This window comes from Cryptomeria japonica, chromosome 7 (assembly GCF_030272615.1).
Source record: "Cryptomeria japonica chromosome 7, Sugi_1.0, whole genome shotgun sequence".
NCBI classification, from domain to species: domain Eukaryota; kingdom Viridiplantae; phylum Streptophyta; class Pinopsida; order Cupressales; family Cupressaceae; genus Cryptomeria; species Cryptomeria japonica.
The window spans coordinates 217088123-217232301 of NC_081411.1; the positions used below are offsets into that span (position 1 = coordinate 217088123).

The following is a 144179-nucleotide window of genomic DNA, read 5'->3' on the forward strand; positions in this document are numbered from 1 at the left end:
CTTTCATTTAGAGCTCTAAAAAAAAAATCACACTTGTTCAAAGTTAAAAAGAATCACAAAAACAAACACGCAAATTTATTTTTTTGCAAAGTTAGGAACAAATTCTTTTGGTGCTTAAAATCAACAAAGCAAATTTTATTTCTTGCATCAAGCTAAAACTCACAATCCACACTTCTATAAATTCACAATCAACTTGTCTCATTTTTATAGCAATTTTACTTCATGCAAACGTGTTTTTCATTAAGTTGACCAGGATTTTCAAATTCTAATTTACTCAAACAATTGCCTTTGAAAATTAAAAAGAACACCATGATTGTTGAAGCAACATCTCCAAATAGATAGAAAATCATTGCGATGACAAGTTAAAAGGAACAAATGAATTTTGTGTTTGGCACACTTGTGCAAAATAGTTGGTCGAGTGGTCCTACTTCTAACACACACTATCCTCTCCCTTGGCTCTCGTGGTCCTAGGTGCAAGAGAAAAGTGTTAGTAACACTCAAATTTTATCTTTTTAAAAGAGGCCTGCCAAGGGATCGATACTCTTGGGAATGACCTCGAGCGATAAATCCTTCGAGCCGCTATAGAAATCAGGTGTGAGCGAAAGCTGTAGCCGTGGGTATAGCTGTTCCTACAGTGTAACTGGCCGAAAGGACAAATGGGCCCCACCACTAGTTACAAGGCTCTTAAGTAAGTCACTACAGAATGAACTTATGTCCAAAAACATCGAACATGACTAAACACCTTTAAGTAATAGCCCACCCGTTCTATTGATTGAAGATATTTGTGATATAATTTAGTGCAAGAGCATAGATGGTTTTGCTCCCAAGATATTCACCATACATATTTCCTTGAGTAGAAACATAGCTTTTTGAAAAGTCACTTGTGGCTTGATAAAAGTGGTGCCTCCCCCATCATAGGGATCATCTATTTGTTATGCTCATGCAAAACTTAGTATATCACATCCTTACCTACCACGGCAGGATTCATAAGGTATGTAGTACCAAAGTCGAAGAAATATCAAGACATGGGCTAAATTTATCACAACTGGCCATTTGACCTTAGGGATAAAAAGTGTTTGAACTGTGTTCATTTTAGTCAAAGACCAAGTGCAAATTGAGCCGACTTCAGACTTTGAAAATACACCTTAAAATACATCTAAAGGAAGGGTCATATAAAAGTCCAAGGATTGGGTTGATCTAGACCCATACTCATTTGTGCCTTTGAGGCAACATTCTTGTGTTTGTGTGCTTGCTTTGTTTTCTTGTCAAAGAAACATCAAAAGAAAAATCACTTCCAAAAAACAAAGTATTCATCCAACCAAACATCTTTCAAAACAACCAAAAATACCCAAAACAAAGTGCAAACAACAAAGAATCAAACTTTATGACCATTCTTCACATCTTGGGAAAGAAGAAGCGTCATCAGAATATCAACTTGAAAAGAAGACCATTGAGTTCAAAGGCTTTGATCAAAAGGAGGAAATTCTTCCATATAAATAGACAAATCTTTGTCTCACATAGAGTTTTTTTGCATCACATGTGTCTCTACCTTCAAGGCAAAACAAACAAATTTGATTCAGAGACATTGAACCGCATAGCTTTTATGCAATATAGAGCTCTAAGTTATCACAAAAACCAAGGAGGTAAGATTAATCCCAACTTTTTTCCAAATGTCTGTATCACATACAACGTAGCTCGAGAAATACCACCAACACCCGAAAGGGAAGAGGTAGAGTTTGTCCCATTTGTGACACAAAGCTTTTATTGAAGTTAAAAACATTTTCATCCATTATCTTACTCATACATCATCACTTCATCATCAATCTGTTCCAACTCTCAAAACATTAAGAGGTTCTTTCTCCAAGTTCTTTTTTTAGATATTGCTTGAATCAAACGCATCATATCACTTTTTAGATTGTTTCTACATCTAGGATAAGCTCATCCTAAGAGACACATCTACGCAGGTTAAAACTAGTTCATGAGTGAATCCTCTCATTACTAGGTAGTTAAATCTGTAACACATCTCAGATTTCTCTACACCTTATCACATCCAACCTTATCAAAAACAAACAAGCAATTCAAAGAAGGAATTTCGGTTACATCTACCTTAAAAGTGCTAGAGATCCACATGCAACACAATTCACCAACCATCAATCTCTCATTTCATCAAAAACTCATCATCATTTTCACACAACTTCAACAAAAGCTTGTAAACAAAATGGCCCAAACCCGATCACAGTCAAGGCAACGAGAAATAGAAATGGAAGAAGAAGAAGAGGAAAATCTCAATGAATTTCAAGAAGCACTTGGAGGAAATGCAAATGACGAAAACCCAAGTACTCCCACTCCTGCAACAATAGAAAGGGCCCAGCATAACCCTCTCTTTAACAGACTTTTTGACAAAATACTCAGGAGCAATGCGGATGCTCACTTTTTAAAGCTCGCTCAAGAAGGAGCAAAACTCCCCTCTGACTTTGATCTAGCCCAATTAAGACAAGCGTCAGAACGACAAAGTCGCCATGAAGAGGATAGAGGAAGAGATCCCATCAGATATAACATTCCTCGAGGTAACCCACCACCTCCTCCTCCAAATGAAATGGAGATGTTGCGGCAACAAGTCGAGAATCTCGCCCAACAACTTCATAGTGGTGTCAAAACTAACCAATTCTCACTTAATGACATATGTCCCTATCCTTTTGATAGGAATCTTTATATGCCACCCTTTCCACGAGGATTCGAAACACCCAAAATTGAAAAATATAGAGGAAAGGGAGATCCTCACGATCATGTCAAAGAATTTCATTCCACTTGCCTCAAAGTGGCATATGAAGACACCTACCTAATGCGCCTTTTTCCCCAAAGCTTGGGAGGAACAACCACATCATGGTTTTCCCGACTACCAGGTGGCATTAGAACATTTGAGGAACTCATCCAGAAATTCCTCTCTCATTACTCTCATAACATTGAACGTGACATCACCATGGCTGATTTGTGCAACACTAAACAAAAACCAGGTGAACTATTCTCAGTATTCCTGCAACGATGGCGTCAAATATCTAGCAGACGTTCTCTTCAGTTACCTGAACGAGAACTACTAGAAATATTCATTTCCAACTTAAACGAAGAAATAGAATTTCACCTGGATGTCAAAGACACAGACTCTTTTAATGATATGATCACCAAGGGTTTGAAATGTGAAGGAGCCCTCATCAAGAAAGGACTTATCAAAATCTATAATGAACCAAAGGATAGTCCTCGCCCACGCTTCAATAGTGATAAACCCAGCTTCTGGAACAAAAACAAGAATATCGTCAACGATGGGGTTGTGGATACCAAGACTATAAAAAGTGCACAACCTGTGGTTTGTTTTGTAGGACAAAATCCTCCACCTCAGAATAACACAAATGTTCCTTCCAATCAAGGTTGCATCACATCTCACGATGAACCAAGACCTCGTCAGCAAAAACAAAAATGCACATACACTCCCTTAGGGGAACCCATTGAAACAGTATTGCGACAACTCATTTCTCAAAATTTGGTCACTCTCCCTAAAACATCAAACTATGAACCTCAGGTCAAACCCGCATGGTGGAGAGATACTGAACACTGTGATTTCCACCAAGGGAGAGGACACAAGACAAGTAATTATCACCGATTAAAAGATCTTATTCAGGATCTTATTGACCGAGGCGAAATTGAAATCGAAGGACATGACCCAAAAACAACAAACAATGATCATATGATGTTCAAAAATCCACTTCCATCACAAGATCAAAGGGGTCCTTCCACTTCCAGGCGAGGCACTGATACCACGGATTATACGCAGGCTGCATATAATTACACTATAAATCACCTGTATGATGCTAGTGAACAAGTTACAACTATAACCATCAAAAATCCCAACTCCAATTGCAATGTTGTTACACATCGCGACAAGGTTACCATAAAAGCAGCTCCACAAGGCACCACCTCCATCCCAAAGCAGTATAATCTTGTAGAACAATTAGACAAAACGCCTGTGCTTATATCCATTTTAGAACTATTGCGCCTATCGCCATCTCATAAAACAATCTTGGATCAAGCACTCCAAGAGGCGTCAATCCCTGCAAACCTGAATACAGACCAATTTCAAGCCATGGTTGGAAGTCTAAAGTCATCACCTTGTCTCACTTTTTCCGAAAGTGACAACTCTTCCTTCCAGCAACCTCATAACGCTTCGCTACACATTGAAGGCTTTATCAACCAGCACAGAATCAAATGAGTCTTGATCGATAATGGAGCAGGCTTAAATATTTGTACACTGCAATTGGTCACAACATTGGGATATGCCATAGAATCAATGGATCCCCGTAAGAAGATCACAATCAAAGCCTATGACGATGCAGAGCATTCATCCAATGGAGCTGTGGTACTACCAATCCGAGTGGGGCTTGTGGTAAAGCACATCATCTGTTAGGTTTTGGACCTTCCTCTGCCATACAATCTATTGTTAGGAAGACCTTGGATACATGCCATGCAAGCCGTTCCATCTACCTAACATCAATGTATCAAGTTCCCACATAACGGTGTAGAGATCACAATCTTGGGCGATGCAAATCCCTTTGCGTATTGCCATAATATCAGCCATCAACCAGAGATTACCATTCCTAATAATAGAGAAGCCATTTCTTCCACATCATATATAAGTCTCGCCTCTCTTGCCAGTTCAAACACCACTATACCAAAGCAAGAAAAACTTAAAATGAAAATAGCAGAGGAAGGTCATGGGGAATACAACTTGAGTCAACTCTTTTGTGTGGGACAAATGCCCACTTCTCCTAGAACACACGGTAAACCACAGCAGTTACTCCAGCAACCACTAATCATGCCAGCATGTGCTTTGACGCCTTTCATCCTTGGAAAGAGTCAAGAAGAAGAAACCCAAGATGAGGACTTAGCGGAATGGATCTATAAAGATCCCATCACCACTAATATACCGCAAGTTAAGCTTCCTACGGATCAATATGGCAAAGGTCTCCTCATTATGCAAAGAATGGGGTATGATGGTCAGAGTGCTTTGGGATATTGCAAACAAGGATGACATGAACCTCTACTGTCGGAATTCAAGCCCAAAGGTAATACAGGCCTAGGCTTTGAAAAAGAGATCTTTCCTAAACTCAAATTCAAAGGAAAACCCAGCAAACCATTATGTCAGCCTACTACAAAAAGGACACCTTTCATTATCAAAGCAACATCGAGCACCATCACAACTGCCCCACCGAGGCTTAGAATCTCAACACGACCATCACCAATGCCACTCATCCCACCAAACAAACCAATAATCCCATCAGCAACACCATTAGCAGCAGCAACTGTATCAAAGCCCGCAGCAACATTTATGGCACCAACAGTACCAGCAGAAGCCACTGAGTCAACACTACCGATACTCCCCGTATTGGATTCCTTAATCCCCATCAACCTTCTTGCAGCACCGATCATTTCATCTACAAAGGTACATCAACCAATCACACCTGCAGTATTTAACTCAAAAGACATCCCAGTATGGTATAGTAATCAGATGCTGGAAAGTGACTCAGAGACCGACTCACATGAGTGGGAATTTGATTTTGTACATCTTAACACTTCAGATGAAGAAGATGCATCACTACCTCTGCCACACAAAGACATCCCTGTTTATGGAGAAGCACAAATAAAGACCACTTGGGTTCCTGAACTGGAAACATCTTCCACAGACCCTACGTCTCATCCTACGCCTGATTCTGACAGGGAGAGTACCATCAACGACCTTCACCATAACGTCTTAACCCTCACTGATACCTTTAACGAACTTAACCTAATCGATGAAGTAATGCCTATTATCCATCCTGAACTCATCGAATGGAACCAATCAAATCCTCCATGTCTTGACCTCTTCCAAAACGATGAGGCCATCATTGACTTTTTGGAATTAAGGGATAACCTACCAAGCGGGGATCACAAAGCTAGATTTGCCATAGAACTAAATAGCGCAACATACTTCGGGGCGGATGCCAAACCCTTCAATTGTAAAAATATCACAATAAAACATGGATCTTCTAGTGAAAACCACATTGTGGCACTGTTTGATCCAACAAAAGTAAAAAGAAAGAGCGTATCCAACGGTGAAAACCTCTCTGAGGCACCTGAGGATGAAGGGTTTGACATCCTCCCTACTAGTACACAACAGGAACGATCAACGATTCTCATAGAGGAAACCAAAGAATACAATGTGGGGACTCTTGAAAATCCTCATCTCATACATCTGACATCTCTTCTCACTCCAGAGGAATAGCCTAAATTTATAGAGTTCTTTCAATAGCGCCAGATCAACTTTGCATGGTCATATGCAGACATGCCTGGGCTTGATCCTAATTTAGTCATGCATCACCTCACCATAGCAGAAGGAGCCAAACCTGTCAAGCAGAAGCTTTGCAAGATGCATCCTCAAATTGTAGTGCTAGTCAAAACAGAACTCAAGAAACTCCTAGATGTTGGATTCATTAGACCAATTGATTATGCAGAATGGATCTCTAACATTGTGCCTGTCGGCAAACCAAAAGGGGGCATCCGCATTTGTACTGACTTCAGAGATCTGAATAAGGCCTGTCATAAGGATGACTTCCCCCTACCAAATATCGACATCATAGTGGATCTGACAGCAGGACATGTCATGCTTTCACTCATGGATGGCTTTTCAGGATATAATCAGATAAAGATCGCACCAGAAGATCAACATAAGACAACCTTCACCTGTCCATGGGGCACATATTGTTGGAATGTAATGCCTTTCGGTCTAAAGAATGCAGGAGCGACCTATCAAAGAGCAATGACCACCATCTTCCATGACATAATGCATACTATGATGGAAGATTATGTGGATGACTTACTAGCAAAATCACTCACCAGAGAAGGGCATCTCCACATCTTAGATAAAATCTTTGATAGACTGGAACAATACCATGTTCGACTCAACCCAAAGAAATGTGTCTTTGGAGTAACCTCCAGGAAGCTTCTAGGATACATTGTCTCAAGTAAAGGTATTAAGGTCGACCCAGCAAAGGTAAAAGCAATCATGGACATGCCACCACCAAAGAATATCAGTCAGCTAAGGACATTACAAGGGCGGCTTCAATCCATCCGAAGATTCATTGCACAGTTGGCAGATAAGTGTCACCCATTCACACACCTGCTACACAAGAACATCCGCTTTCAGTGGGATGCCTGATGCCAACAAGCATTTCAGACGCTTAAAGACTATCTCATGAATCCACCATTGCTGATCCCACCAGATCCAAGTAGACCGTTGTTACTCTATATCTCAGCAACAAGTACAACATTGGGTGTACTACTGGCACAACATAATGCAGAAGGAAAAGAGTGTGTTGTTTTCTACATCTCTCGCACACTGGTGGGCTATGAACTCAGTTACACACCTATTGAGCAAGCTTGCCTAGCAATAATCCTGGCAGCCACTAAACTAAGGCACTATCTGTTAACACACAAGGTACAACTCATTGCAAAGATTTGATCCACTCAAGTATTTACTCAGCAAAGCAGCATTGACAGGCTGCTTGGCCAAATGGGTGATGATTCTAAGTGAATTTGACATCGAGTATGTGGACCGTAAGGCTATCAAAGGGCAGGTCATTGCAGATCAGTTGGCCGATGCACCACTCATAGGCGAGCATCCTCTCATTTCCAATTTTCCAGATGAAGAGATATTCATGATCACAACAGCACAACCATGGAAACTATACTTTGATGGTTCATACACTAGGCATGGCTCGGGGGCAGGCATTCTATTTATCACACCTCAAGGTGACAGCATCCTGAAGTCTTACAGGCTCACATTTCCATTCACTAACAACATAGCAGAGTATGAGGCCTTGATCATAGGACTCAGGCTAGCCATACAATGGAAGTTACAAGAACTACAAGTATATGGCGACTCACAACTGGTCATTCGACAAGCAACTGATGAATATCAGACCAAGGATGATAAACTCATGCCATACAAGCAAATGGTGGACAATCTAAAGTCATCATTTACTACAATTTCCTTTGAGCAGATACCTAGAGATCAGAATCGAGTTGCTGACGCTATGGCTACCATCACATCTCTCCTAGATCTTCCACGAAATTCAACACGCTACGAGTTCTTGGTAGAACAGCTTTGGATCCCCGCTTATGATATCTCGAAATCCGAGATGATATGTCACCTTGTCGGTTCTGACTCCCCATGGTACGGTGAATTCTACACCTATCTCCGCGATCAAACCCTACCTCCTGACCAATCAAATAACCAACGTAAAACCTTCATTCGCCAAATTGCTCGATATACCATTATTGCTGAGACCCTATACCGACGCAGTCTTGATAGTACTCTCCTTCGATGTCTGGAACAGGATGAGATAACAAAGGCCTTGGAAGAGGTACATGAAGGAATTTGTGGAACCCATGCAAGTGGTCCGTCACTAGCCAAGAAACTCCTGCGCAATGGATACTATTGGCCATCTATGGAAAAAGACTCCTACTATTTTGTCAGGAAGTGCAAGAAATGCCAAGTTCATGGCGACCTGATACATGCACCAGCACAGGAATTGCAACCAATCACAACACCATGGCCTTTTTGTCAATGGGGTCTTGACCTTTGTGGGTAAAATCCATCCATCTTCATCTAATGGCCATAAATTTATTATTACCGCCACCGAATACTTCACAAAGTGGATCGAAGCTGTTCCACTTACCCAAGTCACCGGCAAACAGATCGCCTCATTCATCCTCAATTACATCATCTGTCGGTATGGTGTACCCATGTCCATCATCACAGATAACGATCTTCCTTTCAAAAATCAGGATGTCCGTGAACTTTGTGAGAAATTTCATATCCAACACCGCTTTTCCACCCCCTATTACCCACAAGGCAATGGTCAGGTTGAAGCATCAAACAAGAACATATTGAGGATTCTAAAAAATACAGTCAATGATGTTGGTCGTGATTGGCATGTTCAACTAAATCCAGCACTATGGGCATATCGAACTAGCATTCGAACCCCTACAGGTGCAACTCCCTACTCATTGGTCTATGGTGCCGAAGCTATTCTACCTATTGAGGTCAAGATACCATCACTACGGGTTTCCTTGCATAATCTGATAGATGATGAAGCTTACCGAGTCTCACGCCTTCAGGACTTAGAGCTACTTGATGAGAAGCGACAAGTTGCATACAACCACCTCAAAACCTATCAACAGCGCATGAGCCGAAGCTACAATCATCGAGTTAAGCCTCGTATCTTCGAGGTGGGCGATCTTGTTCTTCGAGAAAATCCTCGTAACCAACCAAATCGAGAACATCAAGGAAAGTTTGAATCAAATTGGCTGGGTCCATATGTTGTCACTGTTGTATTTGGGTCTGGGGCATATCAGTTGGCTACTTCAGAAGGAGAACCATTAGCAGATCCGATCAACAGCATGCACCTCAAACGATTTTACACATAAGCTGCACAGAGTATCAGGCTCTCATATATACTGACAAAAATACCAAAAACATCCAAATAAATGACCTGAAGAAAACACAAAAACATCAAAAGAGTAAAGAAAAATCATGCATCCAAATGGTGAACAACCACTCCGATGGCACCTTGGGTAAGTGCGATGGTGAAAACCTAGCAAACAAGCGCCACTCGTAAAAGGTTATGCTTCCATTGTCTTTCAAACTTGTTGTGATCACATCTACTTCATACATACATCCATCCATCCATCAACCATGGCTTGTTATAAATCTACAAATCCAAGAAAGTACTGCATGCATCCTGCATCCCGCTTCTTTTTTTTATAGTCATGTCTAAACTGGGGGAAATGCCCTTAACCTATTGATGGAAGTGGATTCTACATTGTCTTGTGATTCGTTAAAGTTCTTCATTTAAAACTATCTCACAAAATCCAAAAACATTCAAAACAAATTCAAAATCCAAAAACATTCAAAACACTTCAAAAACCAAAAACATTCAAAACACTTCAAAATCCAAAAACTTCCACAAAATAAAATTAAAAAAAAAAAAAAAAAAAAGGTCGAAAATCACACAAAAACATGGCAACACATTGTACATACTCATTTGTGCAGATACCAAACAAACATTGTGATATGCTCCACAAAATGACCACTTATCAATCGACCACACAATCAACATCAACACTCAAAACTGTCTTCAACAAGGATGCATCCTTCCTTACCAAAACAAAGACAAGATGACATTTTCTTTGACAAGAAAATTTTGTTTACGCTATCAAATACTTGGTTGATTTATGGGCTAGTAATTTATATCAGGTTCCTACGGCATTGTTTGTGTATCTTCGGCGCATTATTCCGATGAAGTTCTAGGGCATGTACTAATGGTGTCTACGTGGGAAGTTCACTAAGCTATGTGATCATAGGCAAAAATACAGTCATAGATCACTACGGCTTGCTGACTACAGCGTATACTTCGACCATATGAGCATGAACCATTACCAAGGATCCATATTCTTTATTCTTTATGTATATACTGTTTGTTTGCAGGTACAATGCTCTTTCTTTGGTTCCTCCTACCTCATCCAAACTGGATAAAAGTTTTATCTCTTATTACGGTCTGCACTTGTCTCAGGATATGATCAGCCTAAGATCAAGGAGGATGATCCAAGTCATGCATGAAATGAGATAATCCTTGTCTATTCCGCAAGAAATACTCAGGTCAACTTGATCTATTATATCAAGTTGCTTGTATTAACTTGCTATATCAAATCCATGTAAGAAATACTTTGGTCATCTTGAATCTTTATGTTAAGTTGCTTGTATTTTCTTACAACATTTTAAAGCTCAATGATAAAAATAGAGCACTATGGATCATCCTCTCATCTCATCTGTATATATTGCATTTCGTTGCATTCCACCCATCCATACATTCATAATAGCTGCATATCATGCATACATAGTTATAATAATGCATACTCTATTTTACTCATCTTCTTCCATAGGACTCGGTCCTAGTCCTCCATATCTTCTATCTAACATCGAATCCCCCCTCACCCTCCCTATCTTGATCATCAACATCATCCTAATCCCTTCATCGCTTCCCATCCTCACTCATCCACAAAATTAAGCCAGTTACTCTGTCTACACAGCTACATCGACTCCCACACACCTAGACTATCAACAGATACTCTGATCAAGTATCTTCGGGTCTCAACAGGTAATCAATCATGGTAATTCTAGACTACATCAGACATTTATCATAATGACCTAGTCTCAACGGGGCTGCCATGATTCCCCACAACCATCCATCACACACACACACTATCAATTGATCCACCAATCAAACACAATCCAACGAACAATTACATCCATTATCTACGTCTCAACGAGAATTTTGCTTCATATACCTTGACTTCATCGGGCAATTATATCAATTGTCCAAGTCACATCAGGTCACTTTGATTCACTTACTCAGACTTTATCTTGTCCAAGCGACCAACTGACATCAACTGTCACGCTTTGACTCGACCGGAGCAATTTAACCAATTGCACTAGATTGTCCAACCATTTTGATCAATTATATAGCATCATTCAAAAGCACAACACCACATTTGCACCGTATCTCCTGCATAACCTATGGGTACTCATTGGCTTGCCATTTCTTCGTATTCACTCTATTTTTCTTCCATTCTTTCACCGTTATTGCTAATTTCTTCTATTCTACTTCCCCTCCACTTCTTGTTCTTTTTTGAGAGATCGCCCAATTTTTTGAACATTTTCGGCCCATCTCTCGAGGGGGCATACCACCCACTAAATTAACATTTATGGGGCATATTTCTTCACACCTATTTTTCTTTCTTTGAAACGACGCGATAAAACCGCACCGTCTCAAAGAGGGGCAAATGTAGTCACATAAATCTGTCCACTTAATTAAATGAATATTTAGTATTTATTTGATTATTTAACCATCAATCAATAATTAATTAAATTAATATTTAATTAATTCATCTTAACCCTCTTCTCCTATTAATTAAATAAATTATTCAATTTACTTGTGTAGCGTCCTAAAATTGAGACACTTGCAATTTCGACTGCATTTGGGTCTTCATGATGGCGGCACAACGTTGAACCTGAATGGAGACCCCGAAACCTGCTTGCGACATCAAAAACTGCATATTTCTGCACCTTGGCCTGATCCTTCCTTGCACCTTGTTGTCTCGGGAGGTGGGACCATGGCGCCCAGCGCCCTGGTCCCTGGCCCTATTTTGGGCCCGGTCTCTTGTTGGGCATTGGGTCTTTAAGTTTGCAATTCGGAAAACAATACTTCTAGGCCGGCCTAAGGTCGAAAAAATCAGTCTCTCAACCCTAATTGACAAGTATATAAACTACTTTTCCTCTCCTAGAAAAGGAGGAAGAAAATAAGCAAGAGCAAGGCGCGAAAGCGACATTCGAACATTCAAACATTCAAGCATTCAAGCATTCCTTCAAGCAATTGAGTATTCTAAGTCTCCATTCAAGGCTAAGTGTTGCATTCAAAGACAAGGATTCAACCATTGAAGAGGAGATCACTTACAACATACAAAATACAACATTCATTACACCTTCGCATGTAAGAATACAAACATTCTTACAACAAGGTATCAGTACTTGTTTACATTACAAACATTTACATTTACAGCATTCTCATTTCTTGGTTAATTCCAAAACCGGGGTTTGACCTAAAGGCAAACCCCTAATCCCTAACCCCCCAATCGTCCTCTCTTTTCTGTGTGTAGGTTGCAGGTACGCAGCTGTAATTGAAGATCTGGAATCCTTGTGCAGAGACGAACAGATCCCCCTTCGTTTCGCGGATTTTTCGGAGGACCGTGTGCACTCCAGGCGCCATCGTCCCGTCAAATTTCGCTCAAATTTGCAGAACAGCATCGTCTCAACATTTTACTGCTAATTTCAGGTCCGCAGCTTCATCCCGTGTCCCTATCTCCATTTATAAGTGAATCTTTCTTACTTTACATGCATTCCTAGTTCAATCCTTCTATCTACATTCTTTACAAAAGAAGGTATCCTTGATGTCTCCACCCTTGAAACTCATTTAGAATCTAGTCTTGCATTGTGTGGGATTGGATCTTGTGGGTTTCAACCCCTCTTTTGAATGTAAAGTCTCTCTTAAGTGAAAACCGTCAACCCTAGTGACCCTCCTTTCTCTCTCCTTGGAGTGGAGTGGGGGGAACAACTAGGGTTCGATTTTTCCACTTTACATTTTGGTGAACCCGACGTGAACATCCTAATTCTGATTATTCATGGTTAGATCTGAAAAATTGGCTTCCTTAATTACATTTCCATGTTTGATCTTTTGCAAATTTTAGAGGTTAAGTGCATAAAAACCCTAAAATTTTCTTTTTAGTAATTGAGCTTGTGAAATGTTTAATTGTTAATGTTTGTTTCAGATCTACCCTTCTATTGCAAATTGTCAAATCATATTTGTGCTTTAATTCTGAAAATTAAGTGGTTAAGTGTCAAAACCCTAATTTTTAAAACCCTCTTGATTCAACCTTTGACTGGTAATTTCACTAATCAAAACACCTCCAAATCGGCTGTAACTTTGGATTCCGCAACAAAATCACAATATCTCTCATCCTTGAAAATTTTGAAAAAAGTTGCGAGGACTGTGTGCACCCCGAGCGCCATCATCCCCAACATTTTTTCCAAAATTTCGAGAGCTAGATCTTACTGTATTTTTCTGCTAAAATCCAGAATTTTGGCTGATTTTATCAATTCTAACACTTTCAAAATTAAAGTCAAAGTTGGTCTAGTGATTGCTTGGATAAAGGCTTATAATCATTCAAAAATTGTTGAAATTGAAATTTTTGTTGAAATTGTGTTTCTTACAAGTCCTAAATCTGAAAAGTGTGTTGGCATACATTCGAAATTTCAATGCTTTGTTCAAATTTTTGCAGTTTGTGACTTTTGAAATTAAGTGTTTAATTGCGTCAACCTTGATTTCCACTTTCAGAATTGAATTTTGCATGAAATTGAGTCAACTTTTAAATTTCAAAGCTTGCACTGCTTTTAGTATTCTCTCTAAAATCATAAAATTTAAAATTTCAATTTCCCTCTCTTTTTCAAAATTCAAAATTTGCATTTTTTCAACAATCTTGGTAGGGTTCAACTTTGAGATTGCAACTTTATTTTGGCCTATCTACAGATCGTAAAATCACTCAATTTTTTCAGATTAGCTTTAAAATCATCATAACTTTCATCCTTGAAAATTTTGAAAAAAGTTGCGAGGACCGTGTGCACTCCGTTCGCCACGGTCCCTAACATTTTTTCCGAAACTTCGGGAGATTGTCCTGATTGTATTTAACAGCTTAAATCTAGGAGATTGGCTAATTTTATTGAAATTTGCTACCTCTAAAATTCAAAATCTTCTCTCTCTCTTTAGTGCATGAGTTTTACAACAATAAGCCCTACTTACACTATTCCCGTTAGACGAAGCCTTAGAATTAAGTCCTTCCAAGGTTTAATTACCGAGGAGATGGAACCTAATTTGAATGGCCTTTTTAACGAGGACACGGGCAATTCCTCTAATCCTCTTAATGATGAAGAAGCTCTCCATGAGGTTCCTATAGAACAACTTTCGAAATTGGATAACCAATTTGATGATTTTCAGCGATGGATGTCTCAAGAATATCCCGATAGTCAAGCTCTTTCATTAATTGAGGGTCTAAAACAGATGGTTCAAAGTGATAAGAATGGAATTGATATTTTGCGTGGTATTGCACACATTGTGGATTCGAATATGATGCCGATGAAGAGTTGTGCCAAAACTTTAGGTTATACACAACCTCCTACTCAAGTTAATCATTCTATTCCTTTGACAACTCCTATTACTAGTATACCTACTTTTACATCAAACATAATGACTACTTCAATACAAGACATTCCACCTATGATCACCAGTCATGGGGGCAATCCTTCCTCTTCAATCAACCCTCTTCCTTCATTCAATCCAACTTCTTCATTCATTCCTTCAATGAGTGTTCCTATTACATCTCCACAAATGAACATGACGCAAGGGGGCAATTCATTTAACCCTTCCATTCCTCCTTGTAGTGTTCCTCCTTTCCAATCATCTCCTATGACTAACTATCATAGTGTCCCACCACCTTACTCTCAATCAATACCTTCTTTCAACAACATAATACCTCCATCACAATCTAACATGTCTAATATGAACTCTTCGATTGAAGCGACCATTAACAATCTTGCACAAACTGTCTCTTCTTTACAGCAACAAATTGCCTCTATGAATCAATCTAAGTTTAGTGTGCCCACATTTGATGTTGCGAGCCCACTTTCCCTTGACATTGTTAGAGCTATCCCCCCTAAACATGTTGAAATCCTGCAATTGGAGCTTTATAATGGTAAGGGTGATCCTCTAACACATGTTAAGACCTTTCAAACAATATGTACCGATTTTGTTTATGACCAAAGGTTGCTTGCAAAACTGTTTACTAGAACATTAAGAGATAAGACTCTACAATGGTATTGCTCATTGCCTTCCTATTCTATTACTTCTTTCGAACAACTTGCAAATGCTTTTATTCAACAATTTCAAAACAATATACGTCCTAAAGTTACTTTGATTGATTTAATGCATTGTAAACAAGGTGTTAAAGAAAGAGTGACTAATTTCATTGGTAGATATAAGCATTTGTATGCTCAGATTTCTTTTCCAGTACCTAACAATGATATTCAAAGAATCTTTATTTCTAATTTACAAAAGATATTAGAGAAAAACTTTTGTTTTATGAGTTTACTTATTTCCAACAGTTGTGCGCAACTCTTCACAATTATCAACTGACTGTGAGTCAAATGGAACAAGCAAATCCTATGGCTCCGAGTGATAAGGGTGATAGTAGTCAACAACCATTTGGGAAGTTTAAACCGAACAGAGAGTCCGTTAAGTTCAATGAAAACATCATCAACAACAATGTGAATGCAGCATCAGGTGTGCCTCCTATTTCTAAGTTTTTCAAGAAAGAAAGAAAGTTTACTCCTTTGAATGAATCATTGCATAGTATTATGAATAAGTTATTGGAACAAAATGTACTCACTCTTCCTCCTATAAGGCAAATAGATCCTGCAAAGATTAATTCACCCTATTTTGATAACAAATCTTTTTGTCAATTTCATCGTCAACCTGGGCATGATACTGAAAAATGTTTTGCTTTAAAGGGTAAAATTCAAGATTTGATTGATAATAATACTATCTCTGTTTCTGGTGTGAATGATAAAGGCAACACATCTGTAGCTCCTCCTAACAAAAATCTTAAGATTTTTACTGATCCATTACCTTCTCATACCTCTAATGTGATTGATACTAATGATTCCTCTGTCTCACCTGATGATCTTGTGTCTATGACTCCGAATGTGATTAACTTTGTAGAGCAACAGAAAATCCCTAAAGAACTTTCCATCACATTTGATTCCAGTGAAACTATCAGGGCACTTGATGGTCCTTTATATATAGTTGCAAAAGTCAAGAATACACCTTGCCATGGAGTGCTTATTGATCCTTCTTGTATGGTTAATATCATTACTAAAGAATTTCTTTTTACTTTGCAATTGAATCAAGTGATCTATGACGAAACAAATGTGGTTGTGAAACTATTTGATGCATTTTCTTCTCCTGCAATTGGTTCTATTACATTACCTATTGAGGTCCATAACAAATACCTTGATGTGGACTTTGCTATTATTCCATCATCCGAACAATTTCGTGTGAAGCTAGGCTATCCTTGGCTATCTTCCATGAAAGCTATTGCTTCTCCCATTCACAAGTGTTTGAAATTTCCCCATAATGGTGAAATTGTTACTATCAATCAGAGTCTCTTTAAACCAGCTGAAAGAACTTCTAGCATTCCTATTGATTATTTTTGGCCTAAACAATTCCAATCCCTTCCACCGCGGAGTGATCATCTTTTCAAATCTTATCAAAAGTGGAAAAAAGATATGATCCTATCTCTAAGTGAACCTAGAACACCCAAACTTGATATTCCTATCATTCTTGAGAAGGAAGTTCTTCCTTTGAAAGATAAAACTAATGTCTTTCCTCAAGAAGATTCCCAACCCATCCCTATGAATGTGACTACGTCTATGACTAATAAAATTTCTAAAAGTAGACCTATACCTCCTCATCATGATGGACTTGGTCTCCTTCCTAAACCAAATATTCCTCCTTTATATGGAGCAGTTCCTCCTCCTTCCTCTTATAGAGAGAAGAGACATTCCTCTTCTCCTATTGTTCAACCTAAGAGACCACAACTTAAACACCCAAGTGATAAGGATGAGAACATTCCTCCTCCTCAATCTTCTCAACTTCCTACTAAGACTAGACGAAATCGTTCTGCACGTGAACGCCGACGAAAGCGTCGTCTTAGAGCTCAGGCAGTTGCTTCTCAAACTTTGCAATCCCCAAAAACACCTTCAGCTAGTATTATTCCATTTTTTCCTCAGCCGAAAATTGAGCCAAAATCTCCTAAACATAAGATGCATGATGGTCTTGATCTTGTGCGAGTTAAAGATCCTATTTTTATAAATCTTGATGATGATATAGATGAAAATGTTATTCATGATGAAAATGTTACTCCTCTTTCTTTTGATAGTGAATATGAATATGTTGATGTTGATAACCATTTATCTAACGCATTTTCTAAAGCACTTATCCTAGCTCCTAGACAAGAACAACGTGGCTTGGAACATGAACATAGCCCTTGTTTGGATCTTGTGATAGCTCCATCTGCTGTGTTGGATGTTCCTCCTCTAGCGTGTTTCCTACCTTCCCGAAATATTGATCAGCAAGATCGAGGGGTGGATGACGTGCTAGACTAGTTTCATTAGCATAGCAGACTCTCTCCTCCTCTCTTGATCTCTTTTGTTACTTCTTCTATGTGTTATTCTCATTCTTCTATTTGTTGTCCTTAGTGTTGTCTACTTGAGGACGATGCAAAGAATTGAGATCTCTTGGTCTCTCTCATGTTGACTCAAAAGACACATGTGTTCCCTTCTTCTAGGTGACCTTCCTTGATTGGGGAATGAAGAACAATTATGCATACATACATATGATATACATGAATTATCATACAGCATACTGACCCCGAGGAAAGCGAAGTCACCTTGTGCTTTGTGTTTGGGTTTATCTCACACTTGGGGGCTAAATCCTTGTGATAACGTGCTTCTTTCCCTTCTCATTTCTTATATGTATCACTACCTTAAAGCAATCACCCCCGATGAGGCGTGTGTGATCGCTTTAACGTAGAGGGGCATACACCCCGTTCAATCTCTTCAAGATACTTGAAAGTTTCTGGGCGAACTTAGCTTTGCCTTGAAATTTTTTGGTATTTTTCTTACATGACTCATAGTGAGGGAACCTTACTACTGACAGTCATGGTTCTCCCTCGTGATCTTCCCTTTTACTTTGTCAATCGAAGTCGTAAAGATCCTTAGTCCACTGGGGACTTGGTGTATCTTGCCTCCTTGACGTGGTGAAAGTCTTTCAACATTGTTTCCTTGTACTTTACCGGAAGTATGGGCGTACGCTTATACTCCCGCTAAAGTGGGGGCTAAATGTAGCGTCCTAAAATTGTGACACTTGCAATTTCGACTGCATTTGGGTCTTCATGATGGCGGCGCAACGTTGAACCTGAATGGAGACCCCGAAACCTACTTGCAACATCAAAAACTACATATTTCTGCACCTTGGCCTGATCCTTCCTTGCACCCTGCTGTCCCGGGAGGTGGGACCATGGCGCCCAGCACCCTGGTCCCTGGCCCTATTTTGGACCCGGTCTCTTGTTGGGCATCGGGTCTTTAAGTTTGCAATTCAGAAAACAATACTTCTAGGTCGGCCTAAGGTCGGAAAAATCAGTCTCTCAACCCTAATTGACAAGTATATAAACTACTTTTCCTCTCCTAGAAAAGGAGGAAGAAAATAAGCAAGAGCAAGGCGCGAAAGCGACATTCGAACATTCAAACATTCAAGCATTCAAGCATTCCTTCAAGCAATTGAGTATTCTAAGTCTCCATTCAAGGCTAAGTGTTGCATTCAAAGACAAGGATTCAACCATTGAAGAAGAGATCACTTACAACATACAAAATACAACATTCATTACACCTTCGCATATAAGAATACAAACATTCTTACAACAAGGTATCAGTACTTGTTTACATTACAAACATTTACATTTACAACATTCTCATTTCTTGGTTAATTCCAAAACCGGGGTTTGACCTAAAGGCAAACCCCTAATCCCTAACCCCCCAATCGTCCTCTCTTTTCTGTGTGTAGGTTGCAGGTACGCAGCTGTAATTGAAGATCTGGAATCCTTGTGCAGAGACAAACAGATCCCCCTTCGTTTCGTGGATTTTTTGGAGGACCGTGTGCACTCCGGGCACCATCGTCCCGTCAACTTTCGCTCAAATTTGCAGAACAGCATCGTCTCGACATTTTACTGCTAATTTCAGGTCCGCAGCTTCATCCTGTGTCCCTATCTCCATTTATAAGTGAATCTTTCTTACTTTACATGCATTCCTAGTTCAATCCTTCTATCTACATTCTTTACAAAAGAGGGTATCCTTGATGTCTCCACCCTTGAAACTCATTTAGAATCCAGTTTTGCATTGTGTGGGATTGGATCTTGTGGGTTTCAACCCCTCTTTTGAATGTAAAGTCTCTCCTAAGTGAAAACCGTCAACCCTAGTGACCCTCCTTTCTCTCTCCTTGGAGTGGAGTGGGGGGAACAACTAGGGTTCGATTTTTCTGCTTTACAATTTGATTTAATTCACTTAACCAAATTTAGACCATTAATTAAATAAATAAATCATATTTGTTTAATTAAATCTTCTCTCACATTTAAATAAATTAATATTTATTTAAATTCCCCCAAAATCCCACCTCTCACATTTAAATAAATTAACATTTATTTAAATCACATTTATCCTCCACCCACTTGCATTTTCCTACAAATACAAGTTGCACAACTATTTTAAATAAATTATTTATTTAAATCACCTTTATCCTCCACCCACTTGCATTTTCCTACAAATGCAAGTTGCACAACTATTTTAAATCCTATTTATCCTCACCCACTTGAAACCTTTAATGGTTTCCCTTAAAGTCTTCAAACTTAATGGCTTCCTTCTAGAGTCTTCTCAAACCTTTAATGGTTTCCCTTAAAGTCTTCAAACTTAATGGCTTCCCTTAAAGTCTTCTTAAGACTTTAATGGTTTCCCTTAAAGTCTTCAAATTTAATGGCTTCCTTCTAGAATCTTCTCAAACCTTTAATGGTTTCCCTTAAAGTCTTCAAGCATTTAATGCTTTATCTTCCTTTTTCTCATTTAAATAAATTAATATTTATTTGAATATTTACCCAAATGCAAATTACACCATTTAATTGAAATAAATGATTTTATTTTAATTGAAAATACCAAAATTCCTCCCACTTGCATTTTCCTACAAAATCCACTTGCATTCCTAAACCCCTTCTAGATTCTTCTAAACCCTTCCTAATTAACCTAATCCATCCCCTAAATATTGTCACATTCCTAAGCAAATTGGAGTCACTTCTCAAAGACTCCAAAGTCTTTGAAAAGCAATTAATGCTTTGTGTGTTCAACAAATTAACCTCTAAAGTCTTCCAAACCACTTATGGCTCTTACATGACCATTAATGGTTAATTCCACTTGCACCCATAGTTAAGGACTTTGACCCCTAACTTAACCCTCATGTAACCCATGTGTCTCTTCAAAGCATTTATTTCTTTGACTAGGGTAACCATCATGTCCCCTCAAACATTTAATGCTCCTTATCTCTCCTCTCAAGCCTCCTCATGGTGACACTTGTCAACATGAGATTGGGTTGAATGTCTCACATGGATTGAATATCTTTCAATCCTAACCTTTGTTAAGATTGTTCAATCTTAACCCTTCATTTCCCTTTTTTTTCTATAAATAGAACCCTTCTCCTCAAACAAAGGAGAAAGCATTAGAGTATTGTTGTTATACTGGTATTAGCATAGAACTTTTTCATAGTATCACTATCTACATTTGCATAGCATTTGCTTATCATATTCAACCATCTTTAATCTCCATATGGCATCCATGGCTAGTGCTAAAAGCTGAGAGCTACACTCATTTGGGACTTGGAGAAGGGAGAAACAAGGGAGAAGCATCTTAGGGAGGCTCTTCTCCTTTCTTTTATTTTGTTAAACTTATTTCATGCTTTTTGAAATCTCTTTTGATATGTTTGGAATCGTTTTTAGTTCTTTGTTTTGTTTTTATGGTTGAAACTAACTTATCAACATTGAACTTTGTTGTTGCCTTGTCCCCATTTCTATGACATCATTTCCAAATGCACATTTGTTCCAAATTGCAATACTACCAACCTGGTATGAAAAAATAGGGCAGTACCTATCTACTTCCACATTTCTAAGTGAGATGCTTCTAGGGGAACGGAGGAAATTGGCACTAAAGAGCAAAACCTTCCAACTAATTAATGGACTTCTATATAAGATGGGCCCCGACCAAATCTTGAGGAGGTGTGTCATGGAAGAAGAAGTTCATGGTGTACTAAAGGAGGCACACGACGGATTGGCAGGTGGACATATGGGACCATATGCAACCTCCAGGAAAGTGCTTATGGCAGGGCTATGGTGGCCAACTCTACACACGGACGCTCGGGAGTGGGTGATCGGATGCGACACCTGTCAACGAGTTGAAAAACCTCTCAAGAGGGACTTCATGCCCCTCTTTCCTTCCCAGCCGCAAGAACTATTCGAACGATGGGGTCTGGACTTTGTGGGAGCCCTGAAACCGAGTAGCCTACATCAATGCAAGTACATTGTGGTGGCCACGAAATACCTCACTAAGTGGGGAGAAGTTAGGGCCTTGCCTGATAACACAGCTTTGAGTACGACACGGTTCTTATACGAATAGATTATCACCAGGTACAGGATACCACTTCAAATCACTAGTGACAGAGGAGTGCACTTCGTCAATCAGGTAATCTGTACCATGACCGTGGAATTAAAAATATTCCATAACCTATCTAGCCCGTACTATCCCCATGCTAATGGACAGGCAGAGGCAACCAACAAAGTGTTGGTATCAATAATTTACAAGTCATGTGGGGTGGAACAAGAGGACTGGGAGGAAAGACTACCAGCTGTGCTATGGGCCTACCGTACAACATACAAAGTCACTACCAGACATACACCATTCCAACTCATGTACGGGTAGGAGGCAGTGGTACCAGCCGAGTACACCGTGCCAAGCCTTCGGGTGGCGGTAGAAAATCGATTAGGGGACACCGAAAGCATGAATGCAAGGCTGGATGGGTTGGTAAAGCTGGATGAACAAAGACTGATGGCACAATGGGCGACTAAGGTGGCACAACGTCGGCGAAAGCATTGGCACGACCATCATCTGCGGAAAGCCAACTTCTGACCGGGACAGTTAGTTTTGAAGTATAATGGTCAGAACGAACTCCGACCAGGGAAGTTCAAGGTCCGTTGGCTCGGGCCCTATAAAATTAGAGAGGTCTGCAGTAACGGATCAGTGAAACTCACAACTCTGGATAACAATCTGATCAGGGACCCCGTGAACGGTTCCAAGTTAAAAATCTACAGGGAAAGAAATAAACCTGTGATTGGGATCAACATGCTAGGATATGCCACGAGAGGACATTGGACCATTGGTCAAGACAAGGAGATCAAGGATGACCCAGTAGTACAAGAGGAACCCTACTAGAGGGATGAAGACTGGGCAAAGCCTTTATCGGCCATGGAAGAATGACTTGTACCAAAAAGGGTGGAAGGTGTAGCAGTTCCCAGGATTCACAAACATCTCACGAATGCGTATTTCAGAGACCCAGCTGTGTGGGTACGGGTCTCGGGATATTGGAAAAAATGGGCGCCATACGAAGGAGCTCGGGAAGAATATGGGGCAACCCTAGGACCATGTTTAAAAGTGGTACTGAAGACAGAGGATCTATTTGTCATCGCGTTCGGAGCAGGCGAGGTGGAACCTGAACCTAACTCATTATATCGGGTGATTCCCAACCCAGCTGGACCACCAAAAATCGATGGAGAAAGAGTAAAATGGTACCACCAATACGGGGACCGGTACATTGACGGTCGCTACAAGGGTGTGGGACCTGCACCGCTGGTGGACAAAATATGGGACCTGGAATACGTAGGGACTTGTTGCACCCAAGAATGCTACAGAAGACTACCACATGTGTGTACTTGGTTGCATGACTTAGAAATAAATATGAGGACACCCAATAATACACCAGAAGTGAAGAGGAGGAAGAATGAGGAGGGAGACTCTGAATGGGAACTAAACAAGAAATGGAAGGAGGATAAGATGAGGAATGTCGAACCAAGGAAGGAAGGGAGGAAAGAGAAAAGTAATAGGCCAACTAGATGGAAACAAAGGAGACAGGGGAACTTTGCAACTAGAAAAACAAATATAGTAAACTGGCCAGGGACTTGCAGGAGGCTAGCCAGAGAGCACAATCAGGCCAAAAGGTACCTGGGCAAATTAAAGGTGTGGAAGCTAATATTGAAAAAGCCATGCCAAATGAAAGAAACAAGACGACTAGAAAAACTAGGGGCTTAGAAGGGTGAGGAAGAGAGGTACTGGAAAAAAGCAAGTAAGTTCGAAACTCAATCAGCAGGTAGGAACAAATTAAAAAACCAGGTAAGTAGAAGTAAAAATAATAGGAAAAAAGTAAGACTGCTGAAGAAACAATTATTTTATATTAAATTGATAAGGCATTTTTACCTAACCCTAATTCTGGTGAAGGGAAAAGCTTATAAAAACCCCCACAAAGCCTCATTAGACACAATGCAGGATGATGGACCTGACAGATAGACAAGACTGGGCATATGAAGGGAAGTAGTACATCGTACGAATAAGGGGAATGCTGCAAGGACAGAGACAATAGTCAGGAGTGCGTGTACGGATGCACAAGAGGGGACAATTCCGCAAAGTGCACAGAGTGAACGATCAAGAGGGCACGAAAATCTGAAGGCTATACTATATGACGTACGGCGTGCAGGAAAGAGTCCACAGTGCAACGCAGAGGTCATACCGTACGGTATACAAAACTCATCAGAAGGGGAGCACAAGCACGACACACAGGCTCCATATGGTGCACGACATACAGGGACTGGAATTGGACCAGAAAAAGAAGACCAACTGTCGTACAAGTACGACTTAGGAGAAGCAAGGCATTACCAACTAGTAGTACCGTACGACGTACAGAGCTACCGTACGTCCATAACCTTCGAAGGTAGCCCCCACCATACAGTGTACGACCCATTTCCACCAGTATGTACAGAGCAAAGATATCCATACGACAATCAACAACGACAACAGAGATATCCGTACGACAACAAGTAGTGACAGTTGCCAGATAGATAGAGGCGTTTGTACGACCAACATTATCCGTACGACCAATAGCATCCGTACGACCAACAACATCCGGACGACAATCAACTTCAACCCCACCCATAAGGCAAAGTCCGTACGGCATACAAAACTAGTCAGACAGACAGGGAGATTCGTACGACATAAGGTACCAGGTGGACAGGCAGAGATATCCGTATGGTAGGCATTCAGCAGGACAAATAAGGAGGCCGTACAGAAAGGAAGCGAAAAGTGACACAATGGGCCGCACCAACTGGTGAGACAATCTGTCAAGCGGTTATAATACCAACTCAGGAAGGGGTATGGGCAGAAGGGCAAAGAAAGGCAGTTGCAGTACAACCATGACTGCCACAGAGCCTACCAGCAGCAGGAAAACTAGGAGCAGACTGAAGGCAACGAAGGACTCAGAGGAACTCACAGCCGCAAACATAGCATTCGAGAGTGTGACTGGCAGTGAATGTCGTACCTGGTGGGAGGAAAACCCTCCAGACCATGTGATGAAGGAATCACTTAAAAAAGCACAGGTCGACCACACTGTGCAGATGCCCATATTTAACATTAAAGAGTTCGAGCCAATCCTACAGACCATGGTATCCGGGTATAACCCTCACGAACGAGCTTCGGTCATCCAGTTTCAAGGGCACAAAGAAGAACAGTGGAAGAGTGTCTGGGTCGACAGTAGAGGAATGAAGCGTAGTTTTATCTCACCAGGAGAGTGGAGGATGTTGATGGACCTGGTTAAAAGCCTCCTGACAGGGGCCAACTGGGCCTCAGATATCGCCATATGGATGATTGGGTTAATGAATGGGATCAGATGCGGGAAAGTGTACAACTGGGGGCAACTCCTGGCATAATGCATTCACGACTTCCTGAGATTAGAGCACAAAACATTCTACATGTGCCATCATGCCATCAGTTTGTTCCTAGATGCAGTACGCCTACAGGTACCACCAAAGGATTGGGAGACGTTTGAACCTCACGGACGGGTCGAACCAAATAAACCCACTATATACTACTACATTCACCTGGACATCCTTGGCGACACAGCGTAGCCCCACACGGAAGAGGAGGAAGCTAGACACATATGTGGAAGTGGAAGAGGTAAGCAGTGCTGAGGAGTCTGAGGAAGCGGAAGAAACGAAAGAACTAGAAAGTGGGGATGAAGGATTCCATCTGTCGGAACACACCACTGTAGAGGAGGAGGAGGAAACGGAGTCGTGCCAGCAGGAAGAAGATGAAGAAGAGGAGCAACAAGGGGGATTGTGGGCACAATGGAAGAGCACGAGGGTAAAGTTTACGCCCTCAAAATTGGCCTCAGCACACTTGGTACCTCAGGAGGCGCTTGCAGTCGCCAACCCAGTAGAAGATGTACGACCCGTGGGGGTATTATTCTAGAAGATTGGGGAAGGGGAGCTGTCGGCACAACGATGAGTATCGTTGCCACAAATCAGTTTAGCCATACTGGCAGTAGAAATTGGTACGACGACAACATAAACTGGTACAACAGAAACTAGTATGACGGAAGTAGGAACTGGTATGATGGCAGCAAAGACCGGTACAATGGCAACAGGAACTAGTACGGCGGGAACGGGGACTGGTACGATGGTAGCAGAGACTGGTATGTCATCAGCTAACTTAGAGGCAACCTTGGATACTATGACATATGAGGATATAGATGCTTCATTGGATGGATGGCTGGGACAGTTCGCGCTTGCCCCACACCTTCCCCCCTCCCCCGCACCATATAACATGACCATCGGGCCAGGCGTGACTCCAGATAGAGAGGTTACTGTCCCAGATGAGGGAAGACCTACTAATCAGGAGCAGCAGGGGAGGGATGAGCGGAGCTGTGGCCTAGAGGGGACTCTCACCGGACTCCACATCACACTACCTGATCTGAATGACCTAGTAGGCTCACTCAAACGATTCCTGGTAGAGCTACAAGGACTCTTGGATGTTGCACACGGCATAGCTCAACTTATTGGACAGATGGAGGCTGGTAATTCAGCGGACGCTACACAGCTGTGCCATTTCATGGCCCAGGGGTGCAAAGAGGAATTTGCGCAGCATCTTGAGCAGCAGGTATGGCTGAATAATAGTACACCTGAAATGATTCAGAACTGGACCTACAGGCGCTTGATAGGAGGCTCATGCACCTTAGGCACCACCTTCCACAGTATGGAGGGAACTTTTCGAGAGGTGTACTTACAGATGCGGCAACATCAAGCGGAGAAAGAGGCCCAACATATGTACATAGTAACCCTGGAAAAAGAAAGCAGGAAACAGACGGAGTTGGCCACAGTTGAAAAGAGCTTGAGGAAGGAGATGGAAATGAAGATGACTACATGTGAGGCCCGCTGCAGCATGCAGGAGAAGGAGGCACAAGCATTGGCAGCCCAGGTGGCGGAGCTCACTTCCCAGCTGGAGCAAAAAGATAAAAAGCTGAGGGAAGCTGCTCACATGGTAAAGAAAGCTCAGGAACGACAGGTAGTAGCAGAAAAGAACCTGAAACTCCAGGCCGAACAACAGTTGCCTCCCGCGACCACTATAGGGACGCCTCCTCCCTCTTCTCGGTCTTAGCTATGTTTTTCATTTTCTCTTGTCTGAGTCGTCTGGAAGACGACTACGTTTTTTGGGGGGCTAATGTTAGGGGTAAATATGTATGTTAGTACGAATAATAATTATAAGTGTGTTTATGATTTGCTGTTGCCAAGAGGTTCCCGTCGGGTAGTTAGGAGTTGGTGATAGTTGGCATCTTGGCCAACCGTCGGGTTTATATATTGTTGGGTTGGAAACTCGGCAGGGGGGATCATGTATGAACAATTCTAGACATTGGAATAAAGATATAACTTTCTGGTCAATCTACTATCATTGGCATCAAATGTTGTAATGCACATTGTTTTGTTCCATGAATGCTTGATATGTGCAGGGAATACTGTGCTATCTGATTATCCATCAACTATACATTTAGGACTAAACAATGGAGGTAATGAAGGTAAATCAACTATCTCTGTAGGTGGAGAAGGAGCAACTTGAGATTCTGATGCATTCCCCAAAAAGAGTTGAGAGACATTATGTGAGAAATGAGGACCCATCTATTCTACTCTTATTCTACATGATTTCTTGCCAATATCAAACTCCACAAGTTCTTTGTAGTGAAGTGCAATAGGTTATGTGTCGACTGTGTATGCACTTACTCCTTTCATGCCAATAGATCTTCCTAGGTATCATGGATACATACATTCCTATAGTGATCATCACACTAATTGATGCAAGTGCTACTAAAAAGACCTAAATGAAAATCACATCACTTAATGGGAAAAGTAAATATTTTTGTGCAACAAGTCCAGTGAAATAACTAAAGGTTTTCAAAGGTTTATTTATAGAGTTTGTGATACGATAGGTGGAGCACAACCCTCTAGTGCATTCACCATTTTGTGGCAAAATAAACTCAAGTCCTTAATTCACTTCGAAAAAAATACTTTGAATTATTGTAAACAATAAAAAATCACAAACAAAGTGGTTTGATTATATATACAGATAATTTATTTTGATTTTCTCTAGACCAAGGTTTTCCTGTAGGATCCCAAGGGGGTGGGCTCAATTGGTTAAAGCATTAGATTCTCATTATGGAGACTTAGTTTAGATATCTAGAGGGAGATTTTGTGTGGAATTATATGTTGTTACTTGTGGTCTTGCATTGCTTGCTTCTAGTTTAGTTGTGATATCTAAAGGTGGATTTCTATGTTGTAACTATTGGGCTTCTATCTCTAGTTTTTATTGTGTGCTACAAAAGAGTTAGTACTGGTCTTATGATAGTGCTTGCTATTATTTTTAAAAGTTTTGAACATGATTGAATACTTCTAACATTTTCTTGGTACTAGGTGTATAATTAAAGGTCAATTTCTTTTAATAACTGAATATTTTAAATACCCTAATGTTATCAAGTGTATAACATACACCATTTTTTATTTAATTAAGTACTTTCAAAACCAAGTTATCATATTTAAGAGATAAAAATGAATACCATGCACTTTTAACCTTTCTTTTGCACCATTTATATGGATGTCACAAATACATTATCACGAGACTCAATGTGATTTGTTTGCTCACAAATCAACTATTATCCTCAGACCCTCTAGCCAACTTCCTACATTTACTTTGGTCTAGATTAGTCTCCATTTAGCGCCTTCACTTACCCAGTTCTAGGATGTGGACTAGTTCACTATAATCATATTCAATTTTTTTCCCTATGGACAATCTTTATAGAATATAATTGCTATCCCATGAGCTTGCACACCAAAAATCACAAGTGCTTATCTAGGAACATGTATTTAAGGGAATTTCCTGGTTCATTAGGATCATCAAGTACCAACATCAAGAATCGGTATAAATGACAATGAAAACATTCAAAATTCATCCAAATTTAGATGTGTTAGTCTTATTCTCAATTGACTAAAAACATACTTTTGTTGAGTATATTTTTTTATATCTATATAAATTCTAAGGGAGATATTGTTATTGACGAAGTCAATGGCCATTTCCTTATCCTACAATAAATCCCATTATGATTTTCAATACAACCCATTTTTAGTGACATGTATGAGATAAGATGCTCACATTGACAATAAACTAGATTGTGTATCAAGGACTAGGTTGCACATGTTATCGTATACTAGGTTGTATGATATGACCCCAATCACATCAAATTATTTTCAAGAAAATATATATTGTAGGTTCCTAACATATAAATTCTATATCTAAATATTATATTCTATATATGTAGACTATCAAATAACAAATGCTACATGAACAATTAACTTAAGCTTAAATAACAATTGATTGCAATGACTAACAACCAAAATGTAGTGACATCAATCAAATCAAACAATAGAATAACAAAGTACCTCAAGTGGGCCCTACTTGGATATGTAAACTCGTTATGCCAAGCAATCTAGTATAGTCAATACTTCATATGAAATCACTCATAGAAATGGAACTTGTTGATATATTGATACTGAATTAGAAAACAAATAAATATACAAAATGACTAGACCATTGAACCTTTGTTCTTTTTAACATTTATAGACAACTAATCTAAAAAATTCAAATGAATCATGCTATGTCTATCACTCATCCTTGTTAATCAAGGATATGATTATTTGCTAGAAGGACATCACTATGAGATAAAAACAAAGTCCTGATTGAAATTCAACTATCATCATAAAGAAGATCCAATTATGAAGATGTGTGCAACAAAACAACATTAGAAATGATTGTAAGTGAAGAGTTCCAAATGTTGCAATCATCTATTGGCAAAATGAGTCTTAAGCACCTACTTGATAGGCAACTCAACACTCATTCATATGTTGTTGTAGTCCATATTTCTCTTGGTACTAAGAATATCACTCTCTTCGGCTATAGTAATATCACCATTGCTGTACTCTTTTCAATTACATGTTAGGAACTTGTTTCATCACATCCATAAACCTTTTGTTGTCGAATCAATTAGTCCTTGCATATATTTCGCATCATGATCAATCGTATCCCCAACACATTTTAACAATAAACATGCAAACATTCCATTAATAACCGTGTTTCATACTTAATATTTACCACAACTTAAGAAAGTATCATAGAACATTTAAAAGTTCAATAGTTTTTTAAGATTATAAAGATAAACAAAGGCGTTTAAAAGGACAATTGAGGGATTCATCACTTGGCACAATGCTTGGTTGGTGATGAAACCAAATTTCTAACCAAGTTCTCCTAGGCACGGTCTGCTTTTGTTTTGGAAATGCCATTGTTTTGTATTTGGTGAAATAAGAATTCTACTATGAATTTACTAAATTATTTGTTGATTCCAAATTTTCTATTCACTACAAATCATTGGTGATTTCTAATCTTCTTGAGTGTATATACAAGTTTATACAAATAAAAAGTGGCCCTTGAAGTTTAGCATCATTAGTTTCTACTTGATCATTGGAGGAATGTTCCTTGCACTATTAGCAGGGCCCTACTCTTTTCACCTCCTAATGATAAATCCCCTTGCTAGGAGTAGTGACACAACCATTTATATTTATCATAATGTACTCTTCTAGATCTTGGATATGGCTTTTTTTTGTTACTAGTTGGGTGACCTTCAAGATGGACCTTGCCTACTAGCCATTCAAGTAGATGATGATCACCTAATTACCTTGTTTTAGCATCCATTAAGTAGCACGACCCTCCTTGTTCCTTGTCCCCCTAGTGATAGGTCAAGTTTCCCAACCTAGTGAGCTTACCATTGCTTAGATTCTCTCAAATGATCACTATTCATAGTTGTAGCATGATATCAAGGAAGAAGAAGACACTACACAACTCTCACCAATTAGGAATTGACAAAAGAAGACTAAGACTTGCTTGATGGAGGACATGTAACTATAATAACTAGAAACACGCTCCTAGAGCTAATTTTATAGCACTTGTTGGTTAATATTTTTTTATTTCTATTTATAAACTTAAACTTGTGAGTTAGACAATTATATTCTTTTTGAGAATATTTATTTTAAAAATCATATTATTTTCTCGTTAAATTGACATTATTCTATTTGACATGCTATTTTCTCAAGGGTAAGTCCACATCATTATTTTTGTTTTAACATATAACTATAAATCAAAAAATAATATTTTAAGGGAATAATCTTCAAAAACTAAATAGTAAGTTTCTTTAACCAGCCGCCGCGATAATTATCCCATTGTTAATGCTGGTGTCCGTTGGGATAGTGAAAAAAGCCCAACAGTCATTTCATATTCAGAAACTCCTATTTTTAAATTAAATTATTTCACATATATGTGTATGTGTGGGTGACAATTAATGTCATTTCGGTTTGAGTTTTTTATTTTATGCTATACATTTTTGAGCGCTCAGCAAATGTATCCATTGATCCTTTCTTTCTGCACAGGTCTTTACATTGATATATTCTATCAAAATTTGTACTCTTCTAATAAGAGGGCTCTGCTATTTTTTGAGGGATTTTCAGAGACTTCTGCAATTATCTGGGGCGCGTATTATTACTGCTGTAGCAAGTGGGCTCTGCTATCTTTAGCGGAGTTTTCAGAGGCTTCTACAATTATCTGGGGTGTGTTGTTGAAGAGGAAATATTACTACTGTTGTATCTGGCATCTCGGTCTCACTGTGCAGGTAAGCCATTTTTTACTTTTGCTTTGGCAATGTGTTATGGTTTTCTGTGTTTGTTATGATAACTAATTAGAGTTTTAAGTACTGGGTGTAAAAAGTATTCAGAATTTAGCATTGCCAAGAGATTGACTGCGATAGTTGGTGATTGTGTTGGGTTCTTTATGACAGTAAACTGCTTTGTTTTTAGTGATAATGAGTTCTTTGTTATGAAATTTGGGTCGAATCTTTCGAAGTAATGGCGTTTGCTTAATCTTGTGTGGGATGGCGTTTGTTTAATCTTGTGTGGGATGATTTATGGATCACAATCTTGAGATTTATAAATGTGGGTCACACTAAATGTATCCCATAATTGTTAAATCAACCTTGAATATGCTCCATAATCATTAGTCATTAAATTGCTACTCTGAATGTACCCCACAATTAATACACCGCAACTTCGCCATTACCTACAAACCCGATTCGCATTATACAATGATGGAGTTTTAACTTGGATCAGGCTTTTGTGACTGTTCCTTATTACCATTTCAGTAGAACCCCTTGAACACTTAAAGACAATTTTAATTGATTCAGATTTCCATGTTTGTTTGTTTGTTTGTGATCTTTGACTGTCATTGGCGGATTTGGTTATTTTGTTCTTGTTAGATACTGGTGGTTTTCTGGGTGTTCTTTTGTAGTTTCTATTATTTTGGATATGGGTGATGCTCTGATTAGCCTGCTAGGATTCAAAATTTCGGGGTTGAATCTTCAAATATATTACACGGTACACTTAGGTTTGTTGATTTCTTCTGATGGTGCAACCTTGAATTTATCGTTGGTTATTGTGGTTTTGTTCTTTATGACAATAAACTGCTTTATTTTAAGTGATAATGACTTCTCTGTTATGAAATTTGGGTCGAATCTTTCGAAATAGTGGCGTTTGCTTAATCTTGTGTGGGATGTCGTTTGTTTTATCTTGTGTGGGATGATTTATGGATCACGATCTTGAGATTTATAAACATGGGTTACACTAAATGTATCTTATAATTGTTAAATTAACCTTGAATGTGCTCCATAATCATTAGTCATTAAATTGCTACTCTTAATGTACCCCACAATTAGTACACCGCAACTTTGCCATTATCTACAAACCCAATTCATATTATACAATGATAGGGTTTTAACTTGGATCTGGCTTTTGTGACTGTTCCTTATTACCATTTCAGCAGAACCCAATTTTAATTGATACAGATTTCCATGTTTGTTTTGTTTGTGATCTTTGACTGTCATTGGCAGATTTGGTTTTTTTGTTCTTGTTGGATTCTGGTGGTTTTTTGGGTCTTCTTTTGTAGTTTCTATTATTTTGGATATTGGTGATGCTTTGATTAGCCTGCTAGGATTCAAAATTTTGGGGTTGAATCTTCAAATATATTACACAGTACACTTAGGTTTGTTGATTTCTTCTGATGGTGCAACCTTGAATTTACCTTATAACCATTAAATGTTAAATCATAATCTTGAATGTATACCACAACCTTGCCATACATATGTGAAAGCTATGGACTGCTTTCCATTATATGTTAAGACAATTTGGCCTTGGATCTTATGACTTCAAAATTACCATTTTGCCAAAATTGGTACAGTAGCTGATGTGGGTCAGGGAAAGCCAACATACTGCAAGCATTGAGACCAGAGTTGCACAGAAGAAACTTGAAAACAATTCAATTAAAAAAATTGAATGCAAAGTCTATTATAAACTCCAGATTTCAAATACAGAGCCAATGAGGCTCTGTCTCAGCACAAGGCAGTCTTTGTCCTAACTCATAAATGGTTGTGACAGACAGTCACAGTGAATTCCAAAAAGAACCAAAAACAAAACTGAAAATAAAATGTCATAAACATAGGTGCAGAATGCTTGGAAACTTCCACTGATATCACAAACCAACCTTAAAACTGCTGATCAGTATGCATCCAATCGAAAAATCCCTGCTGCAGGAAAAAGCTATCTTACCAAAAATAAGACACTTAAAACTTGACAATAATTGCAACACAATGAGAAATGAAATTTGAAAATATTGCACGTTGTGTGTATTACATCAGCTCCATCAGATGAGGGTATTACAATTAAGATACATTTGCCTGTTTGGGCTTGTGATGAATTAGGAGACTTAGGTGTGTTCAACTTGTGGTGGAGATAGGAGTGAGTTGTAGTGCCTAATGGAAAAATTGAATGTTTCCATATTCCCTTTTGAACTGAACAAAGTGATTGCTTATTTTAAGTCTTTGTTTGCTCTGGCTATAACAATATTGAAGATGCCGCTGAGACTGCCAGTCCTTGGCCTTTTGTTGAATGCTGAAATTGGAATCAATCCCAAGGGCTTTAAAGGATCTTTGATGTAACCAACCATTTCATGTTTGTCCTAGAACTTTCTTTTGAGAACTAGTATATGATCGATCAAAAACAGTTCTAGTTTGTGGTTGTCACGAACATGACCATCCTCGAAGATTTTGTTATTGATCACCTTCCTAATTGCTGTCTCAACTTCATTTGTATCAATTTTGAAAATCCTCCTGAGTTGGATCAAGGTCTCCTTGGTCAAACAAGGGCATTTTTAACCAATGAATTGCATTTTGCGAATTGCTTTGTACGGAAGAGATTCTAAATGACCAATTTTTGAAGAGAGTTGATGAAATCTTACAGATGTATTCTGTCTGTGGTTTTCCAGGTTTGAATGATTGTCATAGTACATCGTAGAATGGGTATCCCATGAAGAAAGAAGTAGTATTTGTTGATGTGTTTTTTATGCACATGCAAACACAAAATAAAATACCCAAAAGTATCTTATCCTCTCTTGAATAAAGTTTCTCAAATGCTGAAGATTGGCTTAAGGATCACTTGAGACAACTCCAAGGTTCATGAATGTAGGGTCACTACATGTGGATAAGCTTTGTTGGTCGTTGTGATTGCTGTTTCATCAAGGGGCATTTTTTGGTTACGAAAGATTTCATGAAGTATTTCGCGGATGATGTGCGGTGAAATTCCTTCCTAACACTATTGAATGTTTGTCAAAAAAATGGCAAAAGATAAGGGTTTAGAGAGGTTCTAAGCTATCCTAAGAATGAATGGATGAAGAACGACATAAGTGAAACTCTACTAGTCTTAGCATCGCCATTCAAGAACGAATCCACCAAAACTAGTGCAATCTTCTAAGGATATTTAGAGATTTTGAAATCATTACTAAGCATAAATACCATTACTTAAATGCATATCAATGATTGAGCAACAATTGAACTTAAACAATTTCAAAGGTTCCAGTTGACCACACAAGGCTCACTTACAATCAGCAAGAGGCTAGTGGTATGGATAACGAGTTTCACAATACATCAAGTACAACATTCCATCATTCAATATAAATACTTAAACTAATATCAAAGATTGACTTTAGAAGATAAAGAACCATGCAATAGGCTTCAAAGATTGAATAGAAACACCATAACTTCAATGTTATATTAATCCAATGGCCAAACTGTTGGCTTGATGATGATTCATCAATTGTTGTCATTGATGAAACACTCACACACACATATGATTATATTTGACTACCGGTGTAACTTGAATTGTTTACACTGTCAACCAGTATACTTAGTGGTTAATCTCTAATCGGTACTCTGTGTTAACTGGTATGTGCATAAGAGACAACCTGTGGTTATACTAAGTCGGCATCATGATGGAGATCAAGGGGAGATTCAAGGACAACGGTTCATATGTTTATTCAAACCGGTATTAATTGTTCCAACCGGTATTTGTTGATTTTTGTGATGAGTTACCAGCATCGACTGCTTGACGGCAATTTTTGTGATGAGTCATGGTTACTTGTCCAGATACACTGCACCTAGGAAATTGTGTTATGATTTCTTAAGGCCGACATGAAATCATTGTTAATGCAATAGTAGCTTCTGTAAGATAAGAATCTCCTAACTCATTCTGTTATTAGCTTATTCATCTATGCTATTAGATTATCTGATTCATGCTTTATATAACATTGATCATAATTATGATATTGACAATTGGATAAAGATAGATTAGATCGACGACTTGCTTAACATAGTTAAGCGTCGATCTAAATGCTATTAGTTATCAGACTTATTTACTTTGACACCGATTTACTATCGGGTGTGTCTACCGATCTGTTATCATCTACAATGACACCGATTTACTATTGGGTGTGTTTACCAATCTGTCATCATTTACAATGACACCGATTCACTATCGGGTGTGATTATCGAACTGTTATTATTTGCAATGACACCGATTCACTATCGGGTGTGATTATCGAACTGTTATTATTTGCAATGATACCGATTCATTATCGGGTATGTTTATAGATTTGTTATCATTTACACTAGCACCGATTAGTTATCATCGAATGGATCGGTTGATATTGGTAAGAGTCACGACCAAGTGACATCTTGGTCGGACATGTCCAAAAGACATGTCCGATCAAGGTGCCACTTGATCGTGACAACCTTACTATATATACATCATTCAAAAGAAAGGAGATGACATTGAAATCGATACATGTTCATCCTCCATACCTGCAGCAAAAGAAAGATAACAATATTATTGTCATAGTTATAATATCAAAATTTTTAATACACCATCCTGCATATAACTTGTTCTTTAAATTGGAAATTGCAATAACATTTACATGGTATCAGAGCCAAGTTGATCGAACTTGAGGCTATTCAATTTCGTGAAACAAATTTAAGAACAAGATTATATACTACATCACATTTCTCCACTGGCCAGCGCTATCAGATTTGAAGACAGACTCGGAGGTGGCGATGACTTTTCAGCCTGGAAATTCATAATTTAGATGATCTTAAAGGAGAACAAAGTGAATTCATTTGTTCAAACTAAAAATGACCAACCTGAAACTGAACCTGACAAAACAGCATGGATTGAGGGAAATGAAAAGGCAATAAAAATAATAGTTGATGGGGTGAGAAACAACATAATGCCCATCATAAGAAAACATCAGACAACCTATAAAATGTTCAAAGCACTTGAAAGCACATTTGAGATATCAAATGCAAGTCAAACTCGAGCATTAAAACGAGAAATAAATCATATCACCATGAACAAGGGGGAGACAATCAATGCCTACTTTATGCGGATATCAATTCTAAGAGATGAATTAGCAACTCTGGATTACGAAATCCAAAGCAAAAAGTTAACACTCATTGCTCTAGATGGGTTGCCTAGTGGATGGAGCACATTCGTCCAAGGCATCAGTGCAAGGTCCAAGTATCCTAAGTTTGAAAGATTAAGGGATGATTGTCTCCAAGAAGAATCAAGATTGAACAAGATGGGAATGAAACATAAGAATATAGATAAAGACCTACAAGTCCTAAACACTAACTCCACCAAGAAAAACAAGAAAAGGCAGTTTAGAAAGAGAAAAGGTCGTCAAGGCAAGAATACTTCAAAGAAGGACTTATCTCACATTCAATGTTATAGATGTGATCAGTTCGGACACTATGTTGCAAAGTGCCCGGAAAGAACCAAGAAACATGCTACATTTGCCAAAGTAGGAAAGACTAAAGGGAAAGATGACTCTGGAAAATATGTATTCTACTCAGCACTCACAAGCCAAGCTTCTAACAAGATCAACTCATGGGTGATTGACAGTGGTTCATCCAAGCACATCACAGGGTTCAGAGAAGTACTTGACTCCATGACAGAGGAGAATGATGAGGACGTAACCATCGGAGATGACTCCACACATCCAGTCAGAGGAATAGGAACCTGCACCATCAAATTGAAGACAGGTATATCCTTGCGGCTCGAAGGAGTACTATATGTCCCCGACATCAAAAGGAATCTAGTCTCCATATCGACACTGGAAGATAACGGATACAGAGTGACATTCATGGACAACAGAGTATTGGCTTGGCCAAAGAACTCTTCAATCAAGAAGGCAAAGACCATTGGACAGAGACAGGGCTATTTGTATGAGCTGTGCACGGAACCCAACCTAGCCCTAATCCATGAAGCCACTAATGCAAATGAAGTTTGGCATAGAAGATTAGGCCATCTGAATTTTAGGGCTTTATCTTCAATGGGAAACCTTGTCACAGGTCTACCCAAGTTAAAGCAAGATCATTCAAGGGCATGCAAATGATGTGCCCTAGGTAAAAATACCAAAGGTACATTCCAAAATAGTACTAGGAAAACTAGTAAAATTCTAGAGTCAGTTCATTCTGATGTATGCGGACCTATGTCTGTATCCTCTCTAGGGGGATTCTTGTATTATGTAATATTTGTTGATGACTACTCTAGGAAGACTTGGATCTACTTTCTGAAAAATAAAGAATCAGAAGAGATTCTCTCTAGGTTTAAAGAATTTAAATCACTAACTGAAAACCACTCAGGAAACAAAGTTAAGACCTTAAGAACTGACAATGGGGAGAATACACATCAGATTCGTTTAAAGAATTTTGTAGAGATAATGGGATTAAGAGGGAGCTCACTATACCTTATAACCCCCAACAAAATGGGGTAGCTAAAAGGAAAAATAGAACTATAGTCGAAGCTGCCAAGGCCATGATTCTAGATCAAAACCTTAACACAAATCTCTGGGCAGAAGCATCCAGCACCGCAGTATATATACAGAACAGATGCCCTCACTCCCATCTTGAAGACAAAACTCCTGAGGAAGTATTCACTAAAATTAAGCCAGATATCAGCCACCTTAGGATATTTGGATGTCCTGTCTATATCCATGTACCTAAAGAAAAAAGACTAAAACTAGAGCCTTCTGGAAAAAGATTGCTTGTAGGATACAGTGAAACCTCCAAAGCCTACAGAATCTATGTACCTGGTCAAAGAAATATTGAACTAAGTAGGGATGTAATCTTTGAGGAGGACCTAGCCTTCAAAAGAGCTCAAAGCTTCATAGAACGTGAAATCCCTACCTCTAACTTAGATGAAGATCCTACTCCTGAGTTTCAGAGGGAGAACCTAGATGAAACTGAAAATGAAAATGAACACTCACCTAGAAATCTCAAGAAAAGACCACCATGGGCCACCAAAACAGTAGAAGAAGCTCAGGGGTTTGCTGCTCCTTCAAGAACCTTCAGAGAAAGCAAAAGGCCTAATAAATTTACTAGCTATGTTGCTCTTATGAATGATCTATCTAAAAACGAACCTGACAATGTAACAAATGCCCTTAAACATCAAGTATGGAAGGATGCTATGTTTGAAGAGTATCAATCCATAATAAAAACTGATGTATGGGAGATTGTTCCCAGGCCAACTAAGAAATCTGTTGTTTCTTCTAAATGGCTTTTTAAGATCAAACATGCAACAGATGGCAGTATTGAAAAACATAAGGCAAGATTTGTAGCCAGAGGGTTCTCCCAAAAGGAAGGAATAGACTATGAAGAAACATTTGCTCCTGTAGCCAGATACACCTCAGTAAGGACTGTGCTAGCCATTGCAGCAGCAAAGGGATGGAAGGTACATCAAATGGATGTAAAGACAACTTTTCTCAATGGAGAGATATCTGAAGAAGTATACCTAGAGCAACCTGAAGGGTTTGAGATTCATCATGCAGAGTCTCATGTTTGTAGACTCAAGAAAGCTCTATATGGGCTTAAACAGGCTCCCAGGGCCTGGTATGAAAGAATTGACACATATCTATCAAAACTAGGCTTCTCTAAAAATGATGCAGATCCTAATCTCTACTACAAACAGAATAAAGGTGATATGCTAATATTGATTTTATATATTGATGACTTATTAATCACAGGAGAAGATCACCTTATAGATCAATGCAAGAAAGAGCTATCCAAAGAATGTGACATGAAGGACTTGAGATTCCTTCACTATTTCCTAGGGTTGGAAGTATGGCAGAATTCTGATAACATTGTTCTAAACCAAGGCAAGTATACCCTGGACTTCCTGAAGAGATTTGGAATGCTAAACTGTAGACCCATGACCATTCCAATGGAAACCAATCTTCATAAACTTAAAGAAGTAGCAACAGAATCACCTTCTACTGACCCCACTCTATACAGGCAAATGATTGGGTCTCTTATGTATTTGGTAAATACAAGGCCAGATATCTGCTATGCAGTAAATGCTTTGAGTCAGTTTATGTGTGAGCCAAAGGAGATACACCTGGTTGCAGTAAAACACATTATGAGATATTTACAAGGCACCTTAAATCTTGGTCTCAAGTATGAGAAAGTTGATCTTAATCTACACGGATTCACAGATTCAGATTGGGCTGGAAGTGTGACTGACCGGAAAAGCACCTCTGGGTGCTGCTTCAGTTTGGGATCAGCCATGATATCCTGGATCGGCAAAAAGCAGTCTTCTGTAGTGCAAAGTTCCATCGAGGCCGAATACATTGCAGCCTCCATGGCTGCCCGAGAAGCAGTGTGGCTTAGAAAGTTACTTGTGGGATTGTTTGGTGAACCTATGAAACCTACTATCATCCATTGCGACAATCAAAGCTCCATAAAACTTTCAGTGAATCCAGTGTTCCATGATAGATCCAAACATATTGAGATCCCATACCATTATGTACGAGACATGGTAGACAAAAATGTGATCAAATTGGAATATGTTAGTACAAGAGAGCAGACTGCAGATATTCTGACCAAACTACTTTCCAGAGTGAAGGTTGATCACTTCAGAAAGGGTTTAGGTATGATAGAAAGGTAATTTGTTTTGTAAATAAGATGTTTAATGTGCAAACTTCTTTGTCATGTTGAGACATTCTGGGTTTTACCCCCTGTGTTCATATCTAAGAGGTGACGATCTCTCAGATTATGAACACTTGTATGTAGACATCATAAGGTGACGATCTTATGATTCTCAAACCAGTTATCATGTTGGATCTTTGGTATGTCATAGATGTGCCATGATGGTGTTGTGATAAAACATTTGAATAAAATGTTTGATATCACAACCTGGATAAGATGAGGATTTAACCATCCTCATATGTTTATCCTTAGTATTGCATGTTTAGGCAATACTGATATCACGTGTTCAGGTGATATCTTGTCATAATAAAATGATGAATCTTTTATATCACATGGTTAGGTGATACTCTATGTCACATACTTAGAGTGATGTTTTATATATGTATCTTATGTCCTGATGGTACTTCATATCATATGTATAGATGATATATATTCTTGGAGATTGACATTATGGAAAAGAAATGTGATGTAGGTTACTTTATCTATCTTCCAAAGCTAAGAGGGAGTGTTAATGCAATAGTAGCTTCTGCAAGATAAGACTCTCCTAACTCATTCTGTTATTAGCTTATTCATCTATGCTATTAGATTATCTGATTCATGCTTTATATAACATTGATCATAATTATGATATTGACAATTGGATAAAGATAGATTAGATCGACGACTTGCTTAACATAGTTAAGCGTCGATCTAAATGCTATTAGTTATCAGACTTATTTACTTTGACACCGATTTACTATCGGGTGTGTTTACCAATCTGTTATCATCTACAATGACACCGATTTACTATCGGGTGTGTTTACCAATCTGTCATCATTTACAATGACACCGATTCACTATCGGGTGTGATTATCAAACTGTTATTATTTGCAATGACACCGATTCACTATCGAGTGTGATTATCGAACTGTTATTATTTGCAATGACACCGATTCACTATCGGGTGTGATTATCGAACTGTTATTATTTGCAATGATACCGATTCATTATCGGGTATGTTTACAGATTTGTTATCATTTACACTAGCACCGATTAGTTATCATCGAATGGATCGGTTGATATTGGTAAGAGTCACGACCAAGTGACATCTTGGTCGGACATGTCCGATCAAGGTGCCACTTGATCGTGACAACCTTACTATATATACATCATTCAAAAGAAAGGAGATGACATTGAAATCGATACATGTTCATCCTCCATACCTGCAGCAAAAGAAAGATAACAATATTATTGTCATAGTTATAATATCAAAATTTTAAATACACCATCCTGCATATGACTTGTTCTTTAAATTGGAAATTGCAATAACATTTACAATCATAAGGCCTATATATTGACATCACAGTGAATTATGTTATGTGTGATATATGGTAAGTGAAAGTGTTATGTTGTGAGAAGTTAAGTTGCAGAATATGTAGAAGAGCAGTGTTGAATATGCTTAGAAGGATTTGATCAAGCAAGTATTGTGCTACTAGAACAGATCAACCATTCTTGTTGTTTTCTAACCATTACAGCAGAATCAAAATCCCCTAACTGGGTAAGCTTTAACAAGCTTCAATTTATAAATCCCTTAACATGGTGATCTATTAGTTTGGATTCTAAAATCCTCCACCGAGGTTACTCCTAACAGGGTACTACTCTTAAGTACGAGCTTCTAATCAAGCTTTGGGATCTCTAACAAGATTCGCTCCTAGCAGAGCACTTTGTAGACCTTAACCGGTCAGTTATCTATTACTGCAGATAGTTAACTTGTGAGTTCCATCTCATCGTGGTTTTTACCTATTTGGGTTTTCCACGTACAAACACTTTTGTTATGGTGGATGCTTTACTTTTTGTGGATGCTGTTATATCATTTTGGATTACATGCATTGTGTTTAAGAGCTTTGTTAAGTTCATCTACCGGTTAGTGCTTAAAGTAGTTTGGTTTTTGGTGTCACTGATTCACCCCCCCCCCCTCTCAGTGCTTTTCAAGTCCATCACAAACAACAACAATTCTTCAAGTCCTCTTATCGCTCTTGACTTCAAAATCTGTGTCTCTCTATTCACTATTCTAGCACTATTAAATTCTACAAATGAAATGAGTGGAGTTTATATAATACTCTCAAATACAATGAAGGGCCGAGATCGAATGGAGATAAAGGGCCAAAAACTTGCCACCTAAACCCTAATTAGGGTTTGATACAAATTTTGAGGAAACATCCTCCAATGAGAAAACAAGCTGCCAAGTAGGAACATAACGAACTGTCTTCTAGAATCTTGTTTCCTTTCTCACATTCCTTTCTGGCATTTAGGCAGAGACTTCAGCTGTTCCTCCATGTGCATAACCTCGTCGAAAGCTTTGATGACGACATTATCCCATTTAGGTTCGTGTTCTTGAGTCTTGCTGGCTAATACCACGAACTCAAGCATGTCATTCAATTGTTCTTTGGTGATCATTCCATTAGTCCCATGGAAGATAACTCTTATTCTTTCCTCCAACTCTCTAGCTTCTATATTCGTTCCAGGATCAATCTTCCTCTGCAAAACAATCTGTGCTACTTCCACCATCTTATCATGAATTCGGTGCATATCATCTTGAACTTGACTACATCCGTTTCCAATCTCCTCAAAAATGATCTTCTTTGTGTGAAGTAGGCTGCTCCATTGTAGAAAGCTGGATGTAGATCCTTCTCTTCTTATCTTCTCTCTTGATAGGACTTCTCTAGGTGTTTTCCTTATTACTTGAAGTACTGGAATGATGACATCTCTAGCATGAGCAAATGCTTCGAAGGCCTCTATGAGGACATGAGTTCTCCCAAGAACCTTTATGACTGTATCTAGTGTCTTCATTATGCCCTTCATGAACTTGGTAACTCTAGTGTATGTATCCTCTATCCATGTATCCATCAACTGTGCCGAATTTCTCATCTTCTCCATATGATCAACTGATTCTGGAGGAAGCAAAGGTGGTGGTGTGGCTGCTGGACTTTGATGTCTTAATGGCTGCTGAAATTGCTGGACATAGTTCCTCCATGCACTTATCTCCTTTTCTAATTTTCTATTCTTTTCTATTTCAGCCCTCAACATGTCATTAACTGCTTTCAATGAATCAGTTGCATCACCTATAGCTTGCTCGGAAGTGAGTGGACCCAAATCAATAGTATCCATATCATACTCATCTGCTGTGATCTCATCTTCATACTTATCAGCCCTTGGAGTAGCTATTTGGAACTTCCTTGATCCCGAATCATCTCTAATCACCTTGGACATTTTTGTAGCTTTCCTCTTCTTGGTGACTTCTCGAGTTTGGCTTAGAAGACTCCCTATATCATATGTTTTCTCTTCCTCAACTACTATCACTTCTTGAGCTAATCTTTCTTTTAGCCATTCCGGAATAAAGGATCTGCCTTCTTGAATTTGTGCTTCTTCATACTATTGTGAGGTATTCACACATCGCCCCATTGCAAATGGGGACCCCCACTTTTTCGCTTTCTAGGTTAGTCGTCTTAGCTTAGTCGTTAGTTGTTGTTGAGTCTTTGCTATTAACCTTTTGTTTGTAGTTGCTAAGGAGATGATCAAGTGAATGAAGTAAGGTTCAACACTCCCTTTGCCCAGCCAAGACATAATCACTCTCAATTCTCCCAGCACTACCTATGGGTGCCCAAACCCGATCACTCCCATTTCCATTTCTCATCATTGCCATCACTATTTCACCATTCCATTTGCTTCCATTTCCACCTCACCTACCATGCTTCACTTCCATTTACCATATCCTTAACCCACCTACCATTTACCATATCCTTAACCCACTTCCATTTCCTCTACCCACCTACCTTTCTATACTCCATCTATCCTTCCTTCCACCCATCCCCATATCCTAACCTACTTCACCTACATAACCTACCTTATATTTCCTAACTTCCATCCCACATCCTTAACCTACCCCTACCACTACCTTTACCTTTACCTCCATCACCCCTTCCATCTCATTCACCTCCCTACCTTTCACCTACACTCACACCTACATCCTCTACCCTCCATCTCACACCCCTTACCCTTCTACTTCCCTTAGCCTGCCCTTTCCCTTACCTACCACTCTACCTCCTACCCGTCCTATCCTAACCCACCTTCCATTTCCTACCTTTTCCCTTAACTACCACCTTACCCCCTTACCAATTTTTATTACCCCTTATACCTCCCGTTTCATTTTGCTCCCCATATATCCTAACTCCTTTCACCAACCCCTTTCACCTCCCACATCCTAAACCTCCTCACCCCACGTATTTCCTACCCATACCCCTTATGTCTGCCTTTTCCCAAACATCCTCTCCTTCCCTTCCTCACGTGGCATTTCCCCTACCACTCTTCCCTTCCCCCACAACATTTCATATTTCCTTATCCATCCTTACCACATCACATGTTGGGCCCCACTTTAAACTCAAAATGGAGAATTAAATAAGATTTTTAAGGACTCTCCTGCTGGGCCCCACAAAATCTGAAATGGAGATTTAGAAAGCTTATTTTAAGGCATAGTATTTCCTTTGACTTCCTTTACCACCTTAGCCTTGATTGGGCCCCACCAAACTCTAAGGTGGAGAAAAAAGTTTTTAAGACATTTTTTATTTTTTTTTAAAAGGGAGAGCATCCACCTCACCATCCTCATCACATGCCTAAACCCCTCTAGTCCACTTTGAACCATAAGGCAAGGTGTGGCTCTAAAAAGATAAGGAGCTGGCCTTTGAGCCAAGATGTGTGACCTAAATAAAACACTGGATATTTAATTCCACATAAGGCAAAATCAGACATAAAAGGGGGTCTTGCCAAGTATCGAAGCCAGTATTGCAGGCCTAAACAAGGACAAATATCTGCCTATCAGATCATAAGAAGAGAAAACAGAAAGCAGAGAAAGATTTGATCAAGTATTAAGGTGAATTTAAATGAATTTCTGAGCAATCTCAGACCTGGAAGCATTATTTGCTGTGATTTCTAAGATATTTTCATTAGATCTCAGCTTGATTAAGTTAACCTCTTCAATGCAGGTTTGGGATCAGACATATGTTGAGTCTTAAACATTAGAATGGCCTGAGGATGATTTGTTTCTGGGCTTTAATTATCAGATTCTGTTTCTGGTGTTGATGAAATTGTGCTAACATGGTCACTATCAAGTAAAATCTGAGTTTAATAAAGGGCTATCGTATGAGTCAAGGCTGGAAATAAGAATAGTTATCAGATTTTATATTAATTCTCTGATTTCCAGAATCTATTTACCCTTCTTTTTTGCTTTCAATGTTGATACTGTAACTCAAGGTGTTGAAATTGCAGGAGATAGAAGGCAGCAGCCCCAAATCAAGGAGGATTCGAAAGGGTAAGGCAAGCAAAATTTGATTGATCAAATCTTCAAATACAAATGAAGCTCTGATCACCTATCTGGGAGTAAAGATTTTGTTTATGTAAGGATAAGGATGCTTTTACTTTGTACAGAGGAACACAAAATACCGACCAGTCTTGGTAAAGAATACAAATGAAGATAAAATCATCGATTCTCAATCAGAGAATTGATGCTAGAGGATATAGGTGATATGTTGGACACTTTTTGTCTTGTGCAAACAAAATTCAATAGCCTGATCTGTTTGATGAAGGCAATTGGAGGTGTAAATGCCGATTAAGATTCTTGAAAGGTTTCCTTGCCTTGATGCAAATACAACCTTCCTTTTCTCATAGACATGGACAATTGGCATAAGGGCTGGACAGAAGATTGAATCAAGGAAAGTGTTGATGAGAGCAGGCTGGAGATAGCCATTTAAGGGGATCGAATTAATGGAGATTTTGATAAAAAACTGTTGGAGATGGTAAATTTGAGCGATCTCCTCTTGAAAAGCATTTTCTTTGCCTCTGAATTTGAGCAATCTTCATGACTTGGAGATTTGGAGCGACTTCATGACTTGAAGAAATGGAGCGACTTAATGACTTGGAGATTTGGAGCAAACTTCATGACTTGGAGATTTGGAGTGACTTCATGTGTTGGAGAAATGGAGCGACTTCATGACTTGGAGATTTGGAGCGAACTTCATGCCTTGAGCATGAAGAGTGTACTTCATCTTCAAACCTATGGGAGCGTACTTCATGTGATAGGCAAGAAAGAGCGAACTTCATGAATCCACATAGATGAGCGAACTTATGAACTCACCTAGGGCAGCGGACTTCAAGATTCATGATACAACAGTGAACTTCGAACTTCACCTTCAAGCATATAAGAGCGAATTTCATGTGCAAGAGATCAAGAGCGATTTTGCAATATTGTTTGTAAGAACATTGCTTTGAGCTGATTCAATGCTTGGGAAAAGTGATTTTGGAGTCAAAGTGATAATGAAAGGTGAGATTTAGGACTAACTTCATGCACAAGGCAAGTAAAGCGACTTCGTGAGTTGAAGAAATGGAGCAACTTCATGAGCGAGCAAATTGGAGTGAAGTTCATGAGCAAGCAAGTTGAAAGCGAACTTCATGAACAAGCAAATAAGAGCGAACTTCATGTTGGGAGCAAGATGAGCGAAGTTCATGTTGATAGTGGAGGAGTGAAAGGAATTTGAAAACATTTACCTTGAATTGATTCAATTTGAAACAAAGTTCATGAACTCCACTAGATGAGCGAACCTCAAGATGTTTGAAGCTAGATGAGCGAACTTCAGGGATCAAGATAGATGAGCGAACTTCAGGGATCAAGATAGATGAGCAGATTTTCTCAATAGTCTAGTAGCAAGTCGGCCAGCTTGAAAGGATTTACTAATTTTATTTCATTACACTAAGTCAGCGGCCTATATGGGAAAAGACACAATCTTCCCCTAATCGCCTATAAGAGGAAGCTCAAGCAATCATTTCAAACACCAATCGAATCCAACTCCTCTTTCTAATCAGCGAACTTCAGGAGCAAATTAGCGAATTTTATCAAGAAGGCAGTGAGTTCAATCATCATCTACAATGAATTTAATCAAGCATCGACATCAAATCTGATCCAGAAACAGCGACTCCAATCAATAATGACAGCAAAATTCACAAAGGAAGAAGCGAATTCAAACCAAGAAACGGCAAATTTTCTCAAATCAAAGAACGACATCCTCTATAGATGCCCTTGTTAAACCTGCAAATCACATGAAATCACATAATTACATCAAACTAGGTGGTTATAATAGAAGGAATATCATGTGTCTGGTGCTTGCTTGTTTGTTATGTAGGAGATGAAGAAAGAAATCAAGGAGATCGCAATGGAGGAGGAATGAAACAAGTCGCTCGAGGATCAAATTTCAACATCAAGGGCAACTTCATGGACATCAAGATGAAGAAAGAAACAAGGAGATCACACAAGAAGCATTCACTTACAAAAAGACATGATCTACAACATCAACGACATGAAGGGAGTTACAAGAGAAGGAATTCCGAAGGAGAGAGACAATGGTGACGTCAGAAGTACATCAATACTTCAAAACTAAGGTCTGCACCTTGCACATCTATGATTGAAACCCTCAAGAGCATACTTTCAGAAGAGTTAATCAAAGTTAGAAGATCATCATCATCATCGCGGAAGTTGGATAATGTTGAGTATCAAGAAATATTCCTTCATGATTATCTATCAAGCCTACAAAGTGCAAGTTAAAGGTGGAATCCTAGTGATCATCCCAATCACTATCTCTACCAATCGAAGGAGTTCCACATCAGCATGTCTAGATGCAATGTACCTGTTGGTGTCTATTTTATCATCTACCAAACATTAAAATAAAGTACCCAAAGATAATTTATCCTCTCTTGAAAAATCAATGCTTATGCTAAGATTGCTAGAAGATCATATGGCGATTCCAAGGTTTCTTTTGTCAGGTCTTGACGTGTGGATAAGCTCAATGGGCTTTGTGATTTGCTAGTAATACACAAAGGGACTTACGCTTGAACAAATTGTCAACAACTTTGGGACTTAGATGAATTTATCAATTAAAGCTCTCTTTTTCTTTCTTTTTGGGATTTTTGGGGTTTAAGACTTTCAAAAAGACAAAAGGGATAAGGGTTGAGAATTCTATTCTAATCCTATGAATTCCAGAGACTGTATTGATCCGGTGAACTCAATAAACCACACTTTGTTCCGCCTCACTTAAGACAACTTACACAAAGTGGATGCAATCTTCAAGGGATGTGCTTATGATCGGAAGTTTAAGCATGCACAAAATGGAAAGCTTAGACAAACTTTGCACAGTGAATGAAAATCATCCATTCACCAAAAGTATGAGCGGAGATACACCATAAATCAATACTTATCAGATCTTTCATTCATCTAACAACATAAAATAAATTCTAACTAATGTGTTGAAGAAATTGAAAACCTTGCTTAATCACTCAAACAATAGGGATTACAAAGCCTTAAGAGAAAGCACACATGTAATATATTATTTGAAAAATGACCTTCATGCAACAATATTTCAAAAACCTCACACTCTCCAAATGAGAGGAGGCAACCTTATATAGGAGTCCAAAAATTTTGAACGACCGAGATCAAACAACAATCAAGGGCTCAGATTAAAAAGTTCAAAACCCTAATTAGGGTTTCCCCAAATTCTAACAGTTAAAATGAACAAGAATGAGACAAGTGGCGCAACTGCTATTCTCACGGAGGTGAGTGTCCGATTTCCTTCTTTGTAGATTCGATGTACCTGGACACAAGAAGTCACACCTCCTCTATGGTGACACTTGGCAAGTTGCTAATTTGGAAGTCGACCATATCCACATCATCAGTACAGGTGGCGAGAGTGTATTCCTAGCCAGTGGCTTGGGTCAGGAAATTTTCATCTATGCGTATGAAGCTCGAAACTCTGGAGAGATCCTCCTTGAGAATTGGCCTTGAAACTTTGAAGAAGTTTCCTTGAACTCTGGCCCTCAAATTCTCTGCATGTAGATGCTTCTCTCGCACCCCATCCTTTTGCAATATCTCAGCTGCTACAAAGAAGACATTGTCTTGAATATTTGTGATGGTCTTTTCAATTTCTGAACACTTCGCCTCGAATTTTCTCAAAGATTCAACCCTTGTAACCAAGGCAAAGTACCAAGTGTTGAAATCATATAGGTCACTGGGCTAGATGACTTTTCTGTCTACAAGATCCTGCTGAGAAAGTCCTCTGATTATTTTCAGATATGGAATGATTCTTCTTTGAATATCCTCAATATCTTCCCAAGCTTCAGCTATGTCTGGAATTCTGCTCAATAAGGAAGATGTGGAGTCATGTGCTGATATTAGGTTCTCAATGAGTATGTCAACACGTTCTGAGGCATCAACAATCCATTCCTTAGCTTCTCTGAAAGTTGTCTTCATGTCCTCATAATCCTTTAATGATTCTTGTACCTCCTCCCGGTCTATAGGTTTTGTCAAATGTTGAACATATCTCTTCCATTGCTCATTCTCATCTTCAACCTTCTTTCTTTTTTCCTTTTCCTTGGCTAGTCTTGCCTTGAGGGCGTTGCAAGAATCATCAAAATCTTGGATCTCTTGGGCTTGAGTAGGCTTACCCAAGTTCACAGTAGTGATTTCATAATCCTCAGGAGTGATGCTATCTTGAGTTTTCCCTGCCTTAGGTACTGCCACCTGAACTGCCCTGCATCCTGCACTCTCTCTGGATCAAGGAGAATCTCTTGGCTGGCTTGGGCGGCTTCATCTTGTTGGATTTATCTAACTCAGCCAAAAGTTCAGCTGTATTATCTATATGGTGAACCTCTTCAGGAACTTTGGCTTTAATTCTTTCTCTCAACCAATCAGGAATGGTTGATTGCTCCACGCCACTCTCATCAAATTTATCTTCTACCTCCTTTGGTCCAGTGACTATGCCATCCAAGAATTCTCTTGGCTGCTCCAAGTTCTCAACTTCGATAACTTCAGCCACTTTGGGTTCTTGTCCTGGTTCTTGAAATGGGAATTGAACTGGTTCCTCCGCAATCTCCTCAACAACAGGAGAAGGAACTCTCATTTCTTGTTCTTCTGTCTCAACATCTTGCCCTTACTGATCAATTATCACTCTTAGTGGCATGGTAGAGGAAGCACTTATGGTCGAGTGACCTTCTCTTGACTGCTGTGGTCCTCCTACATCTACCTCTCCAGCGACCTTTCCTTTTGCCCTCAGTGAATTTGCAGTGGGCTCTTTTCTTTTCCTCCATCCCATACTTTCGAGGTTCCTGTGGCCACTGGATGTTACACCATGATTCAAGGACATAGATTCATCTGTCCCCATAAGATCATATGTGAAAGTAACATTCTTCGCCTTAAGTTCCTTTGTCTTTTGAGCTGCCCACCATTTGGAATATTCAATTATTGGCCTCATAAGGTCTCCAAGGTTAGACCTCTCAACATTTGACCAATCAATAGGGGCAAGGGGCTCATTTTTCAAGATGACATAGTGCGGTTGCTCATACTCACTGTCCTCCTCAAGTTGGTCCGCTACCCGGAATACTTCAGATTCTTTGATTAAATTTAGTGGAATTCTAGATCACAACCTCCTCCTTATGTCGAAGCTGTCAACAACGTTAGCCCAATAATCTTCTAAGTCTGGCCTATGCTCGAATTTCACTTCATTTACTTTCCCCATTTTATGAAAAGGGTCAAAATGACTCCTAGCCTGGTACTGGAAAAATGGGTACCACTGGATCTCCTTATCAGCAAATGCAACAACTTGTGATGAAGGACATGTTTCTAACCCATTCCCAATAGTAAGTGAAGACGCTCCTGTCTTCTGCTTCTTCCTTTGGACACTCATAAAATTTTTTAACTGTCGTACTACTTCGAGCAGTACCATCCTGTTTGTGGGAAACATAGGCAATTTGTATGGCTGTCCTGAGAATCCCTGAATCCTCAGATAAGTGAACTTGGGGTACTGGATAAACCAATATCTAAATCTACTAATGAAATCCATCGACTCTTGAGAGAGTCGCTGATGGGTACCCCCTTGAAGGGTTCTGGTGATATGCATCAAGAATGAATCATTAACTCTCTTCAAGTGGAACTTTTTTTCTAAGTGCAGCTAGGGATAGCAGTCATAAACAAGAAACTGGTTTTCTTTGTTCTCGACAACACCTCTACATACAATACCTCTGTACCTATATGTTTTGGCCAAAGAATAGAACAAGTAGGAACTCATGTAGAAAGTCCTATTCTTTTCCAAATTTCTCAATTGATCATCAAGGTTATCACTAATAATCCTTGCACAATTAATCATCTTCACCCAGCGGTGACCTTAAGGATAAAGTAGTACATCCATGGTTCAAAAGGAGCACCCTGCTGGCTTCCCATAACCTTGTTCAATAGGACTATGAGGTCTCCATAATCTTCCCTGAAGTATGCCCGTACAAGGAGTTTGGGTATTTTAGAACTTCCTTTCCTTGGCTTTTCCAACCATTGATGGTTGATGTTAGCTTCATATTCCTCTATGTGATCCTTGTACAATTGTGTCGCCTCATCCCTGGTTATGTAAACAGTTTTGTGGTACTCAAGGATACATAATGCTTCTCTAATCGCCACTTCTCCGATGTTCGCTAGGATTCTACTACCAAGGGCTACTATTTCTCTGCTTGCTGGGTTGTAATGTTTGGAGCATTTTGCTACTAACTTAGTACACTGCATCACTGGAAGGAAACCAGCAGTTTGTACAATTCCATTGTTCATCATCCTTCGCGCAATCGCGGTAGGTAGTTCAACGCCTGTGCCATACATTCTCTTCTTAAATTCCCGGAGGTTGATGTGACCCAAGTTTGTGTCACCAACTTGCTTCCATTTAGAATTCATCTTCGATTCCGGAAGGGAATCTTTGTCCACTAGAAACTTCATTTTGTGTGATGTCCCCGCTTCGAAGGTCATCCAAATCTGCACAAGAGAACAAATAAACTTAAGTTATAATCTGCATTTTAGGTGCAATTTCAGAGTTTGGAGGCTAAGTAATTTATAGTTTACTCTCTTCTAGATACTTAGCCTTGAAAATTGGGTTTTCAAATACTTTAATATTCTGAAAATTTTAAGAAAATCCCTTGAAAATCGTCAAACTTAAGGAGTTAAACATCTGATTTTATCTTCAAAAATCAGAGTTTGGAAAAATTAGTTCATTCAAACTCCTTGAAATTTATTCTAACTTGTTTAAAGGCAGAAAATGAGAAAGAAAGAAAGGGAAATCTGCTAAATCGATTCTTTCTCTCTAACATTGAGGAAAAACTTGGGTTCAAAACCCAAAACCCTGCTTGCAAAACTATTTTTCACCTTCGAAGAAAGAAGAAGAATGAGAAAAGAAGCTGCTTGGAGGATGAAAAATCAGATGTTAATCTCAGAAAATTAATAAATTTGTCTTCCGAACAGTCAAAGTCCCTCCAAAATCTGTGTGCAACTTGTGAAAAATGGTTGAAAATCTCAGACTTATGCTTGAAATCCTTCTTGAAATTACTTTAATCTGCAGAAAAACTCTTAAAAATACTCTCAACTTGCACAAAACTTCTCTCAAAATGCCTCTCAACTTGTTCTTGAAATTCGAACTTCATATGATGAAATGAGAGAATGAAAGGTATTTGTATTGGAGTTCGAATTCTTCATTTAGAAACATAGAGGATCTCCAAAATTTGTTTCTAATTTGTCCTTCATACATCTAACTTGGACATTCAGTCTTTCAAGTTTGCAAAGAAAGTTTCCATTTTGATCCCTAGTTGCTTTGTCATCACTATCAAGTTCGAAATCCTCATCTTATCTTTCCAATGCAACTTTCTAATTCAGTTTTCAGTTCATAATTCGAACTAAATCTGCAATATTCTTCTTTGAAAAACTTTCCAATTTGGTCTTAGTTTGAACTTCATCATCAAATCTTGCTGACATCATTCGAGAATATTCCTTTTTTTTCAAACTTGGTGAGTTTTCACATGAGGCAGACTTTATTGCATTGATTCTCCTTGCTAGGGCGGACTTCCTAATGTTTGTGCACCTTTCATATTAGTCAAGGGCGGACTTCATAAACTTCATGACACACAACCTCCATTCTCAAGGCGGACTTGAACATCTTCAGGAACCATGGAGGGCGGACTTGGTAAACTTCATGCTCTTCAAACATTTGTTGATTCCCTCACCCTTGGGCGGACTTCTTCACTTCCTTGCACCATATCTCATGATAGGGCGGGGTTGCTTGATATTGTGCACCAAGAAGGTGGATTTTAACAAACCATATGCAATGATAGGGCAGACTTTCTTACTTCCTCGCACCTCAACTCTCCACTCATGGCAGACTTTGTTCAACTTGGGAACCTTTCACATTGCATTTCTAAATCCCTTGGGCGGATTTCACTAACTTTTGACACCATGGCAAGGGCGGACTCCATCAATCTTGGGCACCACTTACCATCTCCTTCAAGGCGAACTTCAACATTTGCTTGCACTTCTAACATTTGGTAGGGCGAACTTCTCCAATATCATGACCCACCTCACCTTTCCCAAGGCGGACTTCATCAACCTTATGCACCAACACCAAGGCGGACTTGGTGGATCTCAGGAACTACAACCTTAACCAAGGGCGGACTTCATCATTGTTAGGAACCCCTTCATCATTCTCAAGGCGGACTTCATGAACTTCAAGAACCACATGATCAAAACCTGAAATCTCCATAACATGTGCAATTTTTACCGAGTCGCCTTGAAATTTGAAAATTGTGCCTCAATAATTCACTCAATCCCTCAGGATTCCTAAAATTTAGGAGATTATCTTTTCGAGTCAAAACTTGGATTTTAGGAGGAATTTGTCGATCATTTCAGTGTATTTCAGTGCGAATAGTGCAAACCCTAGATCTACTTTATGAAAATAGAAAAAGCAAGGTTCCCTAAAAAATAGGAAAAACTTTTTAAAAATAGCCATTTCAAGGATCGTGCTCATAATGTCAAAATTTTTTTTCCTAAAAAATAGGAAAAAGCAAAACTTTCCAAAAATAGAAAGTTGTCCAAATTAGCTCAAATCAATTGTGATCTTCGCCCTTTGGGCTTTCTAGACACATTGACGACGTCTAGACTCTGTTCTAACCATGGCTTGCACACACTGACTCATAATGTTCAAAACTCAGGTCACTCAAAACTGACAATCTTGACAATACTGATGCAGGAAGGTCACAAGGCTCTAACAAAAACCCTAGAAAGAAGGAAAAAGGGAGGGTCCCCATTTGCAACGGGGTGATGTGTGAAAAGGTCACAATAGTACCTAACTCACCTATGATGGCACACACTTCTAGGCACCTACCTTTATTATCTATTGGTCATGCCAAAGTGTTGTAATCATTTCATTGGCCATAATTGAGTTTGTTGTAACAAACCCAAATTAGGGTTTTCAATGTAAAATCTCGGCCATTAATCTCAAATTGATTTGAGCCATTGAATTGTATTGAGATCTTATAAAAGGCTCAAATCTAACATTTGTAAAGGCTAATGGTGCTAGAATAGTGAATAGTTAGTAGTAGGAGGAGAATAGAATAGAAGATAGAATAGAAGTTAGAGTAGAGTAGGAGAAGGAAGAATTGTTGTTATGACTTGTAAATGAGATACTCTTTTCATTGAAGTTATTGTCAAATTTGTTATTTTACAAGCCTCATGGTTCTAATTCTCAATTTATTTTTATGTTAATTAGATTGAATGGAAGAATTTGTTGAATGCACTTGTGTGTGGAATCCATTTTGTCCACACCACTAGCCTCTTACTGATTGTAAGCGTGCCTTGCGTGGTCAACTGGAGTGATATGAGCTCAAATTCAAATTGTTATGCGTCCATTGTTTATGCGTTAACTTGAATGGTGAGCAATGTTTGATGATAATGATTTGAACATCTTTGAAACATCCTTAGAAGACTGCACCGAGCTTGTGTCAAATTGTTCAGTTTGATGGTGAGACCTCGCTCGGTAGGTTTCCATCTAATCATTCAACCATCTTCTTACATTCTAGGTCTTAGAATAGATTCTCTTAACCCTTTCCTTTTGCCCTTTTTTCAATTCAAGTTAGTTTAGGACAAAAAGCATTACAAGATTGCAATATCAAATGATCAAAGTTCCAGCGATTCAAGCATTAGACAATTCAACGTAAGTCCCCTTGTGATACCAGCAATCACATCAACCAACTATGTTTATCCACACGTCGTGATCCGACATACCAGAACCTTGGAGTTGTCTCAAGTGATCCTTAAGCCAATCTTCAACATTTGAGAAACTTTGTTCAAGAGAGGATAAGGTACTTTTGGGTATTTTATTCTGTGTTTGCATGTGCATAAAAAACACATCAACACATACATTTGCTTATCTCTAGGTGGTGAGGTAGTCTCATCATGGTCCTCTTCATTTCCCTCGATCTCTTGGGTGTGATGAGTGAGATCTTCTTGTTCCTTTGATAATTTCTCCTTTCCTTTATCATTGTGAACTGTGGATTCCGTTGATTCATAAGCCCCTTGACTCAACTCCTTTTCTATCCTTCGTTCTTCATGTCTTTCTCTTTGATTCAATTCTTCTTCATGTTTGGAGGAAGGATGACTTGAATTCGATTTATGTTTCTTCCTTGAGGGCTCCTTTTCTCCACGATCTTCCTTTCTCTTAGATCCTCTTGAGTGAGATGGTTGAGGAGCACTCCCACTTGCGCTTGCTTCATTCTCATCATCTGCTCTTTCTTTTGAGTGGAATGTTAGTACTATATTCTGTTCTTTCAACTTCTGGTGCTGTATGTCTATCCATATGTGGGTGTATTCTAAAACTAGTTTCATCAATTCTTTCAAGTCATCAACCTTTATGTCGACCCACTTGATTTTAATCTCTTTGTCTTCTTTGGCATAGGCTGCTTGGAGATATTTGCCACTATCTTGAACTTGACCGGCAACATGAAACAACTTGCATTTCCTGATGAAATCAAGAGATAGCCTGGAATACATTTTCTTCTTCACTTCTACATCATCGTGAACATTCCTCCAATAGTCCTCAAGCTGCCATCGGTGTCCATATTTCTTTCCCAAAACTTGTTTCTACATTATCATATGGATCGAAGCAATCTCTAGGCGTGAATAGCTTGAGTGAATGGAGTGCCAATTCTCTCTTAGCATCTTCTGTTGCATGAATGAAGGGGCATACTTCAATAGAGTCTCCAAGTGTGATAGGAAAAGAAACACCGACTCCTTGCTTATGCCTATATGCCTTGACATATGCTATCAATTGTCTCACCACCTTGAATAACACCACTCTATTTGTTGGGTAGCGTGGCAACATGTAGGGAGAAGGACATCCTTGAACTCTGATATATGTGAATTTTGGAAACTGGATGAACCATGCACCATGTTGTTCTACCAATGCTTGTGCTTTTGGAGAGAGTCTTTGTTGCAATCCACCTCGAAACGTCCTCGTGATATGCATAGTAAATGCATCATTCACCCTCCTATAGTGTTGTTTTGGTGGATGCTTAAGATGTGGATAACAAGCATATACCTTAATCTCTCCAGGTCTCCTTCCAACTACGCCCGTGTACATAAGTCCTGGATATTCATAATTTCTTGCAATGGAGTATATGACGTAGGAACTCATACATAATGTTTTGGTGCACATCAGCCTCCTTAATTGTAGATCAATGTTGTTGCTGATGAGCTTTGCCCAATTGATTGTATTCTTGCCATGAGTAACAGTCTCAATGAAGTAGAACATCCAATCCTCAAAATATGAAGCCTCAGGTGCACCAACCAATCGATGGAGTAAGGTGATGAAGTCTTTGAATTCATCACTGAAGTCTATCCTATGTAGTCTATCGGGCCATCTGCTTCTACCACCTCTACTCTTCTTCAACCAAAACTTGTCAATGATCTTCACACAAGCATCTGGATCATCATCATAGGCAGATTTAGCTCCTTCCATGCTTATGTAGGCCATGTCTTTAGGTTTGGGTAGGTGAAATGTTTCACTGATTGTTGTCTTCGAGAGATATGCGAGCACTGTTCTATCTTTCACCACAATTCTTCTTGAGGTAGATCATAATGTTGAGCACATTCCGCAATCAGCTTGTAGCTTTGCACCACGGGAGGAAAGCCAGCTGCATTTATGATCCCACTTTGAATCATCTTTTTGGCTGTAGCAGTAGGTTCACTTGTGTATGATGGGTGCCGAAACTTCTTGGTGTCAAACTTCCCGAGATTGGTATCTCCTATTTTGCTCCAATGCGAAGTGATCTTGCTTTTGAATGCACCACTCTTTGAGTCTTCCTTGATGAATGCTTGATGGGAAATGGTTTTGTTTGGTTTAGGAGCCGTCATCTTTCACCTATGAGAGATATGCAAGTTAGAGTAGTGGTGAAATATTGATGCAACGAAGCCTATTTACTCAACTATGAAATGAATCTTGCATCCTAATAAATATGAAATCAATTGCTAAATAAGACTGATTTACTCATCTAGATGGATAAGGGAGGTCTAATTTGCCAAAACAAAATCAATCTCCGACCTTAATCAGACCTGTATCTGATTTTATATCAGTCTAAATGATGCCCTTTCTTCTGATTTAAACTTAAAATATGATTAGTGATATGACTGCTGATGTCCTAGGGTTCACTATCTCCTTGAATTCGCCTTAATTCCTTGCTATTGAAGGATGAAATTTGCCCTTTAATCTGCTCAAATTCGCCTTTGTAATGATGAAGTTGCTGCCCCTTTGGGGTGAATTCTCTGTAGAAGATGATTAATTCGCCTTCTTTTGCTTAATTCTGATGTTCTATGATTAATTCGTCCCCCTAAAACATCAGACCTGCATCTTCAATGATTAAATTTTGTCTTTATGCTGACTGAGATTCGCTTATGTGCTGATGAAATTCGTTGGTCTGCTGGAGAAATTCGCTGTTGGAGAGGAATAATGTTTTGAATTGATGTTGAAATGATTGTTTTGACCTTTCTTATATAGGTGTTTTAGGGTAAAGGACATGTCTTTTAGGTGCAAGGCCGACTTCATAACAAATTACCCTTTTTTATGCTGTCCGACTCATCAAATTCAAATTTTGCTTAAGGGGCGCCAAATGTATGTTCGATTAGTCTTTAAAGTGCTTTGGGTCATTAGTAAAATTCGCTCTCCTTCCTCACCTTATGAAGTTCGCTCATGTGTCTTAATTCTTGAAATTCACTCATGTCCCTTGATTTGTGAAGTTGAAATTTGCTCTTGAAGATCCATACGTGAAGTTCGCTCATCTCATTGAGTTCATGAGGTTCGCTCACGTGTCTCCAAACATGAAGTTGAAATTTGCTCATGCAGCTCAATTCATGAAGTTGAGATTCGCTCATGTAGGCTTGACAATGAAGATCGCTGATGTAGCTTTGAAGATGAAGATCGCTCTAAGTGGTGTGCACATGAAGTTTGTTCCAATCACCTTGCTTATTAAGTTCGCTCTCCCTCTTGAATTCATGAAGTTCGCTCCATTTCTCCAACTCATGAAGTTCGCTCCATTTCTCCAACTCATGAAGTTCGCTCCATTTGCCCAACTCATGAAGTTCTCTCCATTTGCCCAACTCATGAAGTTCGTTCCATTTCCTCAAGTCATGAAGTTCGCTCCATTTCCTCAAGTCATGAAGTTCGCTCCATTTCCTCAAGTCATTAAGTTCCCTCCACTTCCTCAAGTCATGAAGTTCGCTCCATTTCCTCAAGTCATTAAGTTCGCTCCACTAAACTTGAAGATGAAGTAGATTACAAATGAGCTTGTCTTCAATAAATTTCGTTGCGTATGGATTCAATTGTTGGACTATCTCACTCAAATGCTCAAACTCATATTTACACATCTATTCAAACAAGGCACTCAAAAGGAAATTCGCTCACCTACCTCTCAACACAAAGTTCGCTCATGTAGGTTGAAACATGAAGTTAAGGTTTTGGGGGCTTGGAGAATGAGGTGAATTGAAATTGAATATTGCCTATTTGCACATCACCTTGATTTGTTTTCTCCCTTCAAACTTGCAAGATGAAGCCTCTTGGAAACAACTTTGGCCAAGGGTATTTAAATTGAATTTTGCTTCTTATGAGAAGCAATTGGAGCTTTACCTTGAACTCTTGGAGTGTCACTAACTATCAACTTCTTAAGACTCTTCAACTGAGCTCCTGATTGACTCACATGACATCTAGACCCTATAAACTTACTCATTTCACCTGTGAAAAGAGGAGAGACTAGACTAAGAGGCTAGGACTTGAGAAAAAGGGGGGTCCCTATCTTGATGGGGCGATGTGTCAAATGGTCACAACAATATCCATAGTAAATTTTCAGAGTGGAAGATATTTCCACCTCTTTTTATTGCTTGAAATGATCTTCTCTTTAGTTTTCTCACAAGATTGATTAGCAAGAAAATTTACCATGTGATTCACCTCTATTGATATCAATGTTTGATTGATATGTTGTCCATGTAGTCCAAGATTGTCCAAATAAACTTTGCAATGTTTGCAACTTCCATTTTAACAAATGGTTGTTACAAATTGTATTTATGTAGATTTGTGAGTGACCTTCTATGTCTAAATTGGATATGCTTTCCTTTTTGCATAGTTACAATATAGTTAAAAGGATCATAAATTCTGCTTCATTGTTGGTTCCAATTTGAAGCTTTCTAGAAGTTGCCGATACCAAATTCTTGTTCTCATTTCTTATAGCAACTCTCCCTTTTGGAGGTGGACACCACTTAATTTTGGCTCTTTGATCTTTGTTTGTTGTACCTTGGAATTGTACCGTTGGGTTATTTTGAGGCTGTCCCATTTTTCATTAACATCCCATCCCAACTAATGATTTGTCTTAGGGAGTATCCCCTAATTTTTTAGATACAATTAGTTATATTAATTTTTATTAACTTTATATTATAGAAATTATATCATTATTTTAATTATATATGAAAATTAAATAGTTAAATACATAATCATTCATTTATAAGGGAAAACAAGTTATTAAAATATTTTAAAAAAATATCGATTATTTATACATTCAAATTAAATAGTAATCAACTTAAAAATTAATATTAATTATATAGTTCCTTACATTATATAGAAGCAATGATATTTTATAAAAGTTAAAACATAAAACAACTTTTATAAAACTCGAGATATAATAAAAATTGTTTAAGTTGAAAAATAAAATGAATCTCGTAACAAGAAGATTTTTCTTGGAATGGAGCAATATCACCATACTCATAGAAATGGATGTTAAAAATAGAAACAACGCTTTGGGCAATTTGATTTTTCAAGGGTTTGCATGCACATTAGTCATTTGTTGCCTAGCATTTATTGCAGACCAGTGGAATAGCTGCACTTGTGGGTCAAATAGCATCACCCATAAAACCTTTAGACATCATAGCAGCCATTTGTTATCATTCTATATAGTTTATCAACTTCAAGGAGGGTAGGATGAGACTTGGTAGGGAGCTGTACTAGTCTATTAAAAGTTAGAAACTTAAAGTTTCAAATTGAGAGCTGATGAGTTTTTGCCAAGGCAGTCTTAGTCCTAAATACAGTGACACAGACTATGACAGAATCACAATACATTTAAAAAATGAAAACAAAACCAGGAAGCAAATCCCAGCAAATTAGGCTCACAATGCATAGAGGCTTCTGCTTATGTTTCAATTACTTTGCCTTAACTTGGTCACTCAGATATACACTTCTGCTAATGTTAGAAATACTCTACCTCAGACTCACACTTCTGCTGATCAATATGCAGCAAATTTAAAAAATCCCTGTTGGAGACACAAGAAGGGAACCCTTCAATTGTTAGCAGAAGAAGCTGCCAATGTTGCATTTATATCTTTTCTTATAGGCCCTGTTTCCACCACTTGCAAACTTCTTGAATTCATGAGGATAAAATATAATTTATCTTCTTAGACAGTCAGCCAATCAGAAAGTTCATGTCATCAGAAAACCCATGAGAACCCAACTTGGAATTTACTGTCCCATATGGGACACCTTCAGACAAAAAAAGAAAACAAAAAAGAACAGAGAAGGTTTTCTTATCTCTTTTTTTGTTACTCTGTTTAGCCTGATTAGATTTGTAAAATTTGTTATGCCATTGATGCTAAAACATGGGGTTGGAATGTTCCGATTCATGAGACTTAGCTTTGGCATCCTTTTTCAATGGTTAGTTGCAATTGGCTTTCTATGATAAGGGTTTCTTAAGAACCTCTAGACTTCCATATCAAGAAAAATGTTTTGACCATGTTCTTTCAAATACATCATGTTTGTACTAGTCTTTGACGGATAAAAGCTGTTGATTCTGTTCTTCTAAATATTTTCATTTTTAACTTGTTGAAGAGGGGCAATCATATATGGGCAATTTTCTATATGCTGAGTCATACAAATACCATAAGTTATTTGGAACCTTAGAGCTTCCAGCTTGATTTCAATTTTGTTAAATGTGACACCAGCAGCCCAAAAATCTGAACGGTAAGGACCAAAAATCAAACTCTTAACTTTATCCGGGACACCAAAACAAGATCTACAGAGTCGATTTCCTTTCCTACATATGGTATGAGATTTCAAAGAGTCTAACTTGTCGGCTAACTGACCATTGATTACTACAATCAATATAACAAATTTGAAGCATGAAAAATACATATAAAATCTAAACCATTATTGGAAGGAAGGGCAAGAAGATTCAATTCTTCATGCATTTTAATCTCTACATCTTCCACATCATTGTCAAGTATTTTGCTGCTGGATTGAAGATCTTTCAGTAAAGTTAAAATTATAGCATATGGCTATTTTTATGCGATGTAATTATTTACTGCAGACAGAATGATGAAAGACAACCATTCACTGCCACTAGCATCTCTACTGGACTGGCATTATAGTCAAGATCTGAAAAGTATATTGGGTGTGGGTGTGAGCTGAGTCTAGGAGAAACTCTTTTACTTCCAACAGAAAAATTTCTGCCGTAATTGCATAGGAATTCTACTTCTAGATTTTGAGAATACTTATCAAGGGTTTGCATTTTTACCTTACCCTTCTTAGGAATTTTGTCAACAGCTGCTGTTAAGAACATTTTGGAGTGATTTACACTAAAATATTCCGGTGTAATATCACATTTTTAGCTCTGCTCCAGTTTCTCAGATTTGTGAACCCAAAACTAAATATAGGATTCCATTTGGTAGAATTATCTCCCTTAAAAGTATAAGAGGATGCTGCAAAATTCCATCTTCTAGTTTCTAATGGCTGGTCAAATTGTCCAGCCTAATGCTCCATGCTCTGTATTTTAAGACGAAAATTTATCTCCTTCAGGTTTTAACAATTTAAACTTTTCAATAAATCACTACCGCAGAAAAAACCCTAGTAGTATACAAGGGATTGTGTCCTTAGTTACCCGTTCATAAGGAGCCTCAGAATCTGCATTTTCAGATCTAACAGCTCGGTCCATTTCTTGAATTAATATGCCAAACATGTACAATACCGTAAATAGGAAGAAGAGTATTTGATGATTAGGCAAAAGTGCTCTCTTTGTTTTTTTCAATAGTAGTTAAAGCATATTTAAGTTAGATTTGAGTTTGGCTTCACTGTAAAGAATCTCAAGTTATACCCCCATATTATTATGTTACATCTTTTGTTTAAAACAATGGACTTTCAATGACACTAGTTAATGCTTATATGCAGTGTTATACTTTTGCCAATTAATCAAGCTAAAGTTTTTTGATTTTCAGAGATTTTATTTTATATCGTTAGTTTGGCCTTTATTATTGTGCAAGACTAGTTAAGGATGTTGCTGGGAATAATCATTATGCTAGGTTGTCATATTATGTTTATGTTGTCATCGGTAATAATGAGTTACAACAGTCAGTCAGTTAGTCGTCCTGAAGGGTAGTTGGACGCGACGGTTGGTCGCACCCCTTCGGGTATTATATATTGCATACCTTTCCTTCTTAGTATCATCATGATAGTCATATCTGAAAAGTCGTCTTCGGACGACTTAATACAAAAACAGAGATGATGTGCATACACTAAACAAAATCAAGGTATAGAAGAAGAAGGCGACAGAGGGGGTGTCCCTGAAGCAGCAGGTGGTAGGGCTGATGATGATGCTGGTGTCAGTCGTGCGTGCAGATCATACACCTGCTGTGTCCGCACCTGCAGGTCCCGCTCAGCACCCTTCCTGTGCTCAATTGTAGACTAAACCATCCGGGCAGCTTCCAGGAGTTTTCCCTCCTTGGCATCCATCGTCTCTCGCGCCTGTACCAGACTAGCGCTCAAGGTGGCCTGTTCTGCCCTTGCGTCCTCCAACTCTGCTGCTAACCATGCCTTCTCGGCAACAAACTGAGCCCTCTTGGCTTCCCACGCCGCCTCTCGGCGGTGCAAGTCTCTCTGCACGGTGTCAACCTGGGTGGCCAACTCCTCCCGAGCTCTCTCTGCGGCCACCCTCGCAGTCAGATGTCTTGCAGATACGGACCGTCCGACGAAGAGTGTGATACGCTTCCCTGAAGGTCTGCTCAATCTACCTCCCGAGAGACTCCGCTCTACTCTCCACTACTGGCGTGCTCACTGCCCATGCGGCCAACATCTCTGCCGTCTCAGTTTCTAGCCATCCGCCTCTCTAAAAACAGGGAGCAAATGCCCGCGGACAACCCTCCCGCATAAACTTGAGCAGCCGCTCCAACTCCTGAACGGTGCTGTCGAGACCCTCCGACTGTAGGGAAGCAATAACCTCCCGCCCCCGGCGGACCTCCTCCTGCAGATAAGTTTGTACTAGTTCCTGAAAGTAAGTCTGCCCTCGGCCCACCATATCTTGGAGGTACGCCTCCACGTCTACCCGACCTGGCTGCCTACTCTTCGTGTGGCTCTCTACACTGCCTCGTTGGCTGTCCACGTGGACCTCCGCTATCTGCTCCAGTGCCAATTCCCTGCCCTGCGCCTTCGTTGAGTGTGTCACATCCCTGGGGGATCCTTCGCTATCTAAGTCCACGACCTCCGCGTCTAAGTCCCCCCGAGGGTCACCGCGCACAAGAGTAGCCCGTGAGGGAGAAATGGTAGTAACTGGCCTAGGCGACATGGGTGTCATCTCGAACTCCGTGCTCAACCAACTATCCTTGAGGGGGTGTAGTATCCCCTCGCCTATTATTGCTGTCATTGTCTGATCGTGCCCCTGCACTTTCCCTGTGGGCCCGGATTCACCTACTTCTTTTGATGGAACTATCTCTATCCTCCCTTCCTCTGTCCCTGATGGAATTCCCATTACTACCGGCGGCCTTCGCTCTCCGAAGGCCGGAATGGCCGCAATGCCACCCAGAGACGGACTCAAATGCGTTGAGGCGGGCAACATGGGTGTGGCGAACAAGACTTGGGGTGGGGGTGTGGATGTTGGTATGACCTTGACTAAGCTTGCCCCATTATCTCCATCCGAGTCACTCGAGGCTTTCAAGGTCTCTTCCCGCCCACTGTCAATGTCGTCGGACTCAGACACATCCTGCCTTCGCCTCTTCTGTCCTGCCGTAGGTGTCAGCCCGACATCCATATGTCGCCAATAGAAGATGGGTGGCTCCCCTGGTGCCAGACTACCTTCCGGTTTGATGTCTACTTCATCCTTCGGTAGTTGGGAACACATAGCCTCCAAGAACAACCCATTGGTGTAGTGCGACATGTAAAAGGTGCGGTGGTGTAGAGTCATGAACTCATACATTCTGTCAGCCAGTACTGTAGCCCAGTCGTACTGCACCCCATTCATAAGTCCATTCATCCAAATAATCTGAGGTAGGGCGATATTCGATGCACAATTGGACCCGGTAAGTCGACTCTTCACGACATCCATGATACAGCGCCACGGCCCTTCGGCTACAAATGACTTTTTCATTCCCCTATTTTTTGTGGTGTTGGTCATAGAGGCCAGTTCAGTCGGTGTAAGATTGCGGGAAACCATCTTCATCCAGTGTTTTTTCGTGTCCTTATTCATTTTTTAAGCTTTTAACTCCACTTTCTTCCCATTGCGGCTTGGTATGCTGAATACCCTTGTAAAGTCAGCTGCTGTGAAAGAAACCCTTAGCCTATGGTTGCCGTAGTCAAACGTGCTCGTTCTGGAGGTGGCGTCAAACACGTCGACCATCATTCGCAGCGGTACCTCGAATTTCTTTATTTGAAAAACCGGCATCTGGATAGCCCAATGAACTCCTGCTCGCTGTAAATTTTTTTTCACTTTGTGATCGGTAGCATTCTCTTGCCACCACTTGTGGCACTCGGCTCCATTCACACCCTCGAACACAATAGTGTCGGCGGTAACCTTTCTCGTGGCTGTGCCTATGGCTATCTTTGGCCTGTGTCTCTGTTTGCTGGTGCTGGTGCTGATATTGATGCCTTCTGCAACTCGAACTTCGGATGGTAAAACCCTCGTGGTCTTGTCCATGTTTGTCTGCAACTTTGCTCCCCAATGACGTTTGTCGGCTGAATGCATTCCCTGTAGTTTGCTTCCTTAACCTGCCAGTTGAGATATGTCTACTCGTAAAACCGTTACACCACTTCCCCTTCCCTGCGGCAATGGTTATGGATATGCTGGAAATCCAGTTGCCTTTGTCTTCAGGCCGAATGCCTACAGCTGTGTGTGTGCGGCTGCGTCTTGTATAAGTTGGGCTGCGTGTTTGTGCAGGCTGCATGTTTGTGCGGCGTTGTTTTTGTGCTGCGTCCCCCTTGTGCTGCGACAGTGTCTTTGCGGGCGTCGTGTGTTTGTGTTGGTGGCTGGTGGCGTCTCTTTATGCTGCTGGGCGGTGTCTTCATGCAGTGGTTCCCACCGCACGGTTTTGCCACCGCACGGTGGTCCCACTGTTCGGTGGTTCCACTTACATATTTTTTATTTTTTATTTTTTATTAGTTTTCTTATTTTTATTTTTTTATTTTTTTATTTTTTTAATTGTTTTTTCTTTCTTGAGGACTTACTGGTGCGGTTGTCGTTCATGGTATGGTTTCAATTTGGAGCCGTTCACAGCCTCAGGCACCTGTTTTCTGTCCAACGTTGTCAGCTGGATGGCCCCGACTTCGCGAATTCGGAAGGGTCCTAGCCATCTCACCTTAAAATTCCCTGGTTTGATCTCGTCTCTCCGGTTGTATTTCAAAACCGTCCCGGGGTGAATCTTACCCGTTGTAGGTGTTTGTCGTGCCATACTTTTATTCTGGCTTGTGCGGCCTCCGTGGCCCACCGCCACCATTCGACGCTCGTCCAGTTTGTTCAAGTTGTAAAGCCTCTCTTGCAGGCTTTCCATGTTTCCGAGTCTATTTTCAATTGCTATTCGGAGACTGAGTACCATGAATTCGACAAGCACCATAGCTTCCTGACCATACATCAGTTGAAATGGAGTTTGACCGGTGGTCACTTTGTAAGTCGTTCTGTAGGCCCATAATACGGAGGGTAACTTCTCTTCCCAGTCTTCCTTTTCTACTCCGCAGGACTTGTAGATTACCGACACCAATATTTTATTAGTGGCCTCGGCCTGCCCATTGGCACGTGGGTAGTACAGCCTCAATAACGAGTGGAAAATCTTAAACTCTATGGTCAACAGCCTTATGACATGGTTCACAAAGTGGCCCCCTCAGTCACTGGTCAACTGAATAGGTATGCCATACCGCGTAATGATTTGTTCATAGATAAATTTAGCCATGCTTACTGCGGAGTTATCCGGAAGAGCCCTCGCCTCCACCCAATTAGTCAAGTATTCTGTCACGACCACAATGTAACGACACCGTCGTGTGCGGCTAGCCTTAAGAGGCCCTACAAAGTCGAGTCCCCATCGTTCAAATAGTTCCTGTGCGTGCGAAGGGTTGAGGGGCATGAAGTCCCGCTTCAAAGGTTTGCCCACCTGTTGGCAAGTGTTGCACCCCACGACCCACTCCCTAGCGTCGTGATGTACGGTTGGCCACCACAGTCCTGCAAGAAGCACCTTGTGGGCCGTAGTGTCTGGGCCCATATGTTTGCTTGCGGGTCCTTCGTGTGCCTCCCTTAATACACTGGGGACTTCTTCCACCATGACACAACGCCTTAGTACCTGGTCCGGTCCCATTTTGTAGAGTAAGCCATTGATCAGTGAAAAGGTCCTGCTTCTTGGTACTAGCTTCCTCCGTTCCCCTGGGGGCATATCCTCCAGGAATCGGGACGTCGACAGGTACTCTCCAATCTTCTTGTACCACGAAGGGAGTACAACTATTTGGAATAAGCGCGCATCCAGGAAATCATCATTTACTTGCTCCGGAGGTTCCCCCGACTTGATCCGGGACAGCTGATTGGCTATGACATTGCTTCGCCCTGGTCTTACCACAATTGTAAACGTGAACTCCTGTAGTAGCAATAGCCAACGACTTATCCTTCCTTGGATAATAGGCTTGTTTACCAAGTACATGAGTGCTTGGTGGTCTACGTAAAATGTGAATGGTGTAGCTATTAGGTAATGACGAAATTTCTGTACGACATAGACCATGCCGAGGGCTTCGCGTTCCGTGGTACTATAGTTCTTTTCAGCCTTGGAGAGCAACCTGCTCGCAAAATAAACAGGATGGTCCAACCCGTGTCCTCCGACCTGGGCTAATGTAGCCCCGATGGCATAATTTGAGGCATCCACATGAACGTGGAATTCCTTATCCTAGTTTGGGTATGCGAGTATGGGTGCTCCCATCAATCTTGTCTTCAGCTCTTCAAATGCGTTGCTCTGTGGCTTTGTCTAGATGTATGGCTCGCCTTTCCGTGTCAAACTATCCAACGGGTGGGACACCTCTGCGAAGTTCTTGATGAACCTCCTGTAGTACCCTACATGACCAAGGAAGGACTTTACCCCAGTGACGTTCGTAGGAGGTTCCATTTCTACTATGACCCGAATCTTGTCAGGGTCTGTTTTCAATCCTTCTTTACACACAATGTGTCCAAGCAATCTTCCCTGTGGTACCATGAATCTACATTTCTTTGGATTAAGGGCCAACCATGCCCTCCGACATCTCTCCAGGCACTCCCCGAGGGCTTTTAGGTGGATGTCCTGTCCGCTGTAAATAGACCAATCGTCTAGGAAGGCTTTGAAGTTCCCTACGGACATCTTGTCGAAGATGTGCAAGATGATGCACTGAAAGGTCGCGGGTGCATTACATAGACCGAAGGGCATTCAGTTGTATGCATACACACTGTCCTCCACCACGAAGGTCGTTTTCAACTTATCCTCCTTGGCAATGGATATCTGGTTGTACCCAAAGAACCCATCCATGAAGGAATAGATTTCATGTCCAGCCACTTCCTCGAGGATGCCGTCGGTGAAGGGTATGGGAAATGGGTCTTTAATAGTGACAGCGTTCAAACACTTGAAGTCTACACAGATCTGGATCTGATTGGCCTCTTTCTTGAGGGAAATCACAATGGGAGACACCCATTCGCTTGTCTGTACTTTGAAGATTATGCCCGCTTCCAACATCCGCTCAATTTTGTCATTCACTCGTGCCGCATAATTTTTGTTCATACGGTAAGGCCTCTTCCTTACCTGTTGAGCTCCTGGTACCAATGTTATACGGTGTACACATAGCTCTGGGGCATGCCCTTCAGGTCCTTGTACGTCCACGCAAAAACATCCTTGTATTCAAGGAAAATTTTGAAGGCTGTGGCCTTCAGCACTGGATTCCAGTCATCTCCGACAAGGATGATCTTGTGGTCACTCGTCCCCCCAAGATTTGTCTCCTTCAAATTGGCTTCCTGATATTTAATAGGCTCCCCCTTTGGGAACTGGTGTGCCGACGTGTCATTCACAGAGGCCTCCCCTTCCTTGTACTCTCCGTATTCTAGAGGAAATATATCTGGTTCTTCCTCGATACTCAATACATTGCACGAGGGTGTAAACAACTCGTAATCTCCCATTTGCCAGTGGAAGAGGCCATTCAAGGAGTCCCCGTCATCCCTCGAGCATGCTTCCAGTTCTAGCACCCCTCCGTCACTGGGCTCCATGCCGCATCCGTCTCCACCCTCCCCCAATTGGTCTCCCTCAGATTCGGAGTCGGAGGAGGATGCTAACTCCTCGCTCACCATCTGCGTATGTAGATCGATCACGTACTTCCTCGCTACGTTTTCCAAGGAAAGAGTATTCCGCTTCTAGTTATGGTTCGCTTTTGCTGCAATGAGCCACCTACGCCCGAGAATGGCGTCGTACCCTTTCTGCTTCAGTGGAATCACTACAAAATCCAGCACGAATGGCTGCGTGCCAACCATCACCCGTTGGCCCATGAGGGTACCAAGGGTTTTAATCTCGTGTTGATCTGCCCCTAGTAGGTTGAACGTGGGAGGCCACAATGCAGGCTTTCCCAGTTTTTTCCATGTGTCTTTTGGGAGCACATTTACTCCTGACCCCCCGTCCACAATGGTGTCCATCAAGGTAGTCCCCAGGATGCCCATTTCTACCACTGCCGGTTGGCGTCCACTGTTGATTACTAACAACATGGGTCAACAGTGGGGCTTGCAACCTCCCTCGTTTTCACTTGTGTGGATACGGAGTTTAAGATAGCCGTTTTTAACTGCGGCATGGTTTCAAGGAGGTCTTGAATCTTCACGAGTATCTCCATTTGCAATATTTGCCGTAAGATTCTCTCTTCTCCCCTCGCCCATGACGGGCTTGTGGCCTCGTGGCTGTTTTGTCCTTGTGCGGCCATTTCCTTTGTGATCTCGTCTCTTGCTTCCCGCACCCTCTCGGTCTCCGTGCGAGGATCTGGATATGCAGCCTTTTTGGCCTGTGCCCTTGTGATTGCCAACACTTCTACTTTCGTAGGTTCGATGTTCAAAAGGTTTACTCCTGGCTTTGGGCAATTTGCGTCGTCGTGGTCACCTGGCCCACACCATCGACAGAGGTGCTGAGGGGTGGATTCCTTCGTGCAATCCAAAGCGAACCCCCACTGATTGCATGCCCTACATTGGATCATTGGTTGGCCCTTAGCGTCATACTGGACACGGCTTCGGTTATTGTTATTGTTGTTATTCCTCCCGCCGCCGCGTCTGTTGTCCCGGTAACCTCTAGATGATGCCGTTGTGTTGGTTTGCTGGGCCGTACCCGCTGGTGCGGATGTTGTGGCCTGCTCTGTGAACAACACTTGCGTACTTCAGGCCTTCATATCGTATTAGCACTCCTTGATGGAGTGTCCCATTACTTGGCAAATTTCGCAAAAGGCCTTCTTCAGGCATGTACCCTTCGTATGTCCTTCCTCCTTGCACTCTGTGCACCACACGTCTCCTTCGGTCCGGCTAGTAGAGCCTTTCATCACTTTAAATTCCCTCATCATGCGCTCCATGTCCCTCTGCAGGGCCGTCACTTTCTTTTTTGACCCCTCGTTACCACTCTCATCAGAGGAAGAATCATTTTCCTCAAAGGACTTCCCCTTTTTCTTGGACGTGTATTCACTTTCTAAATCCATAGCCCTATTGTATGCGTCATCGTATGATGAAGGAGGGACTATCTTCATTTTCTTCTTCAAACTGGGTTTTAGGCCTTCTACGAATCACCTCTTCTTGAGTCCGTCGGCCGACTGACTCTCCATTTTCCCAATTAGCTCCTTTAGGTGTCTTCCGTAGGCACGAACTGATTCCTTTTGTCCTTGTTTAGTGCTGTATATCTCTGCCACTATTTCATTGTCATCCCAGAGTAGGTGAAACTCCTTCTCGAAGGCCTTCCATAGCGTGTCCCATGTGGCCACTGTATTTTTATCAATATCCGAGTACCAGTCGATGGCGACTCCCCGTAATGTTGCTGGGAATTGCGTCGTCCATTCGTCCTGGTCCGTGACACCATTGGCCGCCCATATGGTTTCGCAGGTTCTGCAGTGTTTGACGGGATCCTCTTTCCCGTCGCCCATGAATTTTGGTAGCTTCTGTCTATTGGCCATTGATGGGGGTCGTGTCCCCCGAGGTGGCTGTGTGTGACGTGCACCCGCGCCACTCCCTCCCGCGTCGGTGGTGTTTCCTGCTTGAGTGACTAGGGGTACGGTGTTTTTGTGTGCCGTGTCTCTGCGGCTCCTCCGCACCTACGGTCGTACAGTTGTCCTCACCTCCTTCTCACCCGCGTCCGCTGCTGGCTCCCTTCGGTGGTCCTCACTGCGCGGTGTAAGGGAAAAGTTCCTGAATTGATCTCGGGTCTCTTTGACCAGATTCCTTCGTAGCCTTGTTTCCTCCAAAAACTCTTCGTGGCTTCTCACCCTACGGTGTTCTGGCGACGCGTAGAAATTTTCCTCGGCTTCTGCACCCTCCGTGACACCTCCTTGGTTCCCTTCAAGCAACCCTTTGGCAGGTCGTCCTTCGGCAAGTTGCCTTAGCCTCCGTCTATGTTCTACTTGTTCCAGAATCAAGGCCCTCTGTGCGGACTCCCACTCCTCAGTTTGTACTTTCTTATTTCTATCTTTGTTTAATAGGTTGGGCATTAATAGCAACAACATATGAAAATAGAACACTTCTTTATTAATTCATCCCGTCAGATACAATTTGTGTCAATAGTACGACACCATTATTATAATATAGAATGTTCTTTATTCGTCCTGGAGGTTCAGGGTTCAATTTCCCCTTGGCCTCATGCCATCACGCTCCGCTTCCCAGCGACGACTGTTTTCTTCGTACTGTTGGAGGGCTTGTTGGTGTCGCTCCTCATGGGCAATCTCCTCCAGGCGAGGTTGTTGTGCCAGTGATGCCTGTGCAAGCAACGAGGGAGGTGGTTCATCAACCGATTCACTGTGGGGCTAACTTCTAGTGCAGTCCACACAATACTTGTTGGGACATCAGCCTTCGTGGCCTCTCTTCGGACGTATGTCTCGATGGCCATCTAAAGTAGGATTGAGAATTCCTTGTTGCAGTGTGTTCTCCATCGTAGAGCTCTATTTGTGCGTTGTCGGCCTCTGGGTTAATCTCACCAACGGGTAGGCCCATCGTGTCCGTACGCCATCGGCTCCTTCCTTTCCCGAGTATGTCTAGGCAATGGCGCCAGATGTTTGCCACATTTCCTCTGTCCTTGATGGCAGCGCCATTAATACCGGCGGCCTCCGCTCTCCGAAGGCTGAAATGGACGCAATGCCACCCGGAGACGGACTCAAATGCGCCAAGGCGGGCAGCATGGGTGTGGCGAACAAGACTTGGGGTGGGGGTGTGGATGCTGGTACGACCTCGACTAAGCTTGCCCCACTATCTCCATCTGAGTCACTCGAGGCTTCCGAGGTCTCTTCCTACCCACTGTCAACGTCGTCGGACTCGGACACATCCTGCCTTCGCCTCTTCTGCCTTGCCGCAGGTGTCAGCCCGACATCCATATGTTGCCAATAGAAGATGGGTGGCTCCCCTGGTGCCAGACTACCTTCCGGTTTGATGTCTACTTCGTCCTCCGGCAGCTAGGAACGCATAACCTCCAGGAACAACCCAATGGCGTAGTGCGACATGTAAAAGGTGCGGTGGTGTAGAGTCATGAACTCATACATTCTGTTAGCCAGTACTGTCGCCCAGTCGTACTGCACCCCATGTTGGCTGCAATATTGTACACAAAAAAACTAGTTCATTAAGTTGTAATTGTCTTTGTTAGTTTGGTAACCGGGGGATGGTAGTTATGGGTACGATGGTTGGCGCTCGCACCCCCTCGGTACCTTTATATACCTTAGAAGGTAACTTGTAAAAGGACACGATTATGAATGGAATAACATCTCTTATATTTTATCTGATATCTATGGCATTATTATTCTGCATTACATGTTTTATCTGTATGTTGTAAGTTATTCACTCGAGAGGGTAAACATTTGGCGTCGCTGCCTAGACATACTCGGGAAAGGAAGGAGCGGATGGCGCATGGACACAATGGGCCTACCCGTTGGTGAGATAAACCCAGAGGCTGACGACGCGCAACCAGAGCTCTACCACAGAGAAGACACTGCAACGAGGGAATTCTCAATCCTCCTTCAGGTGGCCATCAAGACCTACGTCCGAAGGGAGGCCACGGAGGCTGAAATCCCAACAAGTGCCATGTGGACTGCACTGGAAGTTAGCCCCGCAGTAAATCGGTTGATGAACCACCTCCCCTGGTTGCTTGCACAAGCGTCACTGGCACAATGAACTCGCCTGGAGGAGATTTCCCGGAAAGAGTGACGCCAACAAATCCTCCAACAGTACGAAGAAAATAGCCGTCGGGAAGCGGAGCGTGATGGCACAAGGCCAAGAGGAAATTGAACCCTGAATCCCAGAGGGATAAAAGAACATTCTATATTTGAATAAAGGTGTCATAATATTGACACAAGTATTTGATGAGATGAATTAATAAAGGAGTGTTCTGTTTTTATGTGTTGTTATTTATGGAAATGTATGGGAATTAATGCCCAACCTATTAAACAAAGATAGAAATAAGAAAGCCCAAACGGAGGAGTGGGAGGCCGCACAAAGGGCCTTGATTCTGGAGCAACAAGTACGACCTGCCGAAGGGAACCAAGGAGGTGTCATGGAGGGTGCAGAAGCCGAGGAAAATTTCTACGCGTCGCTAGAACACCGCAGGGTGAGAAGCCACGAAGAGTTTTTGGAGGAAACAAGGCTATGGAGGAATCTGGTCGAAGAGACTCGGGATCAGTTCAGGAACTTATCCCTTACGTTGCGCAGTGAGGACCACCGAAGGAAGCCGGACGTGGGTGAGAACGGAGGTGAGGGCAACCGTACCACCGTAGGGGCCGAGGAGCCACAGACACACGACAAACAAAACACCATACCCCCAGTCACTCAAGCAGGAAACACCACCGGTGTCGGAGGGAGTGGCGTGGGTACACGACAGACACAGCCACAACCACCTCCGGGGACACGACCCCATCAATGGCCAGTAAACAGAAGCTGCCGAAGTTCAACGACGACGGGAAGGAAGATCTCGTCCGCCATTGCCGCACTTGCGAAACCATATGGTCAGCAAACGGTGTTATCGACTAGGACGAATGGTTAACACAATTTCTAGCAACCTTAAGGGGAGTGGCCATCGACTGGTACTTAGATATGGATAAGGCCAAAGTCGGCACATGGCCCGACCTGAAGGAGGAGTTTGGGATAGAGTTCCACCTCCTTAGAGACGACAATGAAATAGTAGCCGAAATCTATGGCACAAAGCAGAACAAGAAAGAGACTGTCCGAGCCTATAGTCGGCGGCTCAAGGAACTGTTGGGGAAAATGGAGAGTCAACCAGCAGATGGGTCGAAAAAGAGATGGTTCGTGGAGGGACTGAAACACTCCCTCCGGAAGAAGATGAAAATTGTTCCACCAACCTCGTACGAGGACGCATATAATAGAGCGATGGATCTCGAGAGCGAGACCAAGACATCCAAGAAAAAAAAGAAGGATAGCTCGTTCGAGGATGATGACTCTTCCGAGGGAAGCAACAACGATGGCGAGGTGGACAAAAAGGTGCAAGCGCTCCAAAAAGACATGGAGCGAATGAGGAGAGAATTTAAAACAATGTGAAGCACGGGTCGGACTGAAGGCGACGTATGGTGCACGGAGTGCAAAGAGGAAGGACATATGAAGGGTACTTGCCCGAAGAAGGCCTTTTGTGAGATTTGCCAAGTGATGGGACACTCCATTAAGGAGTGCCCATACAACATGAAGACCCGAAGTATGCAAATGAACCAAGTGCTGTTCACTGAGCAGGCCACAACATCTGCACCAGTGGGTACAACCCAGCAAACCAACACAACATCGTCTGGAGGTTACCAGGACAACAGACGCGGCGACAGAAGGAATAACAACAATAACAATAACAATAACAATAACAAAAGCCGTATCTAGTATGATGCCAAGGGCCGATCAATGATCCAGTGTAGGGCCTGTAATCAGTGGGGGCACTTCGCCCATGATTGCACGAAGGAAGCCACCCCTCAGCACCTCTGCTGATGGTGTGGGCCAGGCGACCATGAGGACGCAAATTGCCCAAAGTCGGGGGTTAACCTCCTCAACAATGAGAAGATCGGTGAGAAGACTGGTGAGAAAGAAGTATTGGCGATCACTCGTGCTCAGAAGAAAAAGGCCACTTATCCGGACCCTCGTACGGAGAAGGAGAGATTACGGGAGGCAAAAGCCAATATTGAACTTGAGATGACGGCCGAAAGACGGAACAACGAGGTGGTGAGTACATCATCCCGTACGGAAGCTGAAAATAACATCATTAGTCAAGTATTGCAGATGGAAGTACCTATAAGGGTAAAGGACCTTCTAGAAACAATGCCATAGTTGAGAACCGCCATTTTTAGTTCCATACAAACCACTGCGCAGGCACCTTTGCGTGCCACACGGGCGGAAGTTCCGGTCAGCCCCTCGGTTGACCCAATGTTGTTGGCCTTAAATAGTGGTCGGCATCTTGCTGTAGTAGAGATGGGAATTCTCCGGGCTATCCTTAAAGACACCATCGTGGATGGAGGTTTGGGGGTGAATGTACTGCCAGAGGATACGTGGAAGAAGCTCGGGAAGCCAACACTATGGCCACCCACGTTCAACTTGGTAGGTGCAGACCAACACGGCATCAAGCCACTTGGCACCCTGATGGCCCAGCCGGTCACCATCTCGACACGCAACCCTTCATACTAGATTTTGTGGTAATCCCACTCAAGAAGAAGGGGTACGACGCCATCTTAGGCAGAGGGTGGCTGGTTACAGCAAAGGTGAACCACGACTGGAAAAAGAACACCCTTTCTATGGAGAAAGGGGGGTGGAAGTACACCATTGATCTGAGGACCCAGGTTGTCGGCGAGGAACTGGCGTCAGCTGACTCGGATTCAGAGGATTCAAACAGATGGGAGTGGGACTCCTATGAGGGTAAAGACGAGAGGGAACCAAACGAGGAAGGAGTGCTGGAACTAGGCGGATGTTCAGAAGATGACACTTCCTCAATGAATGGACTCTTCCACTGGCAAATGGAAGACGATGAAGTGTTTCATCCGGCTTGTCACATGCTACAGATTGAGGACGAATCAGGTGAGGAGTTTCCGCCAGAATACACGGAGCACAAGGAGGGAGACGCCAAAATAAATGATGTCTCGACATACGAATTTTCGAAATATAGGCCAATGCGGAACGAAGACCCCACTGTGAAGGAAACAAACCTGGGAGACACTGCCAATCCCCAAAATATCTGGGTAGGTGACGATTGGAGCCCAGTGCTGAAGGCTGCAGCATTCAAAATCTTCCCGGAATACAAGGACGTATTCGCGTGGTCCTACAAGGATCTGAAGGGGGTTCCGCCAGAAATGGTGTCCACCGGATGCCATTGGTCCCAGGAGCTCAACCGGTACAGAATAGGCCGTACCGAATGAACAAAAACTATGCTGCCAAGGTGAATGAGGAAATCGAATGGATGCTGGAGGCCAACATCATATTTCGAGTGGATACAAGTGAGCGGGTCTCGCCGATTGTGATTTCACTAAAGGAGGCCAACGAGATCCGCATCTGCGTGGATTTTTGATGCCTCAACGCAGTCACCATCAAGGACCCGTTTCCCATACCCTTCACAGACAGTATCCTGGAGGAGGTGGCTGGCCATGAAATGTACTCATTTCTTGATGGCTTCTCAGGGTACAACCAAATTTCGATAGTTGACGAGGACAAGCTGAAGACCACCTTTGTGGTGGAAGATGGAGTCTATGCGTACAACCGGATGCCTTTCAGCTTGTGCAACGCTCCCGCAACCTTCCAGAGGATAGTTCTTCACATCTTTGATAAGATATCGGTGGGAAATTTTAAAGCCTTTTTGGATGACTGGTCGATTTTTCAGTAGCGAAGACACTCACTTGGTGGCGCTGAGAGAGTGCATGGAGCAGTGCCGAAGGGCCAGGCTTGCCTTAAATCCATGGAAATGCCGGTTTATGGTACCACAAGGGAAGTTGCTGGGCCATATCGTTTGTAAAGCTGGACTGAAAACTGACCCAGATAAGGTACGAGTAATTGTGGAAATGGAGTTCGCCCATTGATGTGACATGAATCAAGTCCTTTTTGGGACACATTGGATACTATCGGAAGATCATCAAGAACTTTGCCCAACTTTCATTTCCACTCGACAAACTAACTCGAAAGGGTGAACCATACATATGGGAATCGGCACAAAGGGAAGCATTCCAGGAACTCAAGACGAGACTGGTGGCAACACCCATTCTGGCCTATCCAAACTGGGACTGAGAATTCCACGTACATGTGGATGCCTTGAACTATGCCATTGGTGCTACGCTAGTGCAGGAAGGGGCACACGGGTTGGATCACCCCATCTATTTTGCGAGTAGGTTGATGTCGAAAGCCGAGAGGAACTACAGTACCACCGAGAGGGAGGCCCTCGGGATGGTCTATGCCGTACCAAAATTTCGACACTACCTGCTAGCGACACCCTTCACCTTCTATGTGGACCATCAGGCCTTGATGTACCTGGTAAACAAACCCATCATCCAAGGTAGGATAAGCAGATGGCTACTGCTACTTCAGGAGTTTATGTTCACAATAATTATACGGCTAGGCAAAAGCCATGTCATTGCTGACCAATTGTCCCGGATCAGGTCCGGAGAGCCGCCAGAAGGGGTAAATGACGACTTCCCAGACGCCCACCTATTCAAGATCGCAGTACTACCACCATGGTATACTGCCATCGAGGAATACCTCTCCACCTCCGTATTTCCCCAAGGCATGCCATCGGGAGAGCGACGAAAACTTGTGTTGAGAAGCCGCACGTTCCAGCTGATTAATGGTTTACTGTATAAGATGGGGCCCGACGAGGTGTTACGATGGTGTGTGATGGAGGAAGACGTGCCAAGCGTCATGAGGGAAGCACATGAGGGGCTCGCGGGAGGCCATATGGGATCGAACACTACGGCAAGGAAGGTATTACTAGCAAGCCTTTGGTGGCCCACATTGTATAATGATGCGAGAGAATGGGTAGTAGGTTGTGATACCTGCCAGAGAGCCCCTATTACCCGCGAGCCAATGGGCAGGCCGACGCTACCAACAACATTCTCGTGGGCGTGATCTACAAGTCGTGCGGTGTCGAGGGAGAAGATTGGGAAGAAAAATTGCCTTCGGTCTTGTGGGCCTACCGCACAACCTACAAGGTGACCACCGGCCAGACACCGTTCCAACTCATGTACGGGTAGCAAGCTGTGGTGCCAAAGGAGTTCATGGTGCCAAGCCTTTGCATTGCAGTGGAGAACAGACTCGGGGATATGGAGTGCCTGAGGGAGAGACTGTATGCCTTAAGCAGGCTGGACGAAAAAAGAATGATCGCATAATGGGCTACAGAGGCAGCCCAACAAAGACGGAAGGTCTGGCACGACAAGCATCTTCGGCGAATGAAGTTTACTCCGGGGCAATTAGTGTTGAAATTCAATGGGAGGAACGAAATCAAACCAGGGAAATTTAAAGTGCGATGGCTAGGTCCCTTCAAGGTATGCGAGGTCAATGCCAACGGGGCGATTAAGTTGTCGACGCTCGACGGGAAGGAGATAATAGATGCCGTCAATGGGTCGAAATTAAAATAGTACCACGAACAAAGACAGGCGACCAATCCCGGGCCCTCTAGAAGAAATAACAATTAAAAAATAAAATAAAAAAATAAAATGGTCGTACGGGTCCGTACGACAGTTAATCATACGGCCGAAAAAAAGAACAAAAGAAAAAAAAAATAAAAAAAAATAAAAAACTAAAACTGAAAAAAAAGGAAAAAAAGCGAAGACATTGTACGGTGGCACTCGTCGTACGGTGGGGGCCACACCGGTGGCACAGCGGGACCACCGTGCGGTGGCACTGCGGGATCACCGTGCAGTGGCACCGCGTGCCACCGTGCGGTGGCATTGTGGGTCACCGTGCGGTGGCATCGCGTGCCATCGTGTGGTGGCACTGCAGGCCACCGTGCGGTGGCACTGCGGGTCACCGTGCGGTGGCACCGTGTGTCCACCGTGCGGTGGCACCGTCTCCACCATAAATAAACCGACCGCAGTGCCAAAGAGAGAAAACAAAAACGCAAACCCACGGGAAAATTAAAACGCACACCCAGCTAACGGTAAGAAGAAAAATATCGTGGAGGAAGGAGATTGGACGCCGCACACCCGCACGCCAAGTACACCGCACCCCGCCATACACTGTACTACCAACCGACAAGAGCAAGGGAAATGCTGGCAGCTGGAAGTAGAAAGTGGCAGGTTGGCAGTTGGAAGGAGAAAGTGGCAGGCTGGCTTTTAAAGCTATAAAGCAGATTAAAGAAATTAATCCGGGACCAATGGACACAAATAAGAACAAGGCAGATTAGCAAAAACGGTTACAGCCGTTAGAAGACAAGTTATAGGGCGGGCGAAAAACTTCAGAATCAAGTGCAGACACAGGCAAACGAGTTTTGCCATCTGGTGTGCGTATTGCAGGCAGCTTCGGGATGAGCAGCAGTCATAAAAGCAAGAAGCATCGTCCAAAACCCTTGGTGACAAAGGACAAGGATGAGGTAACAACAGATAATATTGTGTTCGAAGGTCTGAATGGAATAGACTGTAGGAATTGGTGGGCGAAGACACCTCACGATGACTCGATAAAGAAAAACCTTCGCCAGGCATAGGTACACTGGGCCATCCAGATGCCAGTTTTCTGCATAAAGGATTTTGAGGTGGTTTTGCGTGCCATGATTGGTAGCTATGACAGACATCACCACCAGTCTGTATTTGACTATCAACACTAGCAGATAAGTATTTCTTTCACGACAAGTGAGTTCAGCAGGGTGTTTGGCATACGGGGGTTGAAAGGAAAGAAAATCGACACTTCATAGAAAATTAGTCCAGAAAACCGTGCCACATTGCTACAGTTGATGTTGCGCGATTAACCTCACCCAGGGAGAAAAAGATAGCCTCAAGAGTGCAGGCAAGAGTAGGGGGTGAAGAAAACATTTTTGGCCAAGGGAGTATGGCGATGCCTGTTGTCCGTGGTGAAGAGTCGTCTCACAGGTGCCTGCCGTGCGTCTGACATAGCTATCGCACAGATAGTGTTGATGAATGGGTTGCACAATGGGGTGGTGTATGACTGGGCATCACTATTGGCGAATAGGATGGACGAGTTCATGACACTGCAGTACAAAATTTTTTACATGCCGCATCACGCCATGGGGTTATTCCTCGATGCAGTCCGCACACAGATCACCTCAAGCTCAGCCATTGGAGCCACAAGGTTGTGTTGCACCGGACCATCCGCCCATATTCTACTGGTCGCACTTGGACGTCTTGGCACATGGCGCAGAGGCACGACTCGGCACAAAAAGGAAGAAGCCCGCCATGTCAGATACAGAGTCTGACACAGAAGAGTCTGATGCAGATAGCGGCAGGGAGGAATCTGCAGACACCTCCCAGGTGAGTGGAGGGAGCTTTCGGTTGGCAGGAAGAGGGAGTGATCAGTTGCTTGAAGAAGAGGTAGTGGAATCGGCAGGTGCAAAAGGGTCCGTTTTAGCATCACACCAGGTCCACTTTACACCAGCACGCCTACCGCAGACTTGTCAGTTGGCGGTGCCGTGGTCATTCGGGACAGTGAGCGTCGTCACCACGGTGCCAGTACCTAGCTTTGGGCAGCCTCGGGTGACAATAGCTATGACACCACCGAGGGTCGAGACCACTGACTTCAGGGTGGCCTCACTTCAACAAGATGGGCCGGGTACCTTGGCGAGTGCAGAGGCTTCCATGGTGCACGATGTGCCGGATGTGCCAGGACAGGATGTGCCAAGTTTTCCAGGCTATATGCAGGAGGCAATGATGGAAGCAGGCGCTCTCCATGATGACCTCAGTGCCTGGTTGAGCCGTTACCAGCTTACACCGGTGCCACCGGCGGGAGAGGCCACTCTATCTCCAGGCAGGACCATGCATTCCTTAGATATTATTGATCTAGAGGAAGGGAGTTCTCCGAGCAGTAGGGCGCTTCAGATGGCTGCGTCACCCCCTGCGGTTGTTGTAACCAGTCCTTACAGAGAGGAGGGGTGCCTGTGGGAGTACAACAGGGTACAGGAGAGTTGGAGCAGTTCATTTCCGAGATGACTTTGGGAGCATAGCGGCTTGTGTCATCTGCCACACTCTAGGCGGATGCCGCCATGGTTGAGTGGATGGAGAGGTTGACGTTTGCCTGCATCGGATGCAGAGAGGAGTTTGAGAGGTGTTTTGAGTGTGCCGGGTGGCCTGAGACGGAGAGCCTGGTGATGCTGGAGGCTTGGCGCCTCACTGAGGGGGTTGGTGAGACCCGAATGCAGTCGTTGTTGAGAGAGGTGGACCAGGCCTTCCGCGAAGGTTATCTTGAGCTTCAGAGGACACAATAGACAACAACCATAGTTGAGGCCTTGCGGGTAGCAGCAGTGACAGCTTGGGAGGAGCTGGCTGCCAGGTTTCGGGAGCTGGAGGCTACCGTGGCACAGACTTAGACAACAATGGACACTTTAGTAGCAGAGAAGTCTGCCTTGCTGATACAGTTCGAAGAGGAAAGGGCATCCAGAGGAGATGGAGACTCGATTGGTCAGTGCACTGGAGAGTGTGGACAAGAAGGATAAGGAGGTGTTGGAGGCAGCCTATATGGTAAAGACTACCATGGAGCGACAGATGGTGGCGGAACGGGATCTAAAGAGGAGGATGGAGCAAGTGTACGAGCTCCGTGGGCGCTTGGTGTCCACCGCTACACCACCACCGGCGCCTTCTTCATCAGGGACGCCCTCTGCACCCCCTTAGTTTTTGATTTTGGGTTTTGTAGTCCCCATGTATTCTCCATTTTGTTGTAAGTCGCCTGGAGACGACTTTTCTTTTTTGGGGGGATGATGTTGGCGGCAATATTGTACATGAATAAAACTAGTTCATTAAGTTTTAATTGTCTTTGTTAGTTCGGTAACCCGGGGATGTAGTTGTGGGTGCGACAGTTGGCCCTTGCACCCCCTCGGTACCTTTATATACCTTAGAAGGTAACTTGTAAAAGGACACGATTACGAATGGAATAACATCTCTTATATTTTATCTGATATCTATGGCATTATTATTCTGCATTACGTGTTTTATCTGTATGTTTTAAGTTATTCACCCGAGAGGGTAAACACCCCATTCATCCAAATAATTTGAGGTAGGGCGATATCCGATGCACGGCTGAACCCGGTAAGTCGACTCTTCACAACATCCATGATACAGCGCCACGGCCCTTCGGCTACAAATGACTTTTTCATTTCCCTATTTTTTGTGGCGTTGGTCACAGAGGCCAGTTTAGCCGGTGTAAGGTTGCGGGAAACCATCTTCACCCAGTGTTCCTTCGTGTCCTTATTCATTTTCTTAGCTTTTAACTCCACTTTCTTCCCATAGCGGCTTGGTATGCCGAATACCCTTGTAAAGTCAGCTGCTGTGAAAGAAACCCTTAGCCTATGGTTGTCGTAAAAGGTGGCGTCAAACACGTCGACCATCATTCATAGCGGTACCTTGAATTTCTTTATGGGAAAAACTGGCATCTGGATAGCCCAATGAACTCCTGCTCGCTGTAAATTTTTTTTCACTTCGTGATCGGCAACATTCTCCTGCCACCACTTGCAGCACTCGGCTCCATTCACACCCTCGAACACAATAGTGTCGGCGGTAACCTTTCCTGTGGCTATCTTTGGCCTGTGTCTCTGTTTGCTAGTGCTGGTGCTTATATCGGTGCCTCCTGCAACTTGAACTTCGGATGGTAAAACCCTCATGGTCTTGTCCATGTTTGTCTGCAACTTTGCTTGCCAATGATGTTTGCCGGCTGAATGCATTCCCTGTAGTTTGCCTCCTTAACTTGCCAGCTGAGATATGGCTACCCGTAAAACCGTTACACCACTTCCTCTTCCTTGCAGCAATGGTTATGGATATGTTGGAAATCTAGTCGCCTTTGTCTTCAGGCCGAATGCCTACAGCTATGTGTGTGCGGCTGCGTGTGCGGTGTGCGACTGCGTCTTGTATAGGCTGGGCTGCGTGTTTGTGCGGCATCGTTTTTGTACTGCATCCTGTTGATGTGTATTTTGTACACCACCAAACACAGAATAAAATACCCAAAAGGTACCTTATCCTCTCTTGATTAAAGTCTCTGAATGCTGAAGATGTCGCGGAAAGGATCAATCGGGATGACTTCAAGGTTCTTCGTTGTAGGATCTCTACGTGTGGATAAGCACCAGTGGTCGTTGTATATGCTGTTTCTTCAAGGGGCCTTACGTACTTTCAGAGAAAGCTTGTCCGTGTTACTCTCTTTTCGACTGCAAGAACAGGATTTTCCTAACACTAACAGATTTTCAAAAAATGTCAAAAAGATAAGGGTTTCAAGGAAGAAATACTAATCTAATCCTAAGAATGACTCAATGAATGCTAGACTTGGTAAGATTCTACCAATTTCAGTATCGCCAAGAAATTACAACTCTACTGGAATTGATGCGATCTTCTAAGGTGATTCAATGACTTTCAAATCATCAAGAATATAGATACTATCATAGAGATACATATCAATACTTCCAAAATGATTGAATTCTTAAACAATCTCAATATTTCCAGTTGACCACACAAGGCGTCCTTACAATCAGTAAGAAGCTAATGGTTTGGAGTGTGAATCTCACCAAAGATCAAGCACAACACTTAGTCCTTCAAACTTAAACTTAAATACTACTTCAACTGAGAGTGATTCAAGAAGATAAACAATCATGAAGATAGCCACAAGTATTGCAATAAAACACCATAACTTCAATATTTTATTGATCTCAAAGCCAAATAGACAACAATTGTTCAAAATTCTTTCTTCACTACTCAATCTTGCTACACAATAACTTTCTTCTCTCTAAGCTCTCTCTCTTCTCTAACCTTTTCTATATATCAAAATGAAATGAGTGAGGGTATATATAGCATCCTCAAATACAATGAATGACCCAGATCGAAAGAAGATCAACGGCTGAGATCTTGACACCTAAACCCTAATTAGGGTTTATTACAAAAAAGTCCCCATTTAGATAAACATCATTAAATGCATAGCCAATAATTAATTGGCACAAATATCGAGGAAACATAGACCAATAGGAATTAAGCTGCCACATCATCCTATAACAACTTTTCATCTAGAATGTTGTTCCCTTTCCTATGCTCTTTCCTAGCATATTCAATGAATTTGGACACAATTCCCTCAATCTCAGCAATGGGAATTTCGGGAAGATTCTTCATTCGTTCTTCCAAGTGAAGGACTTGATCAAAAGCAGTGAGAAGAGCTTTCTCCCATCCAGGTTCAAGCTCTTTGGTCTTCTCAATCAAGAACATAGTAGCGAACATCTGATCTCGTTGCTTATCTGTGATGATGTTCTCCCCTTTGCAAAAGATGACTTTGACTCTCTCCTCCAACTCTTGAATGTCCACATCTGTCTCAATCTCGGTCCGCCTGTCAAGAATGGTACATAACACTTCAAACACCTTATCTTGAATTGGATGAATGATACCTTCAACTTGACTGCATTTGGTGTTGATGTCATCAAAAAGGACCTCTTTCATCTGGAGCAGAGCTGACCATTGTAGGAGATTATGGGCTCCTCCATCCATTATCCTTTCTTGTGCCAGAATCCGTCTTGGTGTTTGTCTTATCACTTGTAAGACAGGAATGATGACATCTCTAGTGTGAGTGCATGCAGCTACAGTTATCATTAGATTATGGATAATCTCAAGGACCTGGATAGCTCGATGAACTATCTTCATCATTCTCGTTGCAAATTCGACGGCTACCGTGTGGAATTTATCAATCCAAGAACCCATAAGCTGAACCAAGCTCTTGACCCTTTCTGCCTCGCCTACTGATTCAAGAGGGAGTTCTTGTAAAGGAGATACTGCCGGATCCTGACGTCTCAAGGGCTGATTGAGATGACTAAAATAGCTTCTCCAAGCACTGACCTCCCTCTCAAGCTTCTTATTCTTTTCCATTTCTTCTTTAAGTTTGTCTTTAAGTGCTTCAAATGAATCGGTTGCTTCTTCCATTGCTTGCTCGGAGGTAAGTGGACCAAGCTCAAATGTTTCTAAGTCATACTCATCTGCAAGAATCTCACCCTCATATTTGTCCACTACTGGTGTAGCTACTTGCAATTTCCTGGATCCTGTCTCATCTCTAATTACCTTAGACATTTTTGTGGCCTTCCTCTTTTCCATCACCTCTTGAGAACTTCCTATAAGGCTTTCTAAATCAAATACATCTTCTTCCTCTTCAACCACAACTACCCTTGTCAGTCTCTCTTTTAACCAATCTGGAATGGCGGATCTTGTTTCCCTTACTTGTATTTCTTTAAGCGGTAGTCTATCTTCTCGAGAAGGAGATGTCGCTTCATCATCATTCTTCTCTTCATGTAGCTCATTAGCATCAACTTGGGGAGATTGACTTGATGAATGTTGAGGCATCTGTCCCTTTTCTTGCTTGTCATTTTGTACCATGGATTCCATAGACTCATCAATTTCATATACCATCTTCTCCTGATCTTCTCCTTGACTTGCCTTCTTTTCATGTCGAGAAGATGTGCTTGGTGGGTGATTGGGATTGGTTTTCTGCTTCTTCTTGGAGGGTTCCCTTTTCTCAAGTCTTTCTTTCCTCTTTGAGCCCTTGGGATGAGAAGCATTCTCACTTACACTTGCTTCTCCTTCCTCTGGTCTTGCTTCCAAAGTGAATGTCATTGATACATTCTGCTCTTTCAACTTCTGATGCTGTACATCCACCCATCTGTGAGTGCAGGATAAAACGGGTGCCATCAAAGCTCTCAAGTCTAAAACCTCGGGCTCATTCCAATCTATCTTCACTTCTTTGTCCTCTTTCTCATAGGACGACTGGAGGTATCTACCATTATCCTGGGCTTGATCGGCTACTCTATAAATTTTGCAGTTCCTGATAAGATCTAAGGGTAGCCTGGAATGCATCTTTCTCTTAACCTCTAAATAACTTGGGAGATTCATCCAAAAGTCTTCTACCTAAAACTCATGCTTGTACTTCTTGCCAACTGTCTCCTCCATATAACCATGAGGATCAAAATTCTCCCGTGAGGCAAAGAATGAGAATGAGTATAAAGATAATTCCTTCTCTGCATCCTCCGAGGCTTGAGTGTTAGGACACACCTCAACTGAATTCCCCAATATAATGGGCACGGGAATTCCATTTCCATGCTTGTGTCTGGATGCCTTCGCATAAGCTGCCAACTGTCTAGTCACCTCAAGTAGCACTATCCTGTCTGTTGGATATCTTGGCAACATGTAGGGAGGTGAAGGACACCCCTGAATTCTGATGTATGTGAACTTTTGAAATTGGATGAACCATGCACCATACTTCTTCACAAGCTCCTGTGCATCTAGAGATAGCCGATTGTGAATCCCACCTTGCAATATCCTAGTAATGTTCATCGTGAAGGTGTCATTGACTAACTTTTAGTCACTTCTAGGCAGATGATGTAAATGAACATAGGAATCACAAACTCTCATTTCTCCGGGCCCTCTTCCGATTACTCCTCTATGAGGTAGCCCTGCATACTCGAAACTCCTGATTAAGGCATATATAACATATGAGCTCATGTGGAATGATTTGGTGGGTCTTAGCCTTCTCAACTGCACGTCTAGACAATTGCTAATAATTTTGGCCCAATAAAGTATCCCCTTTCCTTGGACTATCATTTGAATGAAAAAGAACATCCACTTTTCGAAGAAGAAGGCTTGAGGAGCCCCTGTAACTCGATTGAGCAAAGTTATCAAATCTCTGTATTCCTCCTGGAAGTCGATCCTATGCGGTGTATTGGGAATCTTGTTTAGGCGAGGCCGACTTTTGAGCAACCAATTCTTATTGATGAGGTTCAGACAAGTCTCAGGATCATCTTCATAGATCGACCTCGCTCCTTCTAAGCTTTTGTAAATCATATCTTTATGGTCTGGAAGATGAAGAGCTTCGCTTATAGCTTCCTTTGAAAGGTAAGCTAAGATGTTCCCGTCCTTGGATATGATCGTCCTTGATTGTGAGTCATAGTGGCGGGCACACTCGATCATCAGCTCATGACACTTGACGGCGGGAGGGAAACCTGTAGCCTTGATGATGCCACTTTCAATTATCTTCCTCGCAACAGGTGATGGCTTGCCAATGTAGGGGGCCTCTCGAAACTTCTTCATATTGAAGTTTCCTAAGTGTGTCTCCGTTATTACTCCATTTGGACACGATCTTGGTCTCCAACTCGTCACTCCTCTGATCCTCCTTGATGAGAGCCTGACGACTTGTAGATCCTCCGGCCTTGGGAGTCGCCATTTGATGCCTACATAAAAATTTCAAAATTAATCTTTAAGCATCATACCTTAAAGTGTAGAAACTAAGACTCTTCAAAAGGAAGATTTAAGATATTAATGATAATTCCAGAATTCCTCATTTCTCAATTAACTATGAATGGAATCAAACTTTCAAGACTTGGACCTTTTTCTAAAAAATGCTTATGAAATTAAGACAAGCCTTGGATAAGAACTTCAAATAATTTGATTCCTCATACCTTCTCCTTTGAAAGCCTAACTATGAACCTTGGTGAATGGAAGAAATAAGATCAGATCTTGCTGGATAAGGATTGAATTGCTGGCCTTCTTGGATGAATTGTCTTGATTAACCTTCAAAAGAGGTTCGCCTTCCACTAGCTTTTCAAAATCTGGAAAAAACACTCAGCAAATTCTGGAATTTAGTCTCCCACACTTAGCAAATTCTGGAATTTTAGTCTCCAATCTGCTGGATTTCGCTCCTCAATCTGCTCCTCAATTTCGCACTTTAGAAGGGATGAATGAATGATTTGAATTTGAAACAATGCCCCCCCCTATTATATAGAGCGTTCACCCTCCTTTTCCCCAAGGCCGACTTGGCAAAAAGGGGTAAAAAATAAATAAAAACCTTTAAAAAAAGGTGGCCGACTTGCCAATAAAGGCAAAATAATGCCTTTGAGCGCTCATTTAAAAATTTTAATTTAAAAAAATTAATTTAAATGCCTCCAAGGTGGAATCTTTTATTATTTCAAGGCCTAAAAATTAATTTATTAAAAAAAAATGCCTTTAATTAATGCGAATTTAAATTAATCCTCCCAAATGTTTCGAATTTAGCAAATTTGGAGATTTAGCACAAACAGGAGAATATCAACGTTGGATTGAGGCCTAGTGAAGCTTGCCAATGATTTCGCCCTGGACCCTTTGGAAGGGTCAGGAGCGATTTTCAATTTAAGACTTGAACACCTCATTCCCTTCACTCCAAAATCTCCTGGAAGGCAAGCTTATGTTTGTTTTGGCCTAATCAAGGTATTGCATTTCAATTTTTAATCATTTCTCATGAGCAATTAGGTGAAAATGTAAATTTCGCCCTGGACCCTCTGGGAGGATCAGGAGCGATTTTCTCATTCTAGGCCAGAATTCATCTTAGCTCAATCATTAAACTCCTCTAAGGCAATTTCCAAGGTCTATTTCCTTCCATCACTAGGTTAGCTCATTCAAATTTTGAAGGAAATAGTGCATTTAGGGGAATTTGGCTTTGGACCCTCTGGAAGGGTCAGGAGCGAAATTCACAATTGGGCTCAAACTGTTCATTTTCAAAGTTCAAAAACCACTTCAAGGCACTCCAAATAGGCTCTTTCATTGCATTCCAGACTTAGTTTTATTCAACTTAGGAGAAAAAGTGTGATTTTAGGGTTTTTCGCCCTGGACCCTCTGGAAGGGTCAAGAGCGATTTTCCCTCCTTAGGCCTACTTCTTTGTCAACTTTTGTTGAATCTTTCACTCTTAGCTAGGCAATGTTCTTCCTTATTCCCTCCACCCAAGTTTGGCTTGTTTCTACAAGGTAAAATAGAGGTTTTTCAAATTTTCGCCTTGGACCCTCTGGAAGGGTCAAGAGCGATTTTCCCTCTCTGGCCTAGAATCATCAAGTTTTGAAGCAAACCATTACTCACAAGTGGTCTCAAAGGCCTTTTCAACCTTGGTCTATCCCTGCCTTAGCAAAAACTTAGAAGGGACATGTTGATTTTATGATTTTCGCCTTGGGCCCTCTAAAAGGGTCAGGAGCGAATTTTGAGTTTTAGGCATATTTCTTCATTCCTTTAGCTCCAAATCACTTCTAAGGCATAAAACATCACGTCCTTCTCCCACCTAAGTCATGAATAGCAAGATTTTGTCTTGAATTTGCAAGAAAAGGGGAGGACTTGGAAATTTTGCTCTGGACCCTTTGGAAGGGTCAGGAGTGAATTTCCCTCTTGGCATCAAAACTTTCACTTTCAATGATCTCTCTTCGCTTCAAGGCAATCCAAACATTGTTTTAAACTCACGCCTAGGCTTAGCTTTGCCCAAACTTTGGAGGAAAAGATAGGTTTTAGAATTTTCGCCCTGGACCCTCAGCAAGGGTCAGGAGCGATTTTCCTTTTTTGGGCTTGGTTGCTTCTTGTTGGCCATCCAAAATATCTTCAAAGGATAAAACATACCTTTTCACATCCACTCCAACCATAAAAATCATTTTGACCTTGCAAGAAAAGGTGTTTTTGAGAATTTCGCTTTGGACCCCCTGAGAGGGTCAGGAGCGAATTTTGCAATTTTGACCCAAAATGTTTCACTTTTCACCTTGAAACCTCTTTGCCAAGTAAGATTTCATCTTGTACTATGCTATGAATAGGATTTCATGTCCAAGAAAAACCAAAAAAAAAGTGCTTAAAAGGAATTTCGCCCTGGACCCTCTGGAAGGGTCAGGAGCGAATTTTAGGTTTTCAACAAAGTCCATCTTTTCAAGTTGGAACTTTCTCAGGCGGGTGAAGGGAGTTGTTCCTGTTCCATTCATGCCCAAAACTTGACCCTCTTCACTGCAAAATAGGAGCATTTGGGAATTTCGCCCTGGACCCTCTGGAAGGGTCAGGAGCGAATTTCCCCTTCTTGGCCAAAATTGCTCATTTACCCATGCTTTCAAATCTTCAAATGTATCAAATGACGCCCAATCTCTCCTCCAAGATGCCCTGCACATAAAAAGTTAGCCAGAATTTATGTCAAATAAGCTCAAATAGCATTTTCGCCCTGGACCCTCTGGATGAGTCAGGAGTGATTTTTTCAATTCAGGCTAAACTGCTCAATTTTTAGTTTCAAACCATTTCAAAAGGTAAAGTCAGGTCATTTTCCAGGCTAAGAACAGGTTTGCAATTTCATCTAAGGCAAGAAATAGTGTTTAGGATGTAATTTGCTCTGGACCCTCAGTAAGGGTCAGGAGCAAAATTTGGTTTTAGGCATCATTTGGCTCTCCAAAATTGGTCAAACTCATCCTTAGGCAAGAACACATAAATCCATCCTCAAACATGTCAAAACTCAGCCAAAATCGTGAAGGAAAGAAATCCAGTCTACTAAAGATTTTCGCCTTGGGCCCTCTAGAAGGGTTAGGAGCAAATTTAGGTTTTTAGGCCCTTAATCCATCTCATTTTATTTAACTTGGCCGACTGGACTCCCTTTCTTCACTGACCATGCTTAGCTTACTCAGACTCAGAAACAAACAGGACCTTAAAAAGAAAACCCTCCTTCAATCTAGCCCTGACCTAGGACTTGCCCTATCCCTGACCTAACCAATTTGACTCTCCTGAAAGCTATACTTCATTCCGACAATCTTGAATCTTCAGGTAGACTATTAACCATTCCAAAACTTGGTTAGACTTAACCTGAATGAAACCTTAAAAACGAGCTTCCAAGGCTTAGCCTTAACCCAACTGGCTTAGACAGACCACTCACTCACCCAAAATCCTGAAAGCAGAGAGAAAAACAAGCAAAGAGAAAGCAAAACCAAAAAAAACGAAGAGGGGGGTCCCCATTCTAATGGGGCGATGTGTGAAATGGTCACAACACGTCCCCCTTGTGCTGCGACGATGTCTTTGCGGGCGTCGTGTGTTTGTGCTGGCGGCTGGTGGCGTCTCTTTATGCTGCTGGGCGGTGTCTTCATGCGGTGGTTTCCACCGCACGGTGTTGCCACCGCACGGTGGTCCCACTGTTCAATGGTTCCACTTACATATTTTTTATTTTTATTTTTATTTTTTAATTTTGTTTGGAGTATTCCCGCCTGTCACGTGGGTGACCCGGATTCGTCCCCTGACAACGGCGCCAGATGTTTGCCACATACAAGTAAATGATTAAATGCAGAAAGTAAATGTACAGAACATAATGGAAATATATTAAAAAACCAGTTTCTGTATTAATTCAACAGTCGATGTACATCAAGTGCTTATAACATTACGCTAGATACGACTATCATGATGATACTAAGAAGGAAAGGTATGCATTATATAATACCCGAAGGGGTGCGACCAACCGTCGTGTCCAACTACCCTTCGGGACGACTAACTAACTGACTGCCGTAACTCATTATTACCGATGACAACATAAACTAAATATGACAACCTAACATAATGATTATTCCTGGCAACAAAGGATATTTTATTTTGTCAAAGGTTCTAAGTTTTGGCATTAATCACTATACCTGCTTAGGGAAGGTCTACTGAAAGGATATTGGTGTTGTTTAGGCTGCATTATTCTAGACCTTGTAGTTTGTGCATGCTGAAAGTCTAAGCAGGACAGCAACACAGATGGCAGTTGTATATTATCACAGCCTCCCCCAGAAACAGCTTCAAAATCTGTGTAAGGAAAATGGAATACCTGCAAATAAAACAAATTCCTTTATGGTAGATGCTCCTACTTCGATCTTGAAGGTATTTGCTGCTAATATTTCTGCTTGAATCTATTTAAACAATTTAAACTAAATACTTTTTAAACTTAAATCATGTGGAGCAGAAGGGTATACCTGGGGAGATACAGAAAATTGTAACTCTTAACTTCTGCCCATCACATATTTATTTGAAACCAAAATTTGAAATTAATTATATGATAAGCTATATGGTATATTTCATAATTGCATTCTGATTTCCCTTGTCACTGGAAAAGTGTGGGTTGTTCAGTCATCTAATATTGATTCTTCAATAGGGTTGTTTAGACATCTAATAGTTATTCAACTAACTCTTCAATGCTGAAGGTTGATAAGCCCGATGTTGATTATTACAGCCTTCCCTAGAAAGAGCTTCAAAATCTATGTAAGAATCATGAAATACCTGTAAATAAAACAAATTCCTTTATGGCAGATGCTCTTACTTCGATCTTAAAGGTATTTGCCACTACTATTTTAGTTTGAATCTATTTGAACAATTTAATCTAAATACCTTTTAGAGTTTTAAACTTAAATAATGTGGAGTGGAAGGGTATACCCGAGGAGATACAGGAAACTGTAATCCTTAACTTCTGCCCATCACATATATATTTGAAGCCAAAATTTGAAATTAATTATATCATTAGCTATATGGTATATTTGATAGTTGCATTTTGATTTCACTTGTCATTGGAAAAGCTTGTATTGTTCAGTCATCTAATATTGATTCTTTGATAAGGTTGTTCAGTCATCTAATATTGATTTTTTGATAGGGTCGTTCAGTCATTTAATATTGATTCTTTAATAGGGTTGTTCAGTCATCTAATACTTATTCAACTAACTCTTCAATGCTAAAGGTTGATAAGCCAAATGAGTTTGGCTCCGCAACTCCTACAACCTCACCTAAGGATGTAGGTGTTGTGACGTTTTCACACATTGCCCCATTGCGAATGGGGAACCCCTACTTTTTATGCCCTCTCGGTCTTTTGACTTTTGTTTGTTGGGTCTTTTCGCGGTAGTCTCGTTAGTCCTCCTAGTTTGCAAATGTTTGGGGGTCAATTTGATCAAGTTTGTAGCTCATTTGAGCAAATTCGATTAAGTCTAGAGCTTGTTTTGTTTGTTTTAGGGTTTTTGGCCTTTAGACCTAAATTTGAGGCCTTTCTTTTTGGGTTTTGGAAAAATTGATTGTTGCATTGGAATTAGGGCCCTTTAAGGAACCTACCCGTGAAATTTGAGCGAATTTTGAGCAATTTTCTATTTTTAGAAAATTCCTATTTTTTTAGGGATTTCACTGCCTCCTAGATGGGGAACCCCTACTTTTTATGCCCTCTCGGTCTTTTGACTTTTGTTTGTTGGGTCTTTTCGTGGCAGTCTCGTCAGTCCTCCCAGTTTGCAAATTTTTGGGGGTCAATTTGATCAAGTTTGTAGCTCGTTTGAGCAAATTCGATTAAGTCTGGAGCTTGTTTTGTCTGTTTTAGGGTTTTTGACCTTTAGACCTAAATTTTGAGGCCTTTCCTTTTGGGTTTCGGAAAAATTGATTGTTGCATTGGAATCAGGGCCCTTTAAGGAACCTACCCGTGAAATTTGAGCGAATTTTGAGCAACTTTCTATTTTTAGAAAGTTCCTATTTTTTAGGGATTTCACTGCCTCCTAGATTGGTCTAATTTTGCCAAAAATCAAACTTACTATTTTTAGTAAGTTCTTATTTTTAGTGTCTTTGTCTTGTTTTGCCCTAACTCTGACATTTTGAAACACTTTCTATTTTTGGAAAGTCTATTTGTGGCAGGTTCCTCGTAGGCATATATTGAAGGTTGAGCATTCCTGAACACTCCTAAATCCGGAAGGTAAAAAAGCATGCTAAATGGATCAAAAAAGGGCTAAGTATGGACATCCATTCCAGAAGGAAAAAGCATGGAAAATCTTCTAAGTTTGGCCCATGGAAATCACTTCAATTCCCAAAATGACTAAGTCATGGAAAGTTCCAAAAATGCCAAATTCCTTGACCAAGTCATGGAAAGTTTAAAAAAAGCCAAATTCCTTGACCAAGTGAAAATAGCGCTCAAGTCAGGAATAGAGCGCCAAAATAGAAGATATGGAAAATAAGAAAAATGGAGAATTCCTTGACCAAGTGAAAATAGCGCCCAAGTGTAGAATAGAGCACCAAAATCAAGATGTCAAGGAAAAGCTTGAAAAGTTGAAATTTCCTCCATGATGAGGATTCTGATAGACTTATAAAGCACTGAGGGGGAGGGGGGGTGGTGAATCAGTGACAACAAAAACAATATCACTTTAAACACTGACCGATTGAGATACTTAACAAGTTTACTAAACACTATGCATGCAATCCAAAATGATATTAAAGCATCCACAGTAAGTAAAACATCCACCATAACGCAAGTGTTTATACGTGGAAAACCCAAATGGGAAAAACCACGGTGAAATGGGACTCACAAGTTAACTATCTGTAGTAATAGGTAATTGACCGGTTAAGGTCTACAAAAGTGCTCTGCTAGGAGCGAATCCTGTTAAAGATCCCAGAGCTCTGTTAGGAGCTATACCCTGTTAAAGGTAGTACCCTGTTAGGAGTAACCTCGGTAGAGGAATTCTAAATCCAAACTAATGGATCACCTTGTTAAAGGATTTGTACAATGAAGCTTGTTAGAGCTTACCCGGTTAGGGGATTTGACTATTGTAGTGATTAGAGAACAACAGGTGGCGTGATCTAGAAGTAGCACAACTTGCTTGAATAGATCCTCTTCTGCGCACTCAAAACTGCATCACCAACATATTCTGCAACAACTTAACACTTCTATTTTTGCATCAAATCATCTCATAAGAAATAGTTCATCTTAATGTCATTATATAGACATTTAGATTTCATGTCGGCTTAGAAATCATATCACAATTTCCTAGGTGCAGTGTATCTGGACAATCTAACATAACTCATCACAAATTATTGCCAAAATTTGTCATTTAGGAGTAACTCATCACGACTGGTGATAACTCATCACACAATCAATGAATACCGATTGGAACACCGATACCGGTTAAGAGTTAACCACTTTCAATATGTAAATCGATTGTCCTCTACTTGCTTCTTTGATGGTCTCCACTGAATCTCCAAGTTGGTGTCAAGTCATTCTTGCATATACCAGTTGTCTACATGTATCGGTTTGACACTCTCTAAACCATCATAAACTAAACATCCAATACTGGTTGCAATACAAGTAACTTTAGAAGTAATACCGGTGATGTGTGTGTACATGTTCCATCAATGACAACATATGAAGTCATTCATTACAATCATCATCAAGCCAACAGATTCCACGCCCAAGACAAAAGATGGAAATTTTCCAAGTTAAAGAAGAAATTGAAGGTCAAGGATAGATTGAAAAATAAAATTCCCCTTGGGGAAAAATTTGAAAAATCCTCTTTTAGGCATCAAAATTTGTCCGAATTTCAAAAATTCTTTAGAATCGGCTAAGTGAGATTTTTCTCTCTCTTGGACCCTGGTACTTAAATTTGGAAATAATTCCTAAAAAATACGAGATGTGAAAAATTGGTCAAAAAGCTCCCTACGGACATGATGAATTTAAAGAGCACAAAAATTCCTTCCTCAAGGAACAAATTTCCAGATTTTCTTCTCCAGTTCCAAAATGTGGCCAAGGTTGGAAGCAAGATGTAAAAATCAAGGTTTAGGAAGAAAGGTTCAAAATTCAAAAAAAATCCTTCCTCATGGAAGAACTGCGCCCAAGAAGAAGAAATTCCAGGAAAGTGAAAAATTTGTCTGTGTTGGAAATTCCTTCCTGCACGACATAATTCTTGGAAAAAGTGAAAAAATTGACTAAGTGTTGGAAATTCCATCCTTCACGACAAAATTATTGGAAAAGGTGAAAATTTGGCTAGGTGTTGGAAATTCCTTCCTTCACGACAAAATTCTTGTAAAAGGTGAAAATTTCGCTGAGTGATGGAAATTCCTTCCTTCATGACAAAATTCTTGGAAAAGGTAAAAATTCGCTCCTTCAAGACAAAATTCCGGGAAAGGTGAAAAATTGACAAGTGTTGGAAATTCCTTCTATCAAGACAAAATTCCAAGAAAGGTGAAAAATTGACTTCGGAAATTCCTTCAAGATGAAATTCCAAGCAAGGAAGAAATCACACCCTAGGATGAATTGAAGATAAAATTTCTAAGGCAAGGAAGAAATCAAGGATGAACTGAACAAGAAAATTCCCCTCTGGAAAATTTTTGAAAAATCCATTTTTCGGGCATAAAAAATTATCCGAATTTCAAAATGATGATAGATTTGGATTCAAATTCGTTAGAGAAATTTCTCTCTTGGATCCTGGAACCCTAATTTTGAAAAATCTCTAAAAAATAGGAGATGCAAAATTGATGGAAAAGCTTCCCCGGAACAAGAGAAATTCGAAACTTCAAGAAAATTCTTCCTAGGTAAAGTTTTCTCTCTCCAAGGGTTTCTCGCCAAGTGGCAGCCAGTCAACGCATGATGAATTAATGGAGCATCTTTTGCATGCAGTCGTCGCAAGTGGAGGCGATAGTGCATTTATGGCATGATGGGGCAATTTTGCATGGAGGAATCTTTATTGCACAATAGGCAATCTTTTGCATGAGGGTGCATTCATTGCATAGTGAGCACTTTTTGAATGTAATGGTTAATTAATGCTTCATGGGTGCCATTTTTGGCAGGATTGTAATTAATTGTACATATGGGCGTTTATTGTTGATTCCCACCTTGTTGAAAACCCTAATTAGGGTTTTGCATGCAGCCAAGGCATGAAGCCTATATAAAGGGGTGACCCCCTCCTTTGTAAAGCGGAGGGAGATTTGTATGAAATTGTTGCAATAAGTTTTGAGATAATAACAGTGAAACATTGTTCTCTAATGGTGTCCACTTAAGTTATTTTTCAAGACTTGCTGGTTTCACCTTCCTCACTTAGAGTAGAATTTTATTTTCTCAATTGTTAGATAAAGTGCTTTGATTTCAATGAAGAATGTAATGGTGTTTGATGAATTTCCATGGTTCATACTTTTTGCATCTTGTTGATTAGAAGATGCAGTGTAAAGTTAGCCTGAACCCCCAAATCTATGCTAAGTTGGATTGTGAATAGTCGTTTGGATTGCGTCGTGTTGGGTATTCAAATGCACTTTTTCAATGTGAAAATCCTTTAGCATCCTCAGAAGATTGCACTGGTTCTTGCGGAGTTGTAGTTAATCTTGGTGAAGCAGAGCTTGGTTTATTTGGGATTTGCCCACTAGAGCACTATCTATTGATATCACTGCCCTTAGGAGTAGATTTAGATCCTTCTAAACCCTTTCCGCTTTATTTTCAGTTCATTTTAGTTCGTTTGAAGCAGAAGCATCACATAATTGCCATATCCGATGATGGAGTTCTAGCCACAACAAAGAAGTGAAATAATGATCCAAACGTAAGGCCCCTTGGATTACCAGCAATCACATCAGCCAACTGAGTCACGTCCGTTGCATATAGGAACCTTGGAGTCGATTGTTTGAACTTTCCGCAATCTTAGCCTACAATCGCACTTTGATCAAGAGAGAGTAAGGTGACTTTTGGTAACTTTATTATGTGTTCGACGCTGTCATAAAAAACACGTCAACAGTAGGGAACAAATCCATTTCTTCTATACTAAAAATATACAATAATAGGGAAGATTTCACTGCATCAAAATTTCCTTATGGAAGTACTTTTTCGTCTTTGGAAATTCAATCTCAAAGAAAAGAAAAGATTGAGGAAGATGCTATCCCTTCAACAGTGGATACTCATACTGAAGAGTTCACTGGAGAAAATCCAAAGACAGAAACTACAACAATTGATAACAGTAATACAACTATTACATCTGAAGCAGAAAAAGTTCTATTGTATGTTGCATCATTGGGTACTGATGATCGGAAAGAACTTTACCATCATGCTAATCAGCAAGTTGAACCTGGTCCAGACACTCCTATAGCCCTTTATGAGGATGCGTTGGTATGGATATTCTATTCAGATAGTATCTTTTATATATTGGTCACCTTTTGAATTCTTGATCATGTAGTATCAGTCTTTTTGTGGCAAATTAAAATTTGAAGTTACAAATCTAGTGATCTTTTTATAACATCAGGTTGTATTTTTCCTGGTTACGTTTTCCTCTCTTTGTAAAGATGTGAACGACAGGCTGGACAATGAAACCAAAATATTTACTCATGACGAGCAGAAAACAGTTAATGTGCAAAGAGTCGATCATTGGGGTCAGGTGAGTTCTATACTATAGAAGTATCTCCTATTTGTTCAGAGTATGATCCTTCCTTCTTTTCCTTCTTATCCTTAGCCCTTAATGAGGATGTGTTGGTATGGACTTTCTTGTCAGATAATATCTTTTTATCATTTGGCCACCTTTTGAATTCTTGATCATATAGTATCAGTCTTTTGTGGTAAATCAAAATTTGAAGCTATAGATCTAGTGATTCTTTTATAATCTTAGGTGATATTTTTCCTTCCCCAGATTATCAGGAAGAGCTTTGTCAACTGCCTAAATTTATTACTAGAATTGGTGATGAATATTCACTGGGTTGCACATCCATTTTCTCTCTTTGTAAAGATCTGAATGATAGTTTGGACCATGATACCAAAATATATACACACAATTAGCAGACAACAGTCGATATGCAAAGATTGGATCATTTGGGTCAGGTGAGTTGTATTCAAATAGAAATCTCTCCTATTTGTTCAGAATTTTGTCCCTCCTTGTCCTAAGGCCACACCATTATTTGATGATGACCATGTGGTATTTTTGACTTCTATAGCAGATTTATTTTTGAATCTGCTCAATTCAGTGGTCTGAATATTATACGTATGCTATTTTTAGTGGTTATATATCTCTCATTTGGTTTGTTGATGATCAGGAAAAGCATTGTCAACAAAGTAAAGTTGTTACCAGAAATGTTGATGAAGAATCCTTACATTGCACATCCAACCTTTCTCCTTGTTCGGTAAGTTTTCTCCTGGTCATGAGGAGAGGTCAATTCATGTTGAAGGAGTAGACCTTTTGTCTCAGGTAAGGTACATAACAAGGGAGACATCCCTATTATGCTGCTTCCCTTGTGGTATGATCTCCCTGTTGAATTTGTATTCTTGTTATCTTTTGACTGTCAGATAGCATATGGTTTAAGGATCGGTATCTCAAATATTAAAACAATGAGCAACCGCATGCTCATATTGCTTGGTTTTTTGTTGTTTTTGTTTCACTTATTTAGTTAGTTGATTTTGTGGATTTCAGGAGAAAGAGATATACATGAGAGATCAGGAAGAAAATGATATTGATCCAGCACTATTATTATCTTGTGAAAGTCTGAAAAATCACCATGATAATGATAAGAATAGCCAGAGGCACATTGACATTGATGACAGAAAAGGTTTGTTTGCAATGGAAATGGTTATAGATGATGAAACAGTGAAACATGATCAACCATGCAACCAACCACCATTTTGCAGAGGAAATGACAAGGAAATTGACATTGATGACAAAAAAGATTTGTTTGAAAAGGAAATGGCTATAGATGATGAAACAGTGAAACATGATCAACCATGCAACAAACTGCCATCTTGCAGAGGAAATGAAGTTAAGAAAAGTATGGTCAAGATTCAGAGAGCTCAAGTTTCTAACAAGTCTCCTTCATTTCAGCTTTTTGTCTGCCATGTTAATCGGATTAAGCGATTTTTTGACCTTGAAAATTCCAGTTCATTAGAATGGATGAAAACCCATAATTGTGAGCTTTCTGAGTTGAAATCAGCAAGCTGTAAAACCATCTGCAAAGTTGATGTGAGAGCAAAAAGCAGGAAAATTAAGTCAGATAAGCTTATTGATTTGCAGCTACTGACTTTAGATTTTGAGAGGTTTTCAGATCAAAATCTAACTACATGCTCTTCAAAATTCCTTGGAAGCCAGAATTTTGGTTCCATATTGCCCATTACTAAGAAATTGGATGTTTGTAGGGAGCTGAGACGCACCTCTTCATTCCTTATACCTCCACATGGTGCAAATAGAGGCAAATGCTTATACCTCCACATGCTTGTCTCCTTTCATGACTAAGAAATCAAGCAAGCTCTCATATACTTTCATGTCTCCAAAAAATACAATAAATGTTTCATTCTCCTCCCCTTCAGCATTTGGAGATTCACACAAATCTGTTAGCACACAGGTATATAGATATTTTCTTGTCCTTTATATTTTCCTTACTAAAGCTTATTTAATTTTTGTTTAAAATATGTTGTTGGATGTCCTCGTATAGATTCATAATCTGGTTTAAAAAATAGACCAGATGGTAATGTTAGTTGCCTTTAAAGAATTCCACCAACTGTTCATCTAATAGTTACATAATTTGATAATGTTTGTCATCTATGTCCATGCCTCATATAGATTCATAATCTGGTTTAAAAAATAGACCAGTTGGTAATGTTAGTGCCTTTAAAGAGTTCCACCAATGGTTCATCTAATAGTTACATAATTTGATAATGTTTGTCATCTATGTCCACGTAATTGATAGGTTAACTGCTCATCTGAAAATTCTTGGCCAATAAAGACACCACCATCAAAAGTACCAAATTTCTCTATTAAGTTGGGGAAACCAGAAAAAGAAGTGTCGCTTGCCAAGCATCATCCTAACACAAAAACTGCCTATTCTATAGATGAACGTGCCAGTCCACATTCTTTTGTTGAAGCAGTATCTGCAAAGACTCCCATCAAAGATGGATGTCAAGATGTTGAAATGTTGGATCAAGAGTTGCACTATTATTCTACCGAAAGCCCCCAAAACAAAGCAGACAATGAACACAATTTTCGTCTTGCAGAGGTGTGTTATTTTCCTAAAATACTAAAAAGGAAAAGGACTCTTGATGCTTTCAGCCCCTCCATTTGTTACAATCAAAATATTAGATGATTTTCATTTTAATATTGGGTGAATGAGCCTCCAGGCCCAAAGATAGGTGATTTTCATTTTGTGCAGATGAGGCTCTAGGTAGGCCACACTTATCAGGTGAAATTTGTTATGGTGGATATTTGGCTTTTTGTTTTCGTTATATGCAGTTATATGTAGAAGAATATCTTAGAAAATTGTCTAAAGGGTTGGCTTCCAATTTTTTATAGTTCTTGAGCACTGTGAATTCTTAATTTCAACTTTTTGCTAGTTAGTTTATAAGTTTGTTGTATTTACTATTAATATTTATAGATATTGAACTTAAGTGATGATTATGGGGAAGTCTTTCAGGATTAATCCAGGTTAATTCATGCATATTTTTATTTCTTTTCCTGGCTAAAGAGCAGACCCTGATGCATTTTATCTTTTACAGAACTATCAGAATAGTGACAAGAAAATTGAGAGGTTAGCAATGCCTTGAACCCTCAAGATGTTTTGTATAGAGTTCTATTCAACTATAAACAAATTCTCAAATCTTTATGTTTTATTTCAGTGTGTCATAGACGAGTTGTCCCCATAATTATCAGAAGCAAATGCACAAGAAAAGCCTGTTGCAAGATTTACAAGCTGAAGAGAATAGAAAAATTTCGAGGTACAAGGATGACTATAAGAAGTCTCCATTTACTAAATGTTTACGAGGCATGAACAATTTAGCAAGAGCTGCTACCGTACGAGCAGACATCCTAGCTAGAAGAAGGGGGATTACCTCTTGTGGGAAATAGTCCTGCTTATTCACAGTCTACTTCTACATTTCATTTTCTCCCTTACCAGATTCAAAATGTGCAAGGTAAAAAAGCTAGGATAGAATTCTGAGAGGTGAGACTGGTAATGAAAATGGCGCTTCTCCCCAAGTTTACCATGAGACAGACCTATGTGTTTCTTCCATAAAAAGATATGATAGAGAAGATCCAGTAGTCATTCCCAGTGTATGGAGAGATAGAAATCCGTCTGTTCCTCAAACTCTAGGGAAGGATCCTATGCATAATTTCTGCAATATTGCTATGCCTATAGCACATAATGGGTCAGTAATAATAAGTGCTTCAGCAGGTCTTCCAAGAGATGAGGCACAACAAAGCAACTCCATAATTAGAGAATCAAATCCAAAGTTGTCTGAAAGACTATTCAATAATATCTCCCCTAGCTCATCAAGAAAAAAATATTTTGTTTATGGATTTATTCCAGGGAAGGTCCTTTTGCAAAACATTGCCAATATTTCTGCCCCCTAAGTGGGGCCAGTTATGACACATGTGTCAACAGAGATTGACAGGGAGGAAGATAGACAGAACAACACTACAAGTAGTGAATATAATCCAAAATTGCTTTGTTGATCCTTTCAAGAAGCAATCCTTTGAGAAAAACGTGGCAGAGTCTTCAGACAGAATGCAAGCACAGAGAATACAACATGATGTTATGAACCATCTTTCTGGACAAATGAATTTTGCTGAGAAGGTTCCTAATAACAGGAACAACATAGATTATTTGTTAAAGTTAAATTTGATTAAGTCTTGCATATTAGAGACTGAAGATGGACCTACTGAAAAGGTCGGAGAGAGTCAAACTAGACACCAGGGACAATTAAAGACCCCTCTGAGAGGGAAGGCTAAAGAAAAGGCAGTGGAAGTTGCCAAGAAAAAAACATTTGTTCAATGGAATGACAAGGAGAACAGGAATAACACAGGTAACTTATTAGATTTAAATTGGATCAACTCTTACATATTGGAGATTGAAGATGGATGTATTAAAAGGGTGGAAGGCAGAAAAGACACCAAGAACAGTTTAAGAGTCAAGACTTCTTTGAGAGGGAATCCTGAAGAAAAGGCAATGAAAGTGGCTAAGAAAATGGCCATTGTTCAATGTTGGAAAGAGACCTTAAATTCAAAAAGGGGAATCACCACAGTAAATTAGCTCCGTTTCAAAGGGAATTACTGCAACTTTTGGCTTCTCTCTTCTAACAGCACTAGCAGTGATTGAAAACTGTGTTGCCAATTTATATGATTTGGATCTTTTAAAGATGTAAGTATTCTTTTGGAACACAAGTCACTTATTCTTTTAAACTCCATTGTAATTGACTCAATACTTGAGGTTTGTCTTTTACACATCTTACTTATTCCTTTGAGTTCCAGTGTAATTATCTCAATTGACCATTAATTGAGACTCGTCTTACTAACACATCTTATTTATTCCTTTAAACTCCTATAGTAGTCATCTCAGTTGTTCATTACATAAAGACAAATGTTTTTATATCTATATTATATTTCCGTTATATTTCTAGGTGAGTCCAATTTAAACCATGTTGAAATGCCCCTTAAGCAAAAATTTTCTGCTTTGTAATAAGCTAGTAATAATCTTATTGACGACTTAATGCAAATGTTTGTTTCTATATCTAATTTATATGAGCTGTGCAGCATTTTTTGTGGCTACATAAAGCTTTTTATTGTTTAAATTTCTGGTATTATGTCTTGGTTTGCAGGATTATTCATCAGATTCGTGTTATTCTGGCACCTAATCATTCAATTTCGTCCTACTAAGTGTTATGCCTTGCACACACTCCCCGTCGTCGACAGGGTCCCCCTTTCAATGTTTTCTTGTCTCGTCCTTGCTCAGGTCCCGAGTAGGGAGCTCCGGTAATTTGCAGAGACGATGCAGCAATCAGGAGTTTGAGGTATTAAGGAGAAAGGAAATTTGCCTTGGAGGTTAGTTGCAATTCCGATTACAAAGTGATAATAGGGTGAATGAGCCTAACATTTTTTCAAATTCGGCTTGAAAGACTAAACATTAGACAAAGTTGGTAAAATCGGCATGAGGGCCGAAAATCGCCTAAGGTTTGAAAATTGGCCTATAAGGCTAGAACGTGAGAAAGTTCACTAACTCGCCTAAGTTTGAAAAGTGCCCTTTTAGGCCAAAAAAGTCCAAACTCGCAAAATGCTCAAGTAGGCCGAAAAAGGACATTAAGTTATAAAACTCGCAAAATGCTCAAGTAGGCCGAAAAAGGACATTAAGTTATAAGTCGCGCAATGTGAATTGTGCAAAAGCTCACAAATTGGCCAAATAAGCCAAAATTCATAAAGTTTGAAAAGGTGCTAAGCCAGCCGAAAGTATCAAATAAGCAATTTCGCTAAATTTCTTCCCACAGGCCGAAATTCACGCAACTAATCATTTAGGTCAAAAGCAAGAAAGAATATTTCAAAATCGCGCGAAGTCATCATAGGCCGAAAATCGCACAAAACTATCTTTTGACCCAAAAGCCGTTCATATCCCAAAATAACGATGCAAGCTGAAAATAATCCCAAATGCCGGAGATGCAATGAATAACCAAATCGCGCATTTTGAGCTTTTTACTCGAAAGAAGAACAAAGCGGAAATCTCGTATAAGGCTTCAAAGAACCGAATTTCCTAAAATCGCGCATCTAAGTTATTTTGGCCGAAAATGAAATGTGCAAGTCAAATTGCCCAATAACACCTAAGAGCTCGAAAAACGTAAAAGTTCACGAATTCTTCTATTTTGCCGAAAAACTCATAGGGAGAAGTTTATAAAAGACCAGTGTGAATGCATATTCATTTCATGTCGAAACCCTCAATTTTCAATTCCCACGATTAGCATTCTTGCCGAAATCTTTCATTCTCTGCAAATCACGCGAATAGTCTTAGGAAGCCGAAAATCCTCAAATCGCAAACGTCATCAAAATTGCGCAGAACCTTTGTATAAGCCGAAAATCGCAAAGCCAACTTCCAACATTTTGAAATTCACTATTAAAGTCCGAATTCACGCAAAGGAACCCGCAAGCAATCAAGAGGCCGGAAAGGGAAGTAAGTCCTAAATCACCATTTGACCTTCATTATGCCGTATTTTCAAGCGCATTAAATCGTTCTAAGTTTAAAATCGCTCAAACCCTCTTCAAAGCCAAAAATAATAAGCTTGCATTTTGGAGTAATAGATTCAAGGTTTGCATTCTTGCCTACAAAGCCAAAAATCGTAAAGGAGTTAAGTACATATGAAGGAAATAGGGCGTAGGTCAAAGAGTCGATCCCGAGAGGTTCTCCCTTCATCACCGAATTTCAACTGTTTTTGGTCAACAACCTATCATATTGCTGCACGGTAAGATAAATTCATCCTTCACATGGTTAAAACGATCATATTTCTTTTACTTAAGATGGACTTGAAGAATGAATTGTGAAAATTTAAACTTAAACCTTTGGAATCAATCAATCATTTTCCAAAGCACTCTTTTCCAAGTGCATTTTTGAAACAATGAACTTTCAATTATTAGAACATTTAAACGTCGAGTCGCAAGCCAAAACGTTCGTAACTTTTCGCCATTAACAATCAGGAGTTACATTTCAAAATCCGCTCCAAGAACAATAGTTAACCAAACCAACTTGACTTTCAACTTTAAATTGCATTTAGCTTCCTAACGATCAGATTTAAATTGTTTAAATGTCGTGTTTTAGCAATATTTTCAAATTTCGATTACCTTGTTGATCGTGAATCTTAACGCTAACGTCGTCTTCTGGTTGTGCTAACCCGTTTTTGTTACCTTAATCTCGTCTCATAATCCATGTCCGGTTGTGTAGGATAGATGCCTAAATCGGCGATTGAGTCCTCAAAAGCACTTGGCGCAACTAGAACTTCTCAGATTTCCAAAGCTGACATTTCCAACAAGGTCGAAAAAATGAAGTACCAGTACCAAGGAGGAGGAGTTAGGGAGTCGAAGGTCTAGAGTGTGTGGGAAAACATAGGAGACATGGACCTAGGCCATATTGATATTCAGGATTTCAGGAACAGAGTGTACTCTCCGAATGCCTATGGCATGCCCAAACAGATGATGGAGAGTGGTATTGCTCAGGCAGCTCGTTTCCCTCCGGTCGTGCAAAATTATGAATTAGTGGTTGAGGCTGCTAGACATTATTAGCCGAAAACCAGATTAGTGGTATTGAAGGGCATGGTACTAGCTGACTTCACGCCTGAAGCCCTTGGGGAAGCATTTGATATCCCGTTTTTCGATGATCCCATTGCCACAACTATCGATGAGGCTCATGTTGTTTATGACATGAATCCTGCTAAGTGCAAAACATTGATAAATGAAGAATGGTTCAAGGAGAGAAGACCCCCAAGCACTAGAATCAGTAAAAAGACCCCTTAGAAGCGATTTTCACAATGAGTATGGTGATATGGCTACCCTACTCAACCAAGTCATGGGACTTCCTCAATCCAATCTCTTTGACGAATGGATGTTCTACTTCACTGAGAAAGTCTTCCCTAGGAAGTCTAAATTCGACTGGGCTCAGATAATCAGTGACAATATTCATACACAGTTGGTTGAGCTTGAAGAAAAAAAGTACTTTGCCATGACTTCCTACTTGGTCTACATGTTTGCTCGACATCAGTTGCTGACGGGATTAATTAAGGCGAGATTAGGAATGAGCCAAATCAAGTGAAGGTATATGACTACTACCCTCAGTTGCATTACTATTACATTGCACAAATAGAAAAGAATAACATCGCATAAACAATTGGTTAGTACGTGAGTGTTAATGATGCTTTTACAATGCGCTTGGTTAGGTTAATGCAAGGAGGATTGCATATAAGGTTGTCAAAACAGGCTATCACCCCGATCCAAAAATACGGTGCATGGTTCATCCAGTTCACTAGGTTCACCTACATCAGAATAGCAGGCTTTGAGGGAACACCATTCCGGCTTCCGCGCTATCCATCAGACAAAGTAGTCCTCATGGAGGTAGCAAGGCAGGCACACCCAACAGGCACCTTACTCAGAGACAAAAAGCAATCAGGGTTCACCTTCCCCATGATTTTGGGCACTCTTGATGCGCACTTCAAAAATTCGGTGCAAGTTGAAGAGTCATTTGCTGAATTAGCATGCTATTGCTTATAGGAACATTTCTCGAGGAAATGCTTTGATCATGATAAATTGGCAAAGAGGGCCTACAACAAGCATAATAGGGCCAAGGCATCAATTGAGGACTATTGGAGCAATTGTTTTGATGACTTTGAGATCCGTCGCCGAGAATATTCTAGGTTAAGTGTTAAACAAATGCGGGTTTATGAGTACCGCCAGGTCCCAGATCAAGTGACAGACTATGGAAATTGCTTAGAAGTTCGGGAATTTAAAGCAGTCAAAGACCTCCCGCCAGCCATTGATTGGACTCAGGACCCAATCATAGATTTTGAAGTAGTCATGGAAGGTCCAAGATGGTACACAGATAACCGGTTGTCCCAACAAATTGAGAGGCTGACCCATGAAGGAACCCAATTCACATACAATTTGATGGGTAGTCTCGATTCCCAGTCTTCAGAGGACGAAGGAACCTCAAGCGCGCCAAAGGAAGAGGTTGAGAAACCTGAAAAGAAGGGAAAGAAAGAAAGTCCCAATAGAGGGACTCAAACATAAAAAAGAACAAGAAGAGAACATATCCCAATTAGGAGGCCAAAGGTTACTTCGTCATCTAGGGACCCCAGTTCAGAGGATGATGTTGTTGAACTTGATTACATACCCACTCCACCTTCACAAAGTGATCCTACTGCATTCGAGGCAAATAATCCTCAAACACAAAATGAGCGAGAGGCAAAGGTGAGGATCATTGGCTTGGATGAACTTGGAAATTAGGTTGAGGAGGGAGAGATTGCCCCTGATCAAGGGATTGGTAAACATGAGCTCACACAAAAGAGCAGGCATCAGTTGCAGCAGGAAGGCGACAACAAAGATGACAACACGGTTGAGGGAGAACAAAAAGGGGATGAGACTCAAGAACTCGACAAAACTGAAGAACAAACATTACAAGAGGATACCCAACAACTGCTGAAGAGGACGAATTTGTGGAGAAAAAGTCCACCACGAGGAAGGAAAAAGTGCTTTCTTGAAAATATCCGTTTCTTTCAGATTTTAAGTGCACTTTTTCAACTATAAAGTTTCTTTCTACCAAAGTCATTATAAATTTTGAGCTCCGTGCAAGTGCACTTTTTGGAGCAGCTTTATGTTTGGTAGTTATTAGTTACTTTATGGTTGGTGTTGATATTTCGCTTCCCATTTATGGGTATGGGTAGGCTTGTTTTAAGGGATGAATCCGGTCCACTTGTTTAAGTTTAATCTTGGCCATTCATCCATTTTGAAAATTCTATATAAAGGAGTTGGTTTCTCCTTTATTTGAGGTAGAAAGTTAAAGATTGTTGCAAAAGCTTTGGCAAAATTTATACAGATTTTAATGGATTTTAAAGTTGTTTCATTTTACTGTGAGTGCATGGTCCTCTTCTCCACCCCTTTTTAAAATTTCTGCAAATGTATTTAATTTTTAGATAGTTTGTTTAGATATATATTTGCTAGAAATCTTGGTTCATACCATTAAGAAATAACTGATTGTTATTCGCTCTGTATGGTTAGTCTGAGCCCAATTTTATGCTAAGTTCGGTTGTTAAATTTGAATGAATGGGTGTGAAAGTCTAGCATTTGTATTCAACAATTTGAAAATTTAAAGTTCCTATATGATTGCACTGGTTTTTACCTCCTTGTGCTATTTTGAAATTTCCGTCCATGTCTCAATATGTTGTCTTAGTTAAGTTAGCTAGTTGTTCTTATTACTCTCTATCCTTATCCCCTTTTTTCCCTTTTTTTAAACCCGCAAGTCAAGCTAAAGCAGCGTCATGTTAAAGATAAATCAGATGAAATCAAACTGTAAGATCTTAGGGAACCGGTGCGAAACCAATTTTGTCTAACCATAAGTCCCCTTTGTGTTTCCAACAAAACATATCAACTGTTGAGCTATCCTGCAATTAAGACCTGACAATCGAAACCTTTAGGTCGTCCCCATTGATCAATTTAAAACAACATTAGAGATTTCCTTATCTCATTCAAGAGAGGATATGATACTTAGCATTCTTTTCTGCGTTGATCGGAGAGAGTCATAGTTTTGCGATTTTAGCCACGTCAACAAAATTGGTGCTAGAAGGAAGGCTTGAACCTCCAGAGAGGTTCGAAAGAGTCTTAAAATCTACTCCAAAACGAGAAAGATTCGTTGGATTTCAGTTCTATAGGCTTAATAATTACTGCAGGGTTGCACTCCCCAGTGAGCCCAGTTCGTCAAACCAACAATTCGTTGTCCCAGAGAGCACTGTTTACACTGTCCTAGTTGTTACTGCTCCGATTGCCTTCCTAATTCCATCGATTTAGCCACAAATGTCTCGAAATCAACCTGCTCCAAATGGTGCAACCTTGTTGGTGGACAACTCGTCCCCAATAATTTTCACAAATTACCATGATATGCCCAAAAGTCCGGATAAGTTCTGTTCAATTTTTCATGTAAATGATCTAAACAGTATAGCAGAAGAGCATATCAAAATATTTGAGGATGCGTTGCATAACAGACAGATTGAGTATGTAGATGTTGCATGTAGTCTTTTCCCTTACTCCCTAGGAGAAGATGCATTTTACTGGTTTATCCACCTGCCAGTATCATATATTGATTCTTGGGAAAAGTTGAAGACAACTTTTACAGGAAAATATGGTATTCCCATAACTCCCACTGAGCTGTATAAACAGTTCGTAGAAGTGAAGAGACAAGGCCACGAACCAATCAGTTCTTTCAATAACAGATTTCACAAGGCCTTCACTCAGTTGTAAGATTCGTATGTGGTGAGTGATGCTTCGACAAGGGAGATTTATTATTCAACTGTAGATTATCTGACAACGATGTTTGTTTGACAATCCCATCCTGCATCGACTATATTAACAGAGGCATATGCTAAGGCCATGGAGATCAATAAGGGTTTAGGCCAGAATATTGCAGGACCATTGTTGCAATTGGGACCGCCTACGATGCTCAATTGGATTCAAGGAATCAGTCAGGCCTTAGCCCACCAAACATCTATCATGAATCAAATCCCGCAATCGGCATATCAACCCCTACAACCTGCAAATCAATTGGTGCTCCAGCCTGGACCACCTATATCTCAAATCCCTCCCAACCAACTCGTGTATCTGCAGAACACTGCATTATCTACTAGGACGCAAGAGGAAAAGGATGAGATGTGGGAGTTAAATAACCAAATGAGGAAGCTCTCCTCTGAGGTCACTTATTTGCGCAACCAAAATAACCAGTTGCAGAATAACCAGAGGAACTAGCACCAAGGCCAACACCAAAATCAATATCAAAATTAGGGTTATCAGAGGCCAACTAGAACATGGAATACCCATCCTAACAATGGTGGAGTTCCTACTCCATTAGATAACCCACCAGCACCTGAAAACAGGCCGACAGACAAGGTATTTCTAACAGAGGCAACTCTATCCAATTGGTGCAGGATACATAACACCAACCAGCACTCATAATTACAGTGATGAATTTCAAGTGGTAGCAAACATATTCCAACGGGAAGTTGAAAACACAACATCGCAATCAACGCCTCCTACTAGATATGAGATAGTTTCGTCACCTAGGTATGATACAGCCTTGGTCCTGGAAACCTACATTCCACCCTTTTTCTTCCCTAATCAGGATGAAAATGAAGTAGCAGATCCAAATCAGCCCGAAGATGTAAACGCTTTCCAGCAATACTAGCGTGGCAACCGGGGGTATTATAACAATAACAATCAGAACACCAACAGTGGTCCGTATACCAATTCCACGCCTCCAAAGGACATTCAAGTTCCCCCAGACCAAAACACAAATAATAACCCAGGTTATCCAAGGGCGCCACAACAATACGCAAGCCCAGGTCAACCGCAAAAGGTGCACGCTTCCCCTAAAGCACCTGCTTTCCCAAACCAACTAACTGCCGCCCCAAATCAGAGTACAAATGCTCAACCTTATCAAGTATAGCAGCCTTCCAATAATGCATAAGTCATTAGGTTAGGCCAATTGGTGGCAGATGAATTCAGGAAGGTCAAAATCAGTTTGTCCCTCGCTGAACTAATGAAGGTTCCCAAGGTCAGAGACACATTATTGGGCAGCCTTAGGGAGGGACCCGCCGGTTTAGACAAAGGGAGACGATGAGAACTCGGGGCAAAGAACTCCACCAGAGCAACCTTCAACAATCAACAATGAAGTAAGAGAGAGAGGACCAGCAAATGCTAGAGGTGCAACAATGAATTATGTTGCACAAGTGGAATCCTCAGTTGATTAGTCCGTGGGAACTCGTTTTGAAGTTTGAGCATGAGGAAGAGCTCAAGATAATTTAGTAATGAACAATGATACAATCCCAATAGAACCCACTATTAATTTGTTCACAGAAAAGTTGGAACCCCCACCTTTCTTGCTGACACTTAGGATCTTTGGTAAAAATCTACACAATTGTCTGATAGATTCAGAAGCTTCAGCTAATGTTATGCCCCTATCTGTATGCATTGCTTTAGTCTTAAACTCCACCAAGACTAACAGGAAAGTGACAATTGGACAAATTTGAAGTAAATGTGGTGGGTGAGTTAAATAATATCCATATGCAGCTGACAGCGGATCCGTGCATCCAGATGTACATCGACATCCAGGTAGTGGACATTCTAGGAGCATACGGTATGTTGCTGAGCACAGATTAGACTTGCGTCCTCAATGGCTGGCTGCATTCAAGCTTTACCCACATGTGGCTGCCATGGAGAGGGGTAGCAAACCAAATCCGAATTGAGTCTAAACCCAAGCTTAAGTTGATGATTACCAAATATAATCAGACCAATGAGACTCTGTTTTTGGAGTCTAATATGGGAACCTACATAACTGATATGAGCCTAACAAATGAAGTTTTGTTGGTTCAATGTTCAAGTCCTATTTTAAATTTAGAAAGAATTACAAAGGATCATGATGATGTGGCATCATCACCAGAGGAGAATGAGTTGTTTAGCAGCTTCAGAGACTTTTTTTGCAAATGTGCAAAACAACCACAACACTTGAACTGCCGAATTTTTATTGAAGACCTGCTTCTACCCAACTGGTGCAGGGTTCACAATGTTGCCCATTTCGAAATAACATATTCACTGTTAGGACAACGTTGAACCAAGTATGCAAGGAACACCCAGATGTATTGAAAACTCACATACTTAACCAAGAAGGTATTGCTTCGCCAGTAGGTCCCAGAGAGGAAGTCCCTAAACATGAAAGGGATAAAGTGCAAAACCTGGAGACTCAAACCTGCAAAGCAACAGACCCGAATCAAACTTGGACGTTGAGGTTTGATGGTTCAAAATCCAAGCGAGGAGCCGGGGCAGGAATAGAATTAATAATCCCTAATGGCGAAACTTATTTGACTGCCTACAGATTGCAATTCCATTGCACTAACAACATAGCAGAGTATGAATCTTTGGTTCATGGACCGCTGTTGGCTATTAAAAAGGGAGCCCAAATATTGCATTGTTTTGGGGATTCAAAAGTAGTGGTCAGACAAGTTAGGAGGCGGTACACATGCCATGATAAAAGGCTCAATAGCTATCGCAACTGTGTGTGGGATATAATGGAAAGTTTCAATGCTTTCAACATCAAAGCAATTCTCCGGTCACAAAACCAGGTTGCTGATTCATTGGAACAAGCTGCAAGCTCAATGGAACCCCTGCCAATGCAGAGTTTAAAGAGGTTCACAGTTGAGTTGACATCAGTCCCGTCCATTCCAGACAATGTCACTAATTTCCAAATGTTCGATGATGACAGGCACATCATAGGCTTCATCACAAGCTCAAATCTGTTTGCAACACAAATTACTGATGAAGAAGAACCTCAGGAAGTTGAAATCGACATCAAAGGGGTCTTGAATCTCAAGACAAACACTATTCCTAGACTGGAAAGGATCTTTGACTGGGATCAACTGAAGTCTCGTAAGGAGGGTGATTTCGAAGGAGGCATCTGTGATAAGATCAACGTTGGCACGAAAGATAATCAGAAGAATGTGCTAATTGGGAAAGTATGCACATCTCAAAAAGGGATGGAATTCTAAAAAATATGAAGGAATTCCCAGATATCATTGCTTGGGGGTATGAGGACCTCAAAACTTATGATACTTCAGTCATAATGCATACTATACCACTAAGGCCAGATTCAAAACCATTTAGGCCCTCTTAGAGCCTCTGATCTATCAAGAAGTGAAAAAGTTGTTGGTAGCCCGCATTATCTTTCCAGTAAGACATTCTACATGGGTAGCCAACCTAGTTCCGGTAAGGAAAAAGAGCGGTGAAATCCGATTATGCGTGGACTTCCACAATCTGAATAGGGCATCAAAAAAAGCTAACTTCCCACTACCTTCGTTGAATGAGGTGTTGCAGATGGTCAATGGGTCCCAAATGATATCATTTCTGGATGGATATCTTGGATACAACCAGGTAATGGTTGAGTACGAAGACCGACTGAAGATTGCATTCACCACCAAGTGGGGAGTGTTTTCTTACAGGAGAATGCCTTTCGGTCTGATCAACGTAGGGGCAACATTTCAGTGTGCCATGGACATCGCTTTCAAGGACCTGGTGGGTAGGTGCATAATCATTTATATGGATGATCTAACAGTATTTTCCAAAAAGAGAGAAGATCATGTGGATGATTTGTGAAAATTTTTTCAGCGCTGCCGCCAGTTTGGGATATCTCTAAATCCCAAAAAGTGTATGTTTGGAGTGGCCAAAGGTAAGCTTCTCGGTCACGTTATTTCACAGAAAGGGATCTCAATTGATCCTGATAGAATCAAAGCCATACTACAGATCAACCTTCTCGCAAGCAAGGAGTTGAAGTCATATTTCGAGAAGATAAATTTTGTTCGAAAATTCATAACCGGATTTGCAGAGATAGTCCGCCCCCTCAATGACATGCTTAAGAAGGATGCCAAGATAGAATGGACCCTGGTAACCAAAAGAGATTTTGAAGAGATCAAACAAGCTATTGTCCAGGCATCGATTTTGGTAAGCCCGGATTATCTAAGGCCATTCTACATCTACTCTTTTGCTTCTGAACACACCTGTGCAACAATTCTAACTCTGTGAAAAGAGGAAGGAGAACACCAATAGCATTTATGAGTACTCCATTGAAAGATGTGGAGATAAGGTACCCCAATATCGAGAAACAGGCTTACGCATTAGTTAAGGCCATCAAGAAGTTTCGACACTATATATTAAGGAGTAAGATACATGCCATTGTGTCGGATGTTGCTGTGAAGACATTGCTGATGCAAAATGAGCTGGGAGAAAGAAGGGGTAAGTGGGTGACCATCATCCAAGAGTACGATATTGAGATCCAGCCCATGAAGCTAGTAAGAGGTCAAGCTCTAACACAGACCCTCGCGTCAGAATGTTCAGGAATTGTGCATCAACAATACCTACTTGAACAAGTCTCGCCAGACGAGTGGTATGATGACATAACATTTTATCTACTTAATCAGAAATGTCCATCACACCTCAATCCAGTGCAAAAAAGGGCTTTAAGGATTAAGAGCAGCCGTTTTATGCTGCAAGGAGCTGTCCTGTATCGGAGAAATCAAGAAGGGATTTACCTGAGATGTGTAAATGAAGGAGAGGCAAGACACATCATAGAGCAGTTCCACACTAAGTATGGAACCAGGCATGGGTCGGGCTTGGCAACAACCCATCAGATATTGAGAGCAAGCTATTATTGGCCTACCCTATTCAGAGACACCCATGAACAAATGAAGACCTGTCACGTTTGCTAAGTAGCTGCAACCAAGGAGCGAACTCCAACAATGCCCTTGCAGCCAATCGTAGAGGTGAAACCATTCACTCAATGGGCACTCGACTTTATCAGTATGATCAATCCACCCTCCTCTGCGCAACACAGGTACATTCTAATTGCTTCTGATTACTGTATGAGGTGGTCCAAGGCTCAATCTTTAAAACAATACAATGTTGATGCTGTTATTAAATTTTAAGAAGAAAATATTATTACACGCTTTGACTGTTTGCATGCTTTAGTTTGTGATAACGGTTCTGCATTCGCATCATTAAAATTTTCTAATTGGGCTTTCGATTATGGGATAACGTTAAAATTTTCGTCTAATTACTATCCCTAATGAAACAGTCTAGCTGAGTCCACCAACAAGAACCTGCTGCAAGTAATCAAAAAACTGCTTGACAAAAACCCGAAAGATTGGCACACCCAATGCAGGTTCCCCCTTTGGGTAGACCGTACGAGATGGAAGTCAGCCATTGGAACATCACCATACCATTTTGTTAGTTCCAACTGGTGCTGAGAGGGGAGGGGTGAATCAACACTTTACCGGTTTTATTCAATTAAAACTTTTAACTTAAGTTTGCACTAACTTAACATTCATCAATATAAATAATTACTGCAGAAGAATATGCATGCATGAAAAGATACACAGTGACACTAAGATTTATCTCGTGGAAACCCAAATGGGAGAAAACCATGGTGTGAGGAGGAACTCACAAAATTTGTACTTTTTTGGAGTACGCTCGATGATGAGCCATCCCTGTTAGGAGATTACAAAGACACTATTAGGTGCCACCTGGTTAAGGGATTTTGATTAAGGCCTGTCAGTGCCTTTACCCTGTTAAAGGTCTTAGGATCATCAATTAAGATGACACCTAGTTAAGGGATTTTTACAATGGGACCTATTAAACTTCACCCTATTAAGGGGGGATTTTAGTTGCAATGGTTAGAAAGAAACAAAAAGATGATCTGTTGGAGTGGCTACTGATAGCTTGATCAGATCACACTGAAAATCATACTATCTATGCATTGGTTGTGTCTGCTCTGCACAACATCGGTCTTTCACAGTTCACTTTCAAAACTCACCCTCGGCATCGTGATTATTGCACAATACACTTAACAATCGCATATAATTAGTTGCTCGTCAAAGGTACACTGTGTCAATGTTAAAATCTGAAGCTCTGCTTCAGCAACCACTATTATGCTCAATCCTACGTAGGCTTCATGGCTTGCAAAGCCAAAAAAAAAAAGAGAAAGAAGATCAAGAGTAAAGAGAGCTGAAATGTAATTAAATATCAAGAAGAAATTTGGCCAAGGGGAATGCAAACATCTCTGCCGATATCAAAAAATGAAATCTACTGGAAACAGAGCAATCTCTGTGAGCTTACGAGCGATAACTCTGTCGGGGCTATGAATGCTTGTTGGCAGCGGGGCTCTATCCAGGTTGCTTTTGAAGTATGAGTCCACAAGATGGCTTGACATAGTGAAACATTGATGCTTCAACTCTGTCTAAGCTGGAATAAACCTCATTTGCACACATTGTCTAATCGGATCACGCATGATTTGATTTGGTTCGCAACATCATTGAGTTTTGAAAGACTTTTCTCTATCCTTTCGTCCAACCTGTGGTGGCTAACCAAAGATTCTAGGTTCGATCCGGACTAACGTCCCTGAAATGACTGGAAGCATTTCTCCAGCAGAGTCGCCATTTGTTATGCCTTGCACACACTCCCTGTCGTCGACAGGGTCCCTCTTTCGATGATTCTCATCTCGTCCTCACTCAAGTCCTGAGTAGTGAGTTCTGGTAATTTGCAGAGACGATGCAACAATCAAGAGTTTGAGGTATTAAGGAGAAAGGAAATTGGCATTGGAGATTAGTCGCAATTTCGATTACAAAGTGAGAATAGGGTGAATGAGCCTAACATTTTTTCAAATTCGGCTTGAAAGACTAAACATTAGACAAAGTTGGTAAAATCGGCACGAGGGCCGAAAAATTGCCTAAGGTTTGAAAATCGGCCTATAAGGCCAGAATGTGAGAAAGTTCACTAACTCGCTTAAGTTTGAAAAGTACCCTTTTAGGTCGAAAAAGTCCAAACTCGCAAAATGCTCAAGTAGGCCGAAAAAGCACATTAAGTTATAAAACTCGCAAAATGCTCAAGTAGGCCGAAAAGGACATTAAGTTATAAGTCGCGCAATGTGAATCGCGCAAAATCTCACAAATCGGCTGAATAAGCCGAAATTCATAAAGTTTGAAAAAGTGCTAAGTAAGCCGAAAGTATCAAATAAGCAATTTCGCAAAATTTCTTCCCAAAGGCCGAAATTCACACAACTCATCATTCAGGCCAAAAGCAAGAAAGAATATTTCAAAATCGCGTAGAAGAGTTAAATCGTGCAAAGTCATCATAGGCCAAAAATCGGACAAAACTATCTTTTGACTCGAAAGGCGTTAATATCCCAAAATAACGATGCAGGTCGAAAATAATCCAAAATGCTGGAGATGCAATGAATAACCAAATCGTGCATTTTGAGCTTTTTACCCGAAAGAAGAATAAAGCAAAAATCTCACATAAGGCTTCAAAGAGCCGAATTTCCTAAAATCGCGCATCTGAGTTATTTTGGCCGAAAATGAAATGCGGAGGTCAAGTTGCGCAATAACACCTAAGAGCCCGAAAAATGTAAAAGCTCATGAATTCTTCTATTTTGCCAAAAAACTCAGAGGGAGAAGTTTATAAAAGAAGGGCGTGAATGCATATCCATTTCATGTCGAAACCCTCAATTTTCAATTCCCGCGATTAGCATTCTTCTTGCCGGAATCTTTCATTCTTTGCACATCACGCGAATAGTCTTAGGAAGCCAAAAATCCAAAAATCGCGGAAATCATCAAAATCGCGCAAAACCCTTGTATAAGCCGAAAATCGCAAAACTGACTTCCAGTATTTTGAAATTTGCTATGGAAGTCCGAATTCACACAAAGGAACCCGCAAGCAATTAGGAGGCCGAAAAGGGAGGTAAGTCCTAAATCGCCATTTAACCTTCATTTTGTCATATTTTCAAGCGCATTAAATCTTTCTAAGTTTTAAATGGCTCAAACCCTCTTCTAAGCCGAAAATAATAACGTTGCATTTTGGAGTAATAGATTCAAGGTTTGCATTCTTGCCTTCAAAGCCGAAAATCGTAAAGGAGTTGAGTACATACGAAGGAAATGGGGCGTAGTGTTGATGTGTTTTTAATGCACATAACAATATAGAATAAATTACAAAAGTAATTTACCCTCTCTTGAACAAAATCACCTCAGATGCTAAGAATGAGATCAACTAAAATGATTCCAAGGTTTCTACATGTCAGGTCTTGACGAGTGGGTAAGTTCCGTGGTTGATGTGAATTGCTGTGTTTCACTTTGGGGACTTACGCAAATGTTTGGATTATCATGAATGATGCGGAATAAGCGTGCTGACAACTTAAGATTTATCAATAAGGCTCTGGATTTACTTCTTACTAAAAAAGGGGGAAAAAGGATAGGGTTTAGGAAATCTATTGTAATCCTAGGAATGTAGGAAATGATGAATGGATCTAGTGGAACCAAACCAGGCAAGGTCTCACAATCAGGTATTGACACAAGCTTAGTGCAATCATCTAAGGTATACTTAATGATTTTCAGACTATCACCATCAAATGAAGACACCATCCAAGTTGATGCTTGTCAACAGACGCATAATAGTTGAAGTTATGCTTACTCAAACTCCAGTTGACCACACAAGGCACACTTACCAGCGGAAAGAGGCTAGTGGTATGGAATAAGGATTCCACACAAATGAATTCATCAAATCTTTCACTCAATATAACATACATGAAAATAAATTCTAATCTAACTTCTAATCTAACTTGGAGGAATTGAGAACCATGAATGTAGATACAACATTTGAAGAGCAAAATCACCAACAATTGAACAATGATTAGGATTCAAATAGCTGTAGCATATACCAACAATTCTACAAAAAGTCTCTCTTCCAAATGAGAGACAAAGGGGCATATATAGAGTCTCTTACAAAAACGGATGGCCCAGATTGATATAAGATCAACGGTCGAGATCATGCCAACAAAACCCTAGAATTGCCCTAATTAGGGTTACATAAAAAATGGTGCCACCAACATATGGCCCAATGAAAAGATACCTAGTCATCATATAGGAAATCTTCTAGAAGATTCCTCCCTGCATATCTCTCTCTCCTAGCATACTCCAAGAATCTAGCCAATACTGAATCTAACTCCTCCATGGAAATGCTAGGCAAGGTATCCTACTATAAATCAATCACATCCAATGAATCCGAGCAAACATTCAAAGTGTTATCCCATTCTAACATAAGCTTCTGCAAATTATGAACATGAATCAACAAAGAGACCAAGTCATCAATCTGACTCTTCTTCAAAGAGTCCAACTGGCAAAAATACATAAATTTCATCTTGTCTCTTAATTCGGCTAAGTGTAAACCACTAGCATCACTAACATCAACACCCAATAATTCCTCAATCGAGGCAAGGATTTTCATCTGAATGTCTTGAATTAATCCTTCCATCTCCATACAACTCGATTGGGCGTTCTCATAAGCTGATTTCTTCAAGGCTAATGCACAATACCAGCCACGGAAATTATATATGTCTCCACTGTGCACAATGTTCTCGTTGACCAAGGTGGAATTAGGAACCTTCTTCAATGCTAGGAGGCGTGGAATAGTCTTCTCTTGGATAGGCCAGAATTCTTCCCAAACTCCCTCCAAATACTGGATTCTGAATACAAGCGTTGTTGTCTTATCATATGCTTGGACAAACTGAGTAAGGAAATCATCTGCCTGTTTTCTTGTGCTTTCAATCCACTTCTCCACCTCTGAGTGTGTACCTCTCGCTACCTCGCAGTGTGAATATATTCCATGGTCAACTGCAATAGGGGAAATAAGGGTGGGATCTCCACGCCTTGTCCCTGCAATATACTCTTTGAGTCTAATATTTTCTTCTTTGTACCTTTCATTTTCCGCAATCGCTGTGTCTAACTTTGCATTGATTGCCTGGAGGTTGTCACCAATCTCCTGGAATTCCTGCCCTGCGGATGGACGACCAAGGACAACTGAAGTGATTTGGAAATCCATGGGAGTAGCAGTGTCCGCTGTCACGCCGGCTCTAGGAACAACAATCTGCACAATCCGCATTCCTGTCTCATCTCTAGCTATGTGCGACAAAATCTCCGCTCTCTTGGGCTCCTTCTTAGCACTCCTAGCTAGGTAGTCATCAATATTATCAATAGACTATACCTCTATCGTCTGTTTACTTTTTTCCATGCTTCTCCTTAGCCATTCAAGAATAGCGGCCATTTCCCTACCATCATCAAGACATACTTCTCGATCCAGTCCTTTCAATGGCGAGATAACATCCTCATTATCATCAGGATTATCCTTAGTCCAATCATATACTTCATTTCCCAAGCTGACTTCCAAAAGGATAGTAGGGGATTTTGGCTGATCATTATTCTCATCAGGAGGTGCAGATGTTGCTGTGGCATGAAACTCCTGAATATTCTCTAGTAGTATCACTTTGTTGCAACACTGCTGAGTCTCCTTATTCTGTATAGTTACTTCAATCACTTCGATTGATGAGACACTGAGAGGGGGTGAAGGAATGATAAGTGGAGGAATGATAATCTTCTGTTTCTTCTTCACATCCTCAATCTTCTTCCCTCTAGCCTTGACTTCTCCAGGCATGTTCTTCCTTCTCTTGGGAGCTTGACTCTCTTTGTCTGCATGATCCTAGGACATGGTTAATAAATGCTTAGGAAAAGCATTAAAGACCAAAAATCTCAAAATACAAGCAATGCTCAATGTGGATGACACAACAGGACACTGGACAACTTAAGTGGCCAAGCCCATTCCTGGGAGAGATGCAGATAAAGCTACAGAGGAAGATTTTACTGTGGAGAAAATAGATTTGGGCATTGCATCAAGGGTCGTGGATGTAAAACATTTGGAATCTTCTACAAAGAGGATAATCTCAAGGACTTGGAAAGATGAAAAATACAAGAGAGAAATGAAGCAAATGGTCACACAGATGGTAGAGTACATCAACACTATTCATAATCCAAATCCTTAACAATTGTCGCAGATACCAGTGTCATTTGATCCCAAGTCACCAACAAACTAGAAGATGCTTGATCAGGTTCAAAGGAACAGGGTAGTGATGGAGGTGTTCAACAAATGGTTGGATCTAATAATTCAATAAGGATTAGAATATATTACTAATTTGGTCAAGGTTTATAAAGATGCATAAACTATGATTAAAGAGCTCGAGCTGGAGATAGTCACCTAGGAAAAGGAAAAAATTAAGTGGGTAGCGATTCTCACACAAATGAATGATGTTCAGAAGTATGGAGTGATGAAGTTCCTAGCTGAAAAACTGGTGGAGAACCTAGATGATAATGTGCTCTATATAACAAAGAAAAATGTGGAATGGTGCAACTCAATCATCAGGCAGGGCCATGAAGAATCCACTAAGCTACTTAGGGAACTGACTGATTTCATTGACACCATACAGATGAACCTTAAATGTATTGATATCAAACTCATGAGGGAGGGAGCTAAGGTGATTGAGGAGGTTGCAGACATGATTAAAGTCTTTCAAGACAACCTTCATTCCATTCAGACCACAAAATCTTTGACTATCGATGACTTTTCAAAAGTAGCAAGGATTTAATGAATGCTCATTGTTTGTTCGGATCACTTGGAGGCTCATAAAGAGAAGGTCACATAGGTGAATATGGACAAGGAAGTGTGAAAGCAGAGGATTATGCACATTGGCCTACCCTATTTCTAAGTTATCTTAAACTTTTTGACTGCACACCTAGAATGGCGAGGATCTACGACAAAATAAGACAAGCCTGTAACTTCCTCAGTTGTAGTAGATGGTTAGTTGTGCTAGAGTGAAGTGTCGACCTTTCAATGGCTTTTAGTATAGCTTTCTTTTGTGTTATTTGAACAGTTTCTTTCACTAAAGTGAAAGTAAATGTTATTTGTTAATTATGTAAAAACTATGGTCTGGTGGCTATTTAAGCTGAAAGGCTTGCCTTTAAAGAGGTTCTGAAAAATGTGATTTTTGGAAAATGAGAGATAAAGTTTTGGTTTCTGATATGAATTGTGAAAATGATACAATGGTTGATTATTAATGGAATATTGTGATATCTTTGAATCTATGCATTTTGAGATTTGTAATTCTTCTTAGGTTGTTATGTGGGCATAGTTTAATCTGATAATCAGTTATCTCTGCATTTCTTTTCAGTTCATTTTCATTATAGATTGTTGGATGACTCACATGGTGTTACTCTGCTTGATCCCCCTTGCCCTGTGAGGCACGAGAGAGTCTTGATTAAGCTGCTAGTTTCTCTTGTTGAGTTCACATTTTATTTTGAATGTATGCAGTAAATATACATATTGATCAGAGTCTATGAACTCCTCTTTGAGTAATTTTTCTTAGGAAAAATTTAGGCATTTATTTGTGTTGATGGATAAATGTTGAAGCCTTTTTAATACTTTCTAGTTAAAAGTATTACAAAAATCAATTGTATAGTTAATTCATTGTAAATCATATGAGGAGTTTCCCTCTAATGGATAGGTTGAATTATCATTAATTCATCCAACTTTTGGTAATTTGTTTTCTTTTCACAAAGGGTGAATCAGAGCCATATTTTGTTTTATATTAAGATTTTAGAAAAGAGACAAATTTGTTTACCAACACAACAGTAAAATGAGTCTCTTTAGGATCTGATTGAAATCCAATTTGGTCTAGTTTAAGTACAATAATCCACCAACCATAGATCTATACAAGGTTTGATTAACTTTTTGAGATTCATCATTCTTAGACAACTTGCATCCAATTACCATAGGAGTTCCAACAGTTTTAGAATTAGCTAATCCAAACTTTTTCAATAATTCCTTCACATACTTAGATTGAGAAATGAAAATACCTTTACCGGCTTTAGTAATCTGCAGTCCTAAGAAGAATTTCATTTAACCTATCATAGACATCTCAAATTCCTTTTTCATATCATCAACAAACTTCATACTCAAATCATCGTCTCCTCCAAAAATTATATCATCAACAAAGACCTCAACAATCAAAAAGTTATCATTCTCAACTTTAAAATATAAGCTACTATTAGTAGTACCTTTACATACACCCAACTTCAACAAATACTTATCTATTCTAGCATACCAAGCTTTAGGGGTTTCTTTAGTCTATATAGAGATTTCTTCAATTTGCATACCATATCTCCTTCATCTGATAAAGAAAATCCATCCATTTTCTCAATGTAGACTTCCTCTTCCAAATCACCATTCAAAAAAGCTAACTTGACATCCATCTGATATACCTTAAAATTATTGTGAGCAGCATATACAAGCAACAATTTGATAGCTTTAATTCTAGCTACATTAGTAAAAGTCTCCTCATAATCTATACCTTCCATTTGAGAACACCCTTTACATACTAGTCTTTCTTTGTTTCTGACAACTTCACCGACCATCTAGTTTATTCTTGAACACCCATTTAGTACCAATCACATTCTTGTCTTTAGGTCTCAGAACAAGCTCCCAAGTGTTATTATTTTCAATCTGATTTAGCTCTTCTTCCATTGCTTTTAACAAATTTCATCTTACATGCTTCTACTACATCTTCAAGTTCAATCTTTGAAATCAAGAATTTCTCTTTAGTAGAAATCCTTCTCCTATTCATCAAACCTTTATTTTTATCACCAATAATCTTATTTTCTGAATGATTCAACTTCACATATGTTGGAGTCTTCTAATTGTTCTAATTTCTTAGGTTCTTGTACTTCTTCACCAACAATAGCAATATCCAGATTACCTATCTCCACCAGATCAATTTGCTTCAAGATCTCTATTTGCACGGGCTTAGAAACAACATCAAAATAATCAAAATCATAACTGCATGCTCTGATCTACTTTTAGATTTGCACTCTCAACTATATTCATTAATATCTTATTATAGCACTGGTAGGTCTTTCTCTTAGTAGAATATCCCAAGGATATTCCTTCATCACATCTTGCATCAAACTTTCCTATATCCTCATCTCTCTTGATATAACATTTACTTCCAAAAACTTCAAAATATCTAACTGTAGGAATATGACCAAACCATAGCTCATAACGAGTCTTAATGAAATCACCTTTAATATGCACCGGGTTGAATGTGTAAACAACAATGCTAACAAATTTTGTCCAAAAGGTTTGTGCAACATTTGCTTCAATCTGCATAGTCCTTGCAACATCTAAGATAGTTTTGTTTTTCCTTTCAACAACTTCATTCTATTGAAGGGTTCTAGGAGCAGATAATTGTCTTATAATTCCATTCCTCTCACAAAATGTATCAAACTCTCATGATGTAAATTCTCCTCCTCTAGCGAATCTCAGGCAGTTCAGATTCAATCCAGTCTCAGTCTCCACTCTAGCTTTGAATATCTTGAATTTCTCCAACACTTATGATTTCTCCCTTAAGAAGGTAACCCACATCATCCTTGAATAATCATCAATCAACAACATGATATATCTATCACCCTACATGCTTCTCACTCTAATAGGACCACATAAGTCAATATGCACCAGATCTAACAATCCATTAGATGAATACAACTTACTCTTAAATGAAATTTTTGTTTGCTTTCCCATCCGGCATTCCTTACATATGGAATTAGAAGACTTCACAATCTTAGGCATATCTCTAATATCTTGAGTAGAACTTATCCTTACCATGATATCAAAATTAACATTTCATATTCTCCTATGCCATAACCAACTTTCATCAATCTGAGAAATCAAACAAATTTTCTCACCAACATTCAAGTGAAAGATATTACTTTTAGTCTTAGTCCCTGATGCAATCTCTATATTGGAGGCATTTAGGATCTTGCATTTATCATTCTTGAATTCCAAATCATATCCCTTGTCAACCATCTATCCAACATGCAAAATATTATGCTTCAATCCTTCAACATACAAGACATCATTAGTATTATGCTTACCATTGAAAGATATAGAACCTCTACCACGAATCACACAAGCTTTGTCATCTCCAAATCTCACTATTCAACCATCATACATTTCTATACTTATAGATATGCTTTTATCACCTATCATATAATGCGAACAACTGTTATCAATCACCCATTCCTTTTTTTCTTGAACTTTAGCAGCTAAAGCTTTCTCTTCAACAATGCAACTTGTAGAATTTACTAGTATCAGATCATCTTCCTTGATACCAAAAAATATAAATTCATCTTCTGAATTTTCAGCATTTAATTCCTCATCTATCACACCTTCATCAACAACATAATAGAATCTCTTCTTATTTTTGTACTTTCGGTAAGGCTTATAGGTCTTATCGTTCTTGTCATTCTTCTCATATATATCATACTTGTCAGATCTATCATGTCTTTCAAATTTATCACGCTTACCATATCTAGACATTCTCTCTGGGCACCTAAAGGCAAAATTTCCTATCTTATTACAAGAGAAATATTTCAAAGGTAACTTCCCATCATACTTATCGACTCCCTTAGGCAATCTCTGAGCAATAAGGGCTTCTAGATCATCCAATTCTCTTTCTTGCTCTTCCATCTCTCTTTTCTCTCTTTCAAATCTAGATACCCAACAAGAGATGTCTCCTAGATCATACTTTTTCTTCTCGGATACAAAGACTCTGAATGCAATCTCAAATTTACCATGTGATTCTCCAAATTTTCTCAACTCAAATGTAGTAAGCTCCCCAACCAACATATCTCTAGTCAAAATAGTCACACTCTGGATCCTATCAATAGCAGCTACCTTATGTTTGTAAGCAGGAGACAATAATGATCTCATCACCTCAGCAACAATCTCGTCTTCCTCAAGGGTTCTACTAGCACATCTGATATTCATGACAAGATCATTCACCTTATCCATAAAAATTGATATATTTTCATCTTTTGTCATCTTCAATGCTTCATACCTCCCTTTCAAACTCTGCAACTTAGCAACTTTAACTTGCACATCTCCTTCATACAAAGCTTCAAGCTTCTTCCAGATCTCATGTGTAGTCTGCAAACCCATCACATTAGTCATCTCTAAATCAATCAAGGTAGTCATCAATGCTTTCTTAGCTCTTATGTTATGTTTGGCATCCTTGATCTCAGCAACAGTAACTGGTCCATTCTGAGGAGCATTGTAAACATTCTTTGTGATCTTCCAATACTCATCTCCAAGATATTTAAAATGAAATTTCATCCACTCCTTCCAAATAGTACAATTGATTACATCAAATCTAGGACTCTCCTTCTTGAACACATAAGTTTCCAACTCGGATCTCCTCAAGTGGTCAACCGCCTTTCAATGGATCTAGATCTGATACCAATTATTAGTAGCAACCAAGAAGGAAAATTGAGACGGGGGGTGAATTAGTTTTCACCAGAATAGACAAATTAAGAAAACTCTCAGATCTAAATAATTGTAGCAAGAATAAAGTTAAGCACAATTGCACCAACACACACAACACTAAGATTTTGATGTGGAAAACCCAATTAAGGGGAAAAAACATGGTGGGAACCTACCTACAATAAGATGATACTTTGTAGTAGTATGTGTAAATATTACAATGGGGAATGCACATGCATCCAGGAACATTGCCTAGAGCTCACTACTCAAAATAAGATGACCCAAAAGGCTCCAACCCTTAGGGAAGGCTCACTACCTTACAATAAGATTCAGACTACAATCCGGATTACATGAAGTGCAAATATGGCTTCTTCTAATGCCTGATGATAGTTCTAGTTAAGCACATTTATCTACCCTACAATAATCTCTGCTCAATACACCACACCAAAGGATAAATTTTATTAATCACACATACCCACTCTCTGATAATGTAGACACACCATCTATACCTAAATTACATGACTATACCACCTATTTATACAATTCATCAACCTTGACTACAAGGTCAGCCAAACCCTCAAACCTCAATTACAAAATTGCATCACACGATACATATATGAATCAACAAACCAATATAATGATATACATGACATAACATGGACCTAAATCAAAGCTCCAAATATGCATCACCACCGTAAATCTTACCAAGATCAATCGCAACACGCTACACCACCAAGAATACCACATAACAAAAAGAATATCACCAGATTAGAAAAATCACCAAGAATGCTCATAAAGATCAATATGGACCACCAAAACAAATAGGAAATGATCAGGAAACATCAAGAAGCACATTAGAACCATCTGCAATAGCTCCACCAACATCACTTAATCAAATCTTCATCGATCAATGTGCTAACTCATAGGAACACTCAATAGCAGCAATTCGGACTAGAAAAATAACTTGTGAATCACCAAGTCATGAACTATCTGAACTAAAGATACACATTAATATCCAAAAATAATTCCCAAATCTACAGCCAAAGATATAATCATACTGTAGCTTGTCGGATGAAATAATATGATCAAGCAATCTTTGAGATCACTAAAACCAATAAGGAATGAACTATTCCAACATCCCAAATAGGTAAATCATCCATATCAACTCAATGAAATCACCAAAACACTAAACAACTCTCAGAAACACCAAGACATAGGAATATGTTGACATCAATGAGAACAACATATCCCAGCAGCAACAATATCCAATAGGGTATTTGGTCAATTACATCTTAACTGCTATGGAAGCATAGGGTAATGATGGTACTTAAGTTTTTAATTATTTAAACCTTTAGAACGTAGATTCTTGCAATTACCTATACACTTAAGATATAGCCCCCATGGAAGCATGTGTATCACCTATATAATAGAGTCATGTTCACCAAGAACCACCCCACATTCCCACAAGGGTCTAAAACACTTAAACACAAATCACTGCAAGGGTGTGGCAACCTAAGTCACTGGTTCAAATAAAATTATAGGCTAAAAGGGGCCTAGTCAACCAACAAACCTCAAGGATTTATAATATGACTTAAGTTATTGGGAACCTGCAATACAAATTCAACTTAAAAATATAAGATTTGAACTAAGGGTAGAAAAGAATACCTTATTAATTAAGAACTTTTTTAAACAAAAAAGCATGGAAAAGCTAGAAAACCCTAACAAAATCACATGCCCTAACACTGCCTCCAGTTGGGGATGATTGGTTATAAAATTAGTCCAAGGATTTAGAATACTTTGCCCTAGGGAAAACCACACCAAAAACAAATAAACAAAAAAAATTAGGAAAGCATGAAAGAATTATCTATAGAGATAAAACATATTTATAAACTATGCAATCTTATACAAATGTGCATGGATTTTGATTCAAGCAAAATACTACTTCAAGAACTATTCATCCACTGCCAGTTCTTGGATTTATCCATTCAAAGTCTTCAAATAGTATGAATCTTCACCATGATATTTGGTGATTACATATGGGAAAAGTCACGTGGCTTGAAACTTTCCATGATTTCCCTTATCTATGCGTCTTGCATTCCACATCAAGACAAGATCATCAACCTAAAAGTTCTATAAGAAGCCCTTTTGTCGAGCAACTATTTGGCTTGTTGTTGCAATTTGATATTGTTCTTGTTAGTGTGAATAGAGAAATTTCCTAACTAGTTCTTAGTTAACAACTATTAACACATGTTAAAGATAGCTTACTTGACACACAAATCAATCATTTAATTTTGTTCATGTTAGTTTATCTTAGGTGTCATTCTAGATAGAGATGAGTTAGCATTTGCATTTTATTTTATATCAAGGGTAGTTGTAACTATTCTTTTACCTTTCATATATAAGCAAGCTCAATTATACAATGTAACATATCAATTCATAGTAAGTTCTTGCCTAGCATTTCATTTTGATCTCTATTATTCATCATTGCTAAAGTTGCTACATTCTCTAATGATGGGCTCATAATATTCCATACATGGTATCAAATATTTGTCCAAGAAAATTTCCTTCCCATATCAGATAATTGAGTGTTTGATAGAGATCAATTATTTTCCCCCTTCCACAAGCCAATTTGTAGAGCCAACATTAATTTGACATTGAAAATTCCTTAAATTTTTTGAAATCACCTTAATTCAGGTTCTCGTTATATCTCTCTATGGTGATATTATTTAGGCTTTCTCCAATCTATTCATAGGTTCATATCAATATTTCCCTATGATATTTTATATTATGACATTATTTAGTTTGTCAACCTATTTGTAGGAGAAACAATACTACCCACTAGTTTTCATTGAACAATGATATATATCTCATCTTGTTCATAGCAGCAATATATATACCTAATCATGAAAATTGCGTTGTTCTGACTTTTGAAATGCAAAAAAAAAATTCAGCAATTCCTCTAACAAACCCACAATCCAATGAAGGAAGGCTCGCAGACCCATTTAGGGCATTTTTAGGTAGGGAAATTCAAGGCATCCAGCTTCGAGGGTTTACTGTCCTCTTGTTTCTTCCCCTCGGCAGTATATTTCTCATCAAATTTGCATAGGAAGTTCTCCTTGTACAAATAATGATCCCCACCCTCAATTGGTCTTTGAGAATGGTCGTTGGGTGGATAAGTGTGCTCAATTCTACCACAACAAATTTGCAAATTCTACTCCCTTCACCTTCTCCCCAGTGGCTAATGATGGATGACAATTTTTTCATTCAAAGAAATTTAGAAAGCGAATGCCGACTAAGGGAAAGAGAAATTGCTCGATATCTAGTTTCCCAGGAGATTTGAGAAAAAATTCCTAGAAGCATGGTCTAACTCACCATAGGCAGCATAACAATGAACAATATCTTGCTATGGGAGAAAATTTCATCCCTTTTGGGAAATCTAGGGCTTTTTCCCCAAAGGAAAACATATCGGAAGCACAATCTAAGGAAGAAAAAGGAAAGGTCTCCATTAATATAGCCTCAAATATGATTCAACCTATATGGGATCAATTTTCAGAGCTGAGGATCTTGGCAAAATGGCATGGTCGAAATCAACCAGTTCAAAAAATTATCGACTGTTGGGACTTCAAATTCCTGGGATAGGTAAGTATCAGTAACATTGAAAATGATTATCTATTCATATTATGAAAAATAAGAATGTAAAGCACAAAATCTTACATGGAGATTTAAAATTATTTAAAGGCTACTGATTTCATTATTTTGAATGGATCCCTAATTTTGATCCTAAATCATACAAGCCTAAAGTAATTCCTAGATGGGTTAACTTGGGCTCACTCCCTATAGAATACCAATTCCCACATATTCTATAATAAATTGGGAATAAACTGGGTACCTTTATTGGGTGTGAAGGACTAGATAGGGATGATTAAGCAAATCACATTAAAATCCTTCTGTATTTGGACCCCAAGATCAACCAGTTTGATCCCCTAGAATTGAAAATAGTAAAAGGTAAATGGGAGATTGCCCCCTCCCCTTATGATAGGGATATCTATGAATCAGGCATAATGCTTAAATCTTTAAATAATTCTAATAAGAATATTAAGGGTAACAATCCTTCTCCCAAAAATGATGTCAAAATTATATTGAACATGGAAAAGGGTGGATTTTATATAGAACCCTTGTAGATTAACCAGGATGCCCCCCTGCCCTCCCCCCTGAATCACCCCAAATGAGGCATCCTCCAAATTTACCAAAGGCAGAAGCTAATCCTTTGACATGTAGTAATATGTCTCTTAAGCAATTGTTTAGAGATGTAGACAATCTTAGGGTAGAAGTGGAGAATCGGATCGAAATCTTGCAATCAAAGGAGGACCAAATGATGGGGACTAATAACTCGGAGTATGAGGATTGTAGACACCTAAAATTGTCCTATCTAATTAAATAAATTATTATTTTTATTTAATTATTTTATCTTAAGTATTCTATTAATTTAATAAATATTTATTTATTTAATGAATTCATTAATCCTCTTCTAAGTCTTTCCTCATTTAAATAATTACTTTTATTTATTTAATTATTTAAATTGTCCTTTTCCTAAATTAAATAAATATTTTATTTATTTAATTGATCTCATTTCCTCTATTAATTAAATAAATATTTATTTATTTAATCAATTCATTAGCCTTTTCTACCCATGACACATGTCACTCATCTCTTAATTATTCTTTTAGCTATCCCCTTTATCATTTAATTATTTCCTCTACCTACCCTTTAATCCTAGCCAACCATTTATCTTTACACCTCTTAATCTTATCCCTCCATTTTTTACAGTGTTCTCTATATAAGAGGATAATCTCCTTCATTATCAACCCTAATAATCTAATTATCAAATCCCTTATCCAATCAATCCTTCTTGCGATCAAGCTATCAACCACAATCTGTTCTTTGTTGAGCTCTTGTCCACACATAAAATCTGAGAGCAAATATATATCAAACAAGATCAATTGAGATAGGAGACAATGGAGATTGAAACGCTACTTGACATGTCAATCGTAATATTGCTTTATTTTTTTTATTTACACTATCTTAGGTATCTCTATTGGTATTGGTGAATGTTTCATTGTAGGACCTAGATTGTTTGTGGTTGAATCTTTATGGTTTTACAATAGTTTATCATCACTTTTCACCATATACATTTTGGCGTGCCCGGTGGGACATGGTTTTCTGTTAGATCTATGTTTGTTTGTTTTTTAGGTTTTTCTAACCCTATATTGCTATTTTGTAAAGCAATTTGGAGAATAACCTTGTGCAGCTAGGGTTTTGGACACAAGATTAAGATTTTGGAGAGATTTGATCAGATCTCACAAACGGCTTGGAATTTTTCAATCAAATTGATTTTGGAAGATGGGGACATTATCAAGAGATCTCAATCCAAAATTAAGATTTTTTTGGAGCATATTTGAATTTTATATTAATTTTTTATAGTTTTTAATAAAAAAATAATTTTGGGAGAAAATTAGGGAATTTTTTGGATTTTCTTACATTTCTGGAAATTTCTTAGAATTATACATGGGCTCTATTTTTTTATTTTAATTTGTGTGCACAATTTTTCATGAAAACTCATATTTAAAAAAATTAGAGTTTTGTAATGTTTTGATCAAGTCTCACAAAAGGATTGGAATTTTTGAATAAATCTGTTGTGCATGTTGAGCATAATATCAGAAGTGCTCAATCCAAAATTCAAAGATTTTGAAGCATATTTTAATTTTCTATGAATTTTTTTATAATTTTTCAGAAAAAAATAATTTTGGGAGCAAATTAGCGACTTTTTTGGATTTTATTAAATTTTCGGAAATTTATTAGAATTCCACAGTGGAACTGTTCTTTTTTATTTTAATTTTGATGCAAAGTAATTCGTGAAAAATCAGATCTTTAAAATTATGGGTTTTGCAATGTTTTGATCATATCTCACAAACTGCTTGGAATGTTTGCAAAATTTTTTTTGTGGAGGTTGGAAATAATATCAAGAATTTTCAATACAAAATTAATATTTTTTGGATCAATTTTTATTTTTTTATGAATTTTTTATAAAAAATTAATTTTGGGAGAAAATTAGCAATTTTTTGGATTTTCTTAAATTTCTAGAAATTTCTTGAGATTCTACAAGTGATTTTTTCTTTATGAATTTAATTTTGATGCAAAATAGATTATGCAAAATCAGATCTTTGGATTTGTCAAAAAAAATGTATTGTCAAAGGCCCATATTTCACAAAGTCATATGGGATTTCTAAAATTTACTTAACTTGTGTTATTGCGGGAGGGGCATTATTTCACAAATACTAATAAGTTTGGTGCAGGACCTTTGGCAAAGATTTGATTTTGAAATTGCTTGCTTTGTCTTCTTTAGTCTAGCAAAACACTTCAATTGGTGCTCTAAAATGAACAAGTGTCTTTTGTGTCTTGAGAAATAGGCTCCTTTTGTTTTAACTTTAGAGGGGATGCCTCCCGAGTAGCCCATGAGGCCAAGTGAGAGGGAACAACTCAAAGTGGTAATAGGATAAAGCCAAGCTCTTTTGAACCACTATAAATAAATGTGTTTGTGATGAAAGTTGCAAGCAATGGGTGTTGGATAGCATAGCGACATTAACTCGCAGATCTGTGCCCACTTGAATGGATGCCCTTACTAGACACCTTTTGTGTTAGAAGCCATAAACCTTCTAGTTGTTGGAGTAGGAGGTCAAATCTCTAATGTGACTCACATTCTTACGATTCTTAGTAGACATACAAAGTTCACCACAAGGAGTTTTCATGGGGACTGGTGCTTGGCTGCTCTAGAGAAGTGAGTGTCGAAAGTGGAGCTAGTGGGGTCAAGCATCTAAGTACTCGATCTAAATTGTGTAGCTCGAGATAAACCCCCAAGTGAGATTCAACAACTACTATCTTGGCCAACCCTAGAATTTGTGCTTGCATGATCAAAACACTCAAACATTTTAAAGAAAAAAAGAAACATTGTGTTTTTTGTGTCTTCCAAGTGTATGCAAAATGAACATGGACATTTTACAATCACTTGATATTGAAACACTATCATTTTTGGATAAAAACACCTTCACACATTGGGTCTTTGCTATTTTGTTGTGTTTTCTTGCCACTAAAAATTAAAACATTGAGATTTGGTCACATTCAACAACTTCACAATTGGATAGAATTGAATTTTTTTTTTAAAATCGCATCTGGGTTTACTTGAACTATGTCTATGTCCAGAACTAAGAAATTGCAAAAGATTTGTCAAGAGAAAAGGACTTAAGTTTTCAAATTCAAAGAGCTTCTAAGGTTGCTTCCTATAGGGCTTCATTCTTCAGTCAACCTATCTTGGTCACACAAAGTTAGTCATTTTCCTTCACTTGCATTTCCCTCATACATATCTTCTAAATTTGAGTCAAAAGGTTACTTTTCTTTTCCTCATCATCTTTTACAAACATTCTACAACACAACACTAGGTGATTCCCACATCAAGATCTATCATCTTAGGGTCTCATTTGGTCTTCTTGAATCAAGGTCAACTTACCTCATCAAGAGATCCATCATCTCTTTGGAAGCCACACCTTACTCTAAAAACATACATACTCTGGTCTTGTACTCTTGGACATTGCAAGTTTACCCTAGATTCATCTACATTTCATACACCTCTTAGTCTTCCATAGTCTTTTCATTTTCATACTACCTTTCATTTTGGTCAAGAATTTATTCCATGGTTGAAACCTGTTCACAAAGGTCTAGAAGGGAAGCTAAAGAAGCTCTAAGGTCTTTAAACGTGAGTACTTATGAGTTTGATGGAGATGAATTTTACAATCCATTTGGAAATCATAGTAATATATGAGACCATGACAATTACAATAATGAGAACAATAATGGAAATGATAATGACAATGACAATGCATTTGTGGATTCTGCAGAAGTTGAGGAAAATATCATGGATCCCCATTTTAAAAGATTGGTTCCAGAAATCATGAAAAGGGATAACAATTCATGGCACAAAGTTGGATAAGACTACCTTGTGGTTTTGATATGTCATAGATTTTGGAGGATGATACAAACCAAATAAATCAAGTTAACACGAGACAAAGGAGGCCCAATAGTGGTGGTAAGAAAGAGTGTCTTGTGCTTGAGTCACCTTCATCCCTATTTCAAAAAAATAAGATTCCGAATACATACACTCATTCTCATGTCAGTTATGATAGAACACCTCATGAACAACCCCACAGTCATCCTTTCCCATGGAGAAGAACTACCACCATGCATGACCATGATGATACCCAAGATAATACCAATGCATACAATTACACTCCAACAAACATTCAAAATCATGACACAAGGAAACCCTGTGTCACATTTTGGGGCAATATCCAAGATCATTCTTATGACACCTCCTATCCCCATGGTCATGACATGTATCGACCTAGACCTAGTGCTCATCACTATAATACCATACCAAGTGGTCCATATGCCAGATATATCTATGTCCCTCCATATGAACACATCTATGATCAATACCATCCATATATGCATTATATCCCTCCTCCTCTACTTGGTGGCTTAGGCATGGAACTAGCTCAAAGAGAAAGGACACCACCCAAGAATGACTTGCAACATTAAATAAAGGACTTACAGAAGTAAATGATAGACATGAATTCACCAAAGCAACAATAAACTTGATGAAGGACATATGTCCTTACCCTTTTGATAGAATAATTCCCATGCCTCCATTTCCTCCACATTTTGTGACACCAAAATTTTATAACTACAAAGGCAAAGGGGATCCTAAGGCACACATAAGATAGTTTTTCATATCTTGCATTGAGGTAGTAACAAAAGAAACATACTTGATGAGATTATTTCTAGGAAGCTTGGGCGGACAAGCAATGGAATGCTTCTCCCAACTTCCACCTAGAATTAAGTCATGGGGTGATCTAGGAGAGGCTTTTATACAATATTTTTCATACAAAATTGAAACAAATGTGTCAATGGCTACCTTATGCAATACTAGGCAGAAAAATGAGGAATCCTTCTCTTTATTTTTACAGCAATGGAGAGGTCTTTCTAGTTGATGCTCTTGTGATATAACACAAAAACAAATGGTAGAAATGTTTACTCAAAATGTCAACAAGGATATTGGATATGAGCTAAGAAAATATTGTTTTTCTACCTTCAAAGAGGTCATTGAGAAAGGAATGGTAATAGAAAAAGTCCTTATCGAACAAGGTGTCATCAAGATATTCAAAGAGAACAAAGAGGAATCAAATGGGAAAGACAAACCCCATTTTTGGAACAAGAATAAGAACATAGTCAGTGATGGGGTATTAGATACAAATATTGTGAAACCTAAGATAACTTTCCCTAGTACAAGTTCTTCTAATTCAAATAATCAAGTCAACAATCAAAGGCAATCAAAACATTGAAAGAAATACACCCCATTGAAAGATCCAATTGAAACCGCATTCAAGAAGTTAGTGGTAAAAAAGATCATAACACTACTAGATAATCCACCATATAAGCCAAAAGTAAAACCAAATTGGTGGAATGATGATGAATATTGTGAATATCACAAGAGTAAAGGGCATTTAACTAGCAACTGTCACAAATTGAAGAATATCATACAGGATCTCATTGACAGAGGTGACATAGAAGTGGATGGTCACACCTCCAATGAAGAGCATGCGATGTTCAAGGAGCCATTTCCTAAACATGACAAGGGAAAAGAAAAATGTACAGCTAATCAAGGTAATTATACTAAAACGCCCTATGTCTATGATTCCACTATTAATCATATTTCAATGGACAATCATGTTTCTACTATCATTATAAAGGACAAAACTCCTGAAGGTCCTACCCAAAGGAGTAAAGTTGTTTTGAAAGGCATTGGACCATCTTCCTCATCTTCTGAAGATGAAACCTCTAAATGTAATGTCACAACTCGACGAGGTAAAGTCACCTTGAAAAGAATTCCACCTAATACCACAACCTCTTCATCCATAAAAAATAGTATGAACTTGTAGATCAGGTAGGGAAAACACCTGCCCTCATATCCATCCTTGAGCTATTATGCATATCCTCTTCACACAATGCTATTCTTGACAAAATTTTGCGAGAGACCTCTATACCCATCAATCTAAACGTGGACCAATTTCAAGCCATGGTGGGATACCTTTCCATTCTACATAGTCTCACATTCATAGAAGTCGATCATGCATCTGTAACACATCCTCATAATGCACCTCTACATATTGAAGCCTTTATCTATAAAAATTAAATAAAATGAGTCTTGAAAGATGGATGAGCAGGTTTGAACATTTTCACATTGAACACAATTAAATAATTGGGATATTTTGAAAAGGCTATGAATTCTACATTTGCTTGATGAATAATGATGAACAATAGATACCCTAACTGGTAGTGAGAGGGGGGGTGAATCAGTATAGACAAAAACTTTCCAACAACTTATCAAGCTAAAACAACACTAACCGGTTGTCTTCATTACTGAATCTTAACCATGGCAATACTGGTTAAACATAGTAAGACTTCAAACATCATAGACCTGTAAGTCTAATCATGTCAACTACATTTAATACTTGATATCTACTTCACCCATAAATATATGCATGTGGTGTGTCAACAATACCATAACCATTAGCTCTACATGCATAATCACTTAAACAAAGAATACTTAATCATCACATGAAAAGTGCACAACTCATGACACATAGATTTTTCATGTGGAAACCCAAATGGGAAAAACCACTGTGGGGATGAATAACCACAAGCTTGTTTTTGAACTCTTTTAAAGCTCGCTATGTTAGGAGCCTTGTCCGGTTAAAGAGTTTACAATAAGGTTCTGCTAGGAACCGATCCTGCTAGAGATCACCCGGTTAAGGGATGGCTATATGCCCTGTTAAAGGTTACCTTGATAGAAGATTTAAAGAACTCAATAAACTTGAGTCACCTAGTTAGAGTATTTACAGTAATCCTATTAAAGCTAGTTGGCAAAGGGATTTTCCTTGTATTGAAATGGTTACAAGACAATAGGTAAAGCTTTGATCTGATAAAAAAACTATATGCTAAGGCACATCCTTTTCAGTTCCTCTACAATGCAGTCACACTTAGGAGTTTTCTCTTACTGGTATAGCAAGTATCTCATCACTCGAATACACACAAAACATTTTCCAATAACTCACTATAACAAACACCATTGACCTTATAGACAATAATTAGGCTGGTAGCATAAACCCTAAACCCTAATATTTTTAGGTTTACAATATAAGCGATCCAATCCTGATTGTCCAAACACTTTGCATAGAGCAATACAATTTCAAACAAATCATAAGACGATCTACATCGTCAATTCTTCACCTCACATAGAAATCAGTATCTCATCATGCTTTCTTCTCATACTGCTAAGAAGAAAGTTCATTCCTGAGGTAGATATTTAATGTAGTCAATCTTCACATGCAAGATCCTTAAGGAAATTCTTCATGTGCACAAAGTTGATGTGGCATCACAATCTCATCTTCATCTCTTAGCTAACTAATCACAGAATGTCATTGGCTGCATCACACAAGCGAGATTGCCAAACTAGAAACCCTAGAGTTGAGACTACCAATCGGTAGTCACACTCAGTGAAAACCCGACACCGGTTCACTACATCTCTTCATACCAATTCACCAACTTCTTCCAATCTGCATATTGGTTCACTTGCACTTATTGACATCAATGATAACATACATTATGATCATATCAACATGTTGGTTCATCATATGCCAACAATCTCCCCCTTTGGCATTGATGGTAATACTTAGTGTAGCATTGCAATTGTAGACATCATAGACCAATGCAACATGCATCATAAGATATCTTCTCCTCATACATCAGATATCTTCTCCCCCTTTGACAACAATGCCAAAGTGGAGGCACGAGCTTTCATTCTCCATTATGCTTCTCCCCCTATGGAGTAGAATCCTTCAACACATCAATCCTAAAAGATTTGACATTGTAGTACTCAACTAATATGGAGCACACAATTATAGTTGACTTCATGAAGGGGTAGAACCCCTAATTCACCTCTCAAATAGGTAAATGTAGTCTTTGGTAAGGGCTTAGTGAATATATCTGCTAGCTACTCCTTACTGGAAACATGTTCTAGTACAACCTCCTTATTCCGAACTTTGTCTCTCAAGAAGTGATACTTAAGCTCAATGTTCTTAGTTCTAACATGCAATACCGGATTCTTGGAAATATTTATTGCACTTGTGTTGTCACAAAATATATTCACCGATTCAGATACAAGTACTTTGAAACCTTCCAATACATGTTTCTTCTAGATTGCTTGAGTGTAGTTCATAAATGTTGCCACATATTCTGGTTTAGCTATAGACTGGGAAGTATAGCTCTGCTTCTTACTTGTCCACAAGATTAGTCTTCCACCAAGAAAGAATGCTCCACCAGTTGTGCTTTTCTGATCGTCCACATCACCTACCCAATCGGCATCGGTATATGCTTTAAGATTAAAGTCACTATTATATGGATACCACAATCCATAATCAATTGTTCCTTTCAGATATCTAAGAATCTGCTTGACAGCTACCAAGTGGGATTCTCTTGGATTTTTCTAAAATGAGCTACTATACCCACTGCATGAGCAATATCTGGTTTGTTGTGTACCACATAGTGCAGCTTACCAATCATTGATCGGTACTCCTTCTCATTTGCCAATGCTGAATCATCTTCCTTAGTCAGTTTACAGCCGGTCACCATCGGTGTACCAACCGGTTTACTCTCCTCCATGCCAAAGGTCTTCAATACCTCTTTGACATACTTGGACTAGGTAATAAAGATACCCTCTTTCATTTGCTAAATCTGTAAACCAATGAAGAACTTTATCTTTCCAATCAGAGACATCTCAATCTCTTTCTTCATTTCATCTGCAAAAGCATGACTCATTTTATCATCTCCTCCAAAGATTATGTCATCTACAAATACTTCACAAATCATAATTTGATCACCTTCAGATTTTAGGTAGATGTTGCTATCCTCACTTGTTCTCTAAAATCCAATCTTCATAAGATGAGAGTGTAACCATTCATACCATTCCCTAGGTACTTGTTTCAATCCATACAGGGCTTTGTGTAATTTACACACCATGTTACTATCTTCTGATAAGGCAAACCCATTTGGTTGCTCAATATACACTTCCTCTTCTAGGATTCCATTCAAGAATGCAAACTTCACATCCATCTGATAAACCTTAAATCCCTTAAATGTTGCAAATGCAATTAGCATTTGGACACCTTTTAGTCTAGCCACGGGAGAAAAGGTTTCTTCATAGTCTTCTCCCTCTTCCTGACCATATCCTTTGCATACAAGTCTTGCCTTGTTCCTTACAACTGTGACTTCTTCATTTAGCTTATTCCTGAAGACCCATTTGGTACCTATGACATTCTTGTGTTCTAGTCTGGGTACCAAGGACCATGTTGCATTCTTTTCTATCTCGTCTAGCTCCTCTTCCATTGCCTTAATCTAGTCTTCATCTGTAAGTGCTTCTCTAGAAATCTTAGGCTCCCATTTAGAAATCATGCAAGAGTTTTCTTTTACCTTTCATTTTGTGAGTATCCCTTCATCTTTATCTCCTATGATTTGCTTTGGATCATGATGTAGCTTCACATACCTAGGAATGACTCTAGCTAGATCTGCTAGCTTTTCCTCTTCTTCTTCACTTACTTCTTCTTCTTCACCTACTACAGGTTCTACTAGTATAGGAACACTGAGAACTTTAATTGTTTCTTTCTTAACCGGTTCCCAGAAGGCTATACCTGGTTCATCTTCCACTTCTTCGTTGTAGGTTTCCTCAGGTTCCTCAGGGGATACATCAACCCTGGCGTTGATACTCTCAATAATTTTCCGTGTTATATTGTTGTAGCACTTGAGAGCTTTGCTCTTAGTGGAATATCCTAGAAATATTCCTTCATCACTTTTAGCATCAAACTTGCTTAGATGCTCACATCTCTTGATATAAAACTTATTAACAAACACTTAAAAATAACTCATAGTGGGAGTTTTCCTGGTCCAATGCTCATAAGGGGTTCTAACTCTACCTTTCTTGATGAGTACCTGGTTCATAGTATAGACTGCAGTGCTCGCCGCTTCTCTCTAAAAAGTGTGAGCAACCTTTCCTTGGATCAACATTATTCTAGCCACTTCAACTACTGTCTTGTTATTCCTTTTTTCTATGCCATTATGTTGTGGTGTCCTAGGGGTAGACAACTGCCTCCTCTTGATACTGCTATTTTCACAGTACTTGTTGAATTCATCAGAAGTGTATTCACCTCCTTGATTAGTTCTTAGGCATTTTATCTTTTGACCACTTTCCTTCTCTACTAATTCTCTAAAGGCTTTGAACTTTCCAAACGCCTCAGACTTGTCTTTCAAGAATGTGACCCACATCATTCTTCAGCAGTCATTAGTAAGAATCATGAAATACCTATCTTCTTGAATACTTCTAGTTTTCATAGGACCACACAAGTCAATATGCACAAGATCAAGGAATTTTTCTACTAAAAAAGATTTACCTTTGAAAGTTGAGGAAGACATCTTCCCAAGTTGACATTCTTTGCACAAAGAATTCTCTGGTTTGTTCAACAAAGGCAATCCTCTTACTACCTTGATCCTACTAGCCTTTACAATATTATCAAATTTCATATGACAAAGTCTCCTATACCATATCCAACTGTCATCAAACTTCACCATTAGACACCGACTTATCTTGGCATTCAACTGAAATAGGTTACCTCAAGTCTTCTTACCGGTGGCAATATGTTCACCACTTTTTCCAATTATACTGCAGACTCTACCTTTGAACTCTAGAATGAGTCCTTTATCATTTAGCTGAGCAACACTGAACAGGTTATGCTTAAGACCTTCTACTCAGTAGACATCATCTACACTACTCTTTCCATTCAGTGAGATGGATCCTTTACCTTTCACCAAACATGGTGCATCATTGCCAAATTTGACAACACCTCCATCATATTCTTCTAGAGACAAAAAATTTCTCTGTGATGAATAATGATGAACAACAAATACCCTAATGGGTACTGAGAGGGGGGGGTGAATAAGTACAGGCAAAAACATTCTCCACAACTTATCGAGATAAAGCAATACCAACTCAATGTCATCATTACGGAACTTAACCATGGCAATACCTGTTAAACACAGTAAGACTTTAGACAACTTAAACTAATAAGTCTGAACACTTCAAATACATCCAATACTTGATAACAACTTCACCCATAAACATATGCATGTGGTATACCAGTTATACTAAAACCTATTAACTCTGCATGCATAATCTTTAAACCAAATAATACATACACATCACATGAAAAATGCATAACACAAAACACAGATTTTTCACGTGACAACCCAAATGGGAAAAACCATGGTGGGGATGAATACCCACAAGCTTGTTCTAAACTCTTTTGAAGCTCGCTTTGTTAGGAGCCTAGTCCAGTTAAAGACTTTACAATAAAGTTCTGCTAGGAACCGATCCTGTTAAAGATCACTCAATTAAGGGATGGCTATATACCTTGTTAAAGGTTGAAACCCTGTTAAAGGTTACCTTGCTAGAGGATTTGAAAAACTCAATGATCTTGAGTCACCTGGCTAAAGGTTTTACAATAAGCCTATTAAAGCTACCCAGTAAAGGGATTGTCCAACTGTTGAAATGATTAGAAGACAACCGGTAAAACTTCTGATATGATAACAACACTACATGCCAAGGAAGATCCTTTTCAGTTCCTCTACTCTACAATCACACTCTACAACTCTCCTCTTAATGGTTTGGCAAGTATCTCATCACTTGGATACACATACAACTTTTTCCAATAGCTTACAACAACAAATATCATCGACCTTATAGACAACAGTTAGGTCAGTAGCATAAACACTAAACCCTAAGCATCTTAGCTTTACAACACATTGCATAGAGTATTATGATTTCAAATAGATTACAAGATAATCTGCATCATTTATTCTTTACCGCACATGGGAATCAGTGACCCATCATGCTCTCTTCTCATACTGCCAAGAAGAATGATCATTCCTGAGGTAGACTTCAAATGCAGTCGATCTTCTCATGCAAGATCCTCAAGGAAATCCTTCATGTGCACAAGGCTGACATGGCACCTCAATCTCACTCATATGTCTTAGCTAACTCATCATAGAGTATCATTGGTTGCATCACACAAGCTGGATCGCCAAATCGATAACCATAGAACTGAGACTTCCAACCGGTGGTCACACTTAGTGAAACCCTGACACCAGTTCACTGCATCTCCTCATAACTCTTCATTCCGGTTCACTTGAACTTTATTGACATCAATGACAACATACATTATGATCATATCAATATGTTGGTTCATCATATGCCAACAATATCCAACAATCTCTCCATATGCCAACAATATCAAACAATCTCCCCCTTTGGAATTGATGGCAATGCTCAGTGTAGCATTGCAACTAAAAACATCATAGACAAATGTACCTAGATTATCAAATATCTTCTCCCCATTCATCAGATATCTTCTCCCCTTTTGACAATAATGCCAAAGTGGAGACACAAGCTTCCATACTCCACTATGTTGCTCCCCCTATAGAGTAGCATCCTTCGACTCATCAAGCCTGAAAGATTTGACACTGTAACTCTTGATTGATGCAGATAATACAACTTTTAGTTGACTTCATGAATGGGCAAAACCCCTAATTCACCTCTCAAATAGGCAAATGTAGTCTTTGGAAAGGGCTTAGTGAATATATCTGCTAGCTGCTCATTACTAGAAACACGTTGAAGTACAAATTCCTTATTCTTAACTTTCTCTCTCAAGAAGTGATATTTAAGCTCAATGTGCTTAGTTCTAGCATGCAATACCAGATTCTTGGAAATATTTATTGCACTTATGTTGTCAAAAAATATATTCACTGGTTTAGATACAGGTACTTTGAAATCTTCCAATACATGTTTCATCCAGATTGCTTGGATGTAGTTCATAAATGCTGCCACATATTCTGCTTTAGTTATAGGCTAGGAAATACAGCTTTGCATCTTACTTGTCCATGATACTAATCTTCCACCAAGAAAGAACAGTCCACCATTTGTTCTCTTTCAGTCATCCACATTACCTGCTCAATTGGCATCGGTATATACTTTGAGATTATAGTCACCATTATATGGATACCACAATCCATAATCAACTATTCCTTTCAGATATCTAAGAATCCTCTTCACAGCTACCAAGTGGGATTCTCTTGGACACTTCTAAAAATGAGCTACTATGCCCACTGCATGAGCAATATCTGGTCTAATGTCCACCACATAGTGCAGCTTACTGATCATTGATCGATACTCCTTTTCATTCACCAATGTTGAATCATCTTCCTTAGTTAGTTTATAGCCAATCACCATTGGTGTACCAATCGGTTTTCTTTCCTCCATGCCAAAAGTCTTCAATACCTCTTTGACATACTTGGATTGGGTAATAAAGATACCCTCCTTCAATTTTTCTGAATCTGTAAACCAATGAAGAACTTAATCTCTCCTATCAGAGACATCTCAAACTCTTTCTCCATTTCATCTACAAACACATGACTCATTTTATCATCTCCTCCAAATATTAGGTCATCCACAAACACTTCACAGATCAGAATCTGATCACCTTCTGATTTCAAGTAGATGTTGCTATCTTCACTTGTTCTCTAAAATCCAATCGTCACAAGATTAGAGTGTAATCTTTCATACCATGCCCTAGTTGCTTGTTTCAGTCCATAGAGGGCTTTGTGTAATCTACATACCATGTCACTATCTTCTAATAAGGCAAACCCTTCTGGTTTCTCTATATACACTTCCTCTTGTAGGATTCCATTCAAAAAAGAAGACTTCACATCCATCTGA

General features: G+C 39.8%; 1 protein-coding gene across 4 annotated transcripts; it reads left to right on the forward strand.

The window, feature by feature from the left end:
• The first annotated feature begins 31374 nt into the window (after window positions 1-31374).
• Window positions 31375-103331, forward strand: LOC131074359 (uncharacterized). 4 transcript variants are annotated; one of them, XR_009358508.1, is made up of 6 exons: window positions 31375-31703; window positions 98265-98356; window positions 98606-98793; window positions 99006-99157; window positions 99380-101480; window positions 101569-103331. XR_009358508.1 is itself a non-coding variant. In XM_058010957.2 (6 exons), exons 3-5 carry the CDS (start codon window positions 98767-98769, stop codon window positions 100190-100192), a joined length of 927 nt encoding a protein of 308 aa, XP_057866940.2. In that variant the 5' UTR covers window positions 31375-31703; window positions 98265-98356; window positions 98606-98766; the 3' UTR covers window positions 100193-101480; window positions 101569-103331. The 4 variants fall into 4 exon arrangements, 3 of the variants coding, with proteins under 3 accessions (XP_057866940.2, XP_059065137.1, XP_059065136.1); XM_058010957.2 differs by having other exon boundaries at window positions 99006-99092; XM_059209154.1 differs by lacking the exon at window positions 98265-98356 and having other exon boundaries at window positions 99006-99092.
• Window positions 103332-144179: the final 40848 nt, after the last annotated feature.

Coding starts and splice junctions, on each gene's coding strand:
- LOC131074359 (XM_059209153.1), top strand. CDS start 31,377: ATGTCATTTCGGTTTGAGTTTTTTATTTTATGCTATACATTTTTGAGC. Junction 31,704..99,005: donor ATCTCGGTCTCACTGTGCAG/GTAAGCCATTTT, acceptor GTTGATGATCAG/GAAAAGCATTGTCAACAAAG. Junction 99,093..99,379: donor CCAACCTTTCTCCTTGTTCG/GTAAGTTTTCTC, acceptor TGTGGATTTCAG/GAGAAAGAGATATACATGAG.